This window comes from Pelodiscus sinensis, chromosome 8, assembly GCF_052426305.1.
Source record: "Pelodiscus sinensis isolate ZL-2025 chromosome 8, ASM5242630v1, whole genome shotgun sequence".
In the NCBI taxonomy this organism is placed as follows: Eukaryota; Metazoa; Chordata; order Testudines; family Trionychidae; genus Pelodiscus; species Pelodiscus sinensis.
The window spans coordinates 46849073-46993251 of NC_143059.1; the positions used below are offsets into that span (position 1 = coordinate 46849073).

The 144179-nt window shown below is 41.4% G+C and overlaps 1 long non-coding RNA gene across 1 annotated transcript; it reads left to right on the top strand.

The window, feature by feature from the left end:
* Positions 1-3855: 3855 nt before the first annotated feature.
* Positions 3856-86763, top strand: LOC142830506 (uncharacterized). The gene is made up of 3 exons (XR_012905802.2): positions 3856-3954; positions 77062-77188; positions 86148-86763. It is a non-coding gene; the product is annotated as an uncharacterized LOC142830506 (long non-coding RNA).
* The last annotated feature ends 57416 nt before the right edge of the window (positions 86764-144179 follow it).

Sequence of the window (144179 nt, forward strand, 5' to 3'; positions counted from 1 at the left end):
GGCATACCTCTTAGCCTTTGAGAGAACTGTCCTGTGAGAAGGCTGGCCCTGAGACCAGTGGGCTAGCATCCTGGCTCCATTCCTGAGCGAGGAGGCTCCAAAAGCTTACTTTACTATGCCTGAGGAGATGGTGGCTGAATACCCTCACCTGAAGGCAGAGATCTTGGCCCGGACTAGAGTAACGACCACCCTCAGAGCCCAGCAGTTCCATCAGTGGAGATACCAAGAGGGCAAGGCACTGAGGTCCCAGCTATTTGACCTCATCCACCTGGCCCGAAAGTGATTGCAGCCCATGACCCACATCCCAGGAAAGATCGTGGAGGCCATCGTTCTGGATCAATACATACAGGGGCTACCACCTGACTTGCAGATGTGGGCAGCCAGAATGACCCCTCCTCCTACGATGAGAGGCAGCAAACAGCCAAGGGTATTTCACCACCCCGCGGAAAAGAAGTCAGGCACAGTAAGAGGCCTGGCCCTGCCCCTGCCCTGAGAGGCAGTTTCCCAGAGTCCTCAGACTGGGCCCGGTCTGGGAGGAAAGAGACAGATGAGCGGCAGGAGGCCATGAAAGGACTTGGGACCAGGGAAAGAAAGGGCAAGGGATGAGGCCCAGTAGCCCCAGGAATAGGGGGATACCCCTCATAGGATATCGGTGCTATGCATGTGGGGAGGTGGGGCACATAGCGACACAATGCCCAAATATTGAGGAACCAATGCAGTGTGACCTAGGGGATTTGGAGGGTCCCTACAACTTGATAACTCTGGTAGGGGTAGCAATGGCCCCCTATCAGTACACCCGGCAGGTAAAGATGAATGGCATAGAAACCACAGCCCTCGTGGACTCAGGGAGCACCGTGACCTTGGTTTTGGGACAGCTGATAGGACAGGACCAATTGTGCTGGGCCAAGCACACAGGAATATCCTGTGTTCATGGGGATGTTAGCTATTACCCGGTCACCCCTGTGACGTTAGAGATTCAGGGGAACAGCACCAGGGTCGCAGCTGGGGTGGTCCCAAAGCTCCCCTACCCAGTCGCGATTGGGCAGGACTTCCCTGGGTTTAGCAATCTACTCCCTAGGGAAGAGGGAGAAGTAGAAAGCCCACTTCCAGCCTTCCATGAGTTTTCACAGGACCTGTTTTCTGAGCCTGGGAAACCACTGAAAACGAGGCGGGAAAGGAGCCTGGACACACAAATCTTGGCCCCAAAACTAAGACCAGTTCTAGCTGGACCGGAGGCAGAGCCAACTAGTGGGGGGAAGAGGCAACTGAGCCTGAAGCTGGGCCCAGCTCAGCAGGGCCCCCAGGGATGGAAGAGGCTGAGGGCCCTTCAGAGCTTGGGCAGATAGGGGCTTCACTTGTGAATTTTGTGCAAGACCAGGCCAATGATCCCACGCACCAGAATGTGTGCAAAGAAGTAGTGGAAGTAAATGGCATCCCCGTAGTAGGAAGAAGCAAGGGCCCAGGGCCATATTATATTCTCCAAAAGGACCGAATTTTTCCAGGCCAGGAACCAGTAGTGAAACAGCTGTTGGTGCCTCAGAACCACCGGAAAGCTGTGCTGGACCTGGATACCTAGGAGTTGATAAAACTCTGGTTCAGATCCTAAGAAGGTTCTATTGGCCTGGGGTGTACATGGAGGCCAGGAAATACTGAGCATCCTGTCCAGAGTGCCAACTGCATGGACCCCGGCCACACCAGAGAGCACCTCTGGTGCCCCTGCCTATTATCGAGGTCCCCTTTGAGCATATCATGATGGACCTGGTTGGCCCACTAAAGAAATCTGCTCAGGGACACCAGAGTATCTTAGTGGTAGTAGATTATGCCACCTGTTACCCAGAGGCAGTACCACTTCGGATTACCCGTTCTAAGAACTTAGCAAAGGAGTTGGTTCAGATCTTTTTGAGAGTAGGGATACCCAAGGAGATCTTAACAGATCAGGGTACTTCATTTGTCTCCAAGTTAATGAAGGACCTGTGTGCGTTACTCCATATCCAAGCCCTGAGGATGTCAGTGTACCACCCGCAGACGGATGGCTTCCTTGAGTGCTTTAACTGTACCCTCAAGGACATGATCCGGAAGGTGGTGAGCCGAGATGGGAAAGACTGGGATGTCCTACTTCCGTACCTCATGTTTGCCATCCATGAGGTCCCGCAGGCATCCACGGGATTTTCTACCTTTAAACTATTTGTATGGACGCAACCCCCGAGGCATCCTCGACCTTGCCAAAGAGGCTTAGGAGGAACAGCCAAACCAGGGGCTCAGCATTATTGAGCACATCCTCCAAATGAAGGACAGGATCTCCCGGGTTACCCCTATAGTGAGGGAGCACCTGGAGAAGGCCCAAGAGACCCAACAGAGCTACTATAACCGCCGGGCGAGGGTCTGGAAGTTCCAGGTGGGAGATCGGGTAGTGGTACTAGTCCCGATAGCAGAGAGCAAGCTCCTTGCCAGGTGGCAGGTGGCAAGCTCCTTGCCAGGTGGCCTATGAAGTAATTGAGGTCCTAGGAGAAGTAAACTATAAGGTACCCCAACCTGGCTGCCAGAAAGTCGAACAAATCTATCACATCAACCTGTTGAAGCCCTGGCAGGACCGGGAAATACAACTGGTCACCTTGGGGAACATGACACCAGAGACAACCCCACAGAAGCAGGTGGGGATCTTCCCAGAGTTAACTCTGGACCAGCAGAGGGAGGTTCTAAATCTGCTAGACTGACATTCGGATATATTTTCAGCTCAACTTGGCTAAACCACCGAGGTGGAACATCATATCACTACAGACCAGGTGTATGGGCGAATGTGAGGCCCTACCGGATACCAGAGGCAAAACGGGAGGAGATTAAAAAGGAAATAAAGAAGATGCTGGAGTTGGGCATCCTAGAAGAATCTCACAGTCAATGGTCCAGCCCCATTGTTCTGGTACCTAAGCTAGAGGCAGCCTCCGATTTTCTAATTATTTTAGGAAGCTGAACGAAGTATCCAAGTTTGATGCCTACCCCATGCCCTAGATAGATGAACTGACTGATAGGTTGGGAAAGGCTCAATTTCTGTCTACCCTTGACCAGACCAAATGGTACTGGCAGATTCCCTTAGCCAGGGAGAAGACAGACTTTGCCACCCCCGAGGGACTCTACCAATACAGTGTCCTACCTTTCGGGTTACATGGGGCCCCTGCAACATTCCAAAGGCTGATGGATAAGCTACTACCACCACATTGCACGTACCCAGCGGCATATCTGCATGGTGTCATCATACACAGCCCAGACTGGGAAACACACCTAGAAAAGGTGGAGGCTGTATTCGACACTCAGAGGAGAGCTGGTCTCACTGCAAACCCTGCAAAGTACGCGATGGGGCTAGCAAGTCAAATATCTGGGGCATATTGTAGGAAAGGGTGTAGTGAGGCCCCAGCTAAATAAAATAGCAGCAATACAGAATTGACCCTGGCCAGTCCAGAAAAATCAGGTCTGGGCATTCCTTGGGCTAGTAGGGTACTATCGGAGGTTCGTCCATCATTTTGCTTCCAGGGTATGCCCCCTGTCCCTTCAACTGTTCCACTTTCAAGTGAAACCTAGGGCTGGAATCGAGCATGGCAATGCCGACGGCCTGTCAAGGGTACACTGCCTGCCGTCCCAAGTAGCCCAACCCCATAGTGTTGAGCAGGGAGGGGGATATGTGACAGAGCATGTTAAAGGACTTGGGAGAAGGGGAGAGAGGCTGCTCTAGCAGAGGAAACAGCAGCCTGGCTAATTAGGGGCAGCTGAGAGGGTGGCTGCAAATCAATTAAGGGACAGGTGAAGCTGATTGGGGCTGCCCCGGGCCTCTTTAAAAACCCTCCCTGAGGGAGAAGGGAGAGAGAGAAGGAGCATGGGGAGGAGGAAAACAATCCAGTATTAAGGAGACTCAGGTCCAGGAGCAGGAGGAACCACCAGCCCTGCTAAAGGCTACAGGGGGAGGTGAGGAGTTGAGCAGGGGCTGTTGGAGGGCTCCCTTCCCCCCCCCCCAGCCTTTGGGGCAAAAAGAGGGCTTTCTGGTCAGCTATGACCAGTCCAGGGCTTCAGTCTAATATAACATCCTTTATGCTAAGGGCCAGGAAGGCCCAGGGACAAAAACTCTGTAGGTGAGGGCCCTGCTGCAGCCCTCAAAGTGTGGGACAGTGGACAGAACAGTGGTCAGTGTTTCAGGAGGGAGACTGACCCTGCCACATGACATAGCTAGACCTCAACTAGATGAGAGGCATAATACGGAAAATGTAATGGGAGGGAGATCCTCATGTGGTAGATTTTAAGAACTGCATGTCACCACTTTTTCAGACTAAGCGGTAGGTAATGATAATGACTAGCTATAGTATGCAGGGACTGTGGGAGACCAGAAGAATAGGACCATATCAGCCAGAATTAAGGTGAGGCCATACTAGGGAAGGAAATGAAATGCAATGAAAGGATCATAGAAGTAATAAGGGAGAAGTGTTGTGACAAGGGGGAGACTCTAGATGACTGAATCATGTGCACTCATTTGGGCTGGGAAATCCAGGTCAATGCTCATTGGGGAGAGTTTGTGTGGCTTATGTGTTATTTGCTGGCTAGTAAATCTTTTTTTTTTTTTTTTAATGTGAATGACCTGATCAGTCCTGAGCCCGGCGAGGCTGAGGCAGTGTGCAGGAGCAACAGAAGAGTCATAAAAATATTTGTGTTCAGGAGCCCACAGGCATCTGAACTGTAGCCCTGACGCCACCACCCTGGCCTGTTCCCCTAAGACCGCATTCCCCTTTGCTCTTCTTCATCCCTTTTCCCTCTCATCTTTAAGGACAATAAGAAGTGTTTGTGTGAGGGTCTGTGGCCCCCTAGTCTAGTGTCCCTGGCAGGGCAAGTGGGTAAAAGAAAAGGGCTTGGAGGGTGGGGGGTGTCTTTGAACCGGTATTGGAATTATCAGAACAATATAAGGAGTGATTTCTTATGAGCTCTTAGGGGATGAGAGATAGGATGGGTAAATGTGTATGAAAAAAAGTAACCTAAAGCTCAGTTAAGACATGAGGGGTAGGGGTCATCAGGCAGCTGGCTGTGCTGTATCCTGCCATGGCATACATTAAAACAGTTTAAGGGCTGCTATAACTTACACTGCTTGTGAATGATTTTATGGAACTGGAGAATCTGAACAAAGATGCTGACGTGTCCCCTGGTTTCTTTGCATGTCTATGATGCCAGGGAGTGGGTGGATGGTTAGCACAGGACTCTACTGTAAAAGATTTGCACCTTCAATAATGGATATAAGTTATGGTGCCTTCTAATACAAAGGAATACAAGAACATGCTGTGCTGAGACTGCAGCTTTTAAAGTATTGTCAATAATGGCAGGCAGGCTGCCATAAAAACACTTTGAAAAGCAAAAGAGAGGATACTTTAGAATGGAGCTTAGCCTGTAAGCAGGTAAATCCTCTCCTTCAGCCAGATTCCAAGGGCATTACTCAGCCTTTGCTCAAGCAAACTCTTGTGACTGTGAAACACTTAGTTGGCTGAAGGAGAGAAGAACCCCAGATAAAGGCTAAGCTCTGTTCTGAAGGGTTTTATGTATAGGAAAAAGTGGTTGTCTAGCAAATACAATACAAAATAAAGGTTGTAGCAGGGTTGGCTGGCAAAAATGGCAGATTCTGTTAAAAATATTATGGAAGTAATACTTTAAACAAAACAGCTGCACGGACATATTGGACACATGAAATCTTCAAACAAAAGCTTGTTACAAACTGTGTACTCCTTATCCTTTTTTAGGCTAGGATTTTCATAAGTCTAAACTAGTAAATTGTCCAACTCCCATTGATTTAACTTAGGATTGGGGAAAATTGAATTAAGATATGCAACTTCAGTTAAGTCAGTTGTATAGCTGAAGTTGAAAGAGCTTAATTTGGCTTTTGGCACTGTCTACACAACAGAAAGCTGAAGGAAGAACACTCTTTGACTTCCCTTACTCCTCATAGGTGAAGATTACAGGAATCAGAATAAGAAGTCCTTCATCTTGACATTATTTCAAAATAATGGCTTGCTGGGTAGATGCACATTTTGTTGTTATTAACGCTGCTGTGTAGACATACCTTGAGGGTGCTTAACTTCCTTATTCTCCTATTAAAAACCTCAGCTTTAAAAATAAAATGAAAGGACCATTCACCAAAGACTCATTTGGTTGGCTGGTGATGGTTCTCGTAGAGTTATTCAGAACCCGATCAAGATTTATGTTTTTTCTCTCTCAAACCCTACTTCTATCAAAGGGAGAATATATATATTAAAAGCAATGTAATATATATTCAAGCTACTAAAATTCCACTTTGGGCTAAAATGTGCTTTCTGTTTCGTACACTGTTGTTGGCTGCATTGCTCATTGTTTCTATGGCAACAAATGGCTTGGCAAAACTTTCATGTTACCTTTAAAGTCACTGTATTACGGCACTTTGTTTTTGCTGATTTGAAGTTTGTTTCCCTAGAATCCTACTAGTTATATTAAGCTTCTGGGAGTGAGCTGAAAATGTCATTTTACAAACAGCAGGCTACACTCAGTTAAGTCTTCTGTTAAATCTGTGCAAATCCCACTAATTCCAGTTGTAACTGAGTACACTCTTGGGCCCAAGAAGGTGACAAGCTCCTGAATTCTTCTGTTTCAAATTTTCCATAATAAAAATAGTGAAGGAATTTTGGCTGAAGTCTAAAACAGCCTTCATTTCAATTATGTCCTGTTACATTACAGCAGAGCAGCAGGGGTTAGGCTGAACAAATCAATAGTGTGTCTACACTGCAATTAGATATCCATGGCTGGCCCATTCCAGATGGCTTGTGATTGGGCTAAGGGATGGTTTAGCTGTGGTGTAGATATTGACTCAGGCTGCAGCCCAGGCTTTAGGACCCTGCCACCTTATATCTCACTCTGTGAGTTGACCACTCATTGAATTACAATATTACAAGTTGAACCACTCTAGACTGGCACTTTCTGGTCTGGCAGCAGCTGTGGTTTGACATGATTTTAGTTAGTTGGCTGTTCACTTGTCATGGATGTGTCCAAGTTTCCCACAGTTTCATAAAGTTTGCTTACAGCCACCAGTCCTGGTTCTGAGTGTTCTAGCTGCTATTTAGCTCTAATTTACCCCTCAATGTATTCTAAGAGCCCAATAAGTGGTGGAGGTATTAATAATGCTGCTAGACAATATTGACCTTCCATGGTTCAGCAAATTCTCTGGTTCAGCATCAGTCAGGTCCCCAGGTGCTGAATTAGAAGTTCAGTCTGTATGACTAATTACACTACTTCATCTTTCAGTATAATGGTAACTTCATGCCTGTTTGCCAAATTAATCATTTTTTTTCTTCATAAAATTTGGTTTGATCATTCAAAGTGTTGTCTAGTGGTCCTCTACAAAATACATTTTCTGTAACTGACCAAGAGACTGGAGTCTGAAAATGAGGTTGGGTTTTATTGCATTCTTAACTTTTCAACATCCTGGTTACAATACTTTGAGGTGAGGTATTATGTGGCATTGTCAAGTGCTCTGTAACTATAGAAATGGGAGATAAACCATGATATTATCAACATGTTAGAATAATCCCCTTTTGAATGTCAACCATCACTTGCAAGAGAAATGCTGGTATTTCATGTGTACCTCCTGCCTGTTCACACTGTTTGACAAATAAATAATATTGCAGAACACTCAGGATCTCAAACGCTAGCATCAAATCACACAGAGCTCAGTAAATTGCTTACCAGTAAGAATTTGTTCTGCAGTACAAACTACATACACATCAAAATCAAAAGACGGTGTAACAATTCTGTGTCTTTCCAAAACTTCCCTGTACGTGCATCAGGTGTGAGAATCACCCAGGTTAATAGCATTTGCACTTGGGCGAATCCATTTTACTTGCTGAGAGACAACATACAGGTTGATCCACAGCCTGAATGGCTTTCTGCTGTCCTAAAACTGCTGACATTGCCTTATGTTTCAGCATGGTAGTTTAGATTGTGACCATGTTAGTGGTTTTTGCATCCTGCTGGGTAGGTGCTCTTCTTAGTTGCAAGCTTGTGATTGTAACCAGCCTAAAATGGAATCACTTGCATGTGAATGTCTCCCCAGATCTGGATAAGTACTCTGTGTAAGTTTCTCACCTGAAATTGGTCCAATAAAAGATGTTTCCACACTTGCCTTGTCTCTCTTACAATCTGAGTCATTTGATTTTTATAGGACATACTGAGATAGTAGTCTTAAGACACCAGGAACATCCTCAGGAATAATCTTCTTTTGTAGAGTATCAGAGGGGTAGCCGTGTTAGTCTGAATCTGCAAAAGCGACGAGGAGTCCTGTGGCACCTTATAGACTAACTGAAGTGTAGGAGCATAAGCTTTCGTGGGCAAAGACCCACTTCGTCAGATGCATGTAGTGGAATTTCCACTACATGCATCTGACGAAGTGGGTCTTTGCCCACGAAAGCTTATGCTCCTACACTTCAGTTAGTCTATAAGGTGCCACAGGACTCCTCATCGCTTTTGCTTCTTTTGTAGGTTATTTTTGCAAATAACTCCTAGTGAGTCAGTTCTGGATATGCGCTAGGTTTTCAAATGCTGCACATTGCATAAGACTCTGGTTGCCCCAGCAGGATAAACAACTTTTCTTTCCCAGCATTAGTGATAACTCAGCCTCAGAAGAAATATCACCAAATTGTTCTTGAATTATCACTTCAGCCACTGAATGGAAGGTATTCTTTCCATCACCAGTCTCAATATAGACATCAATGTAACCTCTTTCCCGGGTAAGACTTTTACCAGCCTACAATGGATGAATTTGGAATGAACTCACCTCCCTGGATTTGCACCACTAGTGATGAACCACCTCAGATCATCATCACCTGATGTAGAATCCAGTAAGGGGTAGCACCGTAACTGCATTGTGGGACCCAAGCACAGGGTGCAACTACACATTAAGGTTTGTGTGCAGTTGGAACATTAAATGCTATTCGCTTAGCAGTTGAACGACAACTTCTTTGAACGTCTTCTAAAGGATGATACTCTTTGCTGGCTGAATTATATGCCTCTCTACCTATCAACCTTTCGATCTATCAACCAGCAACCCATTGGGACCCCTGCAGACAGCAGCTGCTTCGCAGCAGCCTCCCCTATCCACCCCCTGCTGCCTCAGAAGCAGACATGGGAGGGGGGGGCAGATGGCACACCAGAGATGGTGCTGTGAGGAACCAGCTTTTAAGACCGCTCTCCACAGCACTGGCTCATGTTTCCCTCATGCTTGTTGCCTCTGAGAGGCAGCAAGGAGGAGGGGCATTCAGGGAGCACAGGGTGAGTGGGGAGTCAAATAGTACCACTTGCCCCGTGTTCCACTGCAGTGCTTCAGCCTTTGAAATGTAGCAAGCTCATGCTTATCAGATGGTTGACTAGTCACTTACATCCCTATTTTAAACCTTCCTTGTAGCTGTGCTTTCAAAAACGTGAAAGAAATTAATGCATAACTTTTTAAACACTTTTTTGTATATTTATTTTGAATATGTTCAAGGAATGATTTCTCTTTCTCCGTGTCCCCTCACCCCAGTTATTCTAACAGTCTGTTGCATCATTTCTTGCATCACAGGTACATAGAAAGAACATAGCAATGCATTGTTTAGGGAACACAGTTTGTCTCTTCCAGATAACCAGTTCTTCTTACAATGATCTAAGGTTTGCACTACTGGAGGGTATATGTTAATTCTGAATGAACTTCAGAGTAAGTAGGTGTGATTAAGCAGGGAGGGGGGGAATAAACGTATGATTATCATCCAATCATCAAAACCTACTGCATGGTGCCTTAATATATATTTTACATTTTGATTTTTAATGAACAAACGATCTTCAATAAAAATCACTTTTCTATTGTTGGTGAGGCTAGGAGATGGCAATTTCTTAAAAGTTTCAGGATATGATTCTCCAGTGCCTTTTGTACCTGGTGCTATCACTTTTACCTAACCTTACCATTCTAATAACCCTTTACCTCCGATCTGTGCTTGCTGTGCAAAAGTCTTAAATTGCTACCCAAGATGCAAAGCAGTGGAGAATCAGGCCCTTAAAGTTAAATTAAACATATGACTTCCCAGTTTTCTGATTTGATGGAAGTACAGCCTATGTCCTGACTTATCAAATTTAACAAGGTTGGTTTAAAAACGAATTCACCGTCCTTCTCTTTCAGTTAAGAGCAGGCCCTCCAACAGGGGCAGAGGGGGCAAAGAAGGCAATTGCCCTGGGCCCCAGTATTTCAAAGGGGTCTGTAGCTCCTGGTGATAGCGGCTGCTGTTGCTACTGCAGCTGCGGCGGTGGCTGGAGCCTCGGGGCCCTTTGAATTGCTGTGGGCCCCACAGCTCCATGCAGCTTTGCTCCACGCAGCTTCGTGGGCTGGAGGGTGGGGGGGGGGACAATGCTGCACTCCGGGCAGCGCTAAGGGCTAACTGTCCTCAGCCCCGCCACTTTTGCAATCAGCCCTGCCACTTCTGAGGGCACGGAGACAGGGCCCCTCCTACACCTTGTCTCTAGTCTGTCGGTGCCTGTCGGCTCCATTGAGCATCTTATGTCAATGTAGCTGAGTCTCATTAATCCGATTCAAATGTGGTGTTTAACCTATTGTAAACTCTTCTTCCTACTATGGAGAAATCCTTGATCCTTTGGAAATACCATCTTTCTTAATGAGTTGACTTCTCTCCACTCGACCTTAAAACCCACTCCTGTATGTCCCCCATTTACCAACACTTCTGAATAGTACAGCATACACCCAGCACAAGCATGCACCCCTTTTGTATTTCTTGGTAAAAGGCAAAATGTGCACTTGTCCTTTAAGCTCTTATTCAGGGTATAATGAAAGCATTAAAATACTGAAAAACCATGGCCGACAACTCCTCGCACAAAGCTGAATGCAGCCCCACTGCGAACAGCAACTATTCCATCCCATGTTGTGACTCAATGACCATGGCCACTATTCCTTCCACTGCCTTCTCCCCTAACATACTCTGACTTATTGTGACTTCAGGCACCCACACTTCACTCGTGCTGGTGTGCCTGGTTTAATTGCCCTCAATTAGAGTGTGTCTACACAACATTATTCCGAAATAACTGTGAGCAATTACACAGCAATTCTGTCATTTCAAAATAATTTCTAAATAACTGACATCTTAGTCCAACTTCTGTAAACCTCATTCTATGAGGAATAACGCCTATTCCGAAATAGCTATTTTGAAATCAGGCATGTGTAAATGCTCCACATTTGCTATTTTGAAATTGACGTTATGCCTCATGGGGCTCTAAATTGAGATCGCATGTTTACATTAGGAAAGTCTCCCTTGGACTAATTTCAAGGCTTCCCTGCAGGGTAGATGTGCTATTTCAAAACAAGCTATTTCAGAATAATTATTCTAGAATAGCTTATTCTGAAATAACTGTGCAGTGTAGATGTAGCCTTAATGTCTAAGCCACAGGGTATTAAAAATTCAGACATGTCATGGCAGACAAAGTAAGCCAATAATATCAGATGTTGGAGAATAGATAAAGTTGATTGAGACTGGTCTTTTCTGTGTACATTCAACATAATTGTTTATCAGATATATATTTATTGTAAATGTAAACATCAGGATTACCTAATCTTTCTATTTATATTCCCTAGCTCAGAGGTATTGAAAATGATGTAATTTAGGAGACACATTTACAATCACCATTAACGAAGAGACACATGACTACTGTAAGCTCTGTGCACCACTCCACCAAACACACACACACACACACACACACATTAAATATAAATATAACCAAACACTCTAAAATTTTCAACATTCTACTAAAACTAAATTTAACTAGTTCATTTACTCTGTGCTGCAGAGGATTGTGTCTTCTATTAACATCTATTCAGAGGCCCAACAAATAGCTTGAAGAAAAGCTCTCTTTGTAAAGATGCCACAGCTTGCAATGCTTTGTTCTTGCTAACTGAGCACCCAGAAGACTAGCATCCAGGCACATCCAACAACTAGGAGACTGAGTACAGCTGTAACAAAGTTAAGGAAGTGCTACCAATTGCTGAGGGTTTTTTGGTTTGTTTGATGATTTGTATATATAAAAAACATACTCAGGATATTCAGCAACAGTTAGAATAACCTAATGAGAGTTTATTCCAGCAGAAGATCAATGCAGCAGCAAAAACCATGCCATGCCCCAGCCACGACCTATCCTTCTATGCTCTGGTAGTCCCTTGTGCTGGGGGAAATGGATTGGCTGGTATGGGAACTGCCTGGGCTAGCTTCATGCCATTGGGGAGTTCCTTTCCACAATGAAGTTCTCCTCTGTCCCTTTATGGACATGATTCAGACTTATATGTAGTTGAATAGAAAGATAATTTCTTAAAAACAAACTAAAACCTGTACTGCTGCTCAGAGAGATTTATTTGATGCCTCATGGGACTCTCTCGCTTCAGCTCTTCTGATAGTTTCCTATTAAATCTGCATATATTGACTTGACTAGTCATCATTGCATCTGGAGCACTCACCAGACCCAGACTGATACATTGAAGTTCAGGAGGAAATTAATTGCAGTGAGTTAGCATTTAGAATGCCACAGCCATGTTGTGTTAAGCGCTGTGAAAACCTAGAGGAAAAAGATGGTTCCTGTCCCAGACTGCTTAGAATTCTAAAATCCTACATGGATTTTATTCTGAGATGTATTGAGATGTATCCTAATCTGTAATATTCTGTATTTGTCTTAGAGAGAGAGAATGTTTTCAGTCATACAAAACTGATTGTCATTAATGGGTTACAATTTTGGAGAAGTGGGGAAAAAAAGTGTGCTTTTTGTTTCTTGTACTGAAACCCAACATTTTATTTCTCAGGGTATGTCTACACTAGCCCCCTAGTTCAAACTAGGGAGGCTAATGAGGATGACCAAAATTGCAAATGAAGCACGGGATTTAAATATCCTGTGCTTCATTAGCATGTTCCCGGGCGGTCGCCATTTTGGAAATTGACTAGTCCGGAATAACTGCCCACGTCTACACATGGCAGTGAAATAGGGCTTTACTTCGAACTCCCAACTTGAATTAGCTATTATTCCTCCTGGAATGAGGTTTAACAGCTAATCTGAATTAAGGGCTTTACTTCGAACTCCCATTTCACTGCCACGTGTAGACATGGACAGTTATTCCGGGCTAGTCAATTTCCAAAATGGCGACCGCCCGGGAACATGATAATGAAGCATGGGATATATAAATCCCGTGCTTCATTTGCAATTTCAGTCACCCTCATTAGCATCCCTAGTTTGAACTAGGAGGCTAGTATAGACATACCCTCAGCCCAAAAGAAAATTCCATGATTGATTTGTAAATCCCTTGAATTAAGGAGTTATATGATGTTTTTAGGCAATTTTCACTGCTATACTTATGATAAGAATTTTGTCTTGTACTCTTTTTTTTTTTTTTTCCTTCTATGGATCAGCTAAGGCTGAATTAGATTGATGTGTGGAAATGTAAAAAGGTATAGTACAAAGAATGTGCTTCTTACTAGATCATTTTGTTAATGACTGAATATGTTCTCTCTCTTTTTTTAGAACTATTAACAGCTAGGATGTAGTGCATTTTCTTTTATGGACAAGAACTGGTAGTGATCATCATGCGTTTCAGATGAAGAAGATAATTATCTTAGGATAATATATTTTTGTTGCTAATCAGAGGCAATGTTCAATGGTTGTAATAACTATGACTTTTCATTTCAAACCCAAATGAGGTAATACAGAGGATCAGATAAAAACTTTTATCTAGCTAGTCATTCAACGTATCACATGCTTATTAATTCCCATTGCTTCAGTATTTGTGTAATGTGAAGTTGTATAGGAAGGGTGGGGAACTCCAGGCCTAGGGGCTGGATGCAATCCTTGGGTTTGCCTGGAATTGGCCCCCAAGGCTCAGGGTTTACCCCCCACTTGGGGGAGCCTGTACTACCTCTTCACCCTAATGCCGCCTCACTGAAGAATTAGCGCGCACACAATCTATTAGGCTGGGACTCCCTAGTCTCTGGTGTGGGAGGTGAAAGTGGGGAATGTCTTTCTCCTCCTCAGTTGGAGGCCACTTCTCACTTATGTATGTCTCCTGATTGATTCTTCTGTGGGTCAGAGGCCCTCGACCCAAAAAAGGTTCCCCACCCCTGTATACAGCATAAACCCAAGAGTCTATACAATTACTGAAGTTAAATTTCTTGGAATATAGCTGTAGACTGAGCTTTTGAAAAAAGCTGAAATATAGAATCTGGATCAAAGCTAGTAAAATTATCTATACTGTTCAAATTTCCAGCAGAACTTTCTGGGCACCCAACTAAAGCAGATCTTACTCTTTTTCTCCTTAAAAGGTTCATGAATAGGATTTTTTTGACATGTAATGGGTGGTAGAATCCAGCTCTGCTTTTATTTTAAAGTCAAACTAGTGTTGAAGTGGAAACATTGTATTTTCCCTTTAATTATTGACACTAGAAGCTACTTTAGAAAGAAACTAGAAACAAACAAAAAAAGAATAAAATAGTCTAACTATCTAGCTGATCAGAAGAGTATGTCTGAGACATTGATGCAGAGAGGAGAGTTCTGCCATTGAAATAATGTGGATTTGTGGGAGGTACCAGAGATAATTGTAGCCATATGTATTTGTATTTTTGAGTCAAACTTGGATTTTTTTATTTTTCTGTTTTGGGCAAGGCCTGTGCCCCATAATGGTATCATTTGCCATGGCTAGTCTGCAATGAGAAGAATGAGTAGAAAGAGCAAGGAGAAAGATAATAAAGGTTTGATAAGAAAAGGCAGGCATTATTTCTGTATATTCTAGAGTTGAGATCGCATTGGTAATGATTAATGTAACCTTTAAATTGTGGCTGGTGCTAAGATATCATGCTAGACCCTTTGGAAATACTGCGGATGAAAGATTTTGTCACTGATTTTATTGTTCTAATAAACTTTAGAGACATTTTAAATGTATGCAATTATGAAGAGGGAAGAATACCCAATATATTTTAAATTACTTTATATTATAAGTGTTGTACTTTACACTTCTACAGCACATTCCATTCAAGGATCTAACAAATTACAAAGTGAAGTTATGGCAGACCCTGTACAAATATACTAGGCAAGAAGTCACTGTGTGAACACCTTCGACAATAGCTTTGCTAGTTAATGATGTGCCTCATATAAGCCTTTATAACATAGCTGTAGCTTGTGAAGTAGATCCAGTTTCCACACAGCTGACATCCAAAGAGTGCATGGTCTGTCTAAAATGGAATATTCCTACTTCATTGAATAACATATATGAATTCTGTCATTTCAAAGCTTATTGAAACAAAACCCAGGTATAAATAAGTTTCTACTCTAAGTGCAGTGACTATTTATGGCTCTCAGTATAAATCCTTAGTCCACACATTTATCTCCTGTGCATAATCACATTCAAGAGACTTAAAGGTCAGAAGTGACCATCAGAATCATGGAATGAAGGACCTTTTTTGTGTTTGGGGCCACTGACCCTCACAAAAATCAGTTGGGGGCTGTGCACAAGTGAGAAATGAAAAAGAAAACCAACTTTCACTGACATGGCTTCCCAACGAAGAAGGAGAAAGACACTCTCCAGATTCCTTGCACACACCTGAGCTTGGGGGGCAGGGGAATAGATATTTGTGTGTGCCAGCCCTGTGGGGGGCTAGAGCACCATCACAGGTTCCCCAATACTGGGGGGGGGGAGAGCTCTGAGCCTTGGGGGCCAGATCCAGGCAAACTAGGGGCCACACTTGGCCCCATAGGCCTGAAGTTTCCCACCTCTGATTTAAAGTGGCCTCCTTCATATTGCAGGCCACAGAAACTAATTGCCTTCAGTCCCACTCCTTCCGCCCAAGGCCCTGGATCTTCTGAGGGTGCAGAGCCAAGGCCCCCCCCCACTTAATCCCTGGGTGGCTGTTGGCCCCATTGCCTCCCACTCTTGTGAATAGATCCCTAATCTCTAAGGGTGCGTCTACAAAGCAGAGTTTAAATTGAAATAAGCTATGCAAAGTGAGCTACGTCAATTGCGTAGCTTATTTCAAAATTGAGAGTGTCTACACAGCACTTATTTTGAAATAGAGCACTCTTCCTCTGATTTTCCTTACTCCTTGTACAATGAGGGTTACAGGAGTCTGAGTAAGAAGTCCTCCAGCTTGATAATATTTCAACATTATTTTGAAATAACTGCCTGCTGTGTAGTTGTACCCTAGCAGAATTACTGAAGCCCTGAACCCACGATTTAAAGACTTAATTTCAAAGAATACACCATTTACATTGATTTAAATTTGTGAGGCACCCATGCCCTATGCTGCAGCAGAAGCATGCCACTCTGACCCTGGAGAAAGTTCTTTCATGACTCCAAGTATGGGGAGCAGCTAGACCCAAGCATGCAGGTAGGATCCAGCAGCCACTCATGTAGAAAAGAATTCTCTGTAGTAACTGAGGCTACATCTACACTGCAGCCTTTTCCTGGCAGAGAGTATGCTAATGAAGTGCTCATCAGTATTTGTTGCTCTGTCATTTGCATATTCTCTGCCAATGCTTTTTGCTTAAGAGGTTTTTGCACAAAACCAAGCAGTGTAGATGGGTCCATTTTGCCCCCCCAAAAACCTCTTTTGCACAAGACCCTTATTCCTCAAAAAAAATTTACGCAAAAAGGTTTTTCTTGTGCAAAACAGACCAATCTACACTGCTTGTTTTTGTGCAAAAATCTCTTGCGCAAAAAGCAGCAGCAGAGAATATGCAAATGACAGCACAACAAACGCTAATGAGCGCTGCATTAGCATACTCTCTACCGACAAAAGGCTGCAGTGTAGATGTAGCCTCAGAGTCCTCCACATCTAGTGTCACATGACCAGTCATTGGAGATATTTGCTGCTAGCAGTCACAGGTTGGCTACATGCAGTTCTGTCCTACCACTCCTTCTGTAAACTTACCAAGCTCAATCTTGAAATCAGTATGTTTCCCCCCAGTGCTCCCTTTGGAAAGTTGTTCCAGAATTTCACTCCTCTGATGGTTAGAAGTCTTTGTCTAATTTTGAGCCTATGCTTGTGGATTGCCAGTTTTATTGGTGCTAAATTTAAATAATACCTCTCCTTCCCTGGTATTTCTCCCTCTGGTATATTTATAGAAAAGAATCATGTTTCTCCTCAACCTTCTTTTGGATAGGCTAAGAAAACCAAGCTCTTTGAGCCTCTTCTCAGGTAACCTATAAGGCTAACCTGCTTGCTTGCCCATTGAGATCTATTTTCTCACATAAATTTATGTTTTTTAATTACTTGTTTTATTATAGTAGGTTTATAGTTCATAGTAAAGTAATTTGGCTGTAACACAAGAGACTATAGGCCATATCCTGCATCTTAAGGCAAAGCACAACCACATCTGGAGCTTTTCACCTAGATAGTACAGATGCCTTACATGGGTCTGGGAACTTTCACCTAGATAGCAAAGTCAAATTGCATATATTGAGGACCTTTCACCTGAATAGATGGTGATAAGATAAAGCAACTTTTAATGCCACAGCAGGCTTCCAAGAATACCCTCACCCTTAACAAATGCACCTCAAGAACAAAAATAACATAGGTGAAAATTAGCAATATAATTAATAGCTATGTACTTGTCATCAGTACGAACAAACATGTCATATGTGTCTGGCCTATAGTGGTCCACAACTGACTTGCAGGTGGGCTGTGGACTCAGGGCCCCCCCCCCCACTTCAACGGGGAGCCCACACTGGCACTCCAGCCCTGCACATCCCCCTCCATGAGGTTGGAGCACTAGTGCCGGCTTCCCACTATGGAGAGGAGGGTGGGATCCTTATGAGATGGATCAAGGAAGTGGCTCCATGCACTGCCACTCGTCCTCCCCGTGGCTGGGAGAACACCAGTGGTAACCACTCTCCTGGAGGCTTTCTTTCCTGCTCCCATTGGCCAGAATCATAGCCCCATCTCCTTCATGCCCAGCCTCCCCACACTTTGTTCCTGTTCCTCCATCCCAGACTTCCCCAACTCCAGTCTGCTCCTGCAATCATTTTGTCATCTTGGGTGGTTGGCTGGTGGTCTGCAGAAAGGTCTGCATTGAATGAGATGAGCTGCGGGTCAAAAAGTTTGAGAACCTATGCTTTAAACTAACAATACTGCATTTGTAACCCTGATCTACTCTACTGTTCAAATTGCAATTTGATTCCTATTCCACATATTTAAAAAAGTTTTAAACTATTTTGTCTCAGTGTGAATATCCTGTCATACCCACTAGGGTCCTTCATATATTCTGTGTAGCCTGATTTTTGGACAAAACCATTATTCTCTTCTAATCAGTTCAGTTAGCGAACCTAAAGCCCAGAACATCCAATAATCTTAAACTTCTGAAATTAGGCAATACTCGTAAGGTAGATTTTCCAGAATGCATAAAGATAATCCTCAGGAAGCAGCATCAGCAGACTGAGATGGAATGACAACGCATCTTTATTTTACCATTTGGTTCCTATTAATGTTCATAACCATTCTGACAGACACTGTTGCAGTCTATGTTGTAATGAAAATCCTTTCAGTAAACATGAGCAATGTATTTACTGTACATTAGAGTTGGGCAACTTTTTTTTTTTTACCCAAAACTTTTTTCCAGCAAACAATGCCGTTTCAGTGGCCCTGAAATACTGTATAAATGATTGAAACAAACTCAATGAAGCAAAAAGTACTTTTAACAAATTCTGAAAAAAAAATCTGAACTTTTCATTTTGATAATTTCGGAATGAACTGACTTTATTTCCAAATTTCCTCTTTAAAAATAACATTAAATTTATTATAATCAAAACAAAACATTTTTGGGCAAACACAATATTTTGACCTATTGTTTTTTAGTTTGTTATTAGTGGGAGAAAACTGGAAAAATGTTGTTCATTCAGCTGTACTTTAGATCCATCTGCAGTATTATCCTGTATGTCAATGCTTAAACTACATTTAATTACACTGAGTAGCAATCTTTTTATTATCTATTTAAGATAGTATTGAACATCAGTGCCAAGAATTACAATAGCATTTGACTATGAAATTTCCACTGGGGAATCCAGATATTACTCTTTCTTTGAATACATTTTAAAATTAAAATTTAACACAATTGAACTGAAGTAAACAAAAGGCATGGTATAACCAGTCCCATAGTGATACATTTGCTTCCCACATCCTAACCCATAATAAATCATATGCCACTTCTTCCCTGTTGAGTTAATAGTCTTCACATTAGTGGAATAGCCTGAATACACATTATTATCTATCTGCTATTCTTTCAATGTACTTTTAATTTTTTGTAGGTATTATAAAAAGATATTTTTGCCTTCTATATGAGCTTTTTTATCAGTCTATACCAGACACATGCCATTTTCTAAATTTTTATTCCCCCCTTATTGATTTTGTTGGTATCTTGTATGATAAAAAATAGTACAACTTTCTTTGAAATAATATCCTGACGCAGGTTACAAATAGACACTTAGTTTGGACATTTCACCCATTCTTCTGCGTGCTCATATCACAGAGCAGCCACATTTGGAGCTTTTCAGAGTAGAGAGTTTGTGTCTGCTGAAATGAGATTCAGAGGATTACAAGATTTCAATGATAGGTTACATGCACCATTTTGTATAGAGCATATTCAAGTTATGCATATTCATATTCAAAAACATATTTCCATAAAAATATGGGAGCATGTTGTTTCATCAGTCATACCCAATAATTTAGGGGAAGAGCACTGACACTGTTAAAGGAAGTAGAATCTATTAAATAAATAAAGAAGAACATACCATTCAATTATCATACCTGCCAGTCAATGTTCCCTCTAATTTTTTCCATCCGTATTCAGAAAAAAATTACATGCACTGATGCATGTGCAGCTGTGCACTATCAGTAGAAATACATGCAGTGGGTGCTGTAGTTGCTCTGTTAATCAGCTGGGTGATATCTGAATATTTCCTGGGTGGCACTTAGACACGGTCAGCAGTGTTCCTTGTAAGCTGACACAAGCCACTGGAATATGTGAAAAATGACAGAACTGGGAAGGAGGAGTTGTCGGGCACTGTGCCATGATTCTTGTGACTTTGTTATGAAACCTTCTTTTAGAGATATTTTATCACTGTGTGAATCACATAAACCAGTTTTGACATTCTGCTAGATGCGAAAAAAGAAGAGGCGGGATAACCTGGGATTGAAGGTTGTCTGCACGCCGGCTGCCCTTTGCCAAGATCAAAGCAGGCTTTCGTCCCCATTGAATGCAACTAATGCTGGCTGGTGATACCTTTTCAAAGCTGTCTCACTGGGGTTTAAAACATTCTTTGGGCAGCTCTTCCACCCATGTTCTTTTTTCCTCATCCCTTCCTTTAAAGAAACAGAAAGATGCCCCGAGACCCAGGGAACTGAGCTCCCCAAGGGGTGCAAATAGCTATATTTCAGTATGGGAGGTAGAAAAGGAAGCTGGGGCCAACCATTTTTTCATAGGAGGGAAGGAGAAAGGGAAGTTTACAGCTGTTTTCAAGAGGGGTGGAGAAACATTCTCTGTTGTATTGCATCTTGCATGATCACACCAGTGCAGCATGACAGCAAAGCAGATTAAATATGCTGCTGTCCTGAATTGGTAGCATTTTACATTCTCTTTGCCCTGGTCTTAATGACTTGATATAGTACTGTGCTACAGAGAATTGGAACTAGAAAGTTTTGCTTTCAACTTCAGTGAGATCAGGATCAGTCCCTTACTCTGAAGGACATGGAATACTTTTGCATCCTATTAATTCATTACCTTTAGGAAATGAATTAAATATAGAAAAGCAGGGAGTGAAAATAATTCAAAATGAATTCATGATGATGACAAATGATATTATAATGAATTAGAAAGGAACAGTCACTTGCTATAACACAGAAAAAAAGCCAGAAATCCAAATAATATACATTTTGCCAATCATAAAATGTAAAACACAACTCCATCAATAACTAGAAAATATAGTCTGAGTAGAACCTGGAATAATGGAAAACAATAGCAGAGTTGCTAAAGAGAATGTACTTCAAATGTCCTCACATATTCTCAGTACAATGCATAAGTAAGCTTGCTGTATATTTTCCAGATTGAAAGTTGCTGGCAGGACATAGAAGAACTTTGTTTCCTCTTCATCAAAAGTTTTTGTTCAATAATGATTTCAGCTAGATGTCCTATGTATACAAATGCAATTTAAAGTATTTTCAATGCTCTTATTGAAAGCTACTGGCCAGGTATACTTGTATATTATGTTATATGGTAGATTTTATTTTGTATATATTTAGCAAACAATTACTTGCTTTGTGTACTAAGCCAGGGAAATAAGATTCTCAGATAATTTTAAGGATGTAAGTAAATAGATAGTGTACTTTAGGAGGGCCTACTATTTGGATATAGGGAAATTAGGTACACTCATGAAAACAGATGTTTCCTATAATAATATTGTTGCTGTAGATTACTCAAGTTTATAAATTGGCTCATCATTACGCTACACTAGCTGTGGTACATTATAAATGCTTTCCCAAATATATTTTGAAAATCAAAGCTTAAAAACTGCAGGGCACATAAACCTAGTTTGAATATTTCTTTGAATAGTGCACAGAGTCATTTAATTATATATACACATACAGAAGCTGTTGAAGATACCACTAAAGGCATTTAGGGCTTGTCTGGGTTGTCATCTTAAGCTCTGAACTTGAAAGTCCCATAACTGTTGCTTCATGAGAACATTGCAGTCTTGAGGGGATAAGCATGGAATGGGCTGACTTCTTAAAGGGGATGCTTCTGCTTCCACTAAAATCAAAATAAAGCTGCCATTGATTTCAAAGGAAGTAGAATTGGACCCAAAGGAACTCAGTCATAGGGTGCTGTTAGGTCAGAACAGCAATTTTCTACCTGTAACTGTGGCCTTGCAGTAAAACTGAGGCTGAGCTAAGTGTTAGAATTTGGATGTACATGCTCAGACTTTTCTTTGGTCTTTCATTCAGTATCCAAAATTACCCCAATGAAAAGATTAATTGTGGGTTTTTTTGTAAATCAATATAAAATCAACACCCGGCTAATTTGTAACTATTCCAGGGCTTGTCTACAACACAGAGAAGGTCAAAACTGCTACAGTCAGTCCTTCAGGGTTTGAATTAGAGGGTCTAGTGAAGACATGTTAATTAAAACTGAAGGGACACCAGTAGTTCTGCTCTTCACAAGGAGTAAGGAAAGTCGATGGGAGCATGTGCTCCTGTTAACCTCCTGCAGTGTGGATAGAGCCAAAACATGATTTAAGGTATTTTGACTCCAGCTACATAATTAATGTAGCTGGAATTGCATATCTTAAGGCAACTTTCCCTTTTAGTGTAGACCAGGACCCATTGTTTAGCATATTCTTGACCTAAGTGAAAGGAGGGAAATATTTACTTCAATTTTTAGATGCTAATCTACTTACCTATCTCCTCTGTGCTGATCAAATCATTATGAAACCTCAAATGCATGTTTTTATGTCTAAAAATAGCAGGCAGTGCAACACTTTCCTTATCTTACAGAATGCAAACTGAAGAGTCAATGTTCAATGTGTATTTCTGTTCTGTATTGAATAACTGAGGAAATGTCTGGAATAGTTGTTTTTGTTAATGTGCACACAGCACTTCTGTTGAATAGCTTAAAAAAATCCAGCTTGCGAAGAGCTTTAAGTTTCCAACTATCACAACAGAACTCATTAAATTTGTATGCTACCAATCTGAAACAGTCTTTGGCAGGAAATCTGGATTCCACGCAAAGTCCTCTTTTTTTTTATCCAAAGTTAAATGTTTAAATTTATATGCAATATCAATATAGATGATTCAACACAAAATTATAAGATCATAAGTCCGCCAATAAATATAAATGAGTGCTGTTGTCTATTCAGGGAGGAGTGTATGTAATATAAGTGAATTGGTTGGCTCAGTTTATAGTTTACAGTCAATCAAATATTCTAAGTTAATGAGTTATGACAGGGATGAATTTGGTCCTAGGAGTTGTCTTATTCAGACAACCAGGAGGAGACCAAAACTAGCTATAATTATATCTTTGGTGACCATATCAAATCATAGCAGTCTGAATATTGCAGATTTTTGATTATGGTCAAATTCTGCTAAAAGCAGAACTAAAACTACTGTAATCATACTAAAATAATTCTGAGGTAAGGAAGTGTGTGTGTGTGTGTGTGTGTGTGTGTGTGTGTGTGTGTGTGTGGATATATATATAAAAATCTGTTTTCTGCCTCAAAACTTAGTAATTCCCAGCATAGATAACCAGTTCTTTTCCCTTGATAAGCAATGTGTATAGTTGGCATAAGCAGTTAATACACAATTTCAAATATAATTGTAATCGTTTCAATTTAAAAGCAAATCAATATTGGCACTAGTTACTCTGAGAATATAAATTCACATTAGGAATTCCCCTATCTGCATGTGCATGTTACATTATTTGCTTTATAGACTGTGGATTCAATCTTTGTTTTTCTAGTCAGATTTAAATAATCCTACTGCTGGTTTGCAAGTGTCAAAGAGATTAATGATAAACAAAGTCTGAGACACACCAAAATTAAAAACCCCTAATTATCAATTTTAAGTAAATCCTTCTTATCTGATAGAAATAATTCCTTATAAAATGTTGTTTGTATCCCAAATAATGTAATTTAAAAGAACATACTCATAAAAACATTTTTTCAGACTTGTGGGGTTTTAGGACATTTGAAGAACTCTTTTTTTCCCCAATTTTAATTTCATAAGTGACATTGCTCAGCCAAAATTGGCTATCAGATTTTTCTGTGTAGTCAGTGAAAGTTAGACCCATCTCTGGGGATATAATACCCTGTCTCTTCTCTCTTGGATTCTTACTCTTGTTGGGTACAGGCTTAATTAGTTATGAGCTCTTAAAGAGACAGAAATTAGTTTTTTATAGTTCATGAAAATCTGGTCTCCTGCAAAGTCAATTCATTTCCTTCTTCTGGAAGGCACAAGAATAAGTACCTGATGTGCCTTTCCTATCTCACGGTTTTGTAGCATAGAGCGGGGGTGGGGAACCTTTTTTGGGTTTGGGGCCATTGACCCACAGAAAAATCAACTGGGTGCCACAAACAAATGAGAAGCAAAAAAACCCCAAACAAACCCATGCTGGTGAGGCCCCTGACTGAGAAGGAGAAAAGCACTTCTCACATTCTCCTCTCACAGCAGAGCCTTTGGGGGCCCAGGCTAGTAGATTTTGAATGCTCCAGTCCCACAGGGTGCAGGAGCACCATCGCAGGCTCCCAACACTGGAGGGGGGACCCTGAGCCTTGGGGGGCCTGATCCAGGCAAGCCAGAGGCCGCACCTGGCCCCTGGCCCTGAGGTTCCCCACCCCTGGCATAGAGAGTGGGTTTCAGTTCTACAAAGCACGCAGTACGCAGGAGTGGAAAATAATAGACTAGTTAGCATGTCCAGAACTGTTGTCTCTCTGTGCAGGGAGTTAGTAGACAAGGTGATTGGCACCTCCTCAGTTCTTCTGTTTGGGTATGTCTACACTACCACCCTAGTTCGAACTAGGGTGGTTAATGTAGGCAACCGGAGTTGCAAATGACGCCCGGGATTTGAATTTCCCGGGCTTCATTTGCATATTGCCGGGCGCCGCCATTTTTAAATGTCCGCTAGTTCAGACTCCGTGCCCGCGGCGACATGCGGCACGAACTAGGTAGTTCGGATTAGGCTTCCTATTCTGAACTACCGGTACACCTTGTTCCACGAGGAGTAACGGTAGTTCGGAATAGGAAGCCTAATCCAAACTACCTAGTTCGTGCCTCGTGTAGCCGCGGGCACGGAGTCCGAACTAGCGGACATTTAAAAATGGCGGCGCCTGGCAATATGCAAATGAAGCCCGGGAAATTCAAATCCCGGGCGTCATTTTCAACTCCGGTTGCCTACATTAACCACCCTAGTTCGAACTAGGGTGGTAGTGTAGACATACCCTTTCACAGGAAGCCTCAAAACCAGGCCCATATAGGAAAGGCACTTCCTTGTTCTATGAAATCCCAAAGGGTATGTCTACATGGCATCTTGGAGGAGTGATTCCCAGTTTGACAAATTCTAGCTTTGATCAAACTAGTAATTAAAATAGCAGCATGGCCATAGCCTCACATCCAATGGTTTGGATTAGCTGTTCAGGTAAGACCCTGTCCAAATTCTGAGGTTGTGTTTGGACAGCTAGCCTTTGCTGCCATAGCACATTGCTAGTTTTAGGCAATAGACCAAGTGGAGCCAGTGCATGTTCATCCACATAAGCTGGGAGTTACCTGTCCCACCTGCCCTGGAGACTTACCTAAATTGTCATAACTACAGAGAAATTTCTGTATAAAGCAACTTGTTCACTACATCTGTTGAAGCTTTCTCCCGCAACTACTTTGTTTCTCTTTACTGGTTTGTCTGCCTCTTGATGCTATTGTATTCTCCTCTTTAAAATCAAATTCAGATATTACTGTTCCTGAAATGTGATGATACCCATCATACTATCAGCCAGATCTTTTAAAGCAGGCAGTACATATAAAAGCTTCTAAATACATGGCCCTTGCCCGATAGTAAAACATCAGCATATTGCTTCAAATAGCCCAAACCAGAAATCTGTCAAATTGCAGATAAAGGGAATGTAAGAATGGCCATACTGAGTCAGACTATGGGGCCATATACTCCCGTATCCTGTCTTCTGACAGTGGCCAATTCCAGGTGCTCTAAAGGAAATGAACAGAACATCCCTTGTAACCCACTTCCAGTCTCTGGCTAAAAGCTTTGTGAATTAGTTACTTAATATTATATAATAATATAGGTACTTATTTACAAATATTTCATGTTGCTTTTCAGTCAATTAAACCATTAATAGTTTCTAAAATGTGGCTTTTTTTCATTTTGTCAGATGGAGAACATATTAATTTTTTACTGGTCTTTCTTATTTTAGAAGGCATTTTTATTCCTTGACTTTGCATGCAACATTTCATGATTCCTTGCTGTGGTGATTCACATCAGAACACATAATAAAAGGCTTGTCAGCTACCTAAATTAAATAAATAATATTTTTAATTTTTGTAGTAAAATACTTAAGTATATTCTCTAAGGAGCACTGTGCATTCACTCTGGCTACATCTACACTGCAGGCTTCTTGAACAAGAATTTTTTTGCAGAAGAGAACTTCTTGTGCAAGAGTGCGTCCACACTACAAAAGTGCATCGGAAAAGCAATGTGCTTTTGCGCAAGAGAGTGTCCAGAATGCATGGACGGTCTCTTACAAGAAACGTCTGATTGCCATTAACAGAATGGCCACAAGGGCAGCTGTGCTTGTTTTGATAGGCTGTTGTTGCACAAAAAACTGCTACTGCCCATCCACACACACCTTTTTGCGCAATAACTCTTGAGCAAAAAGGAATTATTCCTTGTAGAAAGAGTAATACCTACACTGCAAAAACCCCTCTGTTCTGTCGATTCAGTGTAAATTTTCTTGTGCAAAAACATGCTTGAAGTGTGGATACACCAATAGTTTTTGAGCAAAAACAGCCATTTTTGTGCAAAAACTCAGCAGTATAGATATAGCCTCTAAAAGTGCACAGTGAACTAATCAGTAACCATCAAATTTTAGTGTACAGGAATAAAAATAATTGACCATAAAGACCAAATAATGCCTCTACCTGCAATTTGGGTCAGTGCACAGAGCTGAAGTGCAGACATACTACCTTGGGATATGTCTACACTACCCCCCTAGTTCGAACTAGGGGGTAATGTAGTCATACGGAGTTGCAAATGAAGCCCGGGATTTGAATTTCCCGGGCTTCATTTGCATAAAGCCAGCCAGCGCCATTTTTAAATGCTGGCTAGTTCGGATTGCATGCCGCGCGGCTACAGGCGGCATGAACTAGCTAGCTCGGACTAGGCTTCCTAATCCGAACTAGCTAGTTCATGCCGCGTGTAGCTGCGCGGCACGCAGTCCGAACTAGCCGGCATTTAAAAATGGCGCTGGCTGGCTTTATGCAAATGAAGCCCGGGAAATTCAAATCCCGGGCTTCATTTGCAACTCTGTATGACTACATTACCCCCCTAGTTCGAACTAGGGGGGTAGTGTAGACATACCCTTGGACAGGACTAAAAGAGAGTTCTTACTGCTTACACAAATTATTAAGGCCATTGGGATCAGCAATTGTTTGGATCCATAGCTCCTATCCTGGACTGCCCCATAACACCTTCTATGATTAGGGTCTTACCAAATTCCCGGTGCATTATGGCTCATTTCATGGCCATAGGATTTGAAAATTGGTAATTTTCACATTTTCAGGTATATAGTCCTTAAATTTCATGTTACTGTAACTGTGGCATCCCGACCCAAAAGGAGCTTGAGTGTGTGTGTGGAGTGGATGTCACAAACCTGTTGTGGAGAGGGAGGGAGGTCATGGGGGTGCCACTCTCACTTCTGTGCTGCCTTCAGAGCTGGACTGTTTGGGGCTGGGCAGCTGCAGGAAGTTCCAAAAAGTAGAAGTGGGTCTGATCTCCCCATTGCTGACTGGCTTGGAAGGGATAATACTTTCTCTTTTCACAGCTGCAGAAAGTACTTCAGGAACCTCAGGCTGCTGCCCATCCCCAAACAGCATCCTACAGCAGGGACAGAGGTGGATCTGTCTGGTCTCTTCTTTTCTCCAGGAACTAGGCAGGAGATGGACAGGTCCTGTTCCTCCATTGCCCTATGATGGGGCTCTCCCAGCAGCATAGGGTAGATACAATCCACCTCCACAAGTCTCATCCAGCTTCAGGAGCCTCAGGCTGCTGCCCAGTTCCATATAGCATCCTGCAGCAGGGCAACCCACTCAGGTGGTCAGCCTAGTCTGGTCTCCTCGTCCCAGTACCAGAGCAGTTTGCAAGGGAGGAACCAAGTGCTGTATTTCCCCTGCCTAGTTGGAGCTAGGAAGCCCCCTTTGATGGGATGCTCCTAAGAACAAGGGATCAGATTTCACAGGGAAGAGCTTATTTCATGGTCTATGATGCATTTTTTATGTCTGTGAAATTGGTAGGGTCCTATTTACGATAGATTATGAAAATCTCACTCCGGGGTCAGTGGCTCCAACACATGGCTGCTCTGCTATTCTCTTTTTCCATCTCCCCTAACCTATCATGTCACACTCTAAGGATGTGTCTACACTACCCATCTCTGACAGAGAGATGTAGATTAGGCACGTTGAAATTGATAATAAAGTGGGGATTTAAATATCCCGCACTTCATTAGCATAAATATGTCCACTGCTTTTTTTCGAAATGGAGCTTTTTCGAAAAAAAACCCTGACAATCTAAATGCGGATCTATTGAAAAATAAAGCCTTTTTCAAAAGATCCCTTATCCCTCATAAAATGTGGTATACAGGATTTTTCAAAAAAAGGCTTAATTTTTTGACAGATCCGCATCTAGACTGCCGGGTTTTTTTTAAAAGTTCCATTTTAAAAAAAAAGCGGTGGCCATGTTTATGCTAATGAAGTGCGGGATATTTAAATCCCCGCTTCATTAGCAATTTCAACATGCCTAATCTACATCTCTCTGTTGACAGAGAGGTGTAGTCTAGACACACCCTAACTTACATGATGCAGAGACATCCTTAGAAGTGCCTACTTCAGAGTAATCCCTCCTCTACTCCCCCCCTCCCCCCTCCACAACACACATTTGGAATGGAGAGTATACACCTTTAGAACTGAAAATAAGCATTTGACTTGATATGGTGTTTTAACTGAAGTGTATCGCCGGTTGGTTGTGGAATGCACAGTACAAGGAGATCAAACCACCCGAGAACATGTTGCAATCCTGATTTTATCTACCAAAGCTCACTGCCACTTGCCCAGAAATCTGTTCTTCATTTCAGATCATTTTTAGTTCTGGGATTGAATCTACTTTCTCTACATCTGTTTTGCTTTTTCCCTACGTGAAGAAAAAGCAAAGAATAAGCTATGTGAGGCCATACCAATGTGTTTCAGTGTGACCTGAGATCATCACCTCTAGAAGAGGTCAAAGCTCATTTTTCATCATTGACCATTTGGCTGAATCTGTCAACATAGGTAGCAATTAGTTTCAAGTGTTATTGGATTTTTGTGATGTGACCATTGATCACTTAGGAAAACGACAGAGTCACCAGCTCAGATCATACAGACTATGGAATAACATACAACCCTGGAAGCATTTTGATATGGTCAGCTACAAGTAAAGGGCAACACACGTTACTGCTTCTGGAAGCAACTTATTTTCTGATGAAGCAGAATATATTATTAAAACCGATTGACAGTTTCAGTTACATTTTATAATCCCCACCTCCGTCAGAGGCACCAGCAGACACATCTTTTTCACTTGTGAAAAAAAAATTAATATATTTGAAAGAAAACTGAGTATACCCAAAGCAGAGACTTCAATTTATTAATAGATTTCCATACTGAACCATATTTAAAATGTAAATTTTAGGCGGGAGCAGGAATTTGTTCAGATTTTTGATAGGTTTCTCCAAGGCATGTATTTATAGATATTTGTCCCAATGTTTTTTAAAGAATGTATTCCTTTCAAGGAAGATAGCTGGTGTGAATCCAAATGTTACAGTTATTCGCACCTTCTCCCCCTAAACTCACAATCTTGGAGGGATTCTTAGATTTTCTCTAAACATACAGAAGTTGTTTTGATTTAACTTAAAATCAGTTAAGTTAAACCACTGAAACTCTTGTGAGCGTACGCTCTTAAATTTGTTTACAGCTGATTATAAGGGTTTAGCTATGCTAAATGTATTAGTACATGCTAACATTACTAAAAGTCAGGTTTCAATTGATAAGTACATCCACACTGCACTGTCTTAGCTAAAAGAACACTTTTAATCAAATCAATACAAATTTGTGGGCTTACTAAAATAGGAATGAAACCTTCTCTGTAGCAAAACTTTCCTGGGCCTCACAATCTTTATTTTGAGGTAACCTGCATCTCAGTACTACAGAGCTACCAAGTCTCTCACATGACATTTGTGAATTTGGCAGACTTATCACATACATACATCCCAGAAACAATTTTCTGACCCTGCCTGGACTCTGGGGAGACACTTATACTTTTTTTTTCTTTTGGGCATTAGAACTGCTGTGAGCTGGGTTCTCTGTCAGCCAAGTGTCCTCTCTGCCTTTTCTGGCCCTGGGCTACTGCTGGGAATAGGCGAATGTGAAGTTAGCAGCAGTCACACTGGGAGGGAGATGGAAGCACTGGATGTGGGGACAGAATCAGAAGGCTATTGGAGGGCCCAAATGGCAACAGAGTGGAGTCAGTTCAAGATGGGACGTGGTACATGTGGATTGGGATCAGTAAAGTCCAGGTTTAATCCCTGCTTTGCCTGTTTCAAAGCCAAGGTATTTTTTATTTCAGATCATTTTGAGTCAGGAAGGGACTTGATCCTGTGTCTCTCAAGTCCCAGACTAGTGTCTTAATTGGCAGATTACTGAGTGAGAAACAGAATCTCTTTCATCAATACTTTTTCAACAAAAACTCTGAAATCCATATGACTCAGAGAAGTCTCGGGAAAAATAACCCCAACTATACGTACAGTATGATGGGGGCTAATTTGGCTATGACAAATCAGGAAAGAGATCTTGGCGTTATTGTGGACAGTTCTCTGAAAACTTCCACACAGTGTGCAGTGGCGGTCAAAAAGGCAAATAGGATGCTAGGAATTATTAAGAAAGGGATAGAAAATAAGACCCAGAATATCTTACTGCCCCTGTATAAAACTATGGTATGCCCACATCTTGAATACTGTGTACAGATGTGGTCTCCTCACCTCAAAATGATATTTTGGCCTTGGAAAGGGTTCAGAAAAGGGCAACTAAAATGATTAGGGGTTTGGAATGGGTCTCATATGAGGAGAGATGACTCATATGAGGCGACTGGGACTTTTCAGTTTAGAAAAGAGGAGACTGAGGGGGGATATGATAGAGGTATATAAAATCATGAGTGGTGTGGAGAGGGCAGATAAAGAAAAATTATTTATTAGTTCCCTAAATAGAAGAACTAGAGGACACCAAATGAAATTAATGGGTAGTAGGTTTAAAACTAATAAAAGAAAGTTCTTCTTCCCACAGCATGTAGTCAACCTGTGGAACTCCTTGCCCGAGGAGGCTGTGAAGGCTAGGACTATAACAGAGTTTAAAGAGAAGCTAGATAATTTCATGGAGGTTAGGTCCATAAAAGGCTATTAGCCAGGGGATAAAATGGTGTCCTTGGCCTCTGTTTGTCAGAGGCTGGAGAGGGATGGCAGGAGACAAATCGCTTGATCACTGTCTTTGGTCCACCCTCCCTGGGGCACCTGGTGTTGGCCACTGTCGGCAGACAGAATACTGGGCTAGATGGACCTTTGGTCTGACCCAGTTCAGCCGTTCTTATGTACTTATGTAAGTGTCTTGGCTTCAGCAATATAGTATATTTTGATGAAATACCATTTTATAGAAAATATTCTGACCATCTCTACTGCCAAAAACCTTACAGGTTCCAGAAGAACACTGCCTCCCAGTAGACTATAGGCTTATGTCACTCCATAAAAAGTCCTGTGCTTTGGTTCTTCCTTTCTCTCTTTTCTTATGCCATCCCAACCTACAGTGGGTCCCCCAACCATTCTCTCTTCCCCCCCTCCCTCCGCCCCACATCAATAATCCCCCTTCTAGATCCTCTCAAATGCCAACCCTTCCTCCTAGCGGCCCTTGAATTCAATATTGCACCCTCCCTTAGTCCCCCTCTGCACTGGATTAAGGCATTCTGGGCCCTAGATATTTCTATGATGAGGACCCTATCAAAGTCATGGCTGTGAAAAACATGTCATGGATCATGAAATCTGGTTTCCCCTTGTGGTATCTGGTCTTTTGGGTGCTTTCACCCTATGCTATACTAATTTCACACGGGACACCAGAGTTTCTCAGACTGGGAGTTTTGAACCAAACGGGGTTTGCCGGGTGGTCACAAGGGGTACCCTTATTTTAGGGGGAGATCATAGTAATACCATGTGGCCACAGAGTGGTGGTGGTTGGCTGAGTGCCCAACTCTGAAGGCACTGCCTTACAATATCACCCTTTCTTCTGTGCTGCAGCTGGTAGCATCTGTGCCTTCAGAACTAGGCTCCCAGCCAGCAGACACCACTTTCCTGCTGCCCAGCCCTGAAGCAGCATTGATGCCTGTAGCAGTGCAGAAGTAAGTGTAGCAATACCAGAATCTGGACTATAATAACCTGGTTAACCCCCCCCCCCCCCACACACACACACACACAACTCCTTTTTGGATCAGAACCCTCTACAATTACACCAACATCACATTTCAGATTTTGATAGCTAAAATTAGGAAATTTACTGTTTTTAAAAACCTATGATCATGAAATTGACAAAATGGACTATGAATTGGGTAGGGTCCTACCCACGCCATGTCCCTTCCCCTCACACTATGAACCTACCTCTGTTTTCTGGTCCAGTAGTGGCAGGACCATCTGCACAAGCAATGACTAGAAGCTAGCAGGGATACTGTTTTCAGGCAGGATGGAGTCTGTTCTAGTTTAGCTCCCACTCATCCAAGCAGCAAACTACGCAGGGGCATATTCTGACACTGCAGTCAGGATAAGGTGGTGACAGCAGGTCCCTTGCAGGGGTATTTTGAGTGATGCCCTTCAGAAGGGTCAATTTATGCCTCTCACAGCCATTGTTTTAGGTAGGCGTTGTTCCACCAGTTCTCCTTGGGACATGTTTTCAGGGTTGTTTTTGCAACGGTGAGGATCAAGAACTACTCTTATACCATCACACAACAGGATCTGGGGATCAGGGCATATGCCTGTGCCTTAATCCAACCCTAGATAATCCTTCCCTACCCTCATAGTGGTATTGTGAAGATTATTTTAACGGTGCTATAAAGTTCTTTCAACATGCTAATCCTGTGCCAGATGTTACAGATAGAAAACATTTTTCCAGTGCTGTGAACCTGTTCATGCTCTAATTTCAGAAGAGCAGCATCAGCTGGGTATCTTTCTGCTGCATAGTCATTGTAGTGGAGACAATGAGACTGCTGAACTGTGACATTCACTGCAGTCAGAGCAATGGGGATACTACTCCTATACTTTCTGGCTATTAAGGATGGTTTATATTAGGGTGGATGAACACAGCTTTGAGCTTTACCAATCTCTTTGACAAAATTCTGTTTAACATATTTAGGCCACACACCTCCCCCCGGCCTGGGAGATTTAAAAAGACACACTCTTCAACTTCAAGGGATCCCTGCCGTATGTATAAAGGAAATACTCTCAAAATGTTTAGAATGTGTAGATGGGTGGTCCTATGTTGGTGTCTATAATGTCCTTATGATTTGGGTCTTTTTTTTTTTTTGTTTGGCCAAGCACAAATAGTATACAAAAGCCTGTTCCTACACACCAGTGATGGGCAACCAAGGCTAAGAAGGGGGCCCTCCTTCATCTCAGAAGGCTATAAGATTGAAATCAGGCATGTGCACCAACCATGACTCCATGAATAGGATTAAATACAGTGCACGTGATTTTCTTCATTTATTATGCCTTTCCCACACACAGTGATCCATTATTAGGGGCAAAATAAGTTGCCAGCAAAAGTAACACAAAGAAGCAGAGGGAGCACATAGCTTTTACAATGTTGCGTGCAATCCACAGGCATCTCACATGTGCCCATGCTTTAACTGTGTGTCACTTCTCTTATTGCCAGGGGCATTCAAGCTCTGGGTAGGAGAGGGAGGAGTGGGGGTGGGGCACAAATCAGCTGATTCACTCCAGAAATTCTGGGAGGGAGAGTAGGTAAGTGCAGGATCTCCAGCACATGGCAGGCACAGAGGGAAGGGGCAGAGGGAGGTTGCGTGGCCCATATGCAGAACACCAATGGGCTGCATGTGGCCTGCGGGCCACAGGCTGCTCACCACTGCTACATACTTTTTCTAACATGAGTAACCATATTGCCATCAATAGGTTTACTAGTGAGAGAAAGAACTACTCACTTGGAGTAAGACACATACTCTCTGGCTGTGTCTAGACTACAGGGTTTTTTCGAAAAAAGTAGCCTTTTTTCTAAAAAACTTCACCTGCGTCTAGACTACAGCCGCGTTCTTTCGAAATTAAATCGAAAGAGCATGGCTTTTCTTTCGACGACGGTACTCCTCATTTCACGAGGAAGAATGCCTTTTTTCAAAAGTGCTCTTTCGAAAAAAGGCGTTCTTGAATGCAAACAGGGTTTTCCGAAAGAGAGCATCCAGACTGCCTGGGTGCTCTCTTTTGAAAAAGCGGCTTGCTTTTTCAAAAGTACTGCTTGCAGTCTGGATGCTCTTTTTCGAAAAGGGACTTACAGTCTAGACGTAACCTCTATTTCGAAATAGGGAGGCTAATGTAGGCATTCAAAGTTGCAAATCAATCCCGGGATTTAAATATCCCGCGCTTGATTTGCATCTTCCCGGCCGGTTGCCATTTTTTGAAATTTACAAGTCCGGACTAACTGCCCACGTCTATACACGGCAGGCACCCAGTATTTCAAATTAAAGCCCTAAATCGAACTACCTGTTAAACCTCCTTGCAGGTTTAACCATACCCTCACGTCTAAATTTGGGTTGATAATATTGGGACACAGGAACACATGATAGTATATTCAAAATAATGGAAATTATTTTATCTATTCTAAATAATATCAGTAACCTCAGTATTAGATATTAGGATTGTTTGTTTCTATTAACATTAAGTATTAATGAAAACAAGCAGCAAAATCATACTGAAATTTTGGATGATAGTTTAATACTCTTTAATTATAGAAAGATGTTAAAACTAATTCCCCATCTTATTAAAGTATTCATAATCAGCTAGCACTACCACCTATTTCTGACTCAGTCTTTACTGCAGAAAAAGAAAAAAAGATTTTTTTCTGAAAGAAGGAAAACAACCCACATCCATTATAGCTGGTGTGTTTAATTTTATTTCCTCATAGGAAAAGGGTTAGGATATAAATAAAATGTACACCAACAGGGTATGTGCAGTATTGCCTCAAGATAATATGTTGAACTATTTTATCATTCTGGGATGCATAAGAGTGAGATAATATTGTACAAATGAAATTACTTCTTCAGAAATATGAGTGTCATAATTTGGAAGCAAGTTGAAAGATTGGAAATATGGAGAACAGGCAGTACTCAGTGATGGGAATAGTTACAGGCCAGCTTGATTTTATACATTTATTGGAAAGTTATATTTCTCAAGAGAATTTACAGTGGGAATTTTGTGGCTAATGCTTCAGGAGAGTGACACACATGCAGAGTGCAAATTGTGTATTAAACCAGGTGACTTTTTAAATTTACGCTCTTCATTGCAAAGCTTTGTAATATATCTGGTAACAGCTCAGACCATAGTAGACTGAGTTTGTGCCTTAAAAGGCAAATGTAATTTGTCTGCAGAAAAGACAAATGACAAATGTAGGACATTAACATGTATAAATCACACCCACATGCAAAATATTTTCCTGGGAATATCTATTAAAATTAAATCTCTATTTCTTGTTGTACTCTGTATTTGAATTTTTAAAATGTATCCCTCTTTATTGAAATTAGTACAGGTTTACAGTAGAAATTTTAGTTTACATGTCATCCTAAAAGATCTGTGGAAAACTTTAAAAGAAAAAAAACAAAGAAGTATAAAGGCAATAAAACCACTGTTGACAAAACTACATTAATAAGGAGAAAAGCCATCTTAGTATGATTTGTATTATGGTTGTTTTCATACTCATAATATAATGGAAGCATGACAGCCCTATATCACACATCTTTTCTGATATGAGTATGCCTTTCCCCCATAAAGAACATATCCCCTGATTTAACAAGTCAATTATTAACAGTAATATTATTGTGATAAGTTTCCATTCTGAAGACCAAGCTAGTTCAGAACAGAATGTTCTGACACCCTAATACTGATGTCAAATTTTGGGGCAGGACCAATAAGGTAGTGTCATAAAACCCAGCCCCACCTGGAGTGCTTTCCTGCAACAGGCTGTAGTATGACATGCATTCCTACCTCAATTTCCCTCCTTCAGAGCCCCAGAAATAGTGACAGCTTACAAAAGAAAGGACAATAAGCCCTAACCAAATCCTATAACCAGAGTCCAGAGAGAATACCAGATACAGCTTTGGCATCCTTCACTGCACCCCATCTCTCTAGCAGTGCGGTAGGCATGGGTGCCACTTCAGATTTTGTGGGGGAGGGGGTGACATGCATGCTGCGATGAGGAGGAATATGAGCATAGCAGCATTACTGAGCGTTCTCAGTACAATTCAAGCAGCAAATTGAAAGGGGGAGGAGGGAAGAACCAATGCCATTTGCCTTCCAACACACATGTATCACCTCTTTCTAAGGCTACTAAAGCACTGGAAAAATGTAGGTTTGGGGTTTTTTTGACGGATAACTTAGCAATCAGCTGACAGGACCCCGGAATCTAATTCCGATATAAAAGAAAGAAAATCTAAATGAATATTGGACCCACTCAGCTCTAATAAAAACATGTTATAACATCTTCTGGCAAGTCACTTAAGGCACACTGGTTAACCTTGCAATTTTAATATACAGTCTTAATTTCTTACTAACTGAAGAGAGAGACTGTCAGGACTCCTGGCCTCTACTATCTCAGCTCGAGAAATGGAGTGGGGTCTAGTGGATTACAGTGGTGGTAGATAAATCTGGGCTCTTTATGGGTATGTCTACACTACAGCGTTATTTCAAAATATCTTATTTTGAAATAGTTAATTCGAAATAAGTTATTTCAAAATAACGTGTCTACACATGAAATGCATTTCGAAATAGCGCGTCTACACTGAGTGGATGATGAATCGCATTTAAGGATGGCTGGAACCAGGTCCGGTAGGTGTAGCCAGACATGAACTCCATCTTGTTTTTCCCCTGTCCTCCCCTCCCCCCAGAGAGTAAGAGAAAGGCAGTCAGCTTTTGATGCCCTGGGAATGCAGGTGTGCTGCTTGTCCCTGACTCTACCATAAACAGAAACCTGACAGTAAATGGGCTAGCTGTCAACCCGGGGCCTCCCGTCGCCTTGATGGCTAGTACTAGTAGTTGACACGCCTGCACTGTCCCAGGAGAGGAATCTTCGCCCATCACATACCAGAGGTGCCCATTGTCTGCATTTTCCCAGGTGTGAATTGTGCTTTGCACCCTTTGTGGGAAACTTGGTGTTCAAAGCCATTTTTCCTAATTGGCCACTTGAGACCAGGAAGAAGTCTACGTGACCCAAGGGGTATAAAAAGGGGTTTAGTAGCCCACCCCATTTGAGCTCCAATCATCTACACCTGCTGACAGATATTGATTGTCTCCCGAGGTCTGTGGGACTCCCAACCTCGCCTTACTTCTTCCCAAGGGATTGAGAGAAAGATGCTGGCCACGCCAAGTCTGGAATGCAGGGGTGAGGATATATACCTGCCAGGTGTCTATTTTGCATGTATTTAATAAGAGCTCAGAGAACCAAAAGGATTTCATGGTACCTGTAAGTGACTTCTTAGTGTAATTTCTATCCTGTCCTTTGTAGTGGCTGTGTTATCTGTAACACAGTAGTAGCATTTAACAGCTAAATTTACCCTGTAACAATAAAATAGTAACTGTTTAAGCTGTGACCTGACTCCTTCAGTTGCTGTAACAGAACCAAGCACAATTTTAAAAAGAACTCCAGCCGGTCATAAGGGACAGATATAGGGAAAGCTTGAGCATTGGATCATGTCGCTTCCAGGGGACAGATCCGTTGGGGGCATCTCTCAGCCTCCCCAGGCTGCCCGCTGCGAAGGGATCGTGTATCCTAGCAGTCAAAATCTGAGGTGTAATAAGCTCTCCCTGTAAACTTCTTGGGGCGCCTGTCAACCTTTTCCAGGTTGCCCGCTGCGAAGGGACCCCGGTCCCAGCAGTTGAAGTCTTGGGTGTATAACACACACACACACACACACACCACTCACTGCCTTGACCATCAGCTGATAGTAGGGCATCAAGTCAGGAGTTATTTTGTGTGGCTGCTGCCTGACCCCCACCTCACCCCGGACAGACCGTTCTCAGCTTTCCCTGCTTTCTTGCCTACTTCACTGAGGGACAGCAAAGCATTTTGTCTCTGCATGCTCTGGTTGCCCTCATTTGGGACACCACAGCACTCTGCAACGTGGAGCCAGAGCTGCCCCTGGGCACTCTGGTGCTTCTCATGGACATGTTGCTGCAAGCCTGGCTGCACCTTCTGCAGCCTGCCATCCAGGAGGCCCATCGGGGGGCTGTCAGTATCCAGGAGGCTTTGAAGGAGAGCTTCCACCCTGAGGAGCACTAAGAGCCTCCCTGGTCTGCCCCACTGGTGGCTTGTGCCTCATTCCTCCCTCATGTCCTTCCACTTACCCCTCTTTAACCCCCCTTCCTGATGTCAAATAAAATACATGTATTTTCATGAACACAAACTGTCTTTATTTAACAAAACTCGGGGGGGAGGAGAAATGGAACTCTGGTGAGATTGGGGAAAGGAGGGGGGAGAGGTGAAGAGAGAGGGTGAGAGAGGGGAGGGGTAAACATGGGAGGAGGGAGCTGAAAGGGGGAAGCAAGGGGAAGAAGAGGGAGGGGAAGCTCAGGGGTCAGGGTTGGGGGTCTCACCAGACCAACTTAATTTTCAAGCGAAGCTGCTCCTGGGTTCGCATGTGGCTTGTATTTTCATGAACACAAACTCTCTTTATTAAACAAAACTCGGGGGGGGGGGAGGGGAGAATGAAACTCTGGTGAGACTGGGGAAAGAAGGCAGGAGAGGGAAAAAGAGAGGGTGGAAGAGGGGAAGGGGAAACCTGGGAGGAGGGATGTGGAAGAGGGATGTGGAAGAGGGATGTGGAAGGGGGAAGCAAGGGGAAGAAGTGGGAGGGGAAGCTCAGGGTTGGGGTGTCACCGAACCAACTTGATTTTCACGCAAATCTGCTCCTGGATTCACATGTGGCCTTTGGTGGCCAGGCTGGCAGCTATCCTGCCATAAACTGCCACTTTCCTCCATCTAGTGACGAGATCATGGAGGTTGGGGGTATCCCCCCAAACCTGAATAAGGTCCATGATCTCCACCCTGACCCAGGAAGAGGCCCGCCTTCTCCGGGCCCTGGCAGGCTCCTGGGAGCTGGCAGACTGCTCCTGGGGAGCGGTGGAGGGCTGGCTGCCAGTGGCTTTCTGGCTCATGTTTTGGGGCCACTGGGTCAGGAGCAGTGACTGCTGGTTCTGGGCTGGCAGGCTTGCAGCTGGCACAGGCACTTTGGCCAGAGTCTACCCCTTTAAGGGCTCCAGGGAGAGGGGAGGGAGAGGAGTGTTCTTGGTTGAGGCTCGAGTGGCTACCAGGGTACCCTGGGAAGGCTAGAGGCCCCCTATTTCAATATAAATGTCTACACAGTACTTATTTCGAAATAGCTATTTCGAATTTGGCATTATTCCTCATGGAATGAGGTTTATTAAATTCAAAATAAGTGCTCCACTATTTCAAATTAATTTCAAAATAGCAGTTTGGCTGTGTAGATGCTAGTAAAGTTATTTCGAAATAACTTTGCTGTGCAGATATACCCTACAAGATCAGAATGGCCTTATCGTGTCAGACCAATGGTCCATCTAGCCCAGTATCCTGTCTTTCAACATTGGCCAATGCCAGTGATATTTCAGAATAACTAATGTTATTCCAAAGTAAGGGTATGTCTACACTACCACCCTAGTTCGAACTAGGGTGGTTAATGTAGGCAACCAAAGTTGCAAATGAAGCCCGGGATTTAAATATCCCGGGCTTCATTTGCATCTTGCTGGGCGCCACCATTTTTAAAGCCCCGGTAGTTCGGACTCCATGCCCGTGGCTACACGTGGCACGGAGTAGGTAGTTAGAATTAGGCTTTCTAATTCGAACTACCGTTACTCCTCGTGGAACCAGGAGCCCAGTATCCTGTCTGCCAACAGTGGCCAGTGCCAGGTGCCCCAGAGGGAGTGGACTGAAGACAATGTTGTCTCTTGCCACCCTTCTCCAGCCTTTGACAAACAGAAGCCAGGGGCACCATTCCTTACCCCATGGCTAATAGCCTTTTAGGGACCTAACCTCTATGGAATATACAGTATTCAAGATGCAGGCATACCATGACTTTATATAGAGGCACTGATATTTTCTGTCTTATCTAATCCTTTCCTAATGATTCTCCAATATTCAACTACCACTGCACATTGAGCAGATGCTTTCAGGGAACTAGCCGCAATGATTCCAAGATCTCTTTCTTTAGTGGTAAAATCTAATTTAGAATCCATCTTTTTTGTATGTATAGTTGGGATTATATTTTTTTCATGTGCATTACTTGGCATTTATCAACACTGAATTCTATCTGCCCTTGTGTTGCCCAATCACCCAGTTTTGTGAGATTCCTTTGTAACTCTTTGCAGTCAGCTTTGGATGTAACTATTTTGAGTAATTTTGTAGTATTGGCAAATTTTGCTACCTTACTATTTACCCCTTTTTCAAGAGCATTTAAATGTTTAACAGTACTGGTCCAAATTCAAATCCCAGTAGTGCAACATTCATTGCTGCTCTTTCTCCCCCCATTTTCAGGATGATCTAATGATCCCTTAATTACTTGAATGCCCAGTCTTTTGTTGTTCTCAATCACCTACCTCCCTCTTTTTGTAACAAACTCCCTGCCCCAAAGGCAAAGTTTCAAGCAGCTTAAACTCTATTGGAGTTAAGAGCTGCCTCTGGAGCCAGCACATACAGCTTTATGCAGATCTCAAGTATGAAGTACATGGGGTTAAAACTGGGGAGAGGGTCTATTATGCCCCCAACCCTCCATAAATGGTGCCTATGACTGTAGGATACCTCACCATAGCTGAGCTCTCCGTTAGAGTGCTGGCATGTGCTCTCGGAAACTGGGAGAGAGCAGACACCATTCTCCGCTGCTCTCTCTCTTCAGCTCTATGCCTCCTTTTCTGGCTGTGTCTGGCTGCAGACTAGCTCCTCCACTGGCTTCTTAACCCTCAGTCCTTTTCATTCTTCTGGCTCTGATCCTGGAAAGCTAGCTGGGAAGCTGATCATTTCTCCTCTTTCTAGGGAAGGCTGCAAGCAAGCCTCCTCCTGTCTCCTAATTACAGGTAGCTCTTGCTTGCCCTTTTTCCCAGCTAGTTTTTGCAGACTTCCCTGACTAGTGTTTGCTTCTCAGGCCCACCAGCAGCAATTCTGGGCCATAGTGGAGAACAATCAGTAAGCCCCTATGCATGTACAAGTCGCACCCATGCATACTTGGTCTGACTAATGTTTGGGTGGTGTGGTACCTCTGTTGGTTAGTGTCCAGTGAGCTGCTGGCTGTGCTGCTGAGCATGCTTTTCTGGTACAGTCAGGGCTTCCAAATGCCTGCTTGGTAGGACTACTAACTGTCTAACTGAGCTAACCCAAAGATTCATGCCCTGCCCCTTCTCTGAGACTCCATCCACACTCATTCCATCCCCTCTCCCTCTGTAGCTGGCTCTCTCTCACTCTATCACTTTCACCAGGCTGGGGCAGGGGGTGTTAGCTGCAGACTCAGGGATGGAGTTTGGGTGCAGAAGGGAGTGCACAGGCAGGCTTTTGGAGGAGTTTGGGTAAGGGCTTTTGTCTGGAGGAGGGGCTGCAGGCACTGGAAAGGAGTTTGAGTGAGGGGTGCATGGGCTCTGGGCTGGGGAAGAGGGTTGAGGTAAGAAAGGGAGTGAGGGGTTGAGCTCTGGGAGGAGTTTGGGTGCAGGAGGACTGTGGGGTACAAGCACTGGGAAAGGAAACACAAGATATAGTATTGGAACAATGTATTCATTTATGTGGATAAGCAAATGATTTAAAGGGGATTAGTAATAACTAATAACGTGTCAGTAATCTGTAGATCTTTTTTTGGAGTTTGCCCTTTCAGGTTACCCTCCAGTCTGTGTCTTTAAATGCCAATTACACTAAAAAGAACTACGAAGTAAACATTTCTCCTATCAGGGCAACATATGGTCTACGAGGCTCCAAAGCTGGGAGAACTCAGGTATCCACTTTTGCCTCTCAGTTTATAAAACACATACTACAAGAGGGGGAGGAAAAAGAAGGAGAAATGAGAATAAAGAAAATTCCCTCAGCAGCTTTAGCAATCTACTTTAAATCAATATTTGTATTATTTTTGCCCATGCTCGTGTCTTTTAATAAATCACTTTCACTTGATTCTGTATTTTCACTTACATATATAAATAAATGGACTTGCTTTTAAATGGTGCTGTGCACCTGTGAGTTGAACTGGAGTTGTGAATACTCATGATATCAGAAAATTCAGCCCATATTAATGATCATACAAACTTCACTTGTCTTTGATCAAACTGACATTAGAAACTTCTGTTGATATAAAAATAGCAAGATAACTTTGCATGAATTTCCTTTTCTTGTAACACATTCTAAGCTTTAGGGCTGTGTTATAAAATGGAACCTGTGCATTGATATATTTCAATAGGATATTTTCAATGAACAACCATTTATACTGTACAGGTATGTCTACACTATTGTAGGGATAACATATTAATGTATTGAAAATGATTCCTCCAAATGGAAGTGACTCCCCATAATTTGTTCCCCACAACTTAGTGTTTAGATTTATTATTAATTCTTCTTCTTATTATTATTTGTTAAGATTGTTAAATGTTTAGATTTATTATTATTATTGTCCCTTTAGAATATAATATATTAGGTCATGTAACTTAGAACTGTTAAAAATATAATCCTAACTGTTAAGAATATAATCCTATGTAGCCAGAAACAGCCCCCCCCCCCCCCCTCTGTGCTCCAGGGCATGCGCAAGCTTGTGCAAGGGGCTGCTTGAAATTGACATTGCAGAGATACATTGTAACAATGCATTGTCAAGCCACTAACTCTGCTATGGGAGCCAAGCCCTGTAATTGTCTAAGGGCATTGTTAACTTTACTCAGCACTCAGAGAATGTTTTAAGCAATACCACCCAGAAACTTTCTGTAACTACAACTTTTATTATTATACAAAATACTGTATGAATGTATGAGAGTGTGCTTGGATGATGAATGAATGGCTCTGAGAGGTGCCAGCCTGAGAATACAGCACCAAAGGGCTGAAGAAGGCGTCAGGTGCCAGTGCAACCAAAAGGTGTCAAGTGGAGAAACTGGAGGTCCACCCGATGAGATCACTGATGAGCACCTGGCAGCCACCCTGGAGACATCAGCATGATGCAGCAATTTCCATAGACTGGCATAGGAAGAAATTCCTATAAGAACTGGACTAAAAAACTATGGAATCAGAGTCCAAGGTTCTGCTGCCAGCCTACCAGGAGCTTCAGATGCGCATCTGATCAGGACTTCGCTCCCCACTACCATCACTTGTGTACAGAATACCTGGCCAGTATCCTGTCACAAGCAACTTCCAGGCTGGTAACTATACACAGAACTTGAATGAATGGATGTATGAATGAATGGTTTATATATATATATATAAGTGTATAAGGGTTAAGTAGTGTTAGGAATAAGTAGTTAAACAACGTTGTTTGCGTCTATCTGTTCTTTATTTTTTATTATCTTTACAATAAATGTGGCTTTTTGCCTTATCCCCCTCATAAGATCCTGCTTGCTTTTATTTGGTACAACATTTTGGTGGAGAATGCGAAAGGGGGAATATTGGTAAAGAGCCTCAGGTATTGTGGACATTGGTGTGCACACAGCTGACTCTACAGAGAGCAGTTCTACTTTTTTTTTTTTTTACTTTTTCTTTTTTTTTTTTTTGGTTAACCAAAGCCTGCTGACCTCCAGAAGGTAGAGGCTTCACAAAAGAGCTCATAGTAAAAAGAAGCTACAATTATTGAAATAATTTAGGCTGTAAATAGAAGCTATGGTTATTCATTGAAATAATCTAGGCTGTGTAAGGAGCTACGATTATTCATTGGAATAATCTAGGCTGTGTAACTAGAAGCTACAATTATTGAAATAATTTAGGCTGTAAATAGAAGCTACGACTATTATTGGAATAATCTAGGCTGTGTAAGAAGCTACGATTATTCATTGGAATAATCTAGGCTGTGTAACTAGAAGCTACAATTATTAAAATAATTTAGGCTGTAAAAAGAAGCTACGATTATTAATTAATAGTCTAGGCTGTGTCACTCGCTGCAAGGGTTCAGGGGTGATAAAGGAAACTACACAAGTATTAAAGATGTTTAAGAAAAGTCCAGGGAAAGCAGTCTCAGAGGGAGGAATAGAGTTTGAAGGAGCTCAAACCTCACCTTTCATAAAGAAATAACACCCTTTAAACAAATCCTTCAGAGATATGGGTACAAGTCCTTGGACTGGACAAGCCCTTGAAGATGTTTGTAATATTTTGGACCTAGAGGATAGATTGGCACAGTATATCCTCATGTACAGACCTTCTAATGCTGCCAAAGGATATGCAGCAGCAATTTGGCTATTATGGGAGGCATGTAATAACAGTTACCTCCACTTAGCTACCTGCAAAGAAGAAAAAAAATCTCTCTCTGCAGGAAAAGCTAAACCCCCCCCAAAAAGGGAAAAGAAAACACAAATTCAATTTGGCTCCTATGAAACCTGTAATGAGGTGTTCCTCAAATTAACTAATTATAAAAATTCAAATATAAAACTGCAAAATGTAAAAGCCTCTGCTGCAAAAGCAAAAAGGTGGAAATGTCTGTCCCTCAGTACCCAGACACAGCTAGATTCCCTTAAGGATGGGTACTGAGAGTTAAAGTAGCACTCTCAAAGTTTTCAGGGATATGCTTAAGGAAAAGAACCAGGAGGTGTTGGGGTTTAGTGAACAAGGCCACCCTCCTTGCTAAACTGGTAATGGGACAAAGCCTGTGTCCATGGAAAAGGGCCATTCAGCAAGAAAAACAGGATCAGGCCCAAACAAGCAGGCAGGCAAAAAAATAAAAATAAAATAAAATAAATAAATTGAAGGCCTTGTGGTAGAACTAAAAAAAAAGCAGTAAGTACAGGCACTGAAAATCTAAATTCTTAAAACAATACTTACAAGAAGTAATATCTGAAGCAAGGCCAGTTTTCATTTTAAGAAATAAGAAAGTGTTTTAAGAAAGAAAAAAAAACACAAAAAAAGTTAACTCTACAGAGTATGGAAGGAAATTGAGCAGTTGTGAAAATGCTAAAATGTTATAGGAAAAGAATTCTTGGTTTCTTTGCAGCCATTCTGAAGGAAAAAGGGGCCCTTTTCCAAAAGAGTGTCTGTAAATAATCCAGGCAAATTTAACTAAAAAACTTCAAGAGGGTACTATTGGAAACTTAACTACCCCCAAATAAATAAAAGTGAATGTAATCTTTGTACAGGTATGTAAAAATAGTGTTAGACATATTCAGAGAATATATGCATGTATCTGTGTGTAAATATAGTGTAAATAGTAGGTAAGGTTTTTAAGATCCAGAACTCCTGTTTTGTAGGTTAGTAAACTGTTTTGTATGCTTAAAACAAATTGGTTTGGTTTGTTTTCAGTAAAGCCATTTCATACCAAGTTGTTTAATAAAAGTATAGGAAAACTCAGTGAGCATAAAAGAAATAGTTACACCCGATGCAAAAATTAATATGGCTAAATAACATTATAAACAAAGAATGCACATTTTCCTGTGACATGCAATGTATATTGTAGAAGGAGGTAAAAACTGGAAACAAATCAAAATCCTGTGAAGGCTCCAGAAGCCACAACAGGTTGTAATTTCCTTTTCAGGTTGCTGTGTGAGAAAGCAGAACTTAAAGTAAAAACTCAAAACTGTAAATCTCTGGCAAAAGTTATTGTGTCCCTTTTTAAGACAAAGCTACAAACAGCTTTTAATCTAAAAGCAAGCCAGAAAGTGTCTGTGGTGCAAATGCCCTAGCTGGCAGCACAAACAAACAAACAAAAAAAAATGTTTGCAGGTAAATAAATAGTTTGATTAGCAAACTACCTAAGACCAGAACAAAAAGGGGTCTGCATATGGAAAAATTTCAAGATGGTTTTAAACACACTGGTCTCAAAGCTAAGTTGTCTAAATAAAAGGCATGCTATCACAGGATACTTAAACACCTATTGGTAAGATCCACAGGGCTACTTGTTATTTAATGCTAATGTTCATAATTAACCCTGTAATATGTACATGATTTTCTTTTTTTTTAAAAAAGAAAAACCTTTAAAATGTTAAAATAATCATTGGAAACACATCTCACACTTAAAACCCTCCCAGCATTATAGTAATAATGCTTCTTGGCTACTCTCTATTCATAAACCTAACACAGCAGAAACTTACTAACTTAGTCTGCTGTATAAGAGGAAAACTAAAGTACACCTCCTAAATTTAATAATTACACAGTGGGGTAATTCACCCACAAGAAGGGGTAAAAACCATTGAAACCTGTTTTGCTACAAAACAAAAATATTTAACTATAGGAGTAATTGTAAGCAAAGAAACATGAAAACATATTTGTAAAAGAGAAAGTATGTAAATAATAATGCCACCCCCAAAGGGGTAGAAGTATATTCTTGTTTTGTCTTTCAGAAAATCAGGACAAGCTGGTACCAGCTAAATACCCTACAACACCATGGATGTATTGTTGCAACAAAGATTGTTTTATGTTTTGTGTTTGTCTCATGTCTGTCTGTCTAACTAGCTAGTATACTGTGTTAAAGATAATCTGCAGTAGGCAGGAAAGGTTCAATAAGCATTAAACATTTTAACTGCATTTAGAGAAACCCAGTGTGGATGGCTGTGGAGAGATCTCAGAGGGACTGAGGGTTGTTTCAGAAGAGGCAGAATCAGCCAGGGAATTGGAGCAGTCTGGCAACCAAGTAACTGGGTATGACCAGCTTGCTGGGAAGTCAGTGTATTTGGGACAGGAGTGTTCCCAGGGGAGGCACACCCAGCCAGGCCTTTTGTCTTTGAAAGAGGGAGCTTTGCATTTAAAACAACAGGGCAATGGGGCAAAACCTATGTGGCCAAGAAAGGCTGCAGATTTTTCAACCTAAAAACCCAAAATTGTCAGCGTACACTTGGGATGGATTTGTTCCTGCTACTTATGCTAACTTTCATGACCACTGTACTGCAGTTACTAAGAATGTAACAATGTTCAATGTGCAGGATTTTATACCAAAACCCTGGAAATGGTTAAGAAATGTACCCAAGGACACATTGTATGTTCAAAAGCCTTGTAACACTGGTATTTTACTGTTCATACTTGTAATTAGTGTTGGAGCTTCTCACCTGAGAAAAGGGAATTCCAAAATTGGTGTGTGATGTAAAAAGGGAAACTGAGGCACACCACCAATTTTGTTTTCAGGGCTAAATGCAAAGATGCCTACACTATGTGGGATGAGTGCACATACATTCATGCACTGTTAAGTGGGTTTCAGACTATTGCCCAAGCTGCCCTGAATAAAATCACTATTTTCTCTCGCTCTGGGCAAAGTCACCTAACCTGGATAAAAAGAATATTTGTTACATTATAATCACAAACACATGTTGCTTCACGATACCTTCTCTTAAACAGATTAAATAGAAAGTGACACTACGAGTATACCAGATATCGTAGTGTCAAAAGGGGGAGTATGTAGGGATAACATATTAATGTATTGAAAATGATTCCTCCAAATGGAAGTGACTCCCCTTAATTTGTTCCCCACAACTTAGTGTTTAGATTTATTATTAATTCTTCTTATTATTATTATTTGTTAAGATTGTTAAATGTTTAGATTTATTATTATTATTGTCCCTTTAGAATATAATATATTAGGTCATGTAACTTAGAACTGTTAAAAATATAATCCTAACTGTTAAGAATATAATCCTATGTAGCCAGAAACAGCCCCCCCCCCCCCCTCTGTGCTCCAGGGCATGCGCAAGCTTGTGCAAGGGGCTGCTTGAAATTGACATTGCAGAGATACATTGTAACAATGCATTGTCAAGCCACTAACTCTGCTATGGGAGCCAAGCCCTGTAATTGTCTAAGGGCATTGTTAACTTTACTCAGCACTCAGAGAATATTTTAAGCAATACCACCCAGAAACTTTCTGTAACTACAACTTTTATTATTATACAAAATACTGTATGAATGTATGAGAGAGTGCTTGGATGATGAATGAATGGCTCTGAGAGGTGCCAGCCTGAGAATACAGCACCAAAGGGCTGACGAAGGCGTCAGGTGCCAGTGCAACCAAAAGGTGTCAAGTGGAGAAACTGGAGGTCCACCCGATGAGATCACTGATGAGCACCTGGCAGCCACCCTGGAGACATCAGCATGATGCAGCAATTTCCATAGACTGGCATAGGAAGAAATTCCTATAAGAACTGGACTAAAAAACTATGGAATCAGAGTCCAAGGTTCTGCTGCCAGCCTACCAGGAGCTTCAGATGCGCATCTGATCAGGACTTCGCTCCCCACTACCATCACTTGTGTACAGAATACCTGGCCAGTATCCTGTCACAAGCAACTTCCAGGCTGGTAACTATACACAGAACTTGAATGAATGGATGTATGAATGAATGGTTTATATATATATATAAGTGTATAAGGGTTAAGTAGTGTTAGGAATAAGTAGTTAAACAACGTTGTTTGCTTCTATCTTTTCTTTATTTTTTATTATCTTTACAATAAATGTGGCTTTTTGCCTTATCCCCCTCATAAGATCCTGCTTGCTTTTATTTGGTACAACACTATCCCCCTAGTTCGATTTAGGAAGGCTAATGAGGGCAACTGAAATTGCAAATGAAGCGCGGGATTTAAATATCCTGTGCTTCATTAGCATGTTCGCGGCCGGTCGCCATTTTAGAAATTGACTAGCCAGAAATAACTGCTTGCTTCTACACGTGACTGAATTTAAGTCTTAAATTGAATTTGCTGGAATTCCTCCTGCAATGAGATTTACCAGCTAATTCAATTTAGGGCTTTAACTCGGAATCCTGTTTCACTGCTGCGTGTAGATGCGGGCAGTTGTTTCGGGCTAGTCAATTTCTAAAATGGCGACCGTCCGGGAACATGCTAATGAAGCACAGGATATTTAAGTCCCATGCTTCATTTGCAATTTTGTTCACCCTCATTAGCCTCCCTAGATGGAACTAGGGGGCTAGTATAGATATGCCCTACTATAATGTGAAATCACATAAGTGATTTCTGTTTCCTTTTTTTAAAAGATGGATAATCTTCTTATAATTTCCATGTTAATGTAAATTTGGCATAAATTCTCTCTCTTTCTCTCTCTGCATAAAAAATGGTATCTATCATGTATAATCAGTTAGCCTGTGTTCAAAGTCTGCAAGTTGTTTTCCATTAGGATGAGAAATTGATTATTGTTTCAGAATATATACAAAGTGTACAAAAGAATACTGCAGAAAAGGATGTAGGGATCATAGTGCACCACAAGCTAAGTACGAGTCAACAGTGGAACACTGTTGCAAAAAAAGCAAACATGATTCTCGGATGCATTAACGGGAGTGTTGTGAGCAAGACACAAGAAGTCATTCTTACGCTCTACTCTGCACTGATGAAGCCTCAACTGAAGTGCTGGGTCCAGTCTGGGCACCACATTTCAAGAGAGATGTGGAGAAATTGGAGAAGGTCCAGAGAAGAGCAACAAGAATGATTAAAGGTCTAGAAAATATGACCTACGAGGGAAGACTGAAAGAATTGAGCTTGTTTAGTTTAGAAAAGAGAAGTTGTTGAGAAGGAACATTTTTTTGAGAATGAGCACAAGTAAAAACAATAGTACAAATAACAATTTTAAAATGCAAGTGACTATATGGACGAAATCTGTTTGTTCTCAGTTCTTCTTGTTTTTTATAGATTGAAAATCAAAATCTGAATCATACATTGTCCCTGACATGGGACCCTGCAGAACATATATTGCTTGCTGGTAGCAAGGATTTTCATTGTCAATTAAAAGTATTGTGCCAAGTTTGTGAATTGTATACACTCTTTCATGTTTGACTGCCACATGAAAACCTCATCTTTTTTTTTTAAGCTGGAACATTCTCGTTTTTTCAAGGTTTATCATATTTTATTGTGACTATTTATATTTCCCTTCAAGATTTTTACACTAGTGGGCTCTAGCTATAGAGAGGATTTTCAAATAATGACACTTAAAAATTGTTGGAGCAAATGTTTTCAGCTATTCTAAAGTACAAAAAGGTAAACTGAGTTGAACATTATTTTAAAACAGTATTCAGAAAACCCCTACTCTATCTAGGAGATTTGCATGGAGGCTGATGGAGGCCTTTTTTTAGCACATCTGATTAAATATATCAAGTGTCATTATTATCTGATGCTGATTTTTTTGTGTGTGAAATATGTAGTGATATCAGTCTAATTTCGAATAGTGATGTGTTTGCATCACAAGAACCACTCCCAAAATTAATGTTACTAAGCACTGCAGTTGGCAGAAGTCATTGTCTAATTGGAAACTGAACACTCATTTCACACTTAAGAGCATCTTCTCCATGTCAGAGTTGAAGTATATTTTTGAAGAGGTCTATAAGCCCCTTGCAAATCTTGTGCCCTGTATTTTAGGATTTAAGTTTCCAGATGGTTAAATTCAGCATAATCAAATTCACTTTACAAAAACTTTAGCTGCAGGAATCTATTCATGTGAATTATTACATATTTACATTGCTGTACTTCATATCTCATGTACTTGTGGATTAAATTTCCATTGTTGGTCAGCCTTTAATCTTTGTCATGAATGCCAGGAGTTAAGCGCTAACTGATCCTAGAAGCAGCAGAGGAAGGAAAAATAAATTCATGATATCTTAGAAAAAAAAGCTAAGGAACACTATCTTAATCATTTCCACTAATACCCCTGAGTTGTCCTGTTCAGTCCTGATTCTGCATCAGGTTGTGCTCTCTTTGCCCTGCTCCCTCTGATTCTGGCAATTGAACCAGCTTTTGAAAGTGCTGTTTTCAGACTTTAATTACTTTAAATAACGGCTTTTGTCATTACACATGAAAAGTCTAATAACAGCATCATGTAAATTGGTGGAGTAGAAATAAAAGATTTGGTAGAAGTAAATCTTCAAGAGCATTAAATGAAACAAAGTTGCCTTGCACACAAAAGAAACATAAGAAAAACCCTTCTAACCTGGCAGCTTTATCCAGTCCCTAGCACTGTCTGGAGTAGTTGCTATTGTTGGGAAAGAGACTGGGAGGTGGCTGGAAAGTTCAAAGGGCAGTCCTTCACACTGGAATGCGGGGATCTCTGGATGCTGAGTGGACCAAAGACTGGAATGCTCTGCAGACACCCTTCCACTGAACACCTGTGTCAGGGCAGCGGGAAGGGAAGGGGCTTTGTTCATGAACATGTATTAAAAAAAAAAAGTTAACAGACATATATGCATAGGGGAACTAGAACAATTTGTACAATGGGGAGAGCCATTGTATCAACTGTATACCCTGTGTATGGACACCACTTCAAGCCAGGGTGTACTGCTGCACCCCAGGACACTTAATTCCAGCTCCTATGTACGTGCATTATATTTTGCCACACTTACTTTCTGAAAGAACTGATGAGACCACATCAGTAGCAAAAAGAGCCAGTGTAAATGATGACAGCTTGTCCTCTTTGAAGAATGTAATTGCACTAGCATCTCACTGGTGAGTATCACAATCCACTACAATTTTTCAAGTCAAGCAACAAAATGCACATATTACATGAGAATAGAGTGGGATAAATAGTTACATGTATCGCTCTAGTTTATATCTTGAGAACGTGCACTTTGTTCAAATTTTGTCTTTATTCAGGAATAGCTAGACTAACTTACAACCCCATTCACTTGAATGCTGTGTAGTCAGACCAATATCTTATACTTTCACATATTTAAAACTATATTCAACTCATTATTCCTTTTATGGATGGAAATGGGAAAGCTGTTATTTAACTCAGCAGACTTTAAATCTCATAAGTTTGACTATGAAGGATATAACCTTTCTTTTTCAATAAAATGTATTCATATTCTAGTGACACGTTAAAAAGAGCACTCGTATATTTCACAGTTTCTCTACATATTTTGCAACTGAAAGCCGGAATAGACTGATTTAATAATTAATTGAATATATATCACCATAGAGGATCTAAGGTATAACAGCAGAGAGGGCCGTCCTGTAGCTCCCTTTGACTGGAAACTGCGAACCGGAGCCAATTGGAGTGGAAAGGCTTCATGGCTGTGGAGCCTTTGCCAAAGAATGAGATTAGTTTGAGTATTGCCTAGATGTGTCTAAATTTTAGATGTGTGCTCTAACCCATGAGATACTGGTTGTAAGGTCACCACCAGCTCACCAGCTCCTATGCCTCTATTTTGTGCAAGGTATGATCCAGTAGTCTTGCTCAGAGACTGTCTTTGAGCAAATCTACAAGACTGGGTCCCACAGGTGGAGGAATGCCTAGTGTTTGAATTCTTCTGGAGCTTATGGTGAGTTAGGTGCTGAGTTTTTCAGCAGAGTCAAGATGAAAGTAGCTTTTTGCATGTTCACCAGAAGGAGTTCAATCACCTAGCGACTCTGACTAGTGGAAATTTAGATACCTAGGAAATGTAGGTACCTATAGGGTCAGGTGACAAGTAAGCCAGAGGTTCTGAGGATGTAAATTTTGGACTTAGACTCTTGATTGTCACATTAGGCATCTAAGTACCCCTTGTAAAGCCCACTTGTGTATATATATAATTCACTTCTACATTTGGGACTTAAAATCCTAAGGAGAGGTGGATGAAATGTTTAGGTCAAGTGAAACATTTCACAAGTCTCAGAGGAGTAGCAAAAACAACAAGGAGTCCCGTGGCACCTTAAAGACTAACAGAATTATTTGAGCATAAGCTTTCCTGGGTAAAAACCATTTTATCCATCAATTTGTATCAATTTCAGGGTTTGGATTGAAGGTTTTTAAAAAGGAGGGAAATCACTGGCAATACATTTCATTGGCCCAAAAAAACATTTTAGCATTATCAGAACAAAATTATTTTGAATTCTTGAGGCTAAATTCATAAGGGGATTGGGCACTAGTCAGAAAATGGGCGAGAAAGTGGTGGGAGCGGTGCCCTACTTCTACCGAATATTCTAGTGGTTATAACTCTCCTGGTCTGTGGAAGACCAAGGTTCAAAACCCCACTTTGAAGGAAGGACTGGAACCTACATGTTGCACCCCCCCCCCCACTAATGCCCATTCGAGAATTTTTTACAAAGTAGAACTGCTTCATCAAAACAGACTGACACACCTCCCATCTATGAATAGCTAATAAACTGGTGGTTATGGTTATCTACCCAATTCTACCTCTGAATCATTTCAGCATTTTTGAAAATATTGCCAGAAATCTAATAGTTCTTACAAAAAAGAAATGAAAAATTTGAACACAGTGTAAGTGGATGCACTGATGTTGCAAAGTCTTAAGAATGTCTCTGAGAGAGACGAACCATCTCTATTCAGCACAATGTGATATTAACTCTGAAGCCAACCAATGATATAAATATCAGCATTAACTATTAAAAGAAGAAGATTGATCATATTATGAAGGTTTGCTTTATCTATTGAAAGTGGCGATTCCTTTTGGCATAATTAGTAAGAACTTAATACTGTGAATACAGAATGTGAAATTAATACTATTTCCCCCTCCGACATTATACCCCTGCAAACCTCTGAATGATTTCAGTGGGAATTTTGCTTAAGTAAAAATTGCCAGATAAAGCCATTTTTTCACTGATTCGCTGAGGAACAAATTGAAACATAGTATAAAGGCCAAATTCTGTAGTGAAGTAAATGCTGATATATGTTATAAGGGAGAAGATGATCTGAAAACCACTGTAAGTAGGAAAATAGTGTAATTTGGACCAGTTTATATGCAATGGATACACAAATAAGTGTAACTTACACACACAGAATGTATGGAAATCAGGAAATACAGTTAATCAGATGAAAAAAGCAGCTTCTCAGTAGACTGATACTTTATCTTACAATCCCATTAGTGTGTTTTCCTTATCTTTCCCATGTCAGTTATCAGTTTTGCATATCTTCTGAATATCAGTTTGGCATAGGTTGCAGTACATACAATGCATTACTGACCGGAAAATTTAGATCACTACAGAATTTAGTCCTGTGAGTCAGGCTCTAAGCTGCTGAAACACAGTTTAACCTTAAACGAAATCCCTGCAAGTTCTTCAGCATCTCAGATAATACTGAATCCTTAGTTCCCCTGACATCCTCTCTCGCCTTTTGAACTGAGTTGGGAGAAGGATTTGTGTTTTTTCTCTTTAAAAAAAAAAGTTCTTTATAATTTTAGGAGGTTCATCAGGAAAACAAAAATACAGCGGTGCTTGATATTGTATAGAAAATATAAAGTGAAATCTATAGCATGGCTACATTTGAATGCTCTACCTGCAGAATAGTGATAGAAATGTAGCCATGTTAGGCTAGTGTAAACAGGACTATGTAGCACTTTAAAGACTAACAAGATGATTTATTAGGTGATGAGCTTTCGTGGGCCAGACCCACTTCCTCAGATCAAATAGTGGAAGAAAATTGTCACAACCATATATACCAAAGGATACAATTTAAAAAATGAACACATATGAAAAGGACAAATCAAATTTCAGAACAGAAGGCGGATGGCGGGGGAGGTAAATGTCTGTGAGCTAATGATATTTAGAGGTGATAATTGGGGAAGCTAGCTTTGTAATGGGTAAGATAATTAATGTCTTTGTTTAAACTTAGGCGTAAAGTGTCGAATTTAAGCATGAATGACAGTTCAGAGGATTTTCTTTCAAGTGTGGTCTTAAAAGGTCTTTTAAGCAGGATGCAGGAAATCAAGTCGTTGAGACAATGTCCTTTCTGGTTGAAATAGCAAGAAACTGTTTTGTATCAATGACAGTGGCAATGTAGACATACCCCCAGGCTCTTCAGTCAAACTCTTGCCCTATTCAAATCTATGGTAAATTCTACATTTTTAGGAAATAATGTATTTTGAGAAATGTTGAACCAAAGAAAAAGGTGCTAATGCTCAAGAAAGAAGAGAGCCCAACGCTTCAGAAGAACCGCTGAGCTGAAGCCATTACATATGCTGCTAACTCCCTAGCAAGAGATGCTAGTTTTGTGGCAGGTGGCTTTGTTGGCGCAATTGCTATAGCCAATCCAACTGCAGCTGCTGCCTTTGCTGGAGAGATGGAAACCATTGCTTAGCAGCAGGTGATGGGGAGTGCATGAGTTATGGGATCAGTGCCACTTCAAGGGTCTTTGGAGAATAGGTTCCTGCTGTTTGAGAAGAATCTGAAGCCAGGCAGAAAATGAATCAGGGTTTTCCCTACCCTGTATCTTTGTTAAGTGATAACTGCATGCTGAGACATGATATGGAACTATGTCTCGAAACATTTAGATTTCATTCATCTTTTTGTGTATCTCTGTTCCATCTGCACAGTTTTCTGTGAAAGAGGAGCATATGGCCATTTCTTCTTTCATTTTATACTAGGTCCAGACTTTATTCATTAGATTTTTTTAAATTCCTCCATAAACACAGAATATATGCAATCATAGACGTAGGTGCTGTAGTCAGTAGCGTTTGATGCCAAAAGCAAACAAATCACTCTTTGGAGATCAAGGTGTTCAATTCAAGGTATTTCTGACCTCCAAATAGAACTTCTAAATTTTACCTGTGCCATCAAGGCTGAATGTATCCCATTCTACCTACTAAATGATCCCTGAACAACACAAAGAGAAATACCTGTTAAATGTTAGGGTCAAATTCTGCTTTTCCAGAGAGAGCAGAGATGATACTTGGCAAGTCTTCTCCTTCAGCAAACCTGCCTGCCTTGCCAAGATTCATCAGGGAGGGATGAGGGGATTGAATGCTGGTGCACTTTGCTGCATCTCTGAACAGTAGTGGTAGGCTCCCATAGGTTGCGGTGCTTAGTGCACAAAGCTGCATACTAGTTAGACAGTTCTGCAGTCTCTGGGAAATGAACACAGCCATTAAATCCCAGATCCCATTCCCTTGGTGATATGAAACTTGGATCAAACAAAGCACCTGAGATTGTTACTCTTTGTACAAGTGCTGATGACCTTTGCTGGGTTGGGACTATGGTGTGCTAGCTGGAACGTTAGCACATCTGTTCTCTCAATATTCAGGCTTATGGAGAGACCCAGATATGTGATTTTAGGCATGAGCAGTCCGCGAAGCTGCTACAAACTCCCCAGCCTATGGCCCTGCCTATGCTCCACACCAGGTCCCATCCCCAGTCAGCCCAGGCCCCATCCCCTCACCACTATCACCTGTTCTAATCCCTCTCTGCTTATCCCCTTCCAGCCAAATCCCTGAGCCAAGAGTCACAAATGACACTTAAAAAACAAAACAACAACCCTCTTTTCTACAATTTCTTTCTAAAGAAAATGGGGGCATGTTTTCCACTGCATGCCAGATTGTGAAGACTGGACATACAGGAGGCACCTCATTAAAAGCACTAATTATGGGAATTAAAAAATGTCAGTCACAGATTTTTTGATATACCCCAAAATTTGTCAGGGTATGTCTACACTACCCCGCTAGTTCGAACTAGCGGGGTAATGTAGGCATACCGCAATTGCAAATGAAGCCCGGGATTTGAATTTCCCGGGCTTCATTTGCATAAGCGGGCGCCGCCATTTTTAAATCCCCACTCGTTCGAACCCCGTGCCGCGTGTAGCCGCGCGGCACGGGGTTCGAACGAGCGGGGATTTAAAAATGGCGGCGCCCCGCTTATGCAAATGAAGCCCGGGAAATTCAAATCCCGGGCTTCATTTGCAATTGCGGTATGCCTACATTACCCCGCTAGTTCGAACTAGCGGGGTAGTGTAGACATACCCTCAGAGATTTATTTGTGAAAATTTTAAGTCATCTGTCCTGCTGAATACAACATTCAATACAATGGAATATATAATGCATCTCTTCTCTTTTTACAGTAAAGAGAAGAGTTGCTTTAATCAGTATTTCTAAACTGATTTTGTATTAATATATTTCTTAATCAGTATTTCTCAACTTATTTTTATATTTTAAATGTACTCTTAAGCCTTCATAAAGTATTCCATTCCAGATGAATACATATTTATCACATTGACACGAAGACAATGTTTTAAATTAATCAGTCAGAGTGGTTTAGTGTGTTCATAACAAAATTCATTGCATTTAGAGAAAGGAAATACTAATTTATTTTGTGTGATCCATAACATAAGACACGTTTATGACATTTCACCATGTGTGCATGTTAAAAATATGTTTCCAAAGATTTTAGGTGTTACTAAGGTACTGATTTTGGAGGGGGGTTCTCTTCATCTTCTAATTCATTGAGTAGTCAGAAGTAAAGAAAGGGAAATTCATTGGTCCAGCTATCTGGAAGAAAAGGGATGTTTTCACGAAGACTCACTTTAATAGGAGAGTAAAAGGAGAAAGATTACATCATTGGTGGACAAAAAGGACAGGAAGACCTTTGAAGCACGTTTTTGTACTATAGAAATTAAAATTAAATGTTTGGCTGGCTGGGCGGGCAATCCTGGCCTGAGGATCCAGGTCACCTACAGAATTCTGATATATATATATATATATATATATATATATATATATATATATATATATATATATAGCATTACGAGAGCAAAACCCACTTCTTCAGATGAGATTGAATGGAGAAAAACAAGGGGGAACCTCAGAATCTATACCAGAAAAAGAAGGGAAATTGAAAAGAAAATGCTAATGAGGCTAATTGATTGGGCTGGTAGTGTTCCACTCAGCCTCATTAGCACTGACATGACAATTGACAGGTATAAAGCTCATGATACACTGTGTGTGTGTGTGTGTGTGTGTATGTATATGTATGTATATATATGTGTGTGTATATATGTATATATTTGTTAATCTCTAAGGTGTGAGAGGACTAATTGTTTTTAAAGTTATGGACTAACATGGCTACTCGTCTACTCCTCTGAGACTAATAAAATATTAATCATTTTAGCTGAGCACATTTTCTAATCTAATCACAGTTACAGAGGGAGAAAAACATTTCCCACTGGAACTTTTTCATAGTCATGAGTCGGGGTTTAAAGTTTTAACCTTTTTGTCACATCATTCAAAACAGGAATAGAAGTCTTTCCCTGGAGGCAAAACTGCCATTTCATTAAGGTTTGTGTATTTGTCTAGTGAAATAACCAATTCCTGTGGGTGACAACATGGTGGCATCTGCCCAACAAACCAATTCACATTCTTTTCATGTTATGATTTTTGCTGAGAACAAGATTTATTTACTGAAGTAGCAGGAATGGAAAAATGGAATGATAATACTTTCAGTTAAGTTTAATATTTGCAATCATAGGATAGTGATTAATTAAAAATTTACCAGAGCTACTCTGAACTATGTACCATCCATAACATATTATATTTAAAACACAATTGTATAGTAAGTAGATGTTTCTTTTTAATGTAAAAGCTCAACAGCTGAAATGATACACAATAAATATGTTTGATCAATATGAATATTGTTGCCTTGGGATTCCCCTAGTCTTTCTACTGTGATCACGTCAACATGTATAACGATATGCAGGGAACTAGTGAAGCGTGTTAGAGTTGCATTTGTAATGAATGTGATATATAGTGTTTTTTCCCCAAAAGAGCAGTAAAATACACAGAAAAATATCTTAATAATATTGTGGGTGTGTTAGCCACACCTATCAGCTATAACTAGTCATCAGTATATGCAGAAATACTCTATTTTCAGTGCCTGTGGCTATACAAGTAAAATGAAATAGCACACTCATATCAAAGTATATTATTTTAAAGCTGTTTGTTAGGAATACTGCATTCTGTCTCCTCTCCCCACCAGAATCCATTATATATAAGAGTATTCATATACATCTTTCTAGTCTCCTAGCACTATAGGTATATTGAGACTAGGGGAGGGGGAAGAACATAAAACAACAAGAAAAAAGAAAGAGAACTATAAAAGGAAAACAAGTCTTTTAGACTATTTAGCATTCATACTATTTATTGCCATAGTTTGTTACAGTAGCTGTCTCAGAGTTCTTGAATTAGTTAAATGGGTCTTGAAAGTTGGTTATTGCATTTTAATGGGTTTATACCTTTTTTTACCACCACATTTCTGCTGAATAATAGCACTGGCTGCAAGATGTACGCACATCAGGATGAAATAATCAGATTCACAAATAAATGTTGACATTCTCCAGAGGATTTGAGGAAATGTCATACAGCACTACAAAAGCACGGGTGCAGAAAGGGCCAAATGGTACAGTAAATGCAAAAGTAGAAAGCATTTCCAGCCAGAGCTAAGAGGATTAAATAAAAAATGTTAAAGAACTTTGAAAATCTGAGATTACAGAATTATTGGACTCTCAGAGATAACATGGTATCTGACTGGAAGCCTAAAAATACTGCGTACTGCCTGAACCACACAGAGCAGAAAATAGGTTTTACATTCTTTCTCATTCTAAGTTGCTTGAAGTGTTTGGGTTTACAGTATATACTGTAAAATTAAACTAGTTGTGTGAAGGCAACCTATATTGATTATTTCTATGTATGTATGTGTGTATGACAGAGAGAGACTTTTAAAGAGGGATGTATGAATTATATAATGCCTTGAATTATAAGGAGAAAAAGCTGCCCTTACCTTAGATAGTGGCGTGGTAAAGTTGCTAGTGTGAAACATTAGAACTGGTTTGCCACTCCAGGGTGGAATGCATCCAGAACACACTAAAACTAATGGCATTTGAAACAGGCCCTTCAAGTCAATGAAAAACTTAAAAAACAACAAATAGATTAGTAGAACCTTAAAAACTAACATAACATGTAGATAGTATCATAAGCTTTCATGGGCACATCCCTATTAAATCTATTAAAATCAATGGAGCTTCAGGGGATAGCAGAGGTAGTCTGTTAGGGTATGTCTACACTAGCCCCCTAGTTTGAAATAGGGTGGCTAATGTAAGCATTCGAAGTTGTAAATGAAGCCTGGGATTTAAATATCCCGGGCTTTATTTGCATATTCCCATCTGGTTGCCATTTTTAAATTCCACTAGTCCGAAGTAACTGCCAGCGGCTACACGTGGCAGTGAAACAGTAATTCGAACTAAGTCCTTAGTTCAAATTAACTGTTACATCTCATTCCTCCTGCAAGGAGGTTTAACAGGTAGTTCGATTTAGGGCTTTAATTCGAAATACTGGGTCCCTCCCGCGTGGGCAGTTAGTCCGGACTTGTATATTTCAAAAATGGTGACCAGCCGGGAAGATGCAAATCAAGCACAAGATATTTAAATCCCAGGCTAGATCTGCAACTTCGAATGCCTACATTAGCCTTCCTAGTTAGAACTAGTTTTGAATGCCTACATTAGCCTTCCTAGTGTAGACATACCCTTACAGAAAAAAACAACAAATGGTTTGGTAGCACTCATGATACCATCTACATATTTGGTTAGTCTATTAAGTGCTACAGACCATTTGCTATTAAAATCAATGATATTCTGTACATGGACTTTCCCCTAAAAGTGTGTTTGTATATATTTGTGTATATGAAGGTATAATATATACATATCTGAATTATTTTTGTCTTCTAATACTCTAGTCATCTGAAGAAGTGGATTGTGCCCACGAAAGCTCATGATACAATCTACATATTTTGGTAATCTTTAAAGTGCTACTAGACTATTTGTTGTTTTTTAAGTTTTTCCTGTTACAGACTAACTTGGCTACCCCTCTGAAGCTTTGGTGCATTTTTGTACAGGATAAGAAATTAATATTGATCATTTGTATGGGGATTTAGGGAGCTAGAAAAGAGCTAGCATTTGTTTCCTGGTGGTGGTTTGTTGGACTTGATGCTTTGATGTATCTTCTGTTACAGAACTTGGGTGAGATTTCTATCCCCTTCTGACCCCTTTAAGGCTATGTAAAAGGGCTGGAGTTTTATAAATCCCCTTTAATTGGATTGATGTGCATGCAATACAGATATAGTCATAAGCTTCTTCTTAAAGACCCCCATGCTAGCTTTAGTGCAGGAAATTTGCTGGGACAAGTTAAGGATGAAATGACAGCATTTTAAGCCACGCTATGCCCCACTGTGAGAGACTGAGGTTGGTTCCCAACCTTTTTATACTGTGGACCAGCAAACTTATTAAAAAATGTTGGTGGACTGGTATAGAAACATTTGAATATTCATTATGGTAATTTACTTGCATATTTGCATATTCATGGTGGTAATTAATTTTAAGCGGTCGCATGTTATTTTGCATCTGTAAGCACACAAGAAGGTTTGGGGTAGGGAGCAGAAGTGGTGCAGAGGATTTGGGGAGGGAGGTGCTGGGGTGCCAGAGGCAGGCTCTGGCTGAGAAACCTTACCTGAGTAGCTCCCAGCCAGCAGCTCAGCAGGTTCCTTAACCAGGGTCCATGCCTTCCATGCCCCTGTACTGCTCACTGCAGCTATAGGGGTCATGGTTGCCCTTGCAAAGGGGCCTGATAGGAGAGAGGCACTTCTCATGCTGCCTGTCCTGCAAACAAGCAGCTTTTCTCGGAGCACTGAGCAGTTTTGGAGTAGTGGCTGCTGAGGAGCGGGGACTCAAGATGGGAGGGCTGAAATCCCATCCCTGCTGCACCCCCCACGGTACTTCTGCAAGGCCCAGATTCCCTGGGAATCCAACAAAGGCCTGTGAGGCTCTGGGTGCCCAAGAAGCTCCCTGCTGATGCAGATGAGCCCCGGCACAGACCCAAGGAGAAGAAGCTCTTTCCCAGTGCCCTGGCCCAATGATGTGCTCCACTTTGCAGCTTGGAAAGGTGGAGCACCTCGAGCGGGACCCTGAGCCCTGTGGGGCCATGGCCACAGTGCACAGGGCAGTACTGTTGCATAAGGTAGGCAGACCGTGGGCATGAAGGAGGAAACCACCTGGCAGTGCCAGCGGGAATAAGAGAACAGGTGATGCTTGGCCCCAGCTGCTGCAGCAGCTGCCCTCCACACGCAGCACTTAGCCCTGGCTGAGCACCACAGCCGCACATCATGTGGCCCCAGCTCCAGACGTAGCATATGGTAGTGTGCCATGGCCTGGCAAGAAGCGGTGCATGGTCTGCAGACCGACAGTTGGAAACCACTGGCTTAGATGGGCCCTCTGGGCTAGATGATGGTGAAGCCTTTCTAGCCCCCAGATCATCCCAAGGTTGAGAGATTTCAAAGAATTCTTACTGCCAGTTGGGTCCTAACCTTTCCCTAGGCTGTGATCCCTGCACTGCACTTCCAAGAAGCTTGGCACATAAGCACACCTTTGATATATAGCACTAGGAGTTTGTTATGTATGCTTCTAATGCAGATGATTTTTTATTTAGATATATTTTATTCTAAAACCTTCAATGAAAAATGTCTATTCATATTAAAATAAATCTATATTGACATGTTTATTGGAATGATATAAGGATTTGTTTTAAAGTCTGAAAGGAATAGCTGAAAGGAATAGCTTCTCTAATTTAGGGTATGTCTACACTACCCCACTAGTTCGAACTAGCGGGGTAATGTAGGCATACCGCAATTGCAAATGAAGCCCGGGATTTGAATTTCCCGGGCTTCATTTACATAAGCTGGGCGCCGCCATTTTTAAATCCCCGCTCGTTCGAACCCTCGTGGAATGAGGAGTAATGGTAGTTCGAACTAGGAAGCCTAGTTCGAACTACCTAGTTCGTGCCGTGTGTAGCCGCGCGGCACGGGGTTCGAACGAGCAGGGATTTAAAAATGGCAGCGCCCCGCTTATGCAAATGAAGCCCGGGAAATTCAAATCTTGGGCTTCATTTGCAATTGCGGTATGCCTACATTACCCTCCTATTTCGAAATAGGAGGGTAGTGTAGACATACCCTAAGCCATCAAAGCTTTTGAGAAATGACCACTTAATTAGACACCTCCGGGATCCCATTGCTCACGTGTGTGACTGTACTAAGTCATGTGCATTTTGCTACATTTGTGATACAACAAATAAGGTGAACTATAAAAAAATCCTTTTTATCTGGAAATGTAATGCAAGTGACTGACAGTATATGAAGGATAAGTAGTGAGAAGTAGTTAGAGAGGGAAAAACAAAGAGCACTGAAAAGCCAGCCCATAAACTTTTAAACAGGTTTTAATAAAACATCATGCTTGCTTTTCACTGCATCCATCATCTTAAAACTGTTAAACCTCTGTGGGCAGCTTACCATTTGTCTAAAGGATCATCTTGGACTGAGGAGTATCACATGATGTGTGCAATGAATCATCAATGTTGGCATTCCATTGCCAAGGAAAATATTCTTTTTTATGTTAAAAAAAAAAGTATGGAGTTTGGATACATTATTAACTGTACGTGAGAAGCTTTTGAGCAGCAGAAAGAGGAGGTAGCCTAGCAAGAACAACTTTGGTCACAAACCTAGAAGTGAGAACAGAACTGAATTGTGAAATCAATAACCATAATGATGTTGGAGTGATGTAAATGGTGCATGGCCATTTGGTGGCCCTTGCTGCAGGGTGGGTTTGGACACAGTGGCAATGGGTCTCTGTCCCCTTTCCCCCATGCATTGGTTTGCGGGCATACCCTCAGCCCACCTTCACCTAACAATCTCTCCTCATGTTCATGCAGATGGGACCTTTGTGGAACCTAGTTCTTCCATAAGCAGGGAGTCCAGAGTCCTTTATGTAGCCTTTCTACAATCTTCTGCCTATGTAGTAGTACTACTGGTTTGAATCTTCTCAAGCATGGTGTAATAGGGAGGACACTTTAAAGTGGAAGGAAAAGGCACAAGGGAAGTTTAAAAACACTAAGGCTGTGTCTAGACTGGCATGATTTTGTGCAAATACTTTTAACGGAAAAGTTTTTCCGTTAAAAGTATTTGCGCAAGAGAGCATCTATACTGGCATGTGCCTTTGCGCAAAAGCAAATCTTTTGCTCAAGAGCATCTGTGCCAGGGTAGACGCTCTCTTGCGCAAGAAAGCTCCGATGGCCATTTTAGCCATCGGGCTTTCTTGTGCAAGAAATTGATGTTACCTGTCTACACTGGCCTCTTGCACAAGAACACTTGTGCAAGAGGACTTATCCCCGAGCGGGAGCGTCAGAGTATTTGCGCAAGAAGCACTGATTTCATGCAGTAGAATATCAGTGTTCTTGTGCAAATACTCATGGCCAGTGTAGACAGTCGGCAAGATTTTGCGCAAAATCTTGCCAATGTAGACACAACCCATGTGAGGGAGAGACCATCTAGAAATAGAAAATCTGATTAGCAATATAAACCAATATTTTAGCACTTTGCACCTCTCTTGTTTGGCACCTTCGGGATCTAACTAGCCCCAGATGAGGGAATTTGCTGGACAATGGAAGGTCCCCTGACACCAGCCCCTTAGCCCAGTGCACATCCCTGCTGCTGGCTCCTTCAGCCTGGCTGGGCTATCTGCAGGCCAGCCATGGTTTTGCTGCTGGCTGGCCAGGCAACTACAGCCCCGTTGCCAAATGGCACATTGCCTGATTGGGCTGTCGCAGCCCCAACCCCACAGCCAGGTGGTACGTGACCCTGGCCACACTGATTCTGCCAGGCTGCCATCACTGGCTTCCCCTCCCAGGCTGTTGCAGCCACAGTCCCAGCCCCACTACCAGGCAGCAGGCAGCTTCAATCACACTGCCACTGCTACCACCACTGCCACTTGGGCTGTTGCAACCCTGCTGCCTCCTAGACTGATGAGGCCCAGCTAGGCTTCCCCTCTTGGGCTGCTGGGATTCTGGCCCCACTGCTGGTTGGCAGACAGCCCCGATCGTGCTCCGCCCAGGCTGCTGCAGACTTGCAGGACTGCATTGGGGCTCCCAGCAGCTGCCTTCTTGCCTCGGGGTTCTCTCATCCAGGAATACCCGTGGTCATGCCGGACCATGGATGTTGCTAAAAGAGAGAATCCTGGATTTGGGAGGCGCAACCTGTATCCACTGAGCCCATTCTGTAAACCATGGGATTCCTTATGGACAGACAATTGTAGGAGATACTACTTAAAAAAAGTTCACATAGTACAAACTACTGAGCAGAAAAATGAGTTGGCTGATGATTGTTCTTGACCTAAATATTCAGGAGAACATGGGAATTGTTAGAATAAGATTTTTAAAACCCAAGTAAAACATCCTCTTGTGTCACAGTTGTGGTTTATAAAATAATATTGAAGGAATAGTAATAGTAATTACTATTAATATTGACGGGAATGCAATATTGAAGGGCTAGTATTGAAGAAAAGTAAATTGAGAATGAGAATAAATTTAGGACATTATTCTCATCCACCTCTCAGAACTTTAAAGATGGAAAATGTTAGACTTCTAGTCCATTCCCTGTTAATGCAGAACTATTTGAGATATTTTCTACTTCTTAGACTGGTGTAGTTTTTTATAAAGTAAAATGATAGGACATCGCCACTTGATTTTGGAGATGGGACATAATCACTCTGTCTCATCCATTGTGCTGCCACATGCTTGGAACACTCTGTTCTTTTTCAGAACTCCCTCTGCCTTCTCCTTCAAGAACACCCTTCAAGCCAGTTTACCAGAACTGCAACTTGCTTTTGGATTGTGACAATGACTGCAGAGAACATGGAGACATTTCATTTGTGCACAGATCATAAATAGGTGTTTGAGCGCCTAGGATGAGCAAGCATAATTGAGCCCCCCTCCCCCCCAAGATGAGTAGAGATATTCAAAATCCTCAGATTTCTACCTTCTAGAAACCTCTCAGCACAGAGGTTTTTGCTGTGGGTCAACCCCCTAGAGAGGTGTGTCCCACAGTATAAAAACTGTTGCTTTCAGTCAGGAGCTGGCAAATTAAAAGCTGATGGGAGCTGCTTGGGCCTCTGGCTCTCTGACCTGTAGGGCACTGGTTGGCTCCCTGTTCTGCTTCCTGAACTGGACCACCTCTGCACTGCTGGGCACTCCCTAGTCTGGGAGGGCAGCACAGTTCTGAGCTGAGCTCCCTTCTACCCTGAAGGATCCTGATGACTGCCAGTGATACCCCCTGAAACCAACCAGTACCCACAGAACTTGGCGGCCATAAGAACATAAGAATGGCCATATTGGGTTAGACCAAAGGTACATCTAGCCCAATATCCTTTCTGCCAACTGTGGCCAATGCCAGATGCCCCAGAGGCAGGGAACAGAACAGGTAATCATCAAGCAATCCCTCTCCTGTCATCCATTTCCAGCCCCTGGCAAAAAGAGGCTATGGATACCATTCCTACCCATCCTGTCTAATAAGTATTGATGGAAATAATCTCCATTAATTTATCTAGTTCTTTTTTGAATCCTGTTAAAGTCCTGGCCTTCTCAACATCCTCTGGCAGGATGTTCCCAGGGCTGACTGTGCACCACGTGAAGAAATACTTCCTTTTGTTTTTTTTAATCCTGCTGCCTATTCATTTTATTTGGTGACCCCTAGTTTTCATATTGTGGAAATAAGTAAATAACTTTTCCTTATTCATTTTTTTCACACCAGTCATGATTTTATAGACCTCTGTCATATCCTCCCTTAGTCTCCTCTTTTCTTAGCTGAAAAGTCCCAGTCTTTTTAATCTCTCTTCATATGGGACCTGTTCCAAACCCTCATCATTTTTGTTGCCTTTTTTTCTGGACCTTTTCCCCAATATATCTTTTATGAGATGAGATATTCACTAAGACACTTGCCACTGTCCAGGCACTTCTGGTTCCTCACAGCCACAAGGAATTCTGTGTGAGTATTTGCAGTTTGTTGGGGTCTTAAGAGGGTTTTTTTTGGAGGGGGGGGGTAGGGGATTGAATTTGTATTGTGGTGCCTTGAGGTTTGGTTTAGGTCCTTTTTATATTTTTATAAATGAAAATAAATAACTGGACAGTGCTTTGTCCCAAACTGAAAGCCTTTTTTGATGATTTACACACTTTTGGATTCATTATACAGTACAAGGCTGGTGTGTATCCTCATGAAGCATTTACCTGCATTTTGGCATAAGGCTTTGCTAAAACATAAATCACTGGCAAAGTGCCCTTGGAAAATGTTGAACTACTTATAATGATGTAATAAGAAGTTAGTTTAAGATGGATGTTCTGATAGAGGAAATATATTCAAAGCCCCGGCTTGGCTGGCACCTAATATCTTGCTTAGTTTGCCCAGAGGCTTCTCTGATGAATGTATGAATATACCTCTCTTAATCTGGAAGTGAATATTGAGCTAGTGAAATACAGAGGATTGACAGTGCTGGAAACTGAAGACTCCTATCAAAAAAAGCACGTATTCTATTGATCACTGCTGGGGGAGCTTTGTCAGAATACTTTGCTACCAAGCCTCAGCTCATTATGGGAGAGAAATTCTCTGCGTCCACGTAAGAAGGGAGATGGAGTGTGAACGAGAGCAGAACTTGGCCTTATGTGTATTTTTGAAGGACTATATATTTCGAAATTTTACAGAATTTTCTGCAAAATTATAAAGTGGCTTATACTTGTGCTACATACTAACAGTATAAAACAATGACATTTTACTACATTAGGCTGTATAATGCTAATTAATATTATCACTGGTTTTGATTACAACTCCTGGGAAATGTTTCATTATTCAGTATAATATATTTATAAAGAAGGCGGTAAGTTGCCTGTACCTGATAGAGTTTGGGGAGTGAAGATATCATTTTACTCCTCAGGAAGATTTCCAGAAATCAGAGAGTAAACATGGGGGAAATGACAGCCTCTTATCATTATGAAGGTGGTAAGAGGAGTATACTTCAGGGACAAGCTTATTGTAGAAAAGAAACCTCACCCACGCAAATAAGTGTTGCTACATATCACAGAAAATTATCAGAGAGTTGCTGCAGAGAAAGAAATGGCCATACGCTGAAATGCTTCACACACAAGTAGAGTTGGTGTAATTTGCCTTTTATAGGATATGTTCTAAAATGAAATATGTAAACAATTTTTAGAGTGTAATGTTCAGACAAGGAAGGGAGAAAACAAAAGCTGAATAAGTAATTTGTATAAGGCACTGGGTACTGACTGCAGACTGAGACTCAACTTATATTCTTAGATAAATATTTTAAATTACTTCCAGCACTAGCCTTTTTTCCTTGCTACTGGAAGTTATTACCACTTTTGAATTTCTTTTCAAGTTGTAAATATTACAAAAGTTACTACATTTGATTTTTTTTATTAAATCACAGTAGGCTCCATTCTATGGCACTAGGATAAATCTTTAAAATATTGAAAACTAGAAGCAATATTACTTAGACAGGAAACAGAAGAGGAGTCTGCACTGACTTTGGTTAATGATGTTCCTGCCATGAAGTAGTGGGTGAGCAGCATAAGCTCTTAATGGCATTAGCTGTGCTGGCCCAACATTGATTGTATCTTTAAATATATTCTAGTACAAAAACAAGTTGCTGGGCTTCATTGTTGCAGAAATAATTGGGTGAAAGATTTTGTGCTCTGTTGCACAGTAGGTGAGACTACATAATCATAATGTCTCCTTCTTGCCTTAATTTATGAAAGGAAAAGTAGAGAGACAACTAACTTCCTTTACTGAAAGAGTAGGTGTGGCAACATATGAAAGAGTCTGGGCTACCGTGGCCAATTATGAAGACATGTTCCTTGATCACCGCTTCTGAATTACATTAGGAACTAATAAGGTTCCTAAAATTATTGGCTAAATTAACTTGAGCAGATGTGTGTGTATATATAGATTTTATTTAGTTATTCTTTTACCACAGTGGAGCTGGACCTTTAAGCAAATAGTCTGTGCTCTTGTTTCAATCAAGGGGTTAAGCATTTGGGTCTATATGACATTAATAGAGCTGGATGCACAGGTCTTGTACTATTCCTTCTTCAGTGGGTAGCTGAACAGTTGACCATAGAGATTGTTCACTATTTTGGCCCATCAAGTCCTTCCAGCCACACAGGAATGGGCCAAAGTCCAATGTCAGAATAGACTTGATGCCCCCAAGTAATTGGGGGACCATCTCTGGGCTGCCTTCATCTTTTAGCTGATGTAATTTTGTCCTGGATGTTAAAATGCTGCTTGCCAGAACATCTTCCGGTCATAGGTGCTAGAACTAGGAGTGCTGGGGGTGCTGCGGTAGCCTCGGCTTGAATTGATTACCTCTATATACAGGATTTACAGTTTGGTTCAATGGCTGTCAGCACCCCCTCTATAAAAATTGTTCCAGCATCTTTCTTGTGCCATCCTCATGACCTGTCTGAAAAGCATGAGCCACCATCTGTGGACAATGGCCCCAGTAGTCTGTAGACCAGAATGAAGTGAATGTATGTATTACAAATGAAGTCATTCCACTTTATTCCCAATATACAATATTAGCATTTTGTGTGGAAAACTTCCATCTTTGCCCAGTCTGAGAGGCATAGTGTCCATATACTGCAACCATACCGCAGTGCAAAGAGGATACATGTCGAGTAGATCAATTGTCTTGCTGAGATGACATTGATTACGTAGTTTTTGTAAATGACCTATAGCAGATGCTACAATGCCAATTTGGTGGAAAACCTTCATATTAGAGTGGAAGGAACAGGCGAATATAGAATCCCAATAGCAAAAAGTGCAGATTGCTTTGACATTTTCATTATTCAATGAGATGGGGTCTTGGACAGGCCTGAACTTAGATTTTGCAACTTTGTGTTTCACCACAAAACATGGATGCCAACCTGAGTTGCCTCCCTCAGCTCTGCCTGGTGCACACCTCCAAGGGCTCCGGATGTGATATAAATGGTTTGGGGCTCTGGCTACTTCTGTTGCTGCTGGAACCCTGGGCCCTTTTAAATCATTGGGTGCTGGGATATCTGCTCTCTTTGTTCCCCATCTGTGGGTTGCATTCTGACAGTCTTGTGCTCCATTTCTTCTCACTTTGTGGGATGTTCTGAGGCACTAAAATCCAATGACTGAAATTTTGACTTGATCCATAATTACACAAGCAGAGCCACATTTTACTTTTGGTTAAACTGGTGCAACCCTATCATTTCAGAGGGGTTACCGCTAGCATACCTGAAAGAGCAGAATTTGATCCTTAGAAATATTTTCACAAAATAGCTTGCTGCTTTTTTTTCTATAGGTATGACAGTATACATTGTATCCTCCTAGCTCTCTCAAATACTTCTTTCTCTCACCTTATACAAGCTAGCTTTAAGAGTTATAGTACTGTTTTCCCACATTGTCTCAAACTTTTGCTCCTAGTACTTCAAGATTGTGGTATCTTCTCTATCTGTTCTCTGAGAGGCTCTCTATGCCTTTTTTACACTTACAGAAAATTATTTGGAAATTCTGAAAACCATGATTGAAGAATCCACCCTTCAGAAATCACTTCAGACAGATCTGATAGCAGGTTCACAGGTGCGGTTAACTGCCTTGGTCACTTGAATTGTACTAAAATATGATTTGGAACTTTTTAATATCACTCTGTAATTTGCCTTGATTTTGCAACTGGTGTAGTCATTTGATTTAAATAAACTAATCAGTGTCCTTTAGGAAATTTCAGGAGGTTAGGTTTGTTTAAAAGAGTCTAAAAAAAGCAAATATATCTCAAGTAGTGTTGTTTGCTTCCTTTGGTGATTTTCTTAAAACAAAATAGTAAGATAGGCATCAGGTGATGTTATTTCTCCTTCTTCAGGAGGATACTTTTACATAAACAGATTTCATTACACTTAGAGGGTATAAATTACTTAGCAAAGCAGAAACAAAATGTACTCATATTTGAAGAATATCACTGATGGTGTGTTTTCAGCGAAGATTTTCCAGCTCTATGTCCCAACACAAAATGACACAACCACTGAGATATTAGATTTTCACCCTCCCCTTTATTCTGGCTCATGTTTCCTTTCTAACATTTCCCCTCCCCCACCTCCTTCTTTGAATCTTTCTGAGGCACCACGCTGATTGGAAGATAGCAATTATCTGCTGAACTTCCTTAGGCAGAGAGGATTCTGATCTAATGGGAGGTTGTTGGAGTCAATTGTTACTGGCCTTAGTTATGAGATAAGGAAACTTAACCTTTTTATCACTGTCCCCCGTATACAGTGACTAAAGCCAGTAAAGTCACGTTTTTTTTTACTAGGACTTCCATTGCCCTTACATGGCATGGAAGTCAGGTCCATAGCCAGTAGGCCAATAAGAGGATCACTATAGCCTGAACAAGTCAAAGCATCCCTCAGGCTGCTCTGGTTTACACTGGGGGCCACTTTAGTTGCTGACCAAAGTGAGGACCAAAGAAGGTATGAAAGTGGCATAGTCACCTTTGTCTGTCACCAGGTGAATTTTGCATCACTGAGGTTTGCGCTCTTTATGTCCTTCACACAAGTAGTCACGTTACACAAATATTTCACATTGTATTCCATGCAAGATCACAGATTCAAGAACTTTCATTTTAATTTCTGTACTGTTATCTTTTACTCCCAGATTGAAAGAATGTATCAAACTTTATAGCAATTGTAAAGCCATATATGGAACTAGAACCCAAGCAATGATCTCTGTCTCCCTCAAGGCTCAGAGAGAGCTTTACATGTGTACCTAGATCTCTCACAAATTTGCTGTTCTGTAATCTCAGTTGCTATGCAATTGTGGAGCAGCAGCATCAACTTTCAAACCATAATTAGTAAAAGCCTTCCAACCTAAATTTCTTACTTAGCCTCCCAACTGTTTTATACATTGATTAACTCCCAACCAATTTGTTGAAAAAACATTTAGAAATCTATAACAGTTCCAGATTTAATGAGACTGGAAGAGAGATAATCAAATAAAACATCAAGGGAAAATGTCATGGGAATGTTTAAAGAATGAAAATCAAAGTGTTAAAGGTGTGAAGCTGTACTTCTAAAAATAGTAACATTGCATTATTGCATTAGTTCATGTACTGGTTATTGAATCTTATGCCAGAGTTTACACTTAGAGAGACTCCAGCTGAGAGAATAGTGTAGTTGGAGGCAACGTACCAAAGGTTGAATTTCTGTGGCATCTCCATTGCAGAAGGTCAATGGCAGAAACTCTACTGTCAACTTCCCTTATTACTCGTGATCCTGTAGATTACTGGACTTGATGGGGATGCCATTGGTGGCTGATTTACTGGACCCACTAAATCAAAGTCCGGAAGATCGATCTCTGGGTAAATATAGAGAGGTCCTTACTTAACTGGGTGAGTGTTTATCTACCAACTCTGCAGTACTGTCATGACCATTACAAAGACTGAAATAATGATCCCATGGCATTTGCAGAGCAGAAATAAGACCAACAGCAATAGGAGACATGATGATTTTGTACAGGATACATTGTTACCGGTTAAATGGAAAAGCAATTCAAAGTTGTTGTTTCCAGAGCAGCTGCAGATAGCAGAGAACCACTTTAGGGTAAGGTCACATTGTAATAGGTTTGTGATGATGAGCATTGGCTGTAGAACTTGCAATGCAACAGGCCATATTCCTGGCTCTGTGTGCCAGTCTTGCCCTGTCTTCCACTGCAAGGGCACCAGAATGAGAGCTTCACTTGACAGCTGAGAAGCGAGGTGTGTTCACATTGTGGAAATTTGAAGTGCAGGATTACTGTCAATCATTGCACTCATTTTGGAGTAGGAAAATCCACAGTGGGAATTGTTACACAAAAGTGTAAGGCTCTTAATCATCTTCTGTTATATAGGACTATGACCCTCAGCACTGTGCAGGACTTAATGCATGTATTCATAATAAGGAGGTTCCTGAAGCACAGTGAATGCATATAACACTAACTTGCCCACCTGCCACAGAGCACATCAACAGAAACAGGTACTTTTCTTTGGTTCTGCAAACACTGATGAACCGCGGAGGATACTTCACCAATATCAGTGTGGGCTGGTCAGATAAGATATATGACACTTGTATCTTTTTTTTTTTTTTTTTTTTTTTAGATTAAAGGGATGCTGGCACTGTTTACGCAAAAGGTTGAATCTCAATGAGAAAAAGTTACCAAAAATTATAGTTTCCTGTTGTGTCTTCCATAATATCTGTGAGGCAAAGGAGGGAAAATTGCCCCTGGGGTAGAGGTGGAACAGCTTTCTGCTGTCTTCGAACAGCTATGTGCAGCGCTATTAAGAAGAATTTAGTGTGGAGCTTTGTGATTAAGTGAGACCTTGAAAGAGTTCTTTAACATTTAATCACAATGAGGTGTATGGGCTATGCTCTGCATTGTCCTGAAGTTTTATGGCCCTCAGGTATTGTGTAGAGCTTGGTGTGTGTATGATTAGCTATATAATGCTGTTTGTTTTATACACCTGTGAGTTCTGCAGTGCTTGCTGTACATTCATAATGATTACACTGTGCTGAACCTATGAGTTTTGTGCTCTGAACAATTTCAAGTAGTGGCTGCTTTGAGCAGTGGTAGGCACTGAACAGCTTAGTTGTGAGATAAAGATGCATTTCTCTTAAAAAATAAAGTGTTATTGCATAAGAAAAGCAGTGCAAAATAATGGCATGTAATTAAAATACTAACTTGATAAAACTGGATAGAACTTATGAATCACAGTAAGACAATCTTTTAACAACAAAAGGGGCGTTCATGTCTATTCCAGGCCACTTTTTGTCTGCCTTATGTAAGTCAGAGTATGTGAATTTGTGGCTGTCCTTGCTGTCCCTTAAAGTGGAGTGCTGCAGTAGAGTGGAATTTTGGGAGGTACAAGGGAGGAGCAAAAATTGAGTTCTCCGTCGATTGCAAAAAGAACTGAAAATGTGAAAAATGTTGTTAACCCAAAGGCGTAATAAAATACTGAAGCATTTCTGTTTGCTGCTTCAGAAGCCGCAGTATGTCTCTGTGTTGGACTTCTGGGCTTTACTTCTGTCAGATTTCTCCTCTGTCAGATTTCTCCTCTAGCGTGTCTACCATATTCATCTTATAGGGCCTATGTTCATAATCAGCTGCAGCATTGGCTTGTAGAATCTTGGAAAACTTGTTCTCTCTAGTTGTCGTCTTCCTCCTCTGAGATATTGCAGGCCTTAATATACAGGTTTGTCTCTTAAATGTGGACCACTCTCCTCTGTTGGAACCTTCAGTCTTCTGAGTGTCTTTATAGCTTACAGCATAGGTGGAGGCAAGAGAAAGGCAAAGCATGGGGCGTTGTGTTTGGTTTTTATACTCTTAGTCCACGTGCTTGAAGAATATAAGTCCAGGAATGTCTGGTGGGCATTGCTGAAGCCTCAGGTGAGAATGAGCAATTCCCTCTATGTGACCTTATACAGGAAAGTCATTGGATTGTAGTCCCCTTGCTGGACAATGGCTGGAGATGTCTGTTCAACAGCAGCCACCTGGGTATTGGTTACCTCCCTTGTCATTATCTCTGTAGAACTGGTATCTGGGTGCCTCCCAAACCAACAGCATACTTGAAAAACATACAACATAATGCTTATTATTTCATATGCAGTAATGATATTCATTTTTAGACAAAAATCAGTGTCAGCAGACTAGAACCTTTCCCCTGACACCTCATCTGGCATGCTTTAAATGCAACATCACAATTATATACAGATGAATGTCAGAGTTACAGGTGCTCCCCCAAGGCATAGAATGTCACTGTAACAAAGGCATAGAAAGGAAAGCTGCTGGCATTCTGAAGCTCTCTTCTCCCCCCTTACCCTATCCCTCACCCAGGCCATATGCTGCTTTTTTCTGATTGCTGCAATGGTGCCTGCCAAAATGAGCTTGGACTGCAATGGAAAAGTGTCATATGGTGGAGGAAGAAATAAAGCAGTCATCCCTACAGGCCTTTGAGCCTGAACTGAAAAGTACCTCCATGAACATTTCCTTGAGATCTCCCAGGAGAATGCAAGGGAACTCCCTCTGCAGATAAACAATCTGCTCTGCATGGTTCTTTCAACCCAACCATGCAGGACTGAAAAGTAAATGACTACTCTGCTTCTATTGGTTGTGCTTCTGCCTCTAAACCTCTGCCTCTCTTATGACTAGTAAAACAATGAAAAGTCAATACCTATGTCTTTCGAACTTGGGGCTGGGGCATGTGGCGATGGTTACATCACAAATTATAATGAAAAAAGTGCATGCTTACCTGAGGTTACTCTACTTGGATTGTATTTATCTATGCTTGTCTGATGGAACGATCTGGACTGCAGCAGAATCTCAGTCCTTCTGGTGATATAAATGGAACTCCCTTGTCCTTTGGCTCTCTCACTCCCCTCTTCATCCTGTTCCTTCTCTCTGTTCAGGCTCCCTGGGGGATATCCACAGTATACAGTGGATGCTGCTGGGGTCTGCAACAAGCCAGGCATGTAACTTGTTGAAAAAGTAGATAGTCTGTGGCTCAGTTGCATACTGACTGTTGGCTACCCTGACTTTTTGGTATGTCTGGTGCAGTTCCTATTTTTGTGTGTGACACTGTTGCTGATCTCTGTGATACACTTTTGCCTGTGCAATCTCTGTGTAATCTGCTCATAAATGTCCATATTTTCTTAAAAAACAACAAATGGTCTAGACTAACAAAACATATAGATGGCATCATGAGCTTTTGTGGGCACAGCCCACTTCTTCAGATGACTAGAGTGTTGGATACCCAGAACTAAAATAAGTAGGGGAGAAGGGGGCGGGGGGAAGAAGAGAAGGAAATGGGAGGGGGAGTGAAAACAAGAAGAGGCAGTGGGTATAAAAATATCAAGGGGAAAGCGGAACTGGAATGTAACAGGAAAAACAAATAGTCTATAAGCACCTAAAGACTGGATAATCAAAAGAGGCAGATAAGAACCATTATTAGGCAATTAGAGAGGAAGAAAACTAACACCAGATACTATACAGACAAAGAACCATTGGCACCTTCATTGTCTGGTAGGTTGATAGTGTCTCGGCCATCCCATATCTTTATTTAAACCCTTTTTATCGTTATTTCTTAGTTGTGGCTGTACAGTCTCTTCTTCCCAGAGGCTTGGTAGATCTGACACATCTTGCCCATTCAAGGCAGAAAGGTGCCTGGAATGCAGTACTAGGATAGTTGATTGGGTAGTTGCCCACCAAAGTAGAGCTACTAGATAGGCAATCAGGAAAAAACATTTAAAATGCTGTGTTTTAAAAGGGTAGAGTGTAGTTTCTGGTGTTTGTGACTCTTGGGCAGTGGAGTTCACAATTGTGAAGCTAGAGCAGGGTTTCCCAACCTATGGGTTGGGACCCAAATGTGGGTTGCCATTACTTTTTAAAAGGGTCACCAAGTGTCTCCCCAGGTGGCTCTGCCCTCCCTCTTCACCCTGTTTTTGAATTGCCTTGGGTCACCAAGTCTTCCTGATTTGTCAAAATGGGTCCCCATCCAGAAAAGGTTGGGAACCGCTGTGCGAGAGAGTTGCTTGGACTGATCTCAGCCATATAGGCTACGTCTATACTGCAGGCTTTTTGTGCAAGAACAACTGTTCTTGTGCAAAAACTTGTGGAGCATCTACACTGCACGTGTGTTCTTGTGCAAGTAAATTTCAGTAAAGAGGGCTTCTTGAGCAAGAGTTATTCCTCTCCTCCCGAGGAATAAGCCCTCTTGCACAAGAGCTCTTGCGCAAGAAGGCAGTGAGGATGGGCAACAGGGATTTCTTGTGCAAGAAACCCCTATGGCTAAAATGTCCAGCAGAGCTTTCTTGTGCAAGAGAGCGTCCACACCACCATGGACACTCTTGCACAAAAGCATATATGTTGCTCAAAAGTACATGGCACTGTGGACACGCTCTTGTACAAGAACTTTTGTGCAAGAACTCTTGCACAAAATAGTTCTAGAGCAAGAAAACCACAATGTAGACATAGCCACAGTGTTTGTTTGCATTGCCTCAACCTCAGTATGTTGCTCTTGGCTCTACCCTGTTCAAAAAGCTGATGTTATTATATTGACATAAAAAGGCACCTACATCACAAGAGACCATTTTAACTGTAGACATGTGTACACCTGGGTCAACACAAAGTAACGTATGTGAATTTTAATTTCTTTGTTGAACAGATTCCTTTGTCCTGAGAAAAGTGCAGATATTTGAAAAGAAAATCTGAATGTCCTGGAATTCTTCTTCGATACTGGCTCCTGCATGAAGTTTGTTCTTCAAAGTTTCCAGAAACCAGTGAAGCTCAAGGTAGGTCTTGCTAGAATTTAACCCAGTGGTATTTAAATATTGGCAAAGGGGTATACTTTTCTTGCGGTATCATCCCTGCTCAAAACTTGTCCCAGTGATCCCCTATGCACCTAGATTTGGTAGACCTCATTCCATCTAGTATGATGTATGGTTCTACATTACTTCACTACTTCTGGCATGCTTCATTTATGTTATTGGTGCAATATACTCACACTAGTTTCCACAACTCAAAGTTTCTCTCATGACAAGAAGTATGATAGGGTTTTCTTTGGCCACACTTAACAACACCATCTACTGTGAAACCCACTCACCTTTATTAATAGTGATAGTTTCCCCTAAATCCATTTAAATGTCCATTTGTGTTATCTGGCGGTATTGGTGGCTCTCTCTTTAGGGAGCTGTCAGAAAGAACCTATGTTCTTTGCCTTCTCATCCTACAAACCCTCATCAGGAACTGGATATCCAGCCTGTACCTTGCTTCACTGCGAGCTGTCCTGGCCAGGAGTCTCTCTAGAGTATAGATTAGTATTTGGGAACCTCAGGCCCAGGGACCAAATGCAGCCCTCGGCTTGCCTGGATCCAGCCCCTGAGGCTCCGGGTCCCTCCTCAGTATCGGGGAGCCTGTGCTGGTGCTCCAGGCCCCCTGCTGCCTCCCTGGGGACTGGAGTGCACAAAATCTACTAGGCTGCTTCCCTCCCCCCCCAGGTTTTGGTGTGTGTGACAGATCTAGTTCTGGGCACGAGCACGCAACCCCCCATCCTCGGGGTCACCTCCCAGTGAGCCCGCCGTCGGATTCCTACAGTTTCAGAATTTTGATGGGTGCGAGCTCCTGACGCCTGCCGGGGGGGGGGGGGGCAAACTGGGGCCCAGCGAGCCCAGCATTCCCGGTTCCCCTCCTGGGTGCCTCCGTCCTTACCCACGGTTCTTGGGGTCGCGGTGTCTCCCGTCTCCCTCTTGCTCCCTTTTCTTTCATGTTGGGTGCAGCACGGAGGAATCCAGGGGCTAGGGGAACCCGGGCCCACCCTCTCCACTGAGTCCCAGCCCGGGGCCCTAATGATTTGGGTGCTGACCCTTATCCAGCTGACAGGGTTCCACCCTGTAACGCGTCAGCCCACGGGCGCCAGAAGGACCCTGCCCTGGGCTGCTTCCTAGCTGCCCTTGAATCTGCTGTTACCGGGCCCGAGCTGGTGATCCTTACCTCTTCGTCGGGGCAATGCAAGATTCTGCTCCACAGCTCCCCCAGGGTGTGTCTAGACTACATGCCTCCGTCGACGGAGTCATGTAGATTAGCCAGATCGGCAGAGGGAAATGAAGCCGCGATTAAAATAATCGTGGCTTCATTTAAATTTAAATGGCTGCCCCGCTCTGCCGATCAGCTGTTTGTCGGCAGATTGGGGCAGTCTGGACGCGGTGCGCCGACAAAGAAGCCTTTCTTGATCGGCACAGGTATGCCTCGTGAAACCAGGTTTACCTGTGCCGATCAAGAAAGGCTTCTTTGTCGGCGCGTCGTGTCCAGACTGCCCCGATCTGCCGACAAACAGCTGATCGGCAGAGCGGGGCAGCCATTTAAATTTAAATGAAGCCGCCATTATTTTAATCGCGGCTTCATTTCCCTCTGCCGATCTGGCTAATCTACATGCCTCCGTCAATGGAGGCATGTAGTTTAGACGTACCCCCAGCGTCCTGTCTTCCCATCTCCACCGGGGAGGGAGGAATTGCCTCCCTGACGTCCTCCCCCTTGCCCTGGCTTCAGGGCGGCTTTTGAACCTCCTGCCGGAGGTCACACCTCGTCCCCACCTCCAGCGGTGCTGGCGTCCCTATGTCGGGATTCAGGGGGTGGAGTTGCGTCTCAGTGCCCTCTGCCAGGGGTGTGCTTGTCCAGCCCAGCCCGCCGGCCGGCGCTAATCATCGCGGCTCCGTTCCTCGTGGTGCTTGGCGGGTGCGCCTTCCCGACAGTGGCCCGTTCTAGTGCAGGCCGCTGCCGGCCCATCACAGTGTTCAAGAGGAATGTGGGGAGTGTCTTTTTCCTTCTGAGTTGTGGGGCACAATGAGGTTTTTTTTTCTGCTTCTCACTTGTGTGCGGCCCCTCACAGATTGATTTTTCTGTGGGTCAGTGGCCCCTGACTCAAAAGATTCCCCACACCTGGTATAGATGTTACCAGACTTGTAAAGAACACAGGTATCAGGACAATCCCCCTGCGTGCTCGCCCGCTGCTGCAGGACAGGCACTGAGGAGGAGAGCACCCCTTTCACCTTGCAGCTCTTTGACTCCCACTACACCCTCCTGCCAAACTCAGCCTATGTCTTGTCTCCCGTCCACACACATCCCCGTCCACACACAGATGGGGTTGCAGTCCAACCAGATGGGGCTGCAAAGTAGCTCTCACCTCCCCCTAGCCTAGGCACCTTTGCTTGAATCATCCTGGCCCGGGGAGGGCCTTCCTTCTGCCCGGCCCCACCAAGGCTGCAGCTCTTCCCCTCTCTCCATGACCAGCACTGAGGTAGAGAAAAGGGGGAGAGAGTCACCCCCCATTTGCCAGTGTGCGCTCTCCCTTCTCCCCTCACACACACTCCTGCAAACTCCTTGGCCAATGGTGCCTGCTCTGGCTAGAGGGGTCACTAGTAAGTGCAAGGCAGGCGGAGAGATGACCAAAGGCGCCTGGCTTGCAGCGTGGTCCCTGGCTGCAGTGACCTGGGCTGCCCCTTGCCCAGCCCCAGATCGCTCTGTGCAGCCTGCCCTGCACAGCCCGGGGAGAGTGGCTCACCCCCCAGGGCTGTAGTTCTCCGGTGCTGCTGCTGTTCTCAAAGCCCATGGTGCTCCCCCCTACACGTCGGGCCACACTGGCTGGTGCCAGTCAGAGGAGCAAGAACTATCCCAGGGCATCGGAGTCTGCTTCATGGATGGGAGGTTCCCTCGGACATTTCCCGCTCCACTGCTGCTGGGTGCTGGGCAATGGCAGCTGCGCCGGGAAGGTGAGTAGAGCGGCGTGTGGCCAGTGCTCCTGCCGGGGCTGCCCCACTGAGACACCCTCTCGCACTAACCTGAGGGCGCACTTTTCTCCCTGGTGCTGAGGGAAGGCAGCGAGGCATCCCCGGAACCATGATGTCATGATGCCTCAGCCAGTCACGGCAGGGCTGCGAGCGCAACTTGCCCCACATAGCCCGCCTGCCGAGGGTGGCTCGATGCTGGCCAATCACGCGCTCCGCTGCCCCTCCCATTGCCTTGGGTGGCCACATGGAGGCCCACGTTGGGCGGTAAGGGTTAGGTGTTCTCTGGCCAGTGTCTCTCAGGGGCGGTCAGAATGTTGCCCCTGGCAATGTGCCTCCCCAAGCACGTGGTTGGTTTGCTGGTGTCTAGAGCCGGCACTCGGCGGTTGCACATAAGTGCCCCAGCAGGCGCCATGGCACCTGCAGGCACCACATTGGGGACCACTGGCTTAAAGGATATCAAGACTGAATGTGCATTCCTTGTACAGGTTAGATTTTCCTAGTCCAGCACCCTTGGGAATGGCCCTTAATCAGAGAGTTTGCCAGACCAGGGGAGGTCAAGACTCCCCTCCTGGCTGCCAACTGCACTTCAAGGCACCAACCCTGGCCACTGGGAAGTGCTTACGGCCCCATCTGGGGCTATGCCCCCGCGAAACTGGCTCCCCATCACACAAGCCCAGGATGCGCTCCCCACCATGCTAGCTCAGCAGGGTCTCCCGGCCACCAGACCTACTGCTGCCAGCCAGGGCTTCACTCCCATTTATAGACTCATAGACTCATAGACTTTAAGGTCAGAAGGGACCGTTATGATCATCTAGTTTGACCCTCTGCACAGTACAGGCCACAGAATCTCACCCCCCCCAGAATAATCCTCTTACCTATATCTCAGATATTGAAGCCTTCAAATAGTTTGAAGACCCCAAAATGCAGAGAATCCTCCAGCTGTGATCTGTACCCCATGCTGCAGAGGAAGGCGAAGAACCTTCAGGGTCTCAATATGTTGCTGAACCAGAGAGTGCCAAATTTCAGAGGTTCAGCCTGTATTACCATAGAGGCTGGGAGGCTGCCTGCTCCCTGAAATCCTTCCTGGAATTGGGGGTATGAGCAGTGAGCCCAACCCCACTTCCTGAAACAAGAAGATGGTTAAGGACAGTTGACATTCACTCCTACTAGTGAATGGAGAGGAGCTGGTCTCTGAGGAGACTGGTGCCGCCTTATATAGATGAGTTGGAGGAGTTTCTTCATAGGTGATAGCCAGGGGAAGGGTTGCCTAGTCATGTAGAGGGAAGAATTCTCTTTCTTCCTGTCTCACCAGGAGTAAAATCGATGTGCCTATGCAGCTATCCAGAACTGGATTCTTTACAGCTCTAAATTGACCATAGACCTCCCTTAAAACAGCTTGAGCTGTGTTACTAATTTTGAACCAATAATGGATATGAAACTAGGCAAAACAGGTCCATACATCCAAAGTCAGGCAGAAACACATCCAGTGTGCTGTAAGGCGTAACTGAGATTTGTAAGATGCTTTGAAATCCTTGGATGGAAAGTGCCATGTAAGCTGAAATTATCATCATCATCATTATTGGCATTTAAGTTTCATACACCAATTCTAATTTCAAATCAGCCAACATGCTGTTGTTCAAAAACAGACATTTTATTTCTCCTTAGCAATAGTGATGATGTGAATGAATGCTCTTCGAAATCTATGCATTCAGTATGAAATATAATTTGGATTTTTAGGACATTAAAACCAACTAAAAAAGGGAGAATAGTTTAGAAATGAAAGTCACTTGGAAAAGATTGTTCTTCAGAGAGAGAAAAAAGTAATTGAGCAGCAAATTATACCTTGCAGATGGCAATCATACCTACTCAATCCAGAGAATTATGAGCAGTTTCAACTGATATAAGAGAGGATTTCCCAACCAAATCTACAATTGCTAGTGAACTGATGTGAAAAGCAAGTTATATGGACAATCCTTTCTGTACAAATTTGCTGGAATGTAAGCAGAAAAGGCCACAGAGCTCTGTTATCTTATTTTCACTAAAGGCCAACCCAGGGTTACACTTGTATTACTTTTTATTAAATTTCTCTGTTGAATTAAAAGGGAAAGGGATTGAACCTATTCACATCCATCCATCCATCCATCCATCCACTCATGTGTATATATATATATATATATATATATACACACACACAAACTCCCTCGTGCTTTTGCTTAAAGTTACCAGTCTGTTGCTCACATTAACTCACTGGCCAGGGGAGTTAAATGCAAAGGGGAGGAGTGGGGACTTCTCTGGGTCTGGACCAATGCTCCGATCTTGACAAGACAAGACTCGGCGATCGGCAAGAGGCCCTATCTTTTATAGGACTTTTCTCCAATTCAAGTCTATACATTTTGCTGCATCAGTTCTTAATCACCATTTTAACATCTGTTTATCTGGAAGTCATTCTTCTTTGCCTACTCCTGCTGTAACATGGCCTTGAAATAACACTGGGGAGGAACCCACCTTTTTATCCAATTGACCACTTGACATCACCAGATTCAGAGAACTGAAAAACCCACCTTTTTATCCAATTTTCCACTATACTACTCTTGCTCTCAGCAGCCATCTTATATATTAATTAAAACAATAACCCAAAGCTTGCCTTGTGGCAGCAGGTGAAAAAGAGAGAAATAGCCATATTGTCATTTCTAATTTTGGGCAACTATTCTCTTAAATAGTCACTGTCAACTTGGAACATTTAAAATTAACATTAAAAAGCAGTTTTCTAATCACATAATAAACACTTATGTGAATATTTAAATTACTTTAGATATGTTGTATTAATGGGTTTGATTCAGCTTACCTGCTGTATCTCTAAGGTTTGCTGCAGCTAGGAGCAACCGAGTCAAATATGCTCAGGGGCATCCTTTCCTCCTCCTTTCCATTCTGTATGTGCACACCCTTCCAACACACTTTTAGCCTTCTGTTATTGCTGCTTCTGTTATTGATGAACAACTTCTTGTACAACTTGTCATAGTGGATATACATAGGTTCTCCACACATCAGTCCATGTAGTTTCAGTTTAACTGTTTTCTTATGCTCAGTTGTGTCATAGTTTCAGCTGGTCAAATTCAGTGGACCTCCATTGGAGTAAGTTGGTGAGGCAGCATTGACAATGGCTGAGAATCTAGCTCAGGATAGTGTCAAGTGCACAAAGTAAATAAAATGAAAAAAAAATCACCAATCTCTCTAGTCTAGTAATTTTGATTGGTATCGAGTTTTGAAAAGTAATTCTGTACAAAGCTGATGGAGCCCCTTTGAAAGGTTATTTTTTCTGTCTAATATTCTAACCTACTCTATTTAGGTTCTTATCACAATATCTAAGTGCATTCCAGTCGTGCAGTAAACAGGACTAACATCTGTCATTCGTGATTCACTGTCTCCCAATGGAGAGAACTGTCTGATTTGCTAGGGTTTGTATTTTTTTTAATTTAGCACACACACTGCTAGACTGAAGAAGTGCACTTTGCCCAAACTGTGGAAGGTGGTGAGTTTTGTGATGATCATTGGTTCCCATAGGAACTGAGAGATATGCAACTGTATTTGCATTTAAAGCTGTCCCACATATAAATATCTCCATTTGTAAAATCCATTCTCAATACAAAATTAATGAATTATTTTACGATAAATAGGGTCTGACAGTTCTGTCCTGGTTTTATATAAACAGAGAAGTCATGTGGAGGGGGAATTGCTTTCAGAGAACCTTTCATTAGCAGATGGTCTCATGCTCATGAGTAAGATGAACACATTAGTGGAAGAAATTAGAATGAAATAGTCTACATGGACAACTTAAATTGGTGTTTTAATGAAAACCATATATGATATTTCTTATTGAACTGGACACGCTGAATTTTTCCAATGTACCAATGCAATGAGGAGTCTGTTTACTGGAAAAGCTTTAACTTTAAGTGGCCCAGAATACCCTGACAATAAAAGAAAGTAAATCAATTTATACAGTTTGAATAACTAAGTAGGTATAGCATTTTGCATCCAAATACTAACCTTGACCTACCTTAGAGAAGAGATTAATTATTTAAAGGGTGAAGCTTTGTGTTTAGACAGATAAGATCACACTTGCAGCTGGAAGTTTATGGCTCCTTCTCCCAGAGAAGAATGAGATTCTGACTCAATTATCTCTGGAACAATGCATTTACTAGTTTTTAATTGCAGAATCGTACAGGGAGTTTTCCCATGTTCCATGGAACAGTGTAATACACAGCAAAGGAAATTGAAAAGACCAAACCTCCAGACAAAACTTTCTTTGCTTTTGGGATATGAATTAAATGCATCCAGATTAATATGTCAGGAAAACATTTTAACAGGGTAGTTATTAAAAAGTTCACAAGAGCAAAAATTGACATAATGAGGTTATTTATATTGGCACCTCTAAAGTCCCCAAGGGTGCTTACAATACAGTGCCAAATTCATAATATCAGAATACTGAACTGTCTCTCTGATACCTACAGATAAGTTTACCAAGATCATCAAGATGAGGTTACAAAGCAAGAACAGAATTGCCATTGACTGTCTGATTATAAATACACCTACATGAATGTGGCTATTTTGGTCAGTAGTTAGCTAAAGAAATAAAAAGAGTAAAGGCTATGAATTCAGTGCCCTCAGTAGTATGGGTATTGCAATATATACTGCATCTGCTATAACTGAAGATTTTGTAGGACAGTTAGGCGCCCAACTCCCATTTTTGCCATTGAAAATATTTCTTTAAGAATATGCAATCTATCTAACCTGATAGTTTTAGAGACAGAAAAACAATGCTGTTAGAGAGACAAGGTGGGGAAGGCTCCAACTTCTGCTGTATTCTCTGATATCTGGGGATTGACACACCTACAACAATGCTGTTACACAGTTCTTATTTTATTTTTAAAGGCTTATAGTTTTAGTCAAAAACCTTCACTTGCAAGTAAATCTTGGTAATATAGGTCAGTGTGCATAAAAATCTCTTTTTGTATATCTCCTTTGGAATTATAAAATGGCAAAAAAGTTAACTTTAAGATTTGGCTTGCCATTGTAACATTTTCCTGCATTGCTCACATTTTGCTGTCGACACATCAATAACCCTACTTGAATCATCAGAGCTGCCCAGCCTTACTGACGGTACAATTTGCTCCAATCAATCATAATGTGGATTGATTTGGGCCTCACTCCTGCAGAACAAACTGTGGGTAGACCCAGTGTCTGAACAGAGCCTCGTTTCACTCAGCAGGGCTCTTTACAGCATCAGGTGTCAGCCCACATGGTTGTCCTTGCAGGTTTGGAGTCTTGATTTTATATGTTAACTTTCTTTATCGACATCTGAAAAAAAATAAAACAAAGATAATTCTACTGGATATGCATAGAAAATATTTTTGCACAGCACATGTAATATTAAGTGGATGGACACACACAAACAAGATCTAAATTAAAACAACATTATTAAAACTAAAAAATCAAGTTCTCAAACTTAAGGCTGTTTGCACAACCTTAAATCAGCCTCCTTGGGCAGATACAATATTTAATTACAAGTTCACATACTAGTTTTTCCACTGAACCCCTTCTTTGTTCAATGTACAGCTTTGTGGGGATGAATCAGGGTCACATGGAGAAAGAGGCTTACTTGTAGGACCCCTGCCTCATCTGTTGCTGGAATTTAGAAGATGTATAATGAAAGAGGAGATTCAAGAAGGGAAAGGCTGGTGTCATGTTAAATGCTGCCTTGGATAACTCAATTCCTGCCTGTGCTATGCGCTGCAATGCAAATCACTTACAGTGGCATGGGCTAGGGGACAGGGCTTGCTCTCTTGGAGAAGACAGGGTGGTGGGTTCAAGTCCTGGGTCCAGCTCTTCCCTTCCTCCTCTTTCCCCCCCCCCCCCCCCCGGGTCAGGTGAGATAAAGGGTGATACTAATTATGTATTCCTCATTTTTTAGGTGCCTGACTTGAAATTCTGAGATTTGATGTTGCAGAAATGTTGAATAGTGACAGTTGAATCTGCAGTGAACTGGAGCTGTGCTTTGATCACATGAACTGCTATATAACGGTGCATTAAAAAGACAAAAAAACTCAGATCCTCGCTATTTCAGACTGGGGTATCCAAAGTTGGTGGATACTTTGCTTAGTAAATAACATGTTTATGACTTTTATATATTAAACTCTCATAATTCACTGCAAGTTAACTATTCTTCCAGAATCCTAACAGTATTAGCAAAACATGTGTCTGAATTCTAAGGCCTCAGAGTGTTACTTTTTAACCTTAGCTTACTGAATAAGCAGAGTTCAAGAACGTATATACATATTTAGCTGTACCAAATCATCTCTAGGAAACTTTACACCTCAAAATTAATGACATTTGTCTACAGAAGTTTGTTATAATAAACCAGACTGAGTGACACATAAGGGATGCTTATTATTCAGTTGTATTCCATGACTGATAAGAAGTATTAATTGTTGCAGATGTTTTCTTTAATTGATGAAATAATGACCCACTGAAAGATGTTTAACTCAGTATGAACTGCCGGTAGCCACATCTGTCAGAAATGACCATATTAGAAATTGCTTTAGATAATCAATCAGGTGAACTTGATAACCATAAAAGAAATATAATCAGTAATTAGGTAACATAAAACACCCAACAAGGAACAGAATGTGAAGTTAATTTTGGGAAAGTAGTTTATCTCCAAAGAGAATTTTTTTGTCTCACATGTTCACAAAAGAGAGAGGTTTGGGGAACTTGTTCTGACAGCATCTCACCAGTTACAGAGGGAAGAAGCAGGGGCCAGTTCTTTACCTTACACAAAGTATAGCAAAGTATGTTTTCATTCTGTATAATGCTATAGTAATCTTTTATTATTTTCATCTGAGCCTGTTTTAAGAATATCACATTATTAAATTCAAACATACAACACTTTTTAAAAAGTGTTTGCACTTTTCCCATTTTTCCCATTTTCTGAGTCTGTTTCCCATTTATAAAATGGGAGACCTTCATTTCAAGGGCTTCTGTGAAAATACCTTGCTTTTGAAGCACATAGATTGGATAATGAGGAGTGCTTTGGACATTCCCATGAGAAAATTAATAATTTTATATTCACTGTATGGTATGCAGGCAACAGTGTGTAGTAAATAAGGCCTGGGGCTGTATATTAAACAATAAGGATAAACATAATATTGAAATAGGTGCTCACTTAACTGAGTGACATGCATTCTGTGCACTGAATGAGGTGGGGTCCGGTGGGGAAAAAAGTTTGTGACCTTGTAATTAAAGACAATATCATAATGAATGAATTAAGGAGAAACAGGCTGGTAGGGACAGATGGGCTGTTCCATTTCCTCTAGTAAAATATTATTCTGAAATATTGAAATCCTCCAGAATAGAGTTCTTTTCTTCACCCACCTTTGTGCCTGAGCTACTACTATCATTCTCAACTATGATATTGATTAGCATTAAGGTGTCTAAACTTGCAGCATCTACATATTTAATAACACAACTATAATTGGAGGAGGGGAGGTTTGACAAGATCAAGTCTATAAATTTTAGAAATCCCTTAGATCAGGAATTGGTAACCTTTGCCTTTCAGACCATTAGAATAGTTGGCTGGCAGGATATGGAAGTTTGCTGATATGGAACATCCACAGGCATGGCCCCCTGCAAGTCCCAGTGGCTGCCGTTCACTGTTTCCAACCAAGGGGAGCTGTGAGAAGAGGTGGTCAGCATGTCCCTTTAGCCCATGGATCTTCCCACAGCTCCCATTCACTAAGAACGGCAAACCGTGGCCACTGGGAGCTGCAGGGGGACGTACCTGTAAATTTATCAATGTCAGCAAATTGTCTCACTGCCCAACAGTGGATTACCCTGATGAGTCAAGAGCCCAAAGTTGCCAACCCCTTCTTTAGAGAAATGTAATTTCTATGCCTCTATCTTGGAAGATGTATAATAGAGCACAGGAAACATCTTTACTTTACTCTTGGGAGATTGTTTCCCATGGCCCCAAGCTAACTGACACATGGCAGAATGGCTTTGGGTTGGTGCACAGCATGTATTACTATACCTCCAAGAGTAGCATCAAGTTCCATGCTAGCTAGGAAATGCTCTGCAAAATAGGGCATTTATTTCATATGTTGAGGGTCAGACTGTGCTGCTGACCAACATGTGTTCTCCAGGGATATTGTCTGGCATTCATCTTTCTCTAAAGAAGTTTTAAAACTTCAGGCCTAAGAATGTGCACAGTGCTTCTTAAAACAAGTATTTATCTATAACTTAAAGTAATTTAGACCAACAGTTTTAAGTGCATTGTGATCCAAGTGCCTTAGCAGGAGCTATAAGAACTCAGCGTGCAACTCTAAAATTGAGATTGTTGGGATCTATTGGTGGATACGCCAAAACTGAGAAAACCAGAAATATAGACCACTATTGAAAACATCAGTTTGGAGCAGTTATGGCCCTATCCTGTTCCTCACCTTCCCCATGTTAATACAGTCTTGTGGGAGTCGGCCAGGGTCTTAGGAGATGAGAGCAGGTCATGGCCAGGGCTATATACCCTACATACCTGTTCAGTTTCCATATGGAGCTGGAGACAAGAGTATGTATAATTATATTAATTTTCATAGAATACTAGAACTGGAAGGAACCTCAAAAGATCATCAAATCCAGTCTCCTGTCCCCATTTTGTAGGAATGCCAGGTTAGTGGCTGTTATTAAGCCAACACCATCCTGTAGAAGCATGGCTTGTGGTGGAGTCACGCTTGTGAGAGCCACTGAAGTCATGTGAATAGAGGACCATCCATGTAAATGGCGTCTGTCTTCACAAATGCAGGGGCTCAGTATCTCCCCCAGAGACACCATGGATCCAGATGTTAGAATTTTACCTGCAATAGCACTGGTAACCCTGTTCTTCCAACCCCTAAACTGCTTCCCTTCTAAAAGAGTTTGTTTGCAGGATATCAAGACCAGCCTCAGAGATTTCTTGCTTTTTCTGGCCCCTTCTTTAGGTTTTTCTGAGGAATGGGATGATCTTGCTCAATGTTACTTAGTAAAATGTATACACTCCAATAACATATGGGTAAAAAATAGGAAATCTATTAATCAAGGATAAATGTATCCTCTCCTCCCTCCCCGCCCCCCTATGAACAAGAGGCCAATTCAATGATTTTATGAGCTGAACCTTTAACAATAAGGTATGAAAAGACATTTTTAGTAGATTTCCACAGTCATTGAAAATTCCCTGCCTTTGTTCAAATTATTTAATTTTGATGTTGTGATAAAATGTTTCCTGTGTAAATTATTAATCAGAAGACAGGTATCACATTGGTTTGTTCACTTGGGGCTCCAATGCATAAGTATTAATTTCAACTACTTTTTAGAACATCCCCAATATTGTCTGCCACAGAGCATAATTATGTGCTGGCAGATTTGTTTAATTTTAAAATATTTTGAGACTAAACAAAACTGGGTACTTATTCCTCTTTGGCACTGGTGGATGCAAACAAGTGGCAAGGAATCCTAATATTTTGCTAACAACAGGTTATGCTTTGTGAATGATGCCTTCATGCATCAAGAAAGCAGATAAGTATATGCTTTTAAAACAGAAACTAAAATCAAACTTTAGAAGGTTTAAGAATATTTCACCTTTTTCAAATCTTATTCTGGAAATGTTTTTAAAAGTTCTTTGTGCACTTGTACAGAATGTTGGATTTATTTATTTGTTGTAAAACCAAATAACTTCAAAATTTACCAGCAATCATCTCAAGACTAAATAGACCATTCAGCTGCCAAAAGTTTGAAAGGACCTTAAATGAATGCAAGGAATACAATCTGTACAATGGAAAATGTAGACTATTTGCAAATACATTTTACATGCAAGCACCATTTATGTTAATGATTATGATATTCTAATTTTCTTTCAGGGTAATCAGTTCCAACTGAGAAAATAAATTAACTTCCCTTTTCTCTTCATTTGTGGAATAATTTTTGTTCACAGCCACAGGACACTTGCTGCTGTTGTGATTTCATACATCCCAGTACCATCTGATTCTTTTTAAATCTCTTTCTAATTTTGGTAGTCTCAAAGCTAAATGACATTTGAGTATATATTATTTCAAAAGTGATGACTACAGTGCTTAAGAAACCAGAGTCCCCAAAATATTTAGGAACAGGTAAGAAAGTATTAACCATAACTTTGAAGTCTGAAATTTAAAAATTAAAGCATAAATGTAACAATTAGGAAGCTCATTATCTCCTAAAATTCTCTCTTCTGGGGGAGATTTTCAAAAGCACAATGAGGATGAAGTTTTCCAACTCCCAGTGAAAGAGTATTTGGCATATGCCTTCTTTTTGTACTTTTGACAATCATCTTCCCAAATACGTACTGTTGGTAAAGTGAAGGTTGTACTTTTTGTTTGGATTGTCTTCTCAAGTACTGTTCATTGTAACTATGAGACAATAAAGCATATTGCTGTGAGTGAGGAAAAAAGTATTTGCATATTAGATATGCAGAGCCCTCTATTTTATTTTGCTCTTTATGGGAGGGAAAGTGGATTAACAGACAAATGTTGACTGCCTTTTTAAAAGTGAAATAAAAACATAAAAAGTATTTCAAGTAATAAATATATATAATAGTATAAAATGTCTATAAAAATATAAGCTCAAAGCCAAGCAGAACAAAAGGATTTTTTTCATGCTAGGTTGTTAAAGTACATCTGAAACTAATCATTGACAGTGAGAAACTGTCTGTGGGTATTAATCTCTATCATTAGTGCAAACAACAGTGAAATGGTGGCAATTTTATATGCTTTTATTATCAGTCAAGATTGCACCGAGTAAGAAAAAGCAAAAACATGTCCACTAAAACAAACTGACACTGAGTGGTGTTCTAATAATTACATTTCTAAAAATACAGCTAATAAGGAAGCACTCCTTCACTTACTTGCTCTTTTCCTTGCATTCTTCTGATGAGTTTATCAATAATGACAGATGCAGAAGTAGATTCAGATAAATCCAGTTTTATTTGAGAAACATTTTATATGCAGTTGCATCCCACTATTGTAGAGAAGCTGTATCTCTAGATCATTTACTTGCTCTAATTCAGTAAAAGGCAATCACAAACTGATGTCAGCAGCAACAATCAGCATTAGGAAGTAGACTTTAATAATGTCACCCCAGAAAGCACATGCTAAGGTCTGATTTACCATTTATATGCAGATTTGTTGATGCAAATGAATGGAAAGAGATGAAGAACCTTTCACTATTCTCCTTTTTATATTTTCTTGAATTCTTAACGGATCATAATGCAAATACTTATAAACATGGAATAACTACTACCAGTCAGTCCTTCACTTTATTACACCAAATCATGAGATACTCATCAGAATGGTTTTGTTAATCATTTTAATATGGTAGCAGTTTAAAAAATAGTACGCACAGTTTAATTTACTGTATTTAGTAGTAAGCTTGTCATAAAAATAATCAAAAAGTATGGATGTGGTCCTGTGCACTGGTGGCTAACTGATTAAATCTGACTTGTCATTGTTTATATCTCTTGCTAATCATAGTGAAAACTTTGGCCTTGTTCTTCCAAACATGAATACTCAAATCAATAGTTCCAATAATCATAAACAGGACACTTAAGTCTAGTGTCTGCAGTACATTTGCTTAATACTGAGGGTACTATAAAAAGATTTTAAAATTAGTTTTAGTCTCTTGAATAGTCCTGCCTGATTATGGCCTGTCTACAAAGGGTGATCTACTTTGGGAGAGATAAAGAAAACAAAATAAGAAGTCTGTTATACTACATACTTAGTGTTCAAGACAGAGTTCAAATCAACCCTGAAATGAGAACGATTATGCTAATGATAAATTGCAAACCTTTGGGCATGCCCATTGTAAGTTTGATCTTTCCGCAGAGATTTAAATATCCCCCGCTTCATTAAAATAAAAATGGTCTCTGCACTTTGCCGACTCAGCTGATCATCAGCACAGTGCGGCAGTCAAGACGCAGATCGGTCGACAGGGAACGCCTTTGTCGACCGCTCCCTTATGCCTTGTGAAACGAGGTTTACAGGAGCGGTCGACAAAGGCGTTCCCTGTTGACCAATCCGTATCTTGACTGCCAGGCTGTGCCGACGATCAGCAGAGCCGGCAGAGTGCAGCAGCCATTTTTATTTTAATGAAGCGGGGGATATTTAAATCCCCACTTCATTGACTATGTCGGGTAGTCTAATTTACATGCCTCTGTTGGCAGAGGCATGTAGTCTAGACATATCCTCTGTGGAGTAAGACAATACTCAGTGTGAGTAAAGGTTCCACAATTTGACATGTAATGAAAATGTATTCAAGTTTAATTATTTTAAATTGTTGCTTGTTGCTCAGGAAATATGAAGTTTGTGGGAGATCAAAGTGAGGGTACAGCTACTCTACAAGTTTTTGTTGGAAAAAGGGTACACAAAATGCAAATTAAAAAAAAAGCAAAATGCAAAAAAAAGTGGAAGAGCAAACATGTTCCCTGGACGTGGTGGAGTTTTTTCGGGATACAAGAGGTATCTCAAAAAACCCTGCAGTTTAGCCATACCCAGGGTGGCAAAGTCTGTTAGTTCCAACTCTAGTCTCGTTATTCATATAATTTTCAGTGCTTCATTCTTATTTCTATTTCTTTTCATGGTTGCTGCAGTCTGACATTGATCTCGGTGCTAAAGTGGTTCTGTCATAAAACAATATCTTCAAAATTACATTGACAAATCAAAATGTTAATTTAAGGTAATCAGGAAGCAGTTCATTAACCCAAATGTCCAAGATCAGAAAATAATGAAAGCTCAACCTGGTTAGTGGACAAAATTCTGTGATTATGCAAATCAACAGGGATTTCTTTGGAAGCAGACTATTTTAAATCTGACTAGTATAAGATGAATTAATCTAATTTCCAATAAAGCAAAGCAATTACAAAATGGAAAGTGGCCAAAAGTGATGCCAGGATTTCTGAGAAATCCCATTGGACACTAGAGGGAAAAAATCTTGTCATGTAATACAAGCAAAAATGTGTTGGATTGAAAAATCTGTTGCTAAAAAAATCTGTAACAATTTTCAATAAACTCTAATTATTATTAATTCTTTGGATGGTCATTATAGTAGCATCCATCATGGCACACATTAAATGTGGTACAGTTGAAAATGAAATTTACCAGGACTTCTGATATAATTTAATATTAATTAATGTCCACTTATGTATGGATAAAGCAATGTACATAGATATTCTGTAATATAAAATATAGACCATTTGGCAGAAAACTGTAAATTATTCCTCTTGCTCCATTTGTATGTTTACAGTGACGTGAATCACTTTCAGTAATGGGAAAAGAGTGAGTCTGAGGACATCAGTAATGAAGAAGAAAACATGCTTTTGAGATCAATTATCAGATAAAATGTACATGCCTCCACTACATATTTTAATATATCTAATTCATGCATGAAATCAGCTGAACAGAAAGATTTTAACTTGAAAAGAATTATTCTTAAACTAGCAGCAGGTAACCACATTGACCTTTCACAAGCAGGATGACACAACAGAAATATTATCCAACAACTTCTGTAGTGAATGCCATATTTAATTTAGCTGATCAGAAAAATAACTATAATTACAGTATTTCCAAAAAGCCTTTCATTCTTTATGAAACAGTCTATTACAATAGCTATAAACCCCTGATTTCATTGCTTGACTGAGATTAATATTGACTAACTGCATACTTCACTTCTTAATGTCTATATAATTTCCTTATTTTAACCATCCAACTTTCAAAGGTCATTAACGCTGCTCACCAATCTATGAAGTTGCATATTGGTTTGCTATGCTAGGAATGGAAGCTGCTTCTAGTGTCACTGGATGACAGTGAGCCATTCAAAATTCATTGATAATTATGGGTGTGCAGTAGTTTTTCTGGCAAAGTTGGCAGATCTGTGTGGGGTCTTGATTAGGGACAGCAGCTATTTATCATACTGGATTTTCTCTTCTCTTGTTGTGGTTATAGAGAAATGGACTGTAATGTGAGGGGAATAACAGGTATGACACCGATTTGTGTGAATGACTTCATTATTCCAGGTTGGGGAGTAATGAAGCAATCCACACACCAATCTTATTTTTCCCATATTCCTCTAATAGATCATGAATAAATAACAAACACTCGAATAAATAACACACACTCGAAGTGCATGTCTTATAGGGTAAGTCTTATTATTTTGCAAATGGTATCAGGTAATAGGTTGTGAAAATCTAACATTCCAAGTTGAACCATTAATGGAGCAAGGAAAGATTTCACTTGTGGATGCCATCATTACTACATGACATACTCTGCAAGCCCAAAGTCTTAAGGGGAAGCAGTAATAAGGGTTATTATTATTTACATTTTGAGTGTCAACTTCTGAAGGAAGCCAATAGTAAGGGTGCAGTCGTTTGGGATTTGGAAAACATTGGAAACTGTTTAGTAAACATTTTCCACTTTTATACAGGTATGTTTGTACCCAATGTAATGACCATGGTCACACAACACTATGAGTGATCAATATACATGTATATGGATAATTTCAGCAAGAATTCTTTAGCTTATGTTTTAGTTGGTGTGGTGTTTTAGATGCTGCTTGTAATTATTAGAACCGGGAGCACTGGCTATTGGGAGTCTGGAAGCACAGGAAACCGGAAGGAGGGGGGAGGAGATGAGCCAGGCTTGAGTGAGAGCTACAGAGGGGTGCAGCAGCAGCTTTGTAAAGAGGTTTCACCTTTCTTAAATAAAGGCCTGTTGAAGTTTTTTAGTACCTTGCTTGCATGATACAGCAGTTGGTTCAATTAGAAGTTCAATAAATGTTGCAGCTGATTTCTCTCTATTATTTTATGACTGCTGTCTCTCTATAGATGAGGACTGACTTTGGCAAAAGGTAAACCATCTGCTTTCTCGAGAAAATATTTGAAAAAACAAAGAATTAGAGAACAGTTCCAGAAATAGCCAAATTAAAGCTGTGGGGGTCATTAGTAACTCAAGCAAAATATAACTTGAAGAGTGCTGTGCTTAACGTCATAGATCAAGCCAATGCCATCCAGACCTCTGGTCCTATGTCAAATAAACTTGGTCTGGTCTCACCACAGAATCCTGATATGAAATATAGCCCAGAATTTCAAGCTATAATGCAGGATGCTGCAAAGCTTCTCTTGTGAGTAGTACTTTATCACATGAATAGTCCAAATTAAAATAACAGGGACTACCAGCACAAGCAAAGGCTTCTCACACGACTAGTTTTACAGGATTGGACCCTTTTTCTTTAATTCATGGGAAATATTTTACAAAACTAATAAAATATTTTATACTGAAATGTTAATATCTCTTATTAAATAGCAATAAAGTTACAATCTTGATTCTGTGGTGCTTTTAATTTTCTTTATTTTTTTATAGAATTTGCCATTATCTACCTCTGAGGTATTATTGGACTGATAGTATTCACAGAGAGCTCAGAGAACTTAATACAGTGATTCTCAACGTTTTTTTACTGTGGACTGGCAAACCCATTCACAAATTTTTGGTGAACATTTTATTTGTATATTCATTATGCAAATAATGAGTATGCAGATAAAATGTTGCCAGTCTGCCAGGGGGCTGAAGCCAGCTGCAGTGCAGCAGCCCAGGGATCTGGGGTGTACCCCAGCCTTGGCTCCCAGAGCCGCTATGAACAGTCAGCTCCAGCTCTGGCAACTGCATGGCTTGGCAGCCAGGGGTTTGCAGACTGGTTGCAATTCACGGATCAGTGGTAGAGATGGGCTGACTTAATATTTAAAAAAATAAAACATTGTTTCCATTATAACTTCAAGATATGAGAAGTCATTCTCCCACTCTACTCTGCACTGATTAGGCCTCAATTGGAATATTGTGTCCAGTTCTGGGCACCACATTTCAAGAAAGATGTGGAGAAATTGGAGGTTCAGAGAAGAGCAGCAAGAATGATTAAAGACCTAGAGACATGACCTATGAAGGATGACTGAAAGAATTGGGCTTGTTTAGTTTGGAAAGGAAAAGACTGAGAGGGGACATGATAGCAATCTTCAGGTATCTAAAAGGGAGTCACAAGGAGAAGGGAGAAAAATTGTTCTCCTTGGCCTCTGAGGATAGGACAAGAAGCAATGGGTTTAAACTGCAGCAAGGAGGTTTAGGTTGGACATTATGAAAAGCTTCCTAACTGTCAGGTGGTTAAACACTGGAATAAGTACCTTGGGAGGTTGTAGAATCTTCATTTCTGGAGATATTTAAGAGCAGGTTAGATAGACATCTACCAGGAATGATCTAGATAATACTGGGTCCTGCCATAAGAGCAGGGGACTGGACTTGGTGACCTCTCAAGGTCCCTTCCAGTTCTTGGCTTTCTTACGCTGCAGTGTTTTTGCGGCAAGAAGCTTTTAGCGGAAGAGATCTTCCGCAAAATCTTCTTGTGCAAAAGTGCGTCCACACCTCAAAAGCGCATCACAAAAGTGATATGCTTTGCACAAGAGAGTGTCCATACTGCAAGGACACTTTTGCACAAGAAAGTTCTGATTGTCAGTCACAGAATGGCCATTAGAGCACCTGTGCTTTTTCTGATAGGCTCTTTTTGTGCAAGAAACCCCTATGCAGCATCCACACACATCTTTTTGCACAGGAACTCTTGTGCAAAAAGGAGTTATTCTTCGTAGAAAAAGGTATACCTACACCACAAAAAGCTCTCTGTTCTGCCCTTTTTACTGTATGTTTTCTTGCACAAAAACATATGTGAGGTGTGGCCCGCTCCGTGGGTTTTGCGCAAAAATGGCTGGTTTTGCATAAAAATCCTGTTGAGTAGACATAGCCCTAGTGTTCTATGATTCTATAAGACCAAAAATTCCTCTCTGTCTCTGCATAGTGCATTCTCAAAAATATTTTAAAAGAACATTATTCAGGAAGGAAAGTCAAGTACTGAAAAGTTAGGGAATGACAAAAGTTGCTGGGGCAATCTTGATTTGCCTCTTTGTGCATAGGAATTATGTCATAATCTCTAATCAGATGTCATGGCAATTACCCCTCTAACTTATTTCTAAAGCCTGGAGATGCTAGCACATTTCAAAGAAAAGATTGCCAGAGTTTTTTAACATAGGCAACATGTATTTTTCGCTAGGTATATTCTTGAAAACAACAAAACTGGTTTGGTGGTGGTTGTTGCTGTGTTTTAAATTATTTAACCTGAGGTAGACAGCTGGCATGGATTTTTTGGGTCTCCCCCAAATACAGTATGGAAAGTTATAAGCAATTGAAAGCTGTTTTTTTTAATGGAAAGTGTTCAGCACTTGTATGTGATTCTATTATCAGTGGCTCTAATATATGTTGTACTCTACAATTTTCTTTGAACTTTAAAGATAAAGTGGAACAGGGATGCAGATTTAAATTACCTTAAAGAGAGCTGGAGTTTGTAAACTATTTAAGGCATTTTCCATATAAACTCTTAAATTATCTGAATAGATTATACCAATATATGTGCAATATGGGGCTGCTAGATTGGGTTAGATTGCTGGATCTATCGCTGATCAGAATAGTTTCTAGATCTCTGCAGGGTAGTGAGTCTCAAAATCTGAATCATGACCTGGATCCAAATATTGTCATTTGGATTCTTTTCTATTCTTTAAAGTCTTCAAGGTAATATGCTTTCTATCCTTCTAAGTCTTTGAGGCCCTTGCAGAAGAACATCAGCTCATTTATGCAGCTCAGGGCATTGGAAAAGCAATAATAAAATCCATGTTTTAGTGAATCATCAAAATATTTATATCTTTAATTATTGTGATGAGCATAGTGTTTTAACAGAATATAACATGCACCTAAGTAAATAAAAACACAGCAGCTGCATTGATTCTGGACATTGATATTATTTCAAGATTAACCCAAAATACTACAAATAATAAAATAATTACAAAATACTTAGCAAGCACAGGTTGTACCTCTCTAGTCTGGTACCCTCCAGGATCTGACCAGTACCAAACCAAAGGATTTGCTAAACCACAGGAGGTCAATATTGTCTCGCAGCATTACCAACACTTCCACTGTTTACTAGGTTCTTAGAAGACATTGAGGGGTAAATCAAAGCTAAATAACAAGAGAACACTGAGAGCCAGGACGGTGGCTGTAAACAAACTTTATGGGCCATAGGAAATTTGGCCACACCCATGATAAGCGGACATCTAGTTAACTAAATGCTTGTTGGACCACAGGTGTTGCTGGACCAGAGAGTGTCAGGGTGTGTCTAGACTACAGGATTTTGTCGACAAAAGTGGATTTTTGTTGACAAAACTATACCTGCGTCCATACTACCGCTGAGTTCTGTCGACATAATGTCGACAGAACTCAGCAGTTTTGTCGACACTGGTACACCTCATTTCACGAGGCATAACACCTTCTATCAACAGAGTTCTGTCAACAGAAAGCGTTATTGCATGTAAACTGTCCTTGCGTCTACACTGCCATGTTGACAAATTAGCTTGCTTTGTCGACAGAACTGAATGTAGTGTAGACGCTCTTTGTCGACAGAAGCTTTGTCGACAGTATCTGTCGACAAAACTTCTGTCGACAAAACCCTGTAGTCTAGAAGTACCCTCTGACTGGAGAGGTTCAACCTATAAATCCAAGATGTCATTTTTTTTCTCTCCGACTTTTACAGATTTCATTTTCTCCAGTAGCATAAATATTTAACTGAAGTTAAATGGTAAAGCAAGATTAACTGTGGAAGGCAGCTGAGCATACTACCAAGGCACTTGTTTCAGCACAGCAAATATGTAATACTTCTTTAAAAGGCTTTGATATGTGATTTTATATGAAGACGTGATCAGGAATTGTTTTCCATTTTGACTCAATGCTAAACATCTGTGCATGCTTTATTTTCTGTCGTTAAGATTTCTAAAAAGTAGTAAGCAATTTAAACAATTTGCCATCCCGTATTTAAACCTTTGGTCAAAAATACCAAAGTAGCTGGAGTGAACAGAGAACTTCATTTCGTTCAGTGCGATCTTCAAAGGTATTTGAGCACCTAACACCCAGGGCAGCCTGTCCATGTAGGTGAACTAGGTGGTCACCTAGGGCGCCGAGTTAAATGCGGCACCAAATGGTGGCGCAATATCATCGAGAGGTTTGGAGGTGGGGGCACCTAGGGTGCCAGTTGCTGGCAGCTAGTCTAGGGCCGCTCCTACTAACACCCATTGTTTTCAATGGGAATTAGGTATCTAAATACCAAGCTAACCTGCAGAGATTAAAAACTTTTACTTATGGCAGAAATAGTACTTGCATTTCCTGTTCTTTTAGAAATACATTTCCTATATGTTTAATCTGTTATATAGTGTTCAGAACATACAAGGCAAATATAATAGATATTGCTTGCTGAGAATGATAAATATAGTTTGCTGAGATTAACCTCATGTGGTAAGTGCCATAAACTGAATTATGGTAATAGGAGTTTATACCTTTGAACACCAAATGGCCATATTTGTCATTTTATCATAATGCCCATGAAGAAATAAAGGCTGAAGTTATTGAAGATTTTATCACCTTATCTATCAGGTGCAGCAAATAAAAAAGGCAATATATCAATATCTGTTTCATATTCAGTCTGCACTACTCTTGGATTATTTACTACACTCCAGAATGTGGTGAGCACATCTTGTTTCTTAAAATCACTTTTGTACTTTTCATGAAGTAGAACTATCTGAAAAAGTGTTGCCTGTCAAATTATTCACCAATACCCTTAAAACTGAATTCTCCTTGCCTGTTCTTCTTGGGCAGAAATATTACCTTCCAACTCTTCAGTGAATGCATTAGAAAATATAAGCACTAGGAATTAAACAAAGAGTTAACCCAGTGGTCCCCAACATGGTGCTCGCGGGCGCCATGGTGCCCGCCGGGGCATTTGTGTGCACCCGCCGACAACCTGGGCTGGCCCCGCCCCCGGCACGCGGCGCACTGGAGGCGCCAGCCCCAGGCGCGCAACATGCACCGGCGCCTGGTGCGCGGCGCTCGGGCGGCCCCAGCCCTGGGGCACATGCCAGCGCCGGGTGCAAGGGCATCCCCATCCCTGGCGTGCCCCAGGACGTGCGGCCCTGCCCCCGGGCACGGGGCGCATGAGTGGCCCCACCCCCGGGCGCCCGGGAGCCTCTAAAGGTTGGGGACCACTGAGTTAACCAGTACCTGTTCTGTGAGAAGGAACAGTGAATGGACTGTGTGCTCAAGAGTACTACTAGTAACTGGCAAGCACTGATCAGCTGATTCATATTCTAAAATTATCTTTGACCTATTTTTCTCCATATTCTGCCATTTTCTTTAGGCCACATAGCATAACTTGGAATGTAATCATACATAAAATCAGGACCAATTTCACTCATAATGAAATACTGAGTATTTTGAAAGTGGCTACTTGCTTTTTCTTTAATACTGTTTCAGTAACAGAAATGGACCATTAGGGAGAATGTTTGCCCCACCCATTACAGGTGTTCATTGCAAAATAAGGTATAGGGGTGTGATTCAAATTCCATTAAATGGGAGTGTTTCCACAACTTCAACAGGGATTTAGGGCAGGTCTGCACTGTAGGGGAAGGTCATATTTAGGCAGTGTCTCTCAAAGTGGTCTGCAAAACCACTCTGACAAAATTGCTAACATTGCTCCAGTACGTTTATTTACTGGTTCCATTACGTTTATTTACTGGTTCCATGGAGCCTCATGGCTCCCATTGGCTACGGTTCACCATTTGCAATCAAGGGAAGATGCAAGGTTCTGGCTGCATAGCCAGTAAATAAACACACTGGAGCAGCTAGTTAGCAGATTTCTCAGAGTGCTTTTGTGGACCACTTTGAGAAACTCTGTTTTAAGGTACACAATTCCAACTACATGAATAAAGTAGCAGGAGTTGATGTACTTTAAGCCAAACTAGGGCACTATTCTCACTGTTGGAGGTCAACAGGAGAAACACTCCTATTGACTTCCCTTACTCTTCGTGACAGCGAGGAGTACCAGCATTGACAGGGTGCCCTCGACGGTTGATTTAGCATGTCCCCGCTAGATCCGATAAATGAACACTGGAAGAATGACTGTTGCAGCGTTGATCCTTCTGGTAATGTAGACATGCTATTTAGGCTAAGGTTCTCAAAGGTATTTGGATGTTTAACTGATGTGGATTTCAATGGTAATTAGGCATCTACATAACTTTGAGAATCTAGGCCATAATCCTTTTAAGACTGGCCCTGTTGTAACACTGGCCCTTTGGGATAAGGTTTAATTCTTTCAAAATCATCTTGCTGTATCTGAAGGGTAATATGGATGACTATGCCTCATTCTCATTTTCTGGGGCCAAACATGTCTCCTAGTGATGCATGAGAGAATACTCCCTTTTTAACATTCCTGTAGTGATACAAACTGCTTTGGAAAGTAATGCATGGAACAGAATGGAAAATTATGCTTGTTACTAGGAAACCTCAGTCCTAATCTTCAACAGGATATAAGCAAATAGTCTCATCATGTTTCCCCTTCAGATGCTACAACCTAAAGATCACTAAAAGCATCTGAAAATCGCTTTTCAAGAGAATGCCAGCCATTTTTTTTTCATTTTAAAATAAAGATTGATAAGGAGCCCACAGTATTAATAGCCTCCAGTTGGTTTATTATTCCACATTAAACACAGTATTCAAATCTCTTTATGTCAGAGACTTTTTAAAGGTTTTATTTTTCTTCACAAAGGTTGAAGTGGTGCCATTATTTATCAGCTAGGAAGAATAGGTGCATTGTATTGATTTCAGCAGTCTGCTGGTTTGTTCAGGGCTAATTCATAATGGATGCACTTTGATTTTTTTTAACAAACTTACAACTAAAGTACTGTAGCTGTGACTATAATTAAATATGAAACCTAGTTCTCATAAAAATTAAAGGACAATTTTAGCCTACGGTGATAAATACACTTCCTGGGACTGATTTCTTCCCCAGAACCATAGAACGATCAGAGAGGGCTTAAGAAAAACCCCACAAAAATCATTAGAAAGATTCCAACTGACTTCAAAGGGCTTAAAGTCAGGACCACAGGACCAGCTCAGTTAGAAAATTGTGTATTTATGTCTTGGTCTGAGTCCCTTCTGTGATGTAGTACACCACGGTGGGCTACGTCTACACTGGCCCCTTTTCCGGAAGGGGCATGTTAATTTCAGAAGCCGTAATAGGGAAATCCGCGGGGGATTTAAATATCCCCCGCGGCATTTAAATAAAAATGTCCGCCGCTTTTTTAAAAAAGCCGGAAAAGAGCGTCTACACTGGCCCCGATCCTCCGGAAAAAAAGCCCTTTTCTGGAGGATCTTTGAAGTAGGAATAAGATCCTCCGGAAAAGGGCTTTTTTTCCGGAGGATTGGGGCCAGTGTAGACGCTCTTTTCCGGCTTTTTTAAAAGCCGGAAAAAAGCGGCGGACATTTTTATTTAAATGCCGCGGGGGATATTTAAATCCCCCGCGGATTTCCCTATTACGGCTTGTGAAATTAACATGCCCCTTCCGGAAAAGGGGCCAGTGTAGATGTAGCCCACATGTGTACAGCCTTCCACAAAAGAAGGTGTTTAGTTTGTGTATTGCTGTGCAAAATTTAAAGAGGGATACTTTTTGAAATATATATGCACATGGACCAACCTGTGTTCCATAGTAGCTATTGTCAGTGTATTAGATATAAGGACTTGTACTTACTGAAAGCTGAAAGTTGTTGACTTATTGTGTACCTGGAGAATCAATGTAAGCTCAATAGAATGAATTTCAGCTGGGAGCATAGCCTGTATGATAGTATGTTTGTTTTTAATAAAGACTGATTTAAACAGTACTAGGGAGAAGGCTTTTGTCTGAAGCTATGGGACAGAAACAGCAGGTTTGATCTCTGGTAGCTTGAAATCTTTTATGTTTAAATAAAATTATGCCATCCTTATCGGTGCCAAGAAGCACCATATTATGTAAATAACAATTGGGCTGGGCATTAGTTAAAAAAATCATTTTATAGATATGTGAGGACAAAGGTGGATTCTTCATAACAAAACACATTCAACCATGGAACAATTCCACTGAAGTCAATGGATTTTTGTGTTAAGTAATGCAATGTGCTGGGAATTTTATCTCAATATTTCTAGGCAATGTTATCAAACCTGTAAAAATTCAACATTGATACTTACATTGTGAGAGACAGTCTTAAAAATGAAGCATAGTTTCTGAACTTCCTGATCAGCAAAAACAGGCTATTTTAAAAGCCCGTGGGAGGTATTTTCATTACATAAGTTCATTGTATTTTGCCTCTGTACTTCAATAAACTGTTTTTTTTTTGTCTATATTAGATCCATATTGAACACCAAAGGTCCAATTCTGCCACCCAGAAAAGTAAATATTGTAATTATTTTATTGGGTCTGTTTACATAATAAGGTACTTCTTGGCACCAGGAAGGATGGCACAATCAAAGCCTAAATGATAACTCTATAATCCACCTGAGAATGTAAATAATAATCCCTATTAGTATAAAAGCATATTTCTTTACAATTGAGCTAATCTTGTTTTGTTTTTATTTTGTTTTATTATTTTATTAAGGGTATGCTGTCTGAGGGGGAAACAAAACAAAGATAACAATCACAATGCATCATGAATATGATGTAAAGATGAGGACAATATAAATCCTCATGCACCATGTTATAAACAAATCTTTTATGTTGGTTCATTGCTATATGCTGGAAGAAAAACAGAACAAGATCCAAGAAATGAGAGAAAGATGACATTCAGCATACAGTTTGTGCAGCAGAAATAATATTATCCTGAGCAAGAACATTGTTATGCAACAATGACATGAGTGCATAACTATCTCCGAAACAGTTTAATCAGGACCACCAATAAAATTCCCTTTTCACACCATTCTGTCAACTGTCGGCTGGCTTTCTTTATGGCAAATTGGTCAGATTTTATACCACTTTGGGGGTATGTCTACACTGCAGCTTTTTTTCAGAAAAATGGCAATTTTCCGAGGAAAACCTATACTTAGGTCTACGCTGCTATTGCATTCTTTTCAACATAAAGTTGAAAGAATGGAGAGGTTTTTTCCGACAGCGGAAAACCTCTTTCTATGAGGAAGAAGTCTTTTTCTGAAAAAGCTTTTTCAGAAAAAGGCATGTGTGGGTGCAGAAGAGGGAGTTCCTTCGGAAGAAGAGGCCTCCAGGAAATAACACAGGTGCCCAGGTGGCCACTCCATCCAGACTAATCACACTTAAATGCGAGATAGCGTACAATCAATGTGGACGCTATCTTTCGAAAAAGCACATGGCTTTTTTGCACATGGCACATGCACTTTGGCTGTGTGGACTCTCTCTTTCAAAAAAAGTTTTTCCAGAAGATCTCTTCCAGGAAAGCTTTTTCCAAAAGAAGCTTGCAGTCTAGATATAGCCTGGGAGTGTAAACAGATTTAAAGCCATGCATATATGTAATATATGCCCACTTTAAGCCTCACTTATACAAACTAAAGGACAGAAAGGGACATATATCCTAATTCTTCAAGCACCTGTGTTCATGCTTAGCTTCACTTCAATAATACTCCTTATGCTACTAAACTTAATGTGGTACATTAGTGTTTGCAGGATTAGAGTCTTAATGGAAATGAGAGTCTGCTACTAAAACAAAGGACCACAGGCCAGATTCTCAGCTGGTAAAAATCTGCTTATCTCTGTTGACCTCTCCATCTGAGGTTCCAAATATAATGAGATTTGGGAAAGTCTTTCTTTCTTCTTTTATATGCTGTTCTTTCAACAGCAGACATACACAAGTTAGCGTGTTCTCACTGGTGCAGCACTTGTCCGCATGTGTTACTATGGGTATGTCTACACTACAGCACTAATTCCAACTAACTTAATTTGAATGAGTTAATTCAAACTAAGCTAACTCGAATTAGTGCATCTAGACCTAAAAACTAATTCGAGTTAGTGTTTTGCTAATTCGAACTAGCATGTCCACATAAGTGGACCCTGAACAGAAGTTAAGGCTGGCTGGAACAGGTGCCAGCAGGGCATCAGATGAGGACTTAGAGCGTGGAGCTGCTGCCTCAGGCTAGCTGAGGGCTGTGCTTAAAGGGACCTGACCCCCACCCCGGACAGACAGTTCTCAGGGTTCCCTGCTTGCTTGTCTATCTCAATGAGGGACAGCAAAGCAGTCCTGTCTTGACTCCGCACATCACAGCACTCAGCACATCACAGCACTCAGCAATCAGCCCGGCTGCACTTGCCGCAGGCTGCCATTCAGGGGGGGTCAATCGGGGGGCTGTCAGGATCCAGGAGAGCTTCCACCCCGAGGAGTCCACAGAGCCACCCCAGTCCTCCCCATTGGGGACTCGTACCGCATTACCCCCTCACCTCCTTCCACTTACCCCTCCCTAGCCCCCCTTCCTGATGTAAAAAATAAAGGACACGTGTGTTCAAAAATAGAAACTCTCTTTATTTAACAAAACGGGGGGGGAGGGTTAACTTTTGGGGAGATTGGGAAAAGGAGGTGGGAGAGGGGAAGAGAGAGGGTGGGAGAGGGGAGGGGGAAACCTGGGAGGAGGGAGCTGGAAGGGGGAAGCCAGGGGAAGAAGGAGGAGGGGAAGTATAAAACTATGGTACGCCATATCTTCAGTACTGAGTACAGATGTAGTCTCCTAACCTCAAAAGAGATGTTTTGGCCTTGGAAAGGGTTCAGAAAAGGGCAACTAAAATGATTAGGGGTTTGGAACAGGTCCCATATGAAGAGAGGCTAAAGAGACTGGGACTTTTCAGCTTAGAAAAGAGGAGACTGAGGGGGGATATAATAGAGGTCTATAAAATCATGAGTGGTGTGGAGTGGGTGCATAAAGAAAAGTTCTTCATTAGTTCCTATAATAGAAGGACTAGAGGACACCAAATGAAATGAATGGGTAGCAGGCTTCAAACTAATAAAAGAAAGTTCTTCTTCACAAAGCAATTAGTCAACCTGTGGAACTCCTTGCCACAGGAGGATATGAAGGCTAGAACTATAACAGAGTTTAAAGAGAAGTTAGATAAAATCCTGCTCCCAATGTTCTGCCTTGGGCTCTGCAAACCCTTTGGCTGGGCCTGCCTCTCCTCACCCCCTGGCTGTCCCAGCTAACCTAGTTGAAAATACCACTGAACTCATATAAGAGGTGTGGATGGGATGGAGGTTAAGGACAAATACCTGGGAAAGAGCTAGAACTAACAGTGAAGATATGCCCTAAATAATCAATAGGAATGAAGTCTGCTTCCCTTGAGACAAATATATAAACACTCAGCAGTATTCTGTCAACATTGTACTTCTTCTGTTAGATTTCTCTCTCTTTTTCAGAGACACATTATAGGCTACTCAGGGGAAGTTAACTCTTATTCCATCTATATTTATGCAAACACTGGGCTAGATTGTGCTCAGTCTTGCATTGGGCACAAAGGAAAAGGAAGAGGTCAAGAAGTCTTTTCTTTCTATTTTGTGCTTCCGTTTTCCTGACAGGTACAATCTCAGTGGGGAAAGTTAGCATGCTGATAATGAGTGTTCACAGCAATGCTATCTTTTCAACTATGGGTTGAGAGAGGGCTAGTTGATGCTAATTTCAGATCTGATTGTGATACCTTTGTTCACTCTGATTAGTCCTTTCCTTCAGAAGAGGTCTTGTTGAATTAAATGTGAATAGTTATGATGTAAGGTAGTATTCAGTGTAAAATTATCACAGACTGGGCTTTCATATGGAAGGAAATATATGTTGTGCATTTTAAAATCAGCCTGAATCCCTTAATACCTTATATTACAGAGTATCTTCTCTGTATCATCTCATCTGCAATGAAAACGTTGATTAAGAGCCACAGTCAGGACCACAGCATTTAAACATGAAGAAATGCAATGTTTTATTTACTAACTTTGTACAGTACATTCATCAGAGCTATGGAAACTTGGAAATTGTCCCTGACAAGCTATTCCTTCTCTCACTCTCTTGCTCTCTCACTCCTCGGCAAGCTCACAAGCTAAGCATGGCAAACTTAATTAAAGTCAGTTGTCTCTTTGTCCCTGAGGTCTCAGATGAAACAGCTCTCCCTAAACTTACTCAGTTACAAAGTGTTGTCTTGGTTCTTTTGTTCAGAAAGAGGTAAAGGCCCCTTAGCTACAGAAGGTGAAATCCTGTTTGCCTTGTTTTTCTCTTTAAACTACATTGTGCCATGTTCTTGAACATTTTTTCTCTCATATGACATCACAGTGAGACACTATCTCACTCTTAATATCATATAAAATGAAGACCTGTTGCAATGGTTTTGAAAGGGGTGACCTGCAGCAAAGTAGTTCACAGAGAAAAGATGCACCAAGACCACAATCGTAATTCATCATGCCCAACACTCCCATGTTTTTATCAGCATGACCACTGGAAGACCAAGCAAGATGGCAGCATCATCGAAATGTAGTTTTTTTGTTGCTGGTTAGGTCTGAGTAAGCACTTCTTTGAATTTACTATCACCTTAGTGAAAGAGTGATACAAAATTTTGTTTATCTTCTTGAAGTTATCCTTTTAATTTGTTTTAGAACTAAAAACAAGAGATTTGCAGAGCTGGGATACTTATAAGGAAAAAAAGGAAGCATTAGATAAAATTAGCACTCAAAGAAGCTATGTATTTTATCTCTGGTCACTGGTTACGACTATGTGAATTTTCACAGTTTCCAGGGGAGGGGTGCAGTGCTTACTCAAAACCTGTTGTTTTAATTCTCAGTCAATGTTCAAGAAATGGAATTCACCCTGCAAATGAGAATAAACTTTCATTTCAAGAGAAGAGAAAATTATGGATGTATTGAAAGAAAAAGTTTAAACTGAAAGTCAGATTTTGGGATATTCCACAGATGAAAATAAATCTATTAGTTGCCTCTGTACTGAAATATGAGCCACTTCATAAAGGAATAAGATTCTTTTAATGGTACACAGTCCCTTTTTAGGGCCCAGTCTGGCCAGAATTATGGGCTCGTGATTGTTTCAAAGTTAGGCTTTGTGGAATTTGTAATCTCTAGGAAGCCTGTGGGTCATATGACCAGGCTGAGACCAAGGCCTACAGAAAAAAGAAGCTAAGGGGGGGGGGGGAGAGGAAAAGAAGGAAGTCTTGATGCTGACTTTCAGAGAGCTCTTGTGTATAGTAGGGAGAGGTGTTTTGGTTGTGAGATGAGAAGTAGTGCTGCGTTCATAGGTCTTTTCTGACAAAAGATTGTGCAAGGAGATTCAGTGAGCCTCTGGCTAGAAGCCATTCAGAAGGCAATGGACAGTCTGGGGAAAAAGGGTAAAAACTCCTCACAACTAGGGTGCTACAGTCTCCCTTAAGTTTCCTACCAAAGCAAGAAGCTGTTTCCTGCCTCATTGGCCAGGAGCAAGAGGAATGCAGGTAGCTTGCTTTATGTAGTCCTCTCCCTCCACCTTTCACATGAGTGAGAGGAATGCAGGCTTATCAATCAGAACACAAGGCTCAGTCCAAACTCCTGCTTGGCTGGAGTTGGAATCAGAGCTCCTGAGATACTGGTTCTATCTCCTGATTGGCAAGAACAGAACTGCAGCAGCAAATGCAAAACACAGTAAGAGCAGTCACACTGCTAGCATGCCTCTCTTGGCTTATTCTTTGATCCTCACTAGTCAGCAAAAGCTACCCTGTTGTTTCTCTCTCCTCCTCCTAGCCAAACTGCTTGAAAAGATAATTCATTCTTCTATCCTCTCTCCTCCTGGGCTAGCTTGTGTTCTCTCTACCCACAGGAAGGCAGAGGTGATTTGAGACTAACAAACATGTAGATAGTACCATGAGCTTTTGTGGGCACAACCCACTTCTTCAGATGAATGGAGCAAGGGACTCTGCAGAACCATTGGTTGTTTTTAACTGTATCCTCACTGCACCTTTAGCTCGAAATAAACTACGCAATTTGAAATTGCATAGCTTATTTCAAGTTAATTTCAAAATAGCTTATTTTGTAATTTGGTGCTGTCCTCTTCCTTCAACTTCCTGCTGTGTAGACAGTGCCAAAAGCCAAATTAAGCTATTTCAACTCAAGCTATGCAATTGATATAGCTGAAGTTGTGTAGCTCAATTCGCGTTTTGCCCTGCTGTGAAGATGTACCCCAAGAGACTGTGGATTATTGCTTCAGCAGAAATCTGGAAACTCTGTATTTGCAAACTTCTATGTTATTACTGGGAAACAAACAAACCCAGGAGTTTTCAGGTGTCTCAGTAGCCCCTAGAATGGAATCATGATTGAAGCTCCCCTCCACTCAAATCTGAACTGACATTCCTGCCTCACAAACCCTAATGCAAAACTGTGGGGACCTCTCCAATGATGGATCTATGGACTGATGTGAACTCTGATAGAACATAAATAAATCTACCTGAAGTCCCTAAGTGAGAGTGCTATGGAAACCTGAGCACAAGGTTTTGATGGAAGAGGGTTTACATTGAAAGTGCTGGGATCTAATGTGTACATTTATAAGTCAGACCCCAGTAGGGAGGTATATGATTGCATCAGAGGCCCAGAAAGGGAAATTGAGGTGTAGCTGTTGCTCTTGATGATGGACTAAATAATGTGACCTTGTAATAGTGCACCATTACATACCTGAATAGCATTTCCCATGTTACTTGTCTATAAATTGAGGAAGGCCATCCTTAAGGGGATCCGGGGCCAGGGGTAATACCCCTCCCCCCCAGTGCCTCGGACAACCCCCCCACTGCAGGCCCCACCCTGCCTCTGCTTCACCAACCCTGCCCCCACTCCATGTCTTCCCTCAGGTCCCACCCCTACCTCACTGCTACCGCACCCCTTTCTGTCCCTGCTCCGCTGTCTTGCCCCCTCCTCAGTATGATGTAAGCCAGGGGATTACCACAGCTGGCATCAGTGGTTGTCCCCCTTTCCTTGCACTTATTGCAGTGACAGGAATCAGAGTGACCTGACAGCCTGCTCCTCTCTGCCCCGCTGCCCTCTTCCAGCCCTCTGCACTTATCTTCACCACAGCAGCAGGAAACAGAGTGTCCTGGGACTGGGGCACTCTGCTTCCTGCTGCCGTGGAGATGATAAGTGCAGCAGCCCAGGAGAGGGCTGTGGTGCAGGGTGGAGTGCACCGCTCTGCTGAGCTGTTCTGGATTCCACCACTCTGGTGAGTATGGGGAGACGGGAGCACCTGTTGCTACCCTGTGCTACACCCTCAGGTAATCCCCTGGATCCCATGCATAGGATGGTGGAGGCAGCTGCCATAGGGCCTCCCAAAGTGCAGGGCCTGGAGAGACCACCACAAGACATCCTATGGATGGGATGGCTCTGGCATCAAGGAAGGGAAGAGCAGCTTCTGCAGGGCCACTACATTTCCTTCTGAGCACAGGGACTGGAGGGGAAGTTTGCCTTTCCAATGTGCCAGTCAGTGCAGCTGGGCTGGGGTAGAGGGGGAAGCAATCTGTTTCTGCTAGAGAGATAGCACAATGAACTCCCACTTACCACCTAAAGTAAGGTGGAAGGAGGGGCTGAAGTTTTTGAGTAGGGTTTGTGACACTCCACAATCTAGACCTCTAAGGTGAGTGACCAGAGAATGCTTCTGTACTTAAGTAACTCTCATGTCTTTGTTGATTAGTTTCCTCAAGCAAAACTCCTAATAATATCTAAAAATGTTAATAGGAATCCTGCCTGAATTCAGTGAAAACTGAATGAGAACTTCAAGATTTGGGCCAGAGGGCTTAAAGACAACATAAAGCAATACAGGCAGTCCCCGAGTTACGCGGATATGACTTATGTCGGATCCGCAGTTACGAATGGGGTTTTTCTCGCCCCGGAGGACGGGAGCGGCAGGACGCCCAGATGCGCCACGATCCCGCCACCTGCGTCCTCCGGAGCAAGAAAAGCTGCTCCACGTCTCCCTGGTCTGCTGGGGGGCGAGCCCCCCCAGCAGACCAGGGAGATGCTGAGCAAAGCCGCGGAGCACGCGGGCAGCGGCACAGCCCAGATGCGCCGCAGCTGTCCCGCTGCCCGCGTGCTCCGCGGCTTTGCTCCCCATCTCCCTGGTCTGCTGGTCTGCTGGAGACCAGCAGACCAGGGAGATGCGGAGCAAAGCCGCGGAGGACCCGGGCGGCGGGATCGTGGTGCGTCTCGGTCCGCCGCTCCCGTCTCCCTGGTCTGCTGGGGGAGGAGGGGGCGCAGCTAGTGCACCTCCCCCCCAGAAGACCAGGCTTTTCTCCGGACTCCTGTGGTAGAGCAGCTGGGGCGCTGCCGGTTGGTCCCGTAGCGCCGCTCTGGGCGCTTCTAGACCAACCCGGCAGCACCCCAGCTGCTCTGCCCCAGGCGTCCTGATTCAGCTGCTGCTGGTCAGTTTCAGCAGCGGCTGAATCAGGATGCCTGGGGCAGAGCAGCTGGGGTGCTGCTGGGTTGCTCCAGTAGCGCCGAGGAGCGGCGCTACTGGAGCAACCCAGCAGCACCCCATCTGCTCTGCCCCAGGCGTCCCCAAGTCAGCCGCTGCTGAAACTGACCAACGCTGACTACAGGAAACCCGAGGCAGAGTTGCTCTGCCCCGGGCTTCCTGGAATCAGCCGCTGATCAGTTTCAGCAGCAGCTGACTTGGGGACGCCTGAGGTTCTTAAGTTGAATCTGTATGTAAGAACTGGCATCCAGATTCAGCCTGTTGAAACTGATCAGCGGCTGATTCCAGGAAGCCCGGGGCAGAGCAACTCTGCCTCGGGCTTCCTGTAGTCAGCCGCTGGTCAGTTTCAGCAGCGGATGAATCTGGATGCCAGTTCCGACTTACATACAGATTCAAATTAAGAACAAACCTACAGTCCCTATCTTGTACGTAACCCGGGGACTGCCTGTATTTGAAAATAATATTCAAAACTGACAAATGCAATTTTTGTACCTATTTGTGCATATAGTTCTACACATGTGCATATACACTGCTATTTGAAAACCTGACCTGCAAAACTGCACACCAAATTGGCTGGTATAAATTCTTTACAGAGACAATTGCATATTTGCTAGTTTACTGCCCATTTTTGAAAATTTTGTCCTAAAAATGAAAATGCAAGGATATTATGTCTACAGAACTATGAGGACATTAATACTTTCCCTTCTGGGATTTGAAGATCTAATTGAAAATTTAGTAGCTGCAACACTTAGAAAATGTTTATTTTATTCCTACAAATAGAAAACACTTTCAAATTCCAGAGATAAAATGAAGATGCAAAGTGCACTCTAATACCCCACTAAGGGAATAATTTACTGGGTCATCATTGTCTCTTCTTACTTTAAAAGTGATTGGGATGTGTATCATTTAAAAAGGAATAAGGAAGCTTTATTCTAAAGCAGAAAAAATCCACTTATTTTGAAATATTTTTATGATATTTTAGCTTAGAGAATTTTGAAGACAATTTTCTTTGAACCAGCAATGCATTTTACGTATTTGACCCTAAAATATTTTCATGGAAACACAAATTCATAGAACTGGAAGGCATCTCAAGAGGTCATCAAGTTCAGTTCTCTGCACTCATGGCAGGACCAAGAACTATCTGGACCATCCCATTCACTGAGGTCCCCAACTACTCACAACTTCAATGGGGGGGAGAGTGATTGAAGTTGCAGCAGAAACCAAAATCTAGCTATCGTACAATAGGAAAAATTTTGGAAGATTTATAAAGGCAACTTTGGCTTATTTGCTGCCAACAGTGCACGTGTAGGGAGGGCGCAAAGAAAAGGACTAGGTAGTCTGTGATGATCCCAATTAGTTCTGCAGCAGCAATATTTCAAATATGTGTCTCAGTCTGTCATTTGGAATAACGGTATAATTGGTACCATATCAAGAAAGTGTGAAAGTTGTTTTCACCTGTTTGTTACCTTTTAGGTCAATCTGACTGCAGAAGGAAAAATATTCTTGGCTCAAAAGACAGTTTAGATAGTAACCGCTGTCTGTGATTTATAGTTTTAATTAAAAATGTTTTAGGCTTTAATTAAAAAGGTACATGAGTGCTCAATATTTAAGAAAAATGTCTTTGTGTCAATTGGATAACATAAAATCAGATGAGAAGCATATTTCTAGTCAGAAGCATAACATGCAATAAGCTGTATATATAATTAAAAAGTAAATTTAAACTGATATCAGATAACTGCTTGACAAATGAAATAAAAGGGTAAATCCTAAATAAACAATGAAGGAAATATTTCCTTTTCTGTTTGTAAGATCACTTTAAAAATCTAATGGTACAAACTTGATTTCTTTAATTTATAGCAAATACAGACTATTAAGCTGAGTAACAGGTTATTATGTTTAATTTCATTGATGTTCAATTCATAACATGTAGCAAGAGTTGGGAAGTGACAAGCCAAAGTATATCATGGAATAATAGAAATTAGCTTAATTTCAGAAGCTACCTGAAGTTGTTCTGACTAGACAGATGTTTTAGGATTTCTGCCATACAAAACCGAGACAGGTAGAGTATGCCTTGGTGTCAGCAAAGACCAGATTTTAAAAGGTATTTAAGTTCTTCTTAAATTGGATTGCAGGATTTAAGTGATTCAATCCCAAGTCTCAGTTTCAGAAGAGATAGAAGCCCAGATCCTCTAAGGTATTTAGGCACCTAATTCTCACTGAAAACAATGGGAGTCAGATTCTCAAAGGTATTTAGCTATCTAGGTTGTAGGTACTTTGGGTGGAATTCATAAGGTGGGATTGAAGACCGCAATACTAAGCCTCACTCTGCAACCTAACAGATTTCTCAACTCTTTAGGTACCCAGGCACTCTGTATGATACTGGGAGAGATGAATCTGAGGAACTGTCCCGGATTGAAGTGTCATTAGAGGAGGTTTTGGAACAAATAGAAAAACTTAATGTTAACAAATCTCCAGGACCGGATGGCATTCATCCAAGGGTTCTAAAAGAACTCAAATGGGAAATTGCTGAGCTATTATCTGTGGTTTGTAACCTATCCTTTAAATCAGCTTCCGTACCTAATGACTGGAAGGTAGCTAACGTGACACCAATATTTAAAAAGGGCTCTAGAGGCAATCCTGGCAATTACAGACCGGTAAGTCTAACTTCAGTACCGGGCAAATTAGTCGAAACAATAGTAAAGAATAAAATTGTGAAGCATGTAGAAAAACATAATTTGTTGGACAAAAGTCAGCATGGTTTCTGTAAAGGGAAATCCTGTCTTACTAATCTATTAGGGTATGTCTACACTACAGCGCTAATTCGAACTAACTTAGTTCGAATTAGTTAATTTGAACTAAGATAATTCGAACTAACGCATACAGACTAAAAAACTAGTTCGAATTAGCGTTTTGCTAATTCGAACTAGCATGTCCACACAGAGTGGACCATGAACCGGGGTTAAGGATGGCCGGAAGCAGTGCTGGCAGGGCATCAGATGAGGACTTAGAGCATGGAGCTGCTGTCTCAGGCTAGCCGAGGGCTGTGCTTAAAGGGACCCGACCCCCACCCCGGACAGACAGTTGTCAGGGGTGCCCTGCTTGCAAAGCAGTCCTGGCTTGGTTTGCCCTGAGTACCCTCACTGGGCACATCACAGCACTCGGCCATCAGACCGGCTGCACTTGCCGCAGGCTGCCATCTGGGGAGAGCTGCACCCCCAGAAGCCCGCAGAGCCAGCCCAGTCCTCCCCATCGGGGACTCATACCCCATTCCTCCCTCACCTCCTTCCACTTACCTCTCCCTACCCCCCCTTCCTGATGTACAAAATAAAGGACAATTGTGTTCAAAAATAGAATCTCTCTTTATTGAACAAAACTGGGGGAGACTGGGAAAAGGAGGTGGGAGAGGGGAAGAGAGAGGGTGGGAGAGGGGAGGGCAACTACAATGATTAGGGGTTTGGAACAGGTCCCATATGAAGAGAGGCTAAAGAGACTAGGACTTTTCAGCTTAGAAAAGAGGAGATGGAGGGGGGATATGATAGAGGTATGTAAAAGCATGAGCGGGGTGGAGAGGGTGCATACAGAAAAGTTCTTCATTAGTTCCCATAATAGAAGGACTAGAGACACCAAAGGAAAGGAATGGGTAGCAGGCTTCAAACTAATAACAGAAAGTTCTTCTTCACAAAGCAATTAGTCAACCTGTGGAACTCCTTGCCACAGGAGGCTATGAAGGCTAGAACTATAACAGAGTTTAAAGAGAAGTGAGATCAATTCATGGAGGTTGGGACCTTTGGCCAGTACGGCCGTTCTTATGTTCTTATGAGATGGAGGCGCCTAAGAAAGGTATTCACAAAAGTCAGCAAGCTGACTGGAGAGCCAGCTGAATTGGAACCCTGGGCAGCAGTGGGACTTCTGTGAGTGGGCTGGCAGTACTCCCACATACCCTACTTCCTGCACCATTGGAGTTACACACTGAACTTTGGGGTCAGACGGAAACCCCTATTGTCACTTGGGGTTCACAGCAGTGAATCTTCTGGAGATTAGGCGCCTAAGTGAGGTCATCCCTTCTTCATGAAAAACTGAGGAGGTGGTGGCGAGGGTGCCTCCTTTTATAACTTTTAGTTCAGTGGTTAAAGGACTCAGCCAGCATGTAAGAGACTATGGTTTTTATCTCCTTTCTCTCTGGTGTGGTGCAAGAGTTAGAACTGTGGTCTTTAACTTCTTAGAAGAGTGCCCAACTTCCGGGGTATTCTGGAGAACACGTGTTGGGAGCACGTGTTGGGAGAATCTACAGCCCAATGGTTAGAGATCAAGAAACCTACCCCAGAATGCCCCATAGTCTAGCAATTAGTCACTGGCCTGCCTGGGATACCAAGTTCAAATGGATGCTCCACCTCAGGGTGAGTGGATAGTTGAAATGGTGTCCCCTATGTTTGCAGTGAATAATTTAGCCACTGGGCTGTAGGTTAGAAGCAGGGGAGCCATTGCTATCACCTCTTCCTTCCAGCCTCTTTTGATGCCCTCTGATCATATCAGCCAGCTTGTCCACAAAAAGGCAGGCTACATAGGGCAAACACTTTCTCCGTGAATACCTCTAGGGCATAGGTGTGAATCAGGCAGTGAGTTGCTGGGCGGTGTTGGGTGGTTAAGCCCAAGTCCAGATACCAAAATTTAGGAGCTTTGGAGACTTTAAGAGTGTAAAGGTGACAACAGGGTTAGGCAGCATCCAAGCAGGGGTTTTGTGAATGGCATGAGTGCCTGAAATTTGAACTTCAATATTAGTAACCTTAATACCTCACTAGAGTCAATCAAATGTAGGCTTCTAAATTCTATTGCCTCTGAATGAGACTTGGGCTCGAAAGAGTCATATACACAACGTTGCTTAGGGGCCTAATTCTGTCAGTTAGTCACGGGTGGCATTTTCAAGCCCAGCTGCTGCCTACTTGCTAGGTGTCTAATTTTCTGTGGGTGAAATGCACAAAACTATGTAAGTCCTCACACACACACTATAGCTAATGAGCTGCTTGGAGTCTTATCACAAGACAAATCTCCAGCTGTCTTGAAGCAGGATTCTTCACTATATATTTTCCCTCCTAACTTGCAAGGGAGCTTGATTATGTCGGACTAATGAGAGCATAGCTTTAGGATCAGATTCTGCAGGAAGGATAGTCCAGGGGACTTTGTCCAGTGATTGAGGCAATTACTGGGATGTGGGAGACTTATATTAAAATCCCTGCTCTGAATAAGGCAGAACAGGACTGGACTCTGGATATCCCCCATCCTACTGGTCCATTCGCTACAATTTTTTTTCTCTGTTGTTGTTATCGATTAATTGTGAGAAGAGATCTAACCCGGCTTAGGCACCTAACTCTGGGAGACCATTTATGGCTGAGAAGCCCAAGTGGAGGGAGATGCCTCTCTCCAACTTATCAATGAGGCACCTAAAGCCCATATTAATGGGAGTTCTAGGTCTAAATCCTACCCTTTTCCTCGCTAGCTTAGGCAGTTCACTACTCAGCTTGCTGGCTTCTGGGAATCCTGATCTTATGTAGCCCTCACCACACAAAACAACTAAAAATCAGGAAAGAGTTAATATACAGCCCCTACAAATGCTTTTAAATACCCTGTCTAGTATTTCCAATATTTGAATGTCTTCTGTCTATCTAAGATACCCCATAGCACCAAGTCTGTAGTGTCTAAGTATCGTTCATGGAACCAGACAGGAGTACCTGGGAGAGGATCATCATTGCATCAACCAACCAGAAGTTACCAATTGTTCCATCTTAACTGTGTGTGGAGGGGGGGTGGAGGGGGAGGGAACCCTGACCTATTTAATGACCTCTACATTTCCTTGGTTGTAGAAACTGCTAATCTATGCTTTGACCCTTTTTGTCCATAGAGACTGTTAGCCTCATTTGTTTCTTGCTCTGGTTGCAATCACTTGATCTATGACAGTGATTTTGCTTAAATGAAATCAGACTCTTAGATACATTTATAGTTATCAACATTTGAAGTTGGTTACAAATAAGTATTTCCTGCATGTTATCTTTAATTCATTATTCTGTATTAAGATACCATGGGACCCTAATTCTGATATAAACGTATCACAATACATAAGTTATAACCTTCCAGCCTGGCCCAACTAGTTTGCTGTGGCTATAGTTATCTTAGCAGAAAAATCATAAGAGACTGAACAGGTTTCTTAAGCAGTGAAGGGATGAGTTGAGAATGAATTTGAAAGACTAAATGGAAACATGAAAAGATTCTATTTCTACAGACAGGTGCTCTGTCATTGACCTTTGCTCTAATTGGTGCCTGTATCTTTTTTTTTTTTTTTGAATGGGACTCAGTGCCTCTTTTCTTGGTACTTTGCTGAAAGCTTTGCTGCCCCTTTCCTCATTAGCATCTCTTCCACTAAACTCAGACCTTTTCACAATGTTTCAGAAAAGGTGTAAATGGCAAGAGCACACCTTCATTGCTCTTTGTCATCTTCCAATCTGTTCCAATCTGCACTCTGGAGTAACAGTAGAATGTAAATATAGTCTGCATCAAAAAGGGTTTTAATGCCATGTCCACCATATCTATAAACTTCCTGGTCCTTGCTGAGTTCTTCTCAACAGCTTCTCCCGTGTTCATCTATTTTTACATCTGTTCTTGAGGGCCAGGATATCTACTTTTCCTTGTAGTAGTCTTGTTTCAGGCTGAGGAAAGAAACTGTGGCCCAAACATGTTTCAGGACCTGACACATGCAACGAAGGGCAGTGGGCAGGGGTGGAGTTTTAGGGTATGTCTAGACTACATTGTTATTTCAAAAAAACTTCACCTACATCCACACTACAATTACATTCTTTTGAAATTAAATCGAAAGAACGCAGTTTTTTTCGACATTGGTAAACCTCAAATTACGAGGAAAAACGACTTTTTCGAAAGAGCTCTTTTGAAAAAAGGTGTGTGTGGATGCAGAAAAAAGGTGTGTGTGGTTTTGAGATATAGATGCTTTCTTTCAAAACAAGATTTTTCAAAAGAGCTCTTTCAAAAAAGCTTTTTTCAAAAGAAGCTTGCAGTCTACATTTACCCCAATGGTCAAACACAAGGCCCAGAAGGCATCCTGGGACACGTCTAGACTGTCTGCGGCTTTCGAAAGATAATCTGCAAATTTGTCACGAATTTGCATATTTTCTTCTGATCCCATTTTTGGAAGAGGATTTTTTTTCAAAAAAATAAAAAAGCTGTCTAGATGCGGTTCTTTCAAACAAACAAAAAAAACACACCTTTTCTGAAAGAATCCTGTACACCTCATTTTTTTAGGAAGAAGGGTTCTTTCAAAAACGGGGATTTTTTTGGAAGAACCGTGTCTCAACTGCTTTTTTTTCGAAAAAACTTCCGAAAATGGGATCAGAAGAAGATAGGCAAATTTGCATCAAATTTGCATATCTTCTTTCGAAAGTCACAGGCGGTCTAGACATGTCCTTGCTGAAAAGAGAATGATTGTTTAGGAACTCTGAGAACTATGCATGCCACAGCATTCCTTACAACTGCTTCAGAATGGAGCAATATGTCCCCTTCTCTTTTCTTCTCGGCTGATCGGTGCATGCAGGATCCCCTTTGGCCCTATGAAGCATCTGTTAGCCAGACAGCTCTGTTCTAGCACAGGAAAGTTCATAGGCACATACACAGACTTGCTTCTGTGAAGGTGCCCTGTGTGAGTGTACCTCTGATTATAATTGGCTTGTAGAAAGTGCTTTTGTTGTGCATTTTGCAGTCCCTCTGTATAAAGACTGGGTTCTTCAAAGCAAGAAAAAGCTCCCTTCCTGGGACTGTTTTGACGTGCCACATCCATCCTTTATATTTTAATATTCTTATCAAAACTCAAACTTGTTGGGGATGAACCTTGGAAATGAGAAGTAGTGACTATACCTTTAGAAAGTCTTTGAAAGTTTTTCCTATTGAATTGCCAACCCTGATTCCAAAACAGTTCCAAGGTCTGCATGATGTATACACTACTCTACCCAAGAGCACATTTGACTTTATCTTGAATAATATAAATGGAACGATATTCTAACTCTTCACAAATGCACGCTAGGGACCTAATCTTTTCTAATTCTGCACCAATCATTTAAATTGAATAAACTGGCATACATTTTATGTGCATAGGGCAATAGAGACATTAATTACTTGTGTGGCCTTTGTACATCTCTGGGTCACTGCGTAAGTGTGAAAAATTGTAACTTAAACCATGTGTTATGACTTATTTTCTGTATAACTTGCTTGTAATATAACAGATCAAATAATAAGACATCAAATGTAAAATGTAAAAATTACTGAACAGCTGGGTAATGGCTTTGTTTCTCAAATCACATTTGTGATAAGTGATGCAAGATAAACACCAACTGCTGGCTTTCTTAGCCGAAACATATTGGTTTCATAGCTAAACCCATCAAAACTAAAATAAGATTACAATTGTCTTTTTTACTTTAAAAACACAAAACAAAAATGTTAGCATTAGAGATGTGTTTAATAGGATTGAAAAAATAGGGGACTTTTTGACAAGGGACAGGGAAGGCCATAATACATTATGCGCTGAAGCTCCATTTCTAGGGCTAGTCCAGATGCTGTAACAGTGCTTTCCAAATGTCTGTTTCTGGGGACATGTCATACTCTGTCTCTTCAAGGAAGGGTACCTGGGGTGTGGATGCTGCTTGGTCAGCTACCAAATTGTTGACAATCTTTCTTGGTCTATGGAAACCCACCCTCAGTCTAGGGTACTACAGCCCAGTGGCTAAAGTTAAATAGGATAGCCCTTAGGTTAGTGCAGTATGACCTAACAGCCAGAGTCAATGAGGTGTAACCCTTGGGTTAGGGCATGACAGCCTAATGGCTAGAGTCAATGAGGTATAAGGGTGACAGCACCGGAAGGGGGAACTGTGCTTACCCTACTTCTCTGGGTCCCAACCCAGGTTCCTGTGAGTGGCAGAGCATTCTACCACTTGCTCAGTGGTAACTCTGACGGAAACACGCTGAGATACCACTCTGACACCCTCCTGGGTCACTTTCTACCAGCGCTGATGCAGGTCCCCTTCCAGAGGGCCTCTGGATCCTCCATTTCCCCTTCAGCCACCTCTCTCTGGGACTCCTCTGGCACTGGTAGCTCGTGGCGGTCTCCTGGGTCTCACTGTCTGAGTCTCTGGCTTTTACAGCTCTGAAGCTCCTGCTGGAGGTCTTTCTCCTCTGGTGGCCAGACCAGGCTGAGCTGTGCGACTGTCTTTTATGTTGCCCCTATATTTGGAGCATGCCCAGTCTGGGTGAAGGGGCAGGACTTCCTCTCCCCACCTGATTCAGTGTGGGGTATGCACACGCTGTCACAGGACACTAACCCAGTACAGTATCAGAGGGGTAGCCATGTTAATCTGAATCTGCAAAAGTGACTAGGAGTCCTGTGGCACCTTATAGACTAACAGATTTATTGGAGAGTAAGCTTTCGTGGGCAAAGACCCACTTCGTCAGATGCATGTAGTGGAAATTCCAGAGGCAGATATACATATATTATATATACCTGCCTCTGGAATTTCCACTACATGCATCTGACGAAGTGGGTCTTTACCCATGAAAGCTTATGCTCCAATAATTCTGTTAGTCTATAAGGTGTCACAGGACTCCTTGTCACTTTTGCTAACCCAGTACAGTGATTTGGTGTCCTTGTATATATGCAGATTTGGGGAGCAATAGGTATTTTGATTGCAAACAGATATCTTGATATATATGGATTTGTATATTTCACATTAGACTGAATTCTTATTAGGCAGAACTTTTCTTGAGGTTTATTGGTGCATTACTCACTAACATTAAATATCACAAAAAGTTATGGGTAAAGTTTGTCAGGATTCAGTATTTGACTTTCCTCAAGGATCTTGTTGTAACTGTTCTAAAGTCTTCTATCCACAAGTGATAGGCCTGGATTCTTAAGATACAGAGCAAAGATTACTCCTTCAGGTATGCTTACCACAGAAATGACCAATGAAGATTATCTCCTCCGGGGCTGGCCATGTGGTACAACTTTTTATTCCCTCAGTTGACTACATTACATAACATAATTAAATGGAAAGAGACTTTAATTAAAATAGCGTACTGTTCCTTTCTGTGCTTTAAGTGACAGAAGTATATGGCTGCACATTCAGACCATTTGTAAATGTAGCAAAATACTTTCAGACTGTAATTCATGTATTTGTTAAAAGAACTCTCACTGCTTCTGTGACTGAGCTTTGCCAACTCATTATATTTTTCCAGGCCATCTGCACAAAAAGACCCTAGCATGTTCTTGCCCATTCCGTTGTGGTCACATTGGACTGTAGATTAAGAGAGAAATAGCTGGAGTAAATCCAGCATTAGAATTTGTCCAAATGAAAGAAGGGAGGAAAAGATCCCATTTTTCACAGCATGCCCTGTGCCAGGAATATTCTCACCAATTGTGTACATCTTGCAGCTTTTCTCTCCTCCTCAAATTTTTCCTCAAGCAAAGATCTACAAGCCTGGAATCCACATCTACTGGCTCTTTGGGCAGATGTTGTGGCTACAGCAACATCTGACTTTGATGGTAAAGTGGGGCACAGTAGCCCAAAAGCCTCATGGACAGCTCCAACACCAGTGGATGTCCCAACCATCGAGGCCCTGTCTGCTAGTACCTACTGCTTTCCCTGATTAGCCCAGGCATGCAGCTGAATGCCCAGGAAAAGCACCTGAAGCTTTTGCTGAATCTAGATAGATCCTGGCTTGCTGCTGTCATGAATCTTTCTGTGTGGTCCTGATACCTAGCCGTGCTTCTGGCTTCTGGCCCCACCCTTGTTCCTCGTAACTAGCCTCAGTCCTGGTCCCAGTTCCTGTTACTTGGTTCCATGCTTCTGATACCTCACTTTGACTCTGTTCCACTCCCCTTGACTCAACTGACCTACTTGCCTCCAACCCAATGTAGCTCATCCATTTCAACTCTGACCTTGTGTCCTGACACTAGAATGGACTTTTGCTTCTGACTTTGACCCACTGGACTGAACTTGGACCTCACTGGCAAGTCTCCTGACATCTCAAAATTTGTTTCTTTCCACACTCAAGTCCTCTCCATCACCAACTCCTCACACCCTCTTTATGTTTTTGTCCTTCCCATCTTTGAGTAAGGATTTTAAGTCCTTAAGTGCTGAATGCTGCCATCCTTACTCACTTGGGGTACGTCACCACTGAGCGGCTATTTCAGGATACTGGAGGTATCCCAAAATAGCTACCTCTCATCTTAACAAGCCACCGGTTATTTTGAGATATTTTTCGAAATAATAGGCGTGCCATTTTGGCATCCCTGTAATCCTCATTCTACTAGGGTAAATGATGTTTTGAAATAGTGGATTATTTTGAAATTTGGCACTGTGTAGAAGTGCCAGATTTCAAAATAAATAAGATACGCTATTTGCATAGAGCAAATTGCATATCTTATTTCGAGTTTCGGGTGCTGTGTAGATGCCTGTGAGTATATTAGTCTTGAGTAATCCTATCGGGTGCATCTACACAGCACCCGAAACTCAAAATAAGATACGCAATTTGCGCTACACAGTGCCAAATTTTGAAATTACACTCTGTTTTAAGACATCCTTTAACCCTTATGGAAGAAGGGTTCCCAGGATGCCAAAATGGTGTGCCCGTTATTTTGAAAAGTATTTCAAAATAACGGGCAACTTGTGAAGACACAGTGCAGATATACCCATTGAAGTGAATATATTATTTACCATGAGTAAGTCTGGCAATACAGCTGGTACACAAATACTGGTGGAAGTTAGGTTGACAAGCCATTTCCAGTCTAAGACCCACTCAAAACTTTACCATTCCTTGTACTATTAGGAAATGTATGTATTTATTTGTTTGTGCTTAATAGTGAGTTTTTAAAATAAAGTTTGAATAAAAGTTGAGGGTTTCCCCACTAAGTAAAAAAAAGGGGGAGAGAGGAGGGGAATAATTTCTTACAGTATAAAAAGTCTTATAGCTTTAAACAATGTCTATACAGGCAGTCCCCGACTTACGCGGATCTGACTTACGTCGGATCCGCACTTACGAACGGGGCTTTCTCGCCCGGAGGTCGAGGTGGCGGATTGCTACCTGCGAGCTCCGGGGCGAGAAAGCCCCGTTCGTAAGCTGCTCCGGTGCCCCTGGTCTGCTGGAGACCGTCTCCAGCAGACCAGGGGCACCGGGCGGGTTCCCGCGCTTCTGAGGCTTTGCCAGAGCAAAGCCTCAGAAGCGCGGGGAACCGCCGCTGCTGCCGCTTCAGTCCCGGTGCCTGTGGTCTGCTGGGGACCGTCCCCAGCAGACCACAGGCACCGGGACTGAAGCGGCAGCCACGGCGGGGTCCCGCGCCTCTGAGACTTTGTCAGAGCAAAGCCTCAGAGGCGCGGCACCCCGCTGCCGCTGCGGCTCTGCTCCCTGTGTCCCTGGTCTGCTGGGGGGGGGGGAGGGGGGCGAAGCTAGTGTGCCCCCCCCAGCAGACCAGGCTTTTGTTTTGGACCCTGGGGCAGAGCAGCTGGGGCGCTGCCGATTGGTCCTGCAGCGCCTCTCTGGGCACTACTGGACCAACCCGGCAGCACCCCAGCTGCTCTGCCCCAGGTCCTGATTCAGCCGCTGCTGGTCAGTTTCAGCAGCGGCTGAATCAGGATGCCTGGGGCAGAGCAGATGGGGTGCTGCTGGGTTGGTCCAGTAGCACCGAGGAGCGGCGCTACTGGAGCAACCCAGCAGAACCCCAGCTGCTCTGCCCCAGGCGTCCCCAATCAGCTTCTGCTGAAACTGACCAGCGCTGACTACAGGAAGCCCAAGGCAGAGTTGCTCTGCCCCGGGCTTCCTGGAATCAGCTGCTGATCAGTTTCAGTAGCAGCTGACTTGGGGACGCCTGGGGTTCTTAAGTTGATTCTGTATGTAAGTCAGAACTGGCGGTCAGAATCTGGACGCCAGTTCCGACTTACATACAGATTCAACTTAAGAACAAACCTACAGTCCCTATCTTGTACGTAACCCGGGGACTGCCTGTACAATTGAAATAACTGCGCTTTAAAGACAAAGTTTCACAGGAGAAATAGTTTGCACAAAGGATGAGTGTCTAAGTGTGCCACTGAAAACTGGGGTTGGTTTGGCCAAGATTGGAGCACTGAACATCACACTTCATATATGTACAGCTCACTGTTGAGCAATTATAGCACCTTTAAAGTAAAGTTTGGAAGGAAATGAGGCAGGTTGTTCTCTCCATGTGTTCATGAGGAACCAAGATCCAAAGGGAATATGTTTGACCTAAAAGGTGACTATTAAGTGAGGCAGGTGTTCTTGCCTTGTTCATTGTATATCTTGTATAAAAATGGTTATTTTTCTGTCTAAAAAATGCACTCATGAAAGACTGTGTGTTTAAAATTGTAGAATAAAAATTGCATAATATTCTTGGAGTTGTAATATAATATTATTGTGCTCATGTAGTAAAAGATGACGGCCAAAATCTTCAGAACCCTGGTGCATAAATGTAGGTTGCTAAATCCATAACTAATCAGTTATGTAGAATATTGTATTGAGGAGACAAAAGTTTTAGGCATTCAGATTTTAAAACTGTCACGTTTATCATAATGAATATGCACAAGGTGACAGAGTTAAGATTGTAAGTGCATTGTTAAGCCTCGCATGTATTGACATTTCATAGTTTAACCAAACAACCTTAATCTATTAATGCAGCTTTTCTGGTGGAATAATATTTACTTTATAAACATAAATAATTTGTAAACAATTTGCAAACTACACTATCTTAGGTAGCATATGGGTAAAAAGTTTTTAGTAGATATAATCTTACATCACATCTTACACAAATGCCACTTGCATAAGCAATGCTATTATTTTCCTTTCCAAATGGAGAACTGAGGCACAAAAAGAATAAGCCACTTATCCTGGCTCACAAAGGATGTCTGTGGGGAACCGGAGACTTAACCCCATTTTTCCAAGTCCTTGCATACATTGGATCAAGCTCCATCTATGAGATTACTCCTTTAAAATATGAGTTCATAATGCAAACACCAAAAATAATAAGTAAGACGGGGTCCTAGGTAAAAACAGGGATAGATGTAAATGTACTTCTCTACAGTGAGAATTTAGTCTTTAAAAATAAAGCTCTGTGACATTAATTCAAATGAAGAGAGAAGGGAAGGGTTCTCTGGTCAGGTTACATTCATCTGATCATAGAGCCCATTTTGCTTTCCATTCACATAGCAGCAGCAAACAGAAGTAATAGAGCGTGATCTACCATGAGAAATAACTGGAAAGCAAAAATGAGAAAGGGTAAGTCACAGAAAATAAAAAATAGCTCACACATTTACTACAATCCCAAGTATTCAGGGGACAATAAGGACGATAAGGCAGTGCCACAAACTAGAACAAAGCAAAGGGCTTTCACTGCACACTGAATACTGAAACTACATCCCAGTAACATGCAGAAACGCAAAAATGGGGTGAAAAGGCATGAAAGTGGAAGAAAATGAAATGAAGGTAAAATAAACAAGGATGGGACAGCCAAGGCACCACTAAAAACAAAAATTAAATGTGGTGTACAGTGTTAAAGTATAACCCCCCATCACCGGACAAGCAGTTAGCTATAATTATAAACATAAAATACTAGATTTTGTATTTAACCACACACAAATAAATCTACTGAGAACTCAGATATTACAGCATTGGGGCCAGCAGCCAGGAGTGCAGCCCCAGTTGGGACTGGTGCAGCTGGGAGCGCAACTCCAGCCGAGGCTGGAGACAGAGGGGCAGGCCTCCAGCTGAGGCTGATGTGGTTGGGTGCTAAAGGCAGCGTGGCTGGCAGCAGTCAGAATCCAGTGGCTGGAGCTGGCACCTGGAAGCAGGGTTGACAGCCAGGCAAGGAGCCTTGACCTTCCCTCATTCAGGAAACACTGTGCTTTGGGACCACTCAGGTCCTGAGGGTGCTGGACCAGGGAGATGCTACTTGTATTCTTAATTTCATTATGTTTATATTGTATAATAACTGATTTTCCATCTCTTCCTCCTCCTCCCTCATTTTCTACACTCACTTCTCTTTTTTTCTTCCCTTAAGATTTTAATTTCTCATTTTTCCCCATCTCACCACTACCATCTTCTCTGGCACTCCCTTTCCTGCCTCCCTCTCCCAACACAAGCATTTATGTATCACTGTACAACATGTTGAGTGTCACCAGACACACACTCCTGCTGCGTTGTCTAGAGTTTGAGTCTTCAGCCTATCTTGCCTTCCCCTTACAAACACAAATTCTCTCTCATACAAAGAATGACTGTCTAGAGGATGAGTAGGGATTGATCACATTTTAAAACAAACACATGGTTGACTCGTACCATTGAAGTTTGTATACTGTAAGCCTAAGCATCCACAGTCTCATTACCACCACTCTTGTCATTCCTTCCCTCCTAATGGTTGCTACACCTATTTCTTGTGTATTATTTTAAATTAGCAAAGATTTCAGGAAAGCAATTGGCACTTCTTACAGTACATATTAGTACTGTGAACTGGGACCACATGATGCTAGATACATCAGAGCATTTGGGAACTAGAATAAACAATCATAACAACAGGCTTTATCTACAAATCACTCCTGCTTTTCTGCCACTTCCCAAAATTTCCTTAGAATAAACACTTTTGCCACCCTAACCCCTTGAAAACACTCTCTCACATATGTACAGTTGTCTTCCCCATCTCCATATCAAGCAAATATACCGACACATGCAGAATTCCTCCTAAAGGAATCTCTATATTTTAACTATGAGCCTTTGTTCTTAGAGAAAAGAACACAGTTTTTGTCATATACCTTTAACCACAAGCTAGAGCAGAATAAGTTAGAGAGAATTTCAGCTTTAGCTCTGATATCTTAGAAGTTTTTGAGTGCCAACACCATGCTTTAACATGAGGGAAGGCTGTTTGTTTTGTTGTTTTGCATGAATACACTTCAAAGGAATACTAGAGAAAATATTCTGAACTATGACTAAGAATCAGTGCTTAGCAGAGTACTTCCCATCTGTTTTGCAATATCAGTTCTTATTGTTGTTGGCCAATAGAAGTATTTTGAAATGAAACGGAAGCATAAAAAATGCATCTGCGAGTTAGAAATTCACAAAACATGGTTCATATGTGCTGCAAATAATGATCATAAAGGACATCTGTTACTGTTTGCAATGAGAAACAAGCTTAGATTTGCGAGAACTTTGTTTTGACATGAACTCTGTGGTAGGCACAGACTGTTTTCTATGAGAGAGTTATAACAGCCACTAGAATTGGTTAGAAAATTTGGAGTATATAATTACAGAAATAGGACAGATTTTTAAAGATATTTAGATGTTGCTGAACTCTGCATTGCAATGCTTAAATTCCAGAGACTCCAGATGGCAGAAACAAAAAAATCCCAAACAGGGGATTTTGAATATAAGGAGAATATTCTGCAGTTTTGAGGAAACATCTTTTTCTGCTCTGGGAAGAGTGGTCATTTGCTCCAGGCCTCCCACACTCTTCTGCAGTATTTTCATCTCAGATTCATCCTGTCATGGGGTGGATCAGGCTCTGAGCCCAGAGAAGGGCCATAGAGAAGTCCTTCAAGGAGGCTAGAGTGGCTATAGAGGAACGAGCCAATCAGGGACCAGGCCTACAAAAGAAGCTGCATCTGCACAATGGCATCTAAAGGAATGAAGTCTGGGGTGGCTAACTGGCTGGCTAGCTGCAGGAGTGGCAGCACCATGGACAACTCTGAAGTGGAGTGCTGGTAGAGACTATAGATGACGGAGAGACTATATGATGAACTGTGATAGAGCCCTGAGTTGAGGGTGATGACACTGTCTCCAGGGCTATGTCTAGACTGCAAGCCTCTTTCGAAAGAGAGCGTCTAGACTGCACGTTGAACTTTCGAAAAAGCGGCTTGCTTTTTCGAAAGAAAGCATCCAGTGAGTCTGGATGCTCTCTTTCGAAGAAGCCCTATTTACATTGAAGAACGCCTTCTTTCGAAAGAGGAACTTTCGAAAGAAGGCGTTCTTCCTCGTGAAATGAGGTTTACCGCCATCGAAAGCAAAGCCGCGTTTTTTCGATTTAATTTTGAAAGAACGCGGCTTGAGTCTGGACGCAGGTGAGGTTTTTTCGAAAAAAGGCTACTTTTTTCGAAAAAACCCCTGAGTCTGGACACAGCCCAGGAGAGGAAATACTGGAGGCCCCATTCTCTATCCAAGTGGGGAACAGACTGAGAGATCATAGAGAAGGCACCAAGATGGGCCCCTGGTAAAGGTGTTCCCTGGTAGGGGTTTGATTCACACAGGGTGTGACTTGATTGGAGAGCTGAATAGTGAAACTCAAGTTACAGTGGGGGAGGTCTAGGCTGGATATTAGGAAAGACTATTTCACTAAGAGCGTGGTGGAGCACTGGATTGGGTTACATAGGGAAGTGGTGAAATCTCTGTCCCTAGAAGTTTTTAAGTCCTGGCTTGAAAAAGCCCTGGCTGGGATGATTTAGTTGGGGTTGGTCCTGCTTTGGGCAGAGGGCTGGACTCGATGACCTCCTGTGGTCTCTTCCAGTCATAGGATTCTATGATACTAAAGAAGGCTGACTAGGGGAGAGCAGGCACACACACTTGGCCAGATGGGGATGCTTGCAGGAGGTGATTGCTTCCCTGTTACACACATCAACTCCCACAGCATTGCCTCGATCCAGCAATATGATCTACAAGAATTAAAAACTCTTCTCCACATCTGCCCCTCCTACCCTCTTCTCTCTCTGCCTTGTTCCCATGATCTTCCATCCCTCTCAGTTTCTTGGTCTAAGCCCCATTTTAAAAAAAGATTTAGGCCCTTACTCTCAAAATAATTAAGGTACCAAGGGGTCTTTGAAATAAATGAACTGGAAAAAGGGGTAAACAGTGAGGTGGCAAAGTTACCAGATGATTCATAATTACTCAAGATAGTTAAGTCCAAACCAGATCCTAAGGGATGTCACAGAAAATGCAGATGAGATTCAATGTTGAGAAATGTAAACATAATCCCAACAAAATGGTAGGCAGGCCCTCTCAGAGAATGGCCCAAGCCCAGGCCCCCAATGTATATAACTTTTCATCCACAGGGTCATAGTAAACTCAAAAGAATATATGAAAATAAACACTTAAGACATGTATTTATTAACAATTAAGTCATTATACCAATAGCATATATATTAGAAATATAACTTTAATTGTGAGATTCCACTGCAAGCAAAACTTCATTTTAGGAAGGCTTTTTTAGCTTTGCTGTGTGCAAACTCATTTATAATTGAAGAAAAATCTAATTTATGTGCATCATCACTGTTAATGTTAAGCATAGCAAGGCCATTCAAATGCTCTTGTCCTATTGTAGAATGATGATAGTTCTTTATTGTTTTAACATGTTGAATGTGCATTCACCTGAAGCTACTTATGAAGGGAGACTGACAAAAGCACATAATGAAATTGTGACTATAGGAAATACAGATGACAGGCCGAGATTGAATATTTCTTGAAGCAGTTCTTTTTGCTTGCAGTCCGATTTAAAGTTGGTGGAATGTATACATTTCAGGAAGACGTTCTCGTAACAAGATATCTCTTGAAATTTCGTTTTTATACTTTTGTTGAAACTGTTCAGCAGCTGAATATAGAACTTCATCACTTAGTTCTCTGAACTCCCAAAGAATCCAAAAAGGGTACAAATTTGTTGCAGTGACTCAAATTGACATGTAAGACCAGATTTGATGGAGTCAATAACAACAACAATTGACTCAATAGTGCTTTTCTGCATCAGATTGAGATGTAAGGTTGCAATTGGTGGAAAACTCAGATGAAATGTTAATGACCTGGGTTTCCCTAGCTTCTGTCAGATGCTGGGACTGGATGACAGGAGACAGATCACTTGATAATTGTCCTGTTCTGTCCATTCTCTCTGAAGCATCTGGGCCACTGCCAGACCTAATATGGCCATGTTTATGCTCTTAGAAGTGGGTCTTTGCCATCTGCAAACCTAATGCTCATTGAAAGGCAGTGGGATTTAGGCATATGTGCCAAATTATGGGATTTTTCCAAAAATGACTAAGCAGGTAAGGTGCCTAACTTTGATAGGTGTCAGTGGAAGAAAGGAGCCCAGACCCACCAATGGGCAATTGTCCTGGGGACCAGTGATACAAAAGGGCCCAGGGATCCCGACCGCTGCTGTTGCTACTGCAGCAGTGGCAGTGTCCAGATCCCAGGGCCCTTTAAATCACCACTAGAGTGCTGTTCCACATGGCTCTGAGGGCTGGAGAGGTGGGGCCCAATGTCATGGTCTGGAAGGTGCTGAGGGCTGGCTACTGTGGTCCCACCTTTTCTAATGAAAACCCCACCCCTTCTGTGGGTGCGGAACTGGTGCCCTCCCCCAATTTGCTTGGAGACCCACAGATGCTATCAGCCACCCTGAAGGTGCTTAAGGTTAGGTGCTTTTTAAAATCCCAGTAAGCCCCACCTGCATCTTTTGGGACCTAAATATCTTTGAATATCTGACCTTTGAGCACCCTTGAAAATGTTACTCTGTGAAAGTTACAACTGAGAGTGCTAAGTATGTCAGGAGAATGAAGAAGACTGTCAACACAGAGACTGAAGAGGCAATAGAAGAAAGTTTCAAATACTTATGGGACCAAATTCTGCCCTCAGTTATATGTGCGAATTTCATATGCTTTGAATGGGAGTTGTGTGTGTTTCTGATGGGAAGTTCTGAGCAAGAAAGGAAGATTCATATTATACCAGCACTGGACAAAATGCATCATTAAGAAAACATTAGAAGTAAAGATTCTAAAATACATTCTATTTACAGTGGGCAATAAGGACAATTTCCATCCATCCAAATGATAAAAATAAAAAAAAAATTGTAAAATTGAGAAAATTGAGAAAACCAAAACCCAACCCACCAGTAAAATTAGGATAAATGACAATGGCAAAATGTTACATTTTCCAAACCTTTCCACATTTATGGATATCTAATTATGTGCACGAAAATAGAATCTAATGTAGCTATCAGGCTATTGAACAAAAATCCATCTGGAGAGAAAAATAGGGACACACCTTATAATTCTATTGAAATTCATTCTTATTAGATGGTCAGAGTGGAATGATGACAAATTTTGTCAAAACCAAAAAGAAGCACCCTTCTAGAAGGCATGCATGAAATGAGTTCTCAGGGTTTAGAAAATCAGCAACTCTTTAACAATATAGAGGCAGAATGTCTGACCAAGCCTTTGGTCTTAGTTTAATAATTAAAGCTGGGGAAGCTATATGTATTAAAATTTAGTTTTTCTGTTCCTCTCTGAAGAGATCACAACCGCCTGCTCTTTTTTTCCCCATTTACCTTTGAAGTTATTCAACAGATGTTTTGTTCTATTTATCCAAGGGCTCACTCAGATATATTCCAATTACATACATCACTGGTCACTTAATCACATGGTATGCTTGGATTGAATAACTAATTTTTATAAGCATGATGGGGTTGCTGGATAAAGCACTGGGACTTCTCATTGTTTCAGATTGGTAAGGAGGACTAGTAGGAAATGATCAAGTCTATGAAATATTTGGATGTATTACACATATCCCTTTCTTCTTTCTCTCTGGTCTATGTAGATACTTTAAAATGTGGTCCAGTAGATTGGGCAGTGAGCTAGGTAGGATTCAAGACCTGGACTATATTGCCAGGACTGCTAATGTCCTGCTATAGGACTGTGGGGAAGTCACTCCACCTCTCTGAACTCTTGCTATGTGACTAGCATAGGGGAAGGGGGCACAGCCTCAGGCTTTAACCTGCTAGCATAGTATAAACAGTAACAGAAATTATAGTATTTATGTACGACCTCAATACTGTTGTATATGAATATCTCCACAAAAGCAATATTTTCTGAAGACACACATGGCCAGACTTTAAATGAGTAATTATAGGGGACAGGTAGCTACAAACCACTACTATCAACTTTAAATGGCTGTGAAGGACAGACTTTATATTGTCTTCCCCTGTGGTAGTCACACAGGCCTCGTTTATATTAAAGGGGAAAGTTGACTGAAGATATGCAACCCCAGCTACGTTAATTATGTAGCTAGATTCAATATATCCTAAATTGTGGTTCTGGGCTGCGGGAGCAAATGATCCTGTCAACTTCTCTTACTGCTTGTGAGGAGCAGGATTACCGATGCTGACCGGAGTTCCTGCCCTGCTCAAATTAGTGGGTCCTAAATAGACCCACTAATTCAAACCCCAGAAGATTGACTGTGTCAGCGTCAATCTTCTGTGAAGTGTAGACATGACCATAAGATCTTGTTGTACATATATTCATATACAATTGATATTTGCAAAGCATGTAATCACCCATCTCTGTCTTCCTTGATTAATTGGCTCAATGCTAATCTGAGATGTCCAGGTGAGCAAATTCAGATATATTTCTTTAGGATGAATGAAACTTGTCCTACACATAATTCATATCAACTGAATGATAAGGACCATGAATACAGATGAATATCACTCAGTTTAATTGCATAAAAATTTTGCAGAAAACTTTATGTTCAGTTTATCGAGTTCTAGGTATGATATCTTTATCAATCAACATTTTGTTTCAAGACTGCATTGGGTGATCTGTTTTCAGTACTATCTTATAACATACTTCTTATAAACTGTCAAGCAGAACTATTGCTTATGTTGTGTTCAGTATGGGAAGTACTTATTAAACAATAGATGAAATGAATGAAATAAAGCAGGAATCAGCCTATGTTGTGTCAGACAGACCAACCCTTTTGGACCACGAAAGTCATGCTGGAGCATGGATGTCACCCAAGCAGAAAGTGCCAGACCAGAGATGTTAAACCTATAGTTTGTTGCAAAGTTCCAGCCAGGAAAGGACTTCTAAAGGTCTGGGACTAGAAGCTTGTCCAAAAACCAGATTTCTTACATCTTTCCTGGGTGGTAGTAGTAGTTGTCCCCCCATATCTTCTTTGTAGATACCGTGTTACCTGTGGTCCAAAAAGTTGATTCACAGCTACCAGTCCTGGCTCTCAGTGTTCTGTACTATTATTTGGTTTTAATTTACCCATCTCTTCTAAGAGACCAGTAAAAAGTGAAAGTGTTGGTAATGCAGCTAGTCAATATTAACCTCCCATGGTTGGGCAAATTCTCTGGTTTGGCATCAGTCAGGTACTGAGGGTGCTGGACTATAGAGATTCAACCTGTAGTACCTAGAAGCTATAGAAGTTAACTTACTATGAGGAACCAAATATGTGACTATGTCCTAGCTATGTAATTAATTTCTCTCTCTGAGTGCATGCACACATGTGCATTTGTTCCAGAGACAAAAGACTAGTCAACATCTTAGGTGTCAACAATATTAAATCTAGTTTCACTTGGTTAAGTGACCGTTCTTTGGCAGGAAAAAGAACCTGTGTGACTTTCTTATTTAGACAAAGAAACAAACGGGCGTTCTTAGCCACACATATTTTCTCTTCTCTGAACCTCAGCTGGAACTCAAAGAAGAGGAAAAATATAAGAAGAAATAATAAAGATATCAAATACTTTCTCTCTTCTTTTTTATTCAGGGTGTTGACAATACTTAAAGGACAAAGGAATCATTATTGGACTCAGGAGGGTTCCAAGCTGAAAGGAATTTAGACAGTAAGACTTCTGTAATGTTGTGAGGCCTATTGCTTTGCATTCTTAGAACTTGTTAAGCTAGGTGTTAAGCTATAAGAAAATAAAAATAAACCACAACCAATTCTGACATTTATGCCTCATTACTTGTAGTCACTTAAAATCTATCTTTCTGTAGCTAATACGTTTGTTTTACTGTTTTACTTAAACCAGTGTGCTTGGACTGAAGTTTGTGGGAAACTCCATTTGAGATAACAGGATTTGTCATATCATTTTCTATTAATGATGCACATCAATGAGTTTGTATTGTCCAGGAAGGTGCAGGGCACTAGCAGTACGAGATGTACATTTCTGGGGAAAAGCCTAGATCTGCAAATTTGCTAGTGTTGTTCTATAGTAAGATTCATTTGTGGCTGGCCAGAGTACTCATGCAGCACAAATGAGAGTGACTTACATACTGGAGGCCATGCAAAGATGCACAGAGACACATGGGGTGGGATTCATGGTGGTATTTAGGTGCCTGTATCCTTGTGAAAGCAATGGGCATTAAGTCCCTAAATACCTTTATGGGTGACATTCCAGAGGGATTTTCAAAAGCGATTGTACAGGTCATACCTCCCTTAACCAGACTTATTGGTCTGGCAACATCCATGGTCTGGCAGGACCAGGGATGTTCCTGGAACAGAGAGCCAGATAAAGGGAGGTTGGGCCATGGGGCAGGAGTGCAGTGTGTGTGGGAGGGGGGCAGCGATTATGCAGGGGGGAGGGAAGAAATGCAGAGGGGTGGGCAGCACAGAAGAGAGTTCTGCCCCTGTAGCTGGAAGGTAGCAACTGCGGAGCTCCGGCGATGGAACTTGGAGTCCAGCAGTGGCAGGTAGGGAGCACCTGCTTGGAGAGCCATGGTTGGGCAAGCAGCAGTGGTGCCGAGCTGGAGCCTGAGCAGGGAACAGGAGTTCAGCATGGGCCATGCTGGGAGGGATCTGAACTAGTCTGGCAAATCCCCTTGTTTGGGTCCGGTCAGGTCCTAAGGGTGCTGGATAAGAGATGTCCAACCTGTACTATTAATAGAGTTAGGTGTTTAGGCACTTTTGAAAATCCTAATCAGTGCTTTTCTACATTTTTAGGCACTAAAATAGAAATCATGCCTCAACTGATGGACCATCCTTTCATTGCTAGAAAATGGGATTCCAAAAAGTATGCCAGGTGTGAAATAAATTGGCTGGATACTGGTGGCAGAAGACTTGGAGAGAGGATGCTAGTCAGCATGGGGAGGCTCAATCCCCACTCCACACTGGGCCCTGTCCCTATTCCAACCTTCCCCCAAGTCCCCACCCAGACCTGCCCTTTCTCTTCCCACTTTGTTCTGTTCCCTTCCCCAAGCACACCCCATTCTCACTTTGCCCCTCTCCTCCAGTGCATTCTGTATGCCACTGAACAACTGACATACAGCAGATGGAAGTGAGTGGCAAGGAGGGGAGGAGGTGATCGGTGGGGCCTGCTGGCAGATGGGAAGTGCTGGGGAGGAGGAAGAGGAGCTGATCAGCTGAGCCTGCCAGAGGATGCTGATCACCCACTACATTTTTCCATAAATGTTCCAGACCCAGAGCTCCCACAGAGTCAGCACTATAACAGTCAGCATCTGTCATGAAAAGTACAACATTTCCTAAATAAATAAAGACAATGAATTCCACAGCACATGAGCACATCCCTCCCAAACTCAACTGATCACGAACTTGGAAATACAGAAGAGAAGTTCCCTCTCCCCTGCCCTCCCCCCCATAAAATTCTATTGGGATAGCTGCTGGGCTGCAGACTCCAACTTTTCCTAAGCTTTACTGTCCTGGTACTTGCGCTTATTTTCTGTTCATGAGCTTTACTACCCGAAAGCTATATCACAGGTCTTCACTGAAGTAGAGCTAAATGTTTCACACCTTGTATAATCCCTGTGCATTTAGAGATGAAACGTTTGTTGATAATTTCAAGTTCATTATTTATTGTCACAAGTGGCTGTATTAGAGAGCACATTAGATTTCTTAGTGGTTTTTAAGCTTTATTGCATAAAAAAGCAGCAGTGGCAGCAGAAGTAATGTTACAAAACATGATGTGGAAAAATGGCAAATATACTTAATCTGAGCACTTAGATTAGTTTATATTCATTTGTGACTGAAATAGTACATATTTCATTTGTATTACTTTTACAGATGACATGGTATGAACACCCTTTATAGTATAATACAACATCAAATCAGCAGAGATGAACCAGATAGAGTGCATCGAAGATATTGTTTTTAATAACACTCTTAAAGAAATAGGATTTAAAACTAATTATCTATTATATATTTTAGACAGTTTGTTTGATGAAGAACTCCTCTAAATGGTAAGTACTAGGACTACCGAATTCAGTATACAGCTTCCTCACATCACAAGCAACGTAAGTGTTTAATTTTGCCAGGAAAACAGGATGTGTCTGGAATAAGATTGCTTCTCATAAAACCAAACAAAAAAGAGACAAAATCACCAAATCAAGTACAGTCCTCAAAAGTGAAATAACTGGGCAAATGTTGAAAGAGACTGAACCAAGATGAGTCAAAAAATAGGATTGATTAGGACTAGGATTGATTCTTAAACCGTACAGAAAATAGATAAAATAGAGAAACTTAGAGCCCTTGTGTTAAAAAATACATTTGATAGAATGCCTATTTAAAAAGACTAAAAATAATTCAATGGAAAAATTTTAACAATCCTTTTAAGAAGTCTGAAATAAAATTTAACTTCATAAATAAAGCATGTATATTTTCCTTTTATTTTCCATACCCTCCCTCTCCCCAACTTGAGTTAAGGCCCTGAGTAATACCTGAGTAATACAGGATAAATCTAGTGTATCTTTGTGTCCATATGTTAACTCCTACACAAGTTATGAGCTCTTGAGTAAGATTCACAAAGGACTTAAACATTATGATGCCTAGCTTTTAGGCACCTAGAAAATCATTGGAATTCACAAACCCTTGCATAGGTACTTATGGGTATATCTACACTGAAATTAAACATCTGTGGCTGATCCACGTCAGGTGATTCAAACTTTGGCTATGGGACTATAAAACTGTACTGTACAGATTTCAGGATCCTACCCCCCCCCCCCATAGGGGTCCCAGAGCTTGGGTTCCAGCACTAGCCTGAAGGTCTACACTGCAATTTTTACAGTCCCATAGCTCAAGCCGCAAAAGCTTGAGTTCTCGGATTTAGGTACCCAAGTTCAAGCTCCAGGGAGGTGCATATCTCCTCTTGGGAGACACCCATAGGCATCTTTTCTTGGAGTCAGTTGTCTCAGCTGGTTTCTCTTGGAGGGGGGAGAAGCAGAAGAGACTTCCTTTATAATCTTTAGCCCAGTGGCTAGGGAACTCGACCGGTGTGGAGCTGTTCAGTTTACAGTTCAGTTTGTCCCTTTGCCTAATGGTGAGAAGGAATTTGAACCAAGACCCACCACTTTCCAAGTGAGTGCCTGAGACTCTGGACTAGAAAGTCATTTTCATTCTCTCTTTCACCCAATACCTGTTTAATTATTTATATTAAGTAGAATGGCTCCAACAGGAGAGACTGAGAGAGACTCTCATCAAAATATCTTACGGTGCATCTAGACAGCTCCCTTTTGTCGGAATAATTACATAGCTTATACCGAGTCTATTCCCAAGTTCAAAATTAGCATGCCCCTTCCGAAGAAGGGGCCAGTGTAGACGTAGCCCCTCTGAATTGATGGCTATAGAACATGTTATTTTGTAGTCTGTGTCAGTCTAGTGTGGTGTTCTACATTCATGTGTGTTTTCCAAATAATCATTACAGCATGGAACAATAAAGAAGAAAATTTAATGAAATGCATTAATGTGCTTAAAGAACATGTAGTAAGGAATTTATCCCTACACTTTCAGTTTTGGAAATCACACAGCCATTTTTATAGCACAATGAGCAACCAAATGAGGTTAATCAGTATTGTATTTATCATATTGCTAAACATGGTTATTATCAACAGGGCAAGTAGGAAGGCTTACAGAAAACTGAAATAAACATGAGTTACGGCTTCCCCGAATCCAAAGCACAAAACCAAAATGTAGAACTTTGAAGCTAATGAGCCTATTCCTGGCTCTGACTTGTCTTTCTTGTACTCACAGCAGAAATAAACCCCAGGCTAATGCTTTCAGAATCTTTTATAGAGTAGAAATACCCACTTGGCCTCAGTTCCTTTTCACTGCTGAAATTGTGACTTTAAACATATACAAAGCTTTGGGCCAGCTGTTATCACTAGGCTAATGGTAATCATTGTCAGGGGATGGCTTGTTGCTTGACAGATGTATATGATATCTGGAGTAAGCAAGGCAAGGGAGTGAGATCATGTGATCATCTCCTTTTCAGGTAAATTAGCATCTCTCTTTGCAATGAAAAACAAAAATAAATGGATTTTTGTTGTTTTGTTTCATTGTCAGGCTCTGGACTGTTGTCTCCCACTGAGTTGTAACAACAGTGCACTGTATGACTATAAAATAAGAACATTGCTCTAGAAAGAAGGAGGAAAAATAGTTTTGTTGTATTTAGGAAAGGTCTGAAAGAAAAGAATGCTGTGTTGACTTAGAAAGAAGACTGGAAGAAAAGTGAACTAGTGCTGTTTTCACTCTGTGCACTACATATGGCGTTTAATCTGTACAAATAGCCTGAAGGCTTTCCAGAGTATGTGAAGACTATTTATATCCCTAGGGCCTTGGAGAGCCCTATTCATAGAGAGTCCTAATTAAAGGGGGGAAAAAACTTTGGGGACAGCAAGAAATGCAATTCTCTATCATGAAAGATCTGCTAGGATCTCAGAGAAACAAGGAAGAGAAACAAACACTATGTCTACTAAGACCCCGATCCTTCAAAAAATTAGGTTACCTGCTTAATATTGCATGCTCTGAGTATTCCAAATGACTTCAACAGGCTTGCTCAGTATGTAAAGTTAAGCACCCATGAGAGTCTTTGAAGAATCTTGGTGACAGGCTGTGATTTTTCAATCAACTGTATGTATGCAGATACCTTCATCTCTGTAGAGCTCATTGAGGCCTTGGGGTTAAAATGGTATACCACTTTGTTGGCTGTATTTGAGATATTGTCCTGGAAATTTTTGGTGTATATGTACCTACTGAGTGTTTTGCCAGTGTCAAACTGAGCTTTTATTACAGTAGTGGAAATCCCTCTCTGAACTTCAACAATGATAGAAAAGCAGCTTTTTTTCAAAAATACTTTTAAAATTGTGTTTCTTTTGGTCCTTGTGAATGAATTGCTTCCATATGAACTGCACTTTTTGACCTTGTGTCTTATTCCTTAAGTTATGCATTTTATTACTGTTATCACATTTAACTGTGCAGCACAGAGGAGGGCAGTGAATTTACCAAATTACTGTCTCCCATGCTTGTTTTCATGAAATGAAGTCACCACCTTGTTCAATACTAAAACTGATGCATTTGTGATTCTGGCAAACTGTAAAGAACTTATTTAACTTAACAAAAGACCAAATTTAAATTCTGGGCTGCCATTTAAATGTGGCCAACTAGTATTGCCTTTATACTTTTTTCTTTTCCAGTGCACACTGAAATACAGAGGCCTTTCAGATGACATTACAGAGTAATGCTGCTATTGTACTTGGGAAATAGACCTCAAACTAATGTGCTATTTGTTTGTACGTTTAAGTTGCAATAAGTTCCCTTTTCTGAAAGGTTGCTTGAAGAGAAATCACAATGTGATTTCCCTTTTCTTATAAATAAAATGGTGTACCTCTTGACAGCCTTCATGTATCTAGCTGTAAATTATTTTTTCAAATATACAATTTGTCAGGGGGTTTGACCCTTTCAGAATGATGTTGTGTTATTCTCTAAAATTGCAAAGTATAAATGATATTGCCTTCAGCATTTTATTTATATTTTAGCTTTTATAGACGTACTCTCCAAAACCTTTTTTCCCCTTACATTTTTAATGGAAGTTCAACTGAGCAACTTAAAACTATGCTTTCTTTTGACTGGAAGGTGTTGATAAATTCTATTGCAGTGATAAATTGGCATATGTTAGATCAGAGTCATATGACTGGGACTTCACAGACTGTAAACAGGGCAAACAGCAGAGGTCAATGAATCTGTGGAAAATCTAACAAAAATAAGCTAATTCCCAGAAAAATGTTAGACTAACTAGTACAATAGAGGCTTCCTATGTATTGGCTTTATTCCATTTGTTTTTGTCAGTACCTAAAAATTCCAGAACACATTCACAGAATTTTTTCTCAGCAGAGATTCATTATGTAATTGAAGTTATATTTGTAGCAACAGCAGCTGGATGAGTGTAAGTTTGCTGCATTCCTCACTGTGGCTGGGGGCACAGGGTGCAGATGAATCTGGACCTGTCCCAGCAGGCGGACATGCACCCTTCTCCTAGCTATGCCTGCTAGAATTTCAGCAGCCATGGAGAGGTGCTTCTCACTGGCCCAAAGCTGCTACGGTGAGAGAGGGCTGGAGTAGTCCTCTCTACTTGGGGCAACATGCATACTGAACCACTCACCCTCCGCCCCACCCCAGAGCAATAGTTTAAATGAAGCATGTACATTTTATTTTTATTTTCCAAAAAAACAAAAATTGAGTTAAGGACTTGAGCAACACCAGGCAAATCTTCGAGTAATCATATAACAGTTTTTGACAGAAAACATTATCTTACACAGTTCATATATGGTACAGCACAAATTCTCTAATGATTCTTAACCAAGCAAATTATATTGAAAAGAATACATACAAGAGTAAGTATGATATAAACTAAATCAGTGAAAATCACTAAAAATCTAATAATAGTTTCAGAGTAAGAAAGAGCACAAAGGGCAAACCGCCACACAGAGCTCTCTCCAGGATCAGGGGGCCTTTTCATACAAATTCTCAATGGCCAAAATGTTTTATTTCAATGTTGTCTTCATTTTGTAATTTATTTTAATATTAAATATGAAGCTAAAGGCTATTTCAAAACAAAACACCACCCCAAAGAAATGTTTTGTTCCAAAAATGAAGAGAATGCATTTTTCCAGTTTTCTTCCAAAATAAAATTCCAGCAATACTAATGCATTTTTAGTTTGATAGAACCATATGTTTTGATACAATATGATTCTTTCAAAGTTTCTCTGTCTCTAAAATTCAGCTTTCCTCTACACAAACAAAACACTCTATCCATATTGTTTTGCCTGTCTAATTCTACAGACTGTTTTGTGTATGTGGATTCCTACTCTGTAAAGTCAATAAAGCTCCATAGTCTTTAAGTGCTTAAATTATAAATTGTATACTAGGTTATGGCAGAACAAAACATTTCAGACAAATGAGATGACTTTAATCTTTATGTCAAACTTTCTTATGGACTTTTTTATGCTATCTGTGACCCTGCTCTGCTAAAAACATGCTTACCTTGACTTCAGTAGCGCTACTATTAAATGGTTGCTTAGGTCTTATGTTCCCATAATATAAGAACTAGGGGTCACCACATGATATTAATAGGTAGCAGATTTAAAATAAACAACAGGAAGTTTTCCTTCATGCAGTGTGGTACACAGTCAACCTGTGGAACTCCTTATCAGAAGACATTGTGAAAACCAGAACTTTAACAGGGTTCAAAAAAAGAACTAGATAAATTCATGGAAGTTGGGTCCATCAGTGCTTCTTAGCCAGAATGGGCAGATATGGCAACCCTCGCCTCTGTTTATCAGAGCCTGGAAATGGATGACATGGGATGGATCACCTGATGATTTCCTGTTCTGTTCACTCCTTCTGGGGCACCTGGTATTGGCCACTGTTGAAAGACAGGATACTGCACCAGATAGACCTTTGGCCTGACCCAGTATAGCCATTTTTATGTTATGTCTTTTGAATGACTGATGCCTGTTGTGTTACATGATGGATCTAACAAGCTAAAATAGTGTAATAAACATCTTGACTTACTCAAGTGAGAGTTTTATAGAAAATAGAACAAAACAACATAAGAAACTCTGTTATCAGTCCCTTACTCTAAAACCTTATATGTAATGGTATTGCAGAGTTTGCTAAGTTTTACGTGAAACTGTAGTTTGGATTGACTTCCTTTAACAAGTTAGCACTGTTTAGGGAAAGTTTTTATTGTAATCTTTAAACAATTACTCTTTGGAATTTTGTTGTTGAAGTCTCTGTTCCTTTCTGTTGTCGCTTGAGTTTTGTTTATCTGCCATGGATGTTGGACCACAGGTCTGCTCTGGTTATGGGAATTCTTCTTTTTCTTTAGTTTTAAATGCTAAGATAATTATTTTTATTCTGCATCTGTGCCTTTTTTGTTTTATTTTAGTCTTTTTTGATAGGATTTGTGCTTTTGCCTAACTGCCAGCACCTGTACTGCATACTGCTGATTAGGAGTTCTTTAGAGCTGCTGGTTTCATAGACTAGTCTGCTTTGATTGAATCCTGGCTGTGGAAGCATTGACGTTTGCTTTTATCTTCTGGAATGTTGCCAGCTGAAAGGATTCTGTCTTTTTGCTGTCAAACACGGGCAACTATGACTTCAGTAGGATCTGTCCAAAGAACTAGAGTCTGTTGCAACAGAAGGAGAGGAGTTGTGATTGCTGAGGAAAGATGTTGTAACTCTGGTTCTTAAAAATAATCCTGCTAATAATTCACTCCTGTTCATAGACTGAAGAATTTTGGAGAGTATTGACCTTGGATCTTTAAAGAGTTATTGTTGTTTCTTCCTGCTGCCTTAGCCCTAACTAAACTTACACTAGCTTAACTTTAGATTTACAAATAACCTCTTGCTTCCACATGATTAATGAAATTACTTGAATTCTTTGCATAAAGAATAAACCCATGACTGAAATGTTCAAACCTGTGTGCCTAAATTCCTATTTAGAAATAGATATGAGTGAATTGCTGAATGCTACCACAGAGAGCTGCATCTCCTAGCTGGCTGTTCTGTGTTCTGGGCAACGTTAAAATGCAGGGTATAGTGAAGAAAACATGGCATGTACACTTTCAAGCTTCCGTTATTCTGGGTTCAGGAAAGGGATCTGTTCAACCCCTGGAATAATTTTCAACAGCCCTAGTACTCAGCAGACATGGATACTGATCCTGGTGTTGGGGGTATATGGGGAGAAACAGAATCGCAAGGCCACCCAATTTATGGTTAATCGGTTTTCACCTGGCTTAATCACTTTTCACCATTTATGTATTTTCAGAAGACTTTTTATAAGTTTCTGTTTCTGAACATCTACTTATGTCAGGCAATAAGCAGAGAAGACAGAACAGGATGGGGCCCAAATCAGCTATTTTCAGGGTACTGAGAAGCCCTCCTCCATTTCATGGTGGTCACTTTAGTGTCTGGTCTGGTGCTTCAGTCTTATTCCATCAGTTTCTGGGCAAGATTTGTTTTCTGATTTTGGCCTTGTTCACTTTTTTAGTTTGTTTGTTTGTTTCTTACTTTCCATATTAGCTTTCTACCTACCAGTATTAAGCATTGTACTTTATGTAACGTGCAGAAGCTTCAATTTCCACTGCTTTTTCCTATTTACACTATGTTAATATCCTTATCTTATGTCCTTTTCTTCCTGTTTTCCCCAGTCTAAGGATTTTTAACACCACTTTGTGCATTTGTTATGCTAATTAATTCCCTTTTATCTAAATCTTCTAACGCAATAACATAATATCATCTGTCAGCGGTAAGAAAGGAATATGAACAAGTCTGTGTCCATAGGTGCTGGAATTAAGGGCATGTGTGTGGGGATGGTATGAGGGGGGTTGCAGAACCCCATGACTTGAACTGGTTTCCATTATACACAGAGTTTATAGTTTGCTTCAGT